Here is a 144179-nt window from a genome sequence, read left to right on the forward strand (position 1 = left end):
ATGTGAGTTGCGATAACCTTAGCTCTATGATAACTTCGTGGAACGTACGCCTGAATTCTAAGGGTGGACCGTTGTATGGTTTTAAATTAATACTTTTCAAATTTTGACGTGTTTGAAGTATTATTATGTTACACTCAATTGGATTATGCCGTGGTTCGTGCAGGTGTCTTCCTATTCATAAAAGGCAGCATAATTCTAAAATAATTATACATGGCAAGTAATAAATAAAATACTAAACTCACTCCCGTTTGTAACCAATTTTATGAAACTCGTGAATAGTTATGGTATCTGACGTGCGGAACTATTCATTCGTTTCAAAAAATTGGTATTACACGGGAGATCGTTAAGTATTCTATATGTAGATATCGTTGCAATAAAAATGCATCACAATGTTTTGCAGACAATTGTGACGTCATTGGTTATCATGACGTCACAATCAAAATCAGCGGCTCTGCCACTGAAGGTGTTAGCAGTACTTTCTGCACTTAAGACACTGCTTATAATTGTCTACAAACTGTTAGAAGAATGATGTTGGTTGATATAGAGAATCTCACCCGAGTGTCTTTTGATATCAAATATATCAATACGATTTGAAAAAACTGGAAAAATTCCGAGGCTTGCTTCCAACTTTTTCAATTTGTAGACAGTAATAAGCAGTGTCTTCAGTTTAAAAAGTACTGCCAACAGCTTCAGTAGCAGAGCCATTAGTGATGTCATTTAATTGTGACATCATGGTAACCAGTGACGTCACAATGGTCTGCAAAGCATTGTGGTGTAATTTCATTGCAGCGATAACTACAGTGTAGATATCACTTGATCTCATCCAAGCGATATCTCCTGTGGGAGCCAGTTTTGGATGATAAAAATGAAATCTCACCCTTGTGTCTTTTGATATCAAATATATCAACACTCGTTGCAAGCCTCGGAGTTATTCCACTATTATCAACTTGTGTTGATATATTTGATATCAAAAGACACTCGGGTGAGATTCTCGATGTATAAGAGTGTTTATTAGCAATATTATTATTATTATTATGATTATTATTATTCGACCAAAGAAACACAAAATAAGATTTTGTTTCTGTGACATCTGTGAGTTGAGAAATGTTAATTACAAATCCGATTCGTCCGTACACATACGACGTCGACTTTACAAGACGATTCAAGAGATGGGGGGGGTGTATTTCTTTGATTTACCGTCCGTCTTAACATCATGTCCTGACAGCAAAAAAAAAACCCGACGTCATCTGCATAAGCTCGTATACATACAGAGACGTCAGCCGGCTGTTTATCTACGTTTTCAACAATCTGACTAGTCTGGGGTAGTTTTATCTTCTTCGCTCGGCTCAAGTGAATTCACAGCTCGGGGCAAAACAGGTAGCTGTCACGTGACCCGTATTTTGACCTGGGGGTCACGTAGTCACATGGCCGGTGTGTATAGTCATCTGTCGGCGAGATACTAGGTCCCAGATGAACGGTGTCACATGTTGGAGATAGCAGGGACAGACATGCATCTACTGAAAGAACTAGTTACTTACGTCCCCACGGGGGTGACAGTGCCGGCACCAGTGTCGCCATCAACGTCGTGAGTACCATTTTAATTCGCTCGTGGTATGAACAATTTGTACCAGCAATTTAGCCTATTTCGTTCGACCTTACTTAAGATTGTCTATTTTGCTGTGTGTGTTTTATTATTATATATATTGTATAACGACCAGACGTGTATATCGTGGAACAGCACAGTTATAAACCGAGCAGACGACACTCAGTTCCTCCACATGCGCAGACGCTAGTAGGGTTTTGAGTTGATGAGAGAATGAATGTCATGGACCGTAACATGTTTCTGAAAACTGTCGTCATAAACCATCACCGTAGTTTTCATACCGGTGTTTTAGCAGACGACATTACAAAATCTTGACCACGTGTTGCATAAACCTTCCTACCGTCCTTGACTGATAACAGGTTATATATTTGTTCTCGATTGGAGATTTGAAACCAGAACGGTACAGTGTGACATTCATTAGTCAAATTGCCAAAAATGATACAACTCTACAAAAGTAGAAACGTGTCTTTCAAACCAATAGCTTTCTGATCTAGAATTTGCAGTTCTTGACAACATTGACATACAAACGTAACCGTATTTGTGAGAAATGCGGTGGAAAAACGCCGCCCGGTTTAATACAAGACTATTTTTAAGTGAACCAATCATTTACCCTGTTACAAGTTAAAAATACATGTCCAATCTATTGACCCATTGACACATTTGAGGTGTAATAGGGAACAAACCACTGGGTATTTCGATAGGCTTGACTTTCTTGTTATACATACATAGTAACATGTCACATGTTTTAAACACATGCAAGATACCCTGCAGTTTCTCTTTTTAGGAAATATAATGTTTTGTGTCTCGAATGTGTTTAAAAAGACCATGCCCCCCTCCCCCCCCCCTCCCCCCCCACACCCACCGAGAATAATATAGGTTTGGTTCCCTCCAGTTCTTGACCGTCTAAATCAATACGAGTTTGTAAAACGCACCTGTGGCCTAGACTGCATATTGCGTGATGACCTTGCACAATTTGAATGATCATTTGTTTACTATAGCCTGACATTGTAAAACATCTCCCGTCAAAGTGCCGATCTGTCGCCATCAAGCTGACAGCGTGACGACACAGTTGTTGTGTATGCACTAGAATAACTCATTGATGAAGCTGTATATTTAATTTGGAATTTAATATTTGATATAACCCACCTACCAAGCATTACTCAAATGTGGGCGGTAGGGTAGCCAAGTGGTTAAAGCGTTCGCTCGTCACGACGAAGACCTGGGTTTGATTGCCTAGACGGGAACAATGTATGAAGACCATTTTTGGTGTTCCCCGCCATGATATTGCTGGAATATTGCTAAACGCCGCGTAAACCCCGACCTAAGAACACTCTTCGTATTTCCGCGAGTTCTTCAACTAAATTCAGTAACACGAACCCAAAGAAGATGATTGTTTTTTATTTTGGACAGGTTTTTGTCGCTTTTATTTTATTTTATTTTCAAATGTTTCCCTATCGACCATTGCCATGAAATATTTAATTTACCTTTTGCCTTAATACCTCTGGGTATAAACCGTGAAGATTCCGTGTTATAATTGGTCTTCTGCAACCCATGCTTGTCGTAAGAGGCGACTAACGGGGTCGGGTGGTCAGGCTCGCTGACTTGGTTGATACATGTCATCGTATCGCTATTGCACTGATCGATGCTCATGATATCAATCATCAGGTCATCAGGTCCAAACTCGATTATTTGCAGACCGTCGTCATATAGCTGGACTATTGCTGAGTTTGCAAACAAACAAAACCTCTTGGTATAGATTAATCTTCATTTATAAAAAAAGCAATGCCAGATGACTTTATGCTCAATGAATCGTGTCTTGACCCTCAATCATTATTGATCGCACAAATTGACATAATTTAGTACAGACACCTGGTACAGTTCGGTCCTTACGCGAACTAGCCACAAGCTAGTTCGGGCAAGAATGACGAAACAGCTCGACCCAGCAGATAACGGACAGAGCAGACGACACCGGCAGATTCCGCCGTCAGTGGGATCGCGTAGCTACTGTTCTATCTCGGACTCCGTGTGTGCCGACTGTTTGCTGGGTCGGGTATCGAGGTGGGGGGTTGATATATGCCGGACTCTTCGCTTGCCCTCGAGTGCCCGACTTCTGTATCCACGAATCATCAGGTCTTAGCCATCGTCTCTGGTATTTGGCTGTGATCTATCGAGGACAAGATACATGATATAAACTACCGCTTGTATGTTCTGCCGGAATGTGTCTCCGTCCGTTCGGACATGTTTGGCTATTTATTATATCTTCTTTCAAAGCAGCACATGAGTCGCACCGCTTAAATAGCCATTTGGCCAGAACACGCCCGCATTTCGCTCCTGTATCATAATTCGTGTATTGCGACGCTAAATGCCTGCATTGCCGAACAGAGGACAGTTTGACACAGGCTATCAATGCGCTGGCTTACGTTATTTTTTCCCCATGCCATTATTTCAAAGGAGCTACCCTCTAATATGACCTTAAATGAGCATTTGGGAGGGTTTACATGTTCCCGTCGCTATGTTCAAATATGATGATCTATTATTTATTTACTTCATTAAAGTTTGTTTTTATCGTTAAAATATCGAGTACGGAACGTTCGGCTATAACCTGCACGTGGTGGGTAAACAATTCTAAATTGTAGGTCCGTCAAACGGATCTCAAACGTTCGGGTGGGATTGCTGCTAGAGACAGACCCGACTCTTGCCATGACGGTCCCTTGGGCACGCTTGAAACCTATCATTGTGGGTTCGAATCCTGGTTCGCCCCGATTATGTTTCTAGGTTTGTCAGCACTATACCCCTACTCGATGGTTTCACTGAAGTGGTAAACGTCTTATACCTGCATCACTTTGGGCTTTCCTCCCACATTAAGCTGACACGCTGTGATATAAAAAAGACGATACCGCCTTACTAAGTTGCAAACTGGTACCCACATTTGTGAACACTCTAAATACGACGTGTTGACAAAAAGCAGCAACAGTTATATTGATATATATTTCGTCCCCGTTCTTACTTTCGTATGATGGCCACGTAAAGGGGAAAAGCTACATAAATCATGAAATAAATAACTATGACTTTCATAAACGTGTCACTTGCAGAAAAATCACAACCGCCACGACCGCAATAACTAATCCCGTCTACGCAAACACCGTAACTCAAGTGTCCGGTTGCCCAGTTGACACCTCGTAACGTTGTCCAACCTGTCTTCAGTTGACCGTAGGGCAGGGCTGGACACGAATGATCGCGCAATATTTCACAACCCCAGTATCAAAAGAAAGTGCCGCCTGACACATTATAGCGAAGGTGGACATGGCCAATGGTGGCTGTGGTGTTTCTATGACACGCTGGCACAATGCAGTGCTGACGAGTTGATTAGTAAACTCCCCAGGCCATGGTACGTCACCAGACACCGTTGGTAATCATATGTCGCCGTCAGTCATTGATGAACATTGATATAAGGCCATTATAATGTTGCCATTATGACTTGACATTAAGGACTCGCGATAAATATGTTGAGAGATAAAGATGTTATGATGATATTGGGTGTTACCTAATAAGGTTTTTAAGTCTTCTTGTATCTCTGTGTTCAATATGACTGTTTATGATGTAAACTTTGACATCGAGAAGCTCTCGATAGCTCGTATCATTTGTTTTAATAATAATAATGATAATGTTGTTTCTGCTGCTACTTATCATCTGCCACTACCGATTGACGACTACTACTACTACTACTACTACTACGACTAATACTAGTACTACTACTTCTACGACAACGACTACAACTACTAGTACTACTACCATTACTACTACTACTACTACTACTTCTACTCCTACTACTACTACTACTACTACAACTACTACTACTACTACTACAACCACTACTACTTCTACCACTATCACCAACTCTTTACTACTACTACTACTACTACTACTACTACTACTTCTACTACTACTGCTACTACTACTACTACGAACAAACTACTACTTCTACTACCACTGCTGCTTCTGCTGCTACCGTAGACTAACATTTAGTCTCTGAAATCTTATATTACACAATATCCTTCTCGGCTCAAAAAAAAAAAAATCCCTATGCTGATTTGTGGAATAGAGCTGGCTTGAGCTGGCTAGACTTGCTTTTGTATGCATTTCTAGATTATGTTTTTTTCATAAAATAAATATATTCCACGGTCATGGTGCAGGACTACTGCTACCGCTACTACCACTTCTACTACTACTACTACTACTACTACTTTTACTACTTCCGCTGCTATTACTACTACTACTACTACTACTACTTCCGCTACTATTACTACTACTACTGCTACTTTTACTACTGCTTCTACTGCTACGACTATTACTACCACTACTGTTACTGCTACCACGGACCTATATACAAGTCCGTGCTGCTACTACCACTACTTCCACTGTGACAAATAAATAAATCCTAATACAAATACAAAATTACACACTGGTGACTCAGGTATTTTCTTTTCAAATGTCATAAGATGAACCAGCTTCCTCGAAAAGACACTTCTCATTTATGTTTTTACGCATCCTGGAAAACGACAAACTCAGACTCATCTAAACATATAATCTGCCGTATAAGGTAACACTATGACACAGAAGACGACTCTCGAGGTTACGAATATACCCTTGTCAGGTATAATGCCACTAACGACAGTCACAAGATGGATGAGGACCCACGGAGAGTATGTGAGGTCACTATGAATGGAACTACCGTCCACAAATTGCTGCCGTTTGCACCCCCAACACCCCCCCCCCCCCCCCCCCCCCCCCAACCCCCCAACCAGATGACGATGTCCGCCTAGCCTCGTGACGCCATATAAATCTGGTGATTCACCCGGATATTCAAAACACATTTTGTAATGTACATTAATTATGGATTTAAATAGCAATGTCCTTCTTTTTATTTGTAACATAAATTTACTGGATTCAAAAAACAAACGCAACTTAAAACGAAAGAAAGCAACATGTTATAAAGGATGACATTGTGTCAGAGACAGACGTGATGTTTCAGCCTCTGATGAGATTCTCTCTCTGGAAGGCACGTCCAATCTATTTTGTTGGACCTTCAGAAAATAAAATAATCGGACTTTATAAGTGAGTATGGTTTTTACGCCGCTTTTAGCAATGTTCATGTGGAGAATCGAACCTGGGTCCTCAGCGAACGCTTTAACCACTAGGCTACCCCACCAGTCCCCGTCTATAAGTAGGGCGGTCGGGTAGCCTAGTGGTTAAAGCGTTCGCTCGTCACGCCGAAGACCCGGGTTCGAATCCCGACATGGGTACAATGTGTGAAGCCCATTTTTGGTGTCCCCCGCCGTGTTATTGCTGGAATATTGCTAAAAGCGGCGTAAAACCGAACTCACTCACTCACTGTCTATAAGTATCCTGTTACACGTGTTTGCAGCTATCACAGGTAGACGAAAATTTGTACATTGTAACACACGGATACATCTCACAATACGACTTCCCGGACTCACGTGTATAATATATGACCCCAAAAGATGCGTATCCCAAATTGAGTGGATTGGTGCTCATGATATCAATCACTGGGTTGCCTGGTCCAGGCTCGATTATTTACAGACCGCCGTCATATAGATAGCAAGAATATTGCCGAGAGCGGCGTTAAACAACAAACAAAAGCATGTTTCTTCCTGGTTGTGTAGTATCGCAATGCTATAAATATCTTAACAACAATATTAACATATCAAAGTATGGCAAGCCTTCAGATGAGTGAGTGAGTTGGGTTTAAAGCCGCTTTTAACAGTACTCCAGTTATATCATGGCGTGTCAGCTTAATGTGGGAGGAAAGCCCGAAGTGATGCAGGTCTCAGACGTTTACCACTTCAGTGAAACCCACGAGCGCGGGTATGGTGCTGACAAAGCTAGAAACATAATCGGGGCGAACCGGGATTCGAACTCACAATCATAGGTTTCTGGGGTGCCCAAGGGACGCAACTCTGCACAGCGAATTGCCGCGCCTTAGACGACTGGGCCACCCGTGCCCCCTAGGCGTGAAGGAAGCAGTTTCACCTAGAGTTGTATGGAAGGGGAAATACTATGATTCAATGGGCTCTGAGACAGATTAGGAGTTGAGCGCTTTATCTGATAACAACGTTATCAGTATGACCGGACAAAAAAAGGCAGACCTTGTGTTTTCCGCGTCATGATAGTTATAAAACATTAACTATGCCCTGACTGCAAGAGAGGGGAAAAAAGTGACCATAAAAGTCAATGTGTGAAAGTAAGATGCCTTTTCTGATTCAAAGTCCCCGGCAACGGACGAGAATGAGGGGCTCGTGATGTCAATCACTGGATTGTCTGGTCCAGACTCGAATATACACAGACAGCCGTCATACGGCTGTAGGTGAGGTGAAATGGGGTTTAACGTCGCGTCAAAGATTATTGCACTTATATATCGACGTGCATGCACGTGTGTGTGTGTGTGTGTGTGTGTGTGTGCCGCAGTTTAACATGAATACCCCACTCAGACACAGTATACTGACTCCCGAGCCGACCAGTCCTTGTTTTAGCCCCTTAATGCCGAGCGCCAGACAGGGTAACAACAAGTACAATCTTTTAACGTCTTTTGGTATAACGCGGGCGGGGATCGAACTCCGGACCTTCCGCTCTCCGGGCGGACGTTCTACCACTAGACCCACGGAGGCGGTCCATACAGCTGTAATCCAGTGTTCTGTTATCACAAGTGCATTATGTTTCTTGACATCTTTTATCAAGACGTGTCACTGACTCAATCTTCACATTCTTCACCTCCCGATTGAACATGACCTCGCCGTGGCCTTACTCCAGAATGAAGGTGACCTCCCGTGGGGGCCGCTCTCATCAGTGTATCTCTGAGATGTCAAACGGGCATTGTTTCTTGCATGGATGGGGATGGGTTCGATCATTCGATATTCAAGAGTGAGTGAGTTTGCTTTTTTGCCGCTTGTAGCAATATTCCAGCAATATTACGGCGGGGGGACACCAGAAATGGGCTTCACACATTGTACCCATGTCGGGAATTGAACCCGGGTCTTCGGCGTGACGAGCCAACGCTTTAACCACAAGGCAACCCGACCGCCCCTCAAATACTCAGACTTCGTTCGTGATGAGAATGTGTAACCATCCCATCGGTTTTGTGGCCAAACACCGGGGAAATTCAGAAAATTGAATCGAGATTCTTGGTTGAAAACTGTGACAGTGTCTCTTTGTAACCATTTACTTTCAGGGGTTGGTGGGGTAGTCTAGTGGTTAAGGCATCGGCTTGCCGTGTCGAAAGCCCAGGTTCGATTCCCCACATGGGTACAATGTGTGAAACCCATTTCGCCGTGATTTTGCTGGAATATTGCTAAAACGTCTTAAAACCATACTCACTCATTTACTGTTAGACATTTATTGATCATAAAAGTGTGGTCAACAGGTTCAGAAAGTGATAATGACTTGCATAATTGAATCTAACAATACAGCCGACTTGAAATCATCTACTTGACGTCGTTTAGCGTCAAGTCAGGGCCTAACATCCACTATCCGAGAACACTATTGCAACCACACTGTTTTTATCTATGACGAGCTATCTTGCTTGACATGAATGATAATTTACAAGAATAGTGAGGTCAGATGACCCCTCCGTGCTGTTTATTTCCCATAGACCTTTGAATTCTGCGGTTGATAGCTTCATGATAACACGTGCTTCTCGTGTGGGGACAGGACCCTTGATATGACGCACTGGCTTTTTAAGATTATATTTGTATATGTTTGAGAGTGCCTGCCTGGCTAATGATCTTAATCGGGGCAAATCTTCGAATCCACAACAATCGACAGAAACATCTTGGCCTTAAAGAAATATTCCTGACGAAATTCGAACGTGGTTATGATTGCATGGTCAACAGCGGATCCTAAGATTTTCGCGCGAGACACTGGTTTTGGCATTCGTGACCAACTCGTGTTATTCCGGGACAAGCCGAATAGCGACTCGTGCCCCTCTCGTGGCCATTTTTGCGACCGGGTTCCGGATTAGCGCAAACGGGCATACCTAAAACAATTGTCTATTCGTTGCGTAATGGTTCACGTATATTTCCCCATATATTATATATATTTCAGATGCAATTTCAAGCACATCGGGACGTGTGGAATTATACAGTATGATTGAACACATTTTACTGTGTCTTGGGTATAATTTAGATGCAAGACATTATGTAAAATCAAAAATTATTTCTGAGGCATTCTTTGACGAAGTACTTGAAATCATACGCGCATTCTGACTGGTTTGTCGTATTTTCGCACATAACATTCATCGATAGGGGGGACGAGTCTTCTTGCAGGTTACGGAAAGAGGTGACGAATGTGTTCTTGGGTCTGGCTGTTTCAAAAATGGTTTCACTGAGGGATAAATATTGTAGTCCGACAAGCTGTCACTTTATACAATATGGAACTTTGTTTGAAACGTTATACAATTAGGGAAACGTTTGTTTCCTCTTAATATGTCAGAGTTTTGAAGTTCAGAGATTATTTATGGCTGTACGATGTTAGAATAAATCAACAATAAGGATATGTTCTCGTTGATGTGTGATGACGGAAATACGACTTGGGACAAATTTCTTCTCCGTGTCAGTGACGTTTTCAGATGAGAGCAACTGTCATCAACGACGTATCCCATCCCGTCAAGCCCCCTCAAACCGCCGTTCCCTCAAAGTACACCATATTTCAGGTTCGCAACACAGCGTTGTGTTATGTTGGGTATTTGTCACCAGTGCGCAAGTCTGCCGTGATCAGCTCTTGCTTTGCACAGACTAATCGTGCACTTGTCGACTTGAGTTCGTAACTGCACGATATCATATTGCAGAACATTTATGAGCTCAGTCGCGTATTTCACTGTCATGGTGCTATTAAACATTCATGTTGATAATATTAAAAGACAAGTTTTAATGTGGGTAGATTCAGAATCGCTTATCCCACAGTACGTAGCAGAACCTTTTAATGGGCGAGTGCCGTACATTTATCAATATCGATATTTAAAACGTGTGGTTCAACACAGAAGTTTTATTTGAATAACATATAGGTACACATTTTAGAACTAGTAACAAATGCCATTCTTGTTCATGAATATATTTTAATCGTGATACAAATTCAAATTAATAGTTTGGCATAAGAAACTGATTAGTTTTGCCAAATATAGCCGAAACCAAATTTATATAAGGATTTTTTGTCGGATACCCAATTAATCTTGCCATTCTTGTCTGGTAGTTATAACACGTTTGTCTTCTGCAGAAAGGGAGTTCCACTGTGACGTATTTCTGTCAGGTGTTACTTCATGTCTGAAAACCTTTGGGTGCCGATCGATAGCTTCCTGTAATTGCGTTATTATGAAGGGGTATGTGAACAGAATTACAATTATTATAACAGAAACACGCCTCCGTGAAACAACCTAAAACGTTCTTATATTAGAACCATTGTATATTGTCACGCGACACTTGGATGCACAGCCACTCTCAGCAATATTCCAACTATATGACGGCGGTTGTGTAAATAATCGTGTCAATCCAGTGATTGACATCATGAGGCATCGATAAGGATACGATGACATACATCATAATGTTAACGAGCCTGACCACCCCGATCCCGTTAGTTGCTGGGTTGCTGAATACAAATTAAAAACCAGGGTCTTCCCAGGTAGTCGTTGTCAGACACTACATAGGTTGTTCATTTTTATTATAATTATTTATTATATAATCATTATAATTATATTACGAGATAGCTCAAATGCCACCGGGCAAAGATATGTACCGTTTTAGAGAAACCCGCGATTTCGGATATGGTGTTATCATTCCAAGAATCATCATGATCACAAAACAAAATAAGAGACATCATGGCCTCTGTTACAAATACGGCCTGAATTTCACGTGACTCTAAAGCAATACAGTAAACTACGGTTATAACGAACACGCTTATAACGAACTGACGGATATAACGAACTTACTTTTTGGTCCCGACTACTTGCTGTAGTTATGCTTGTATATGTACTTATAACGAACTACGGTTATAACGAATTAAAATTAGTAGTCCCTTTGAGTTCGTTATAACCGTAGTTTACTGTACTATTTCTTCTCCAATGCGAGCAGCAAACACCTAAACAACAGTGGGCGTTTCCCGATAATCTATATCCTATAATTCATCAGATATCAAAAGATCAGCCTCCGGATTTAGAAACGATACCAAAATAAACATATGGGAGATAGTTTGGGGGACAATGAGCTCTTTATCGCACGTATCGCCTTCTCAAGTTCCAAGCGGAGGGACGGGTAGATTGTAGACAGCTCTCGGAGACTCCCTGCTGCATAGAGTTCTTCGCATGTCAGTCATATTTGTTTGTTTGTTTGTTTTTTGTTTAACGCCGCACTCAACAATATTCAAGCTATATGGCATCGGTCTGTAAATAAGCGAGCCTGGAGTCAGCCATGTACAAACGGAAACAAATGGACAGTGCAGCCCTACTGAGCTTCGGATCTTTATGGCTTGATCATGATCTGAGCGAGGTGTTACGAGTTTTCAAGAAGTGACATGGCCATGTGGTTAAGGATCCTTGATTCGCTGTGCGGAGTTGTGTCACTTGTGTCAGGATCGTGTGTTTGGAGCCTTGATTGGTCCCGAGAAATGATCCGTGGTCTGTGAGAGCCAGAACCAGGTTTGTATTCGGGGTAAAAATCATGCCACATTATTTGACACGTAATGGAGATTCTGTTGAAATCGGCTTCAAACTCAACTCGCTCGCTCTCTCATGGCAGTGACCGCCTCCGTGGTCTAGTGGTGGATCGTCCTCCCGGAGAGCGGAAGATCCGGGGTTCGATCCCCAAAGGACGTTAAAAAGATGGTACTTGTTGTTACCATGTCTGGCGCTTGGCATTAAGGGGCTAAAACAAGGACTGGTCGGCTCGGAGTCAGTATACTGTGTCCTGAGTGGGGTATTCTTGTTAAACTGCGACATGGTATCTCAGTGAGCTAGCACTATAAATCGGCATCAGTCCGGACTAGTAAAAGCACACACACACACACACACACACACACACACACACACAAACGTGCATGCACGTCGCTATATAAGTGCAATTATCTCGGACGCGACGTTAAACCCCATTTCACCTCACCTTACCTCTCATGGCAGTCTGTGCTGACGGAGGGTTTGTTCGTCAGGGCGGCAGACGACAGGTGTCATCACCGACTACACATGATCCACGAGCACAAAGCGAACTCCGTTGTTTAGTTGTAGTCTGTGTTAAATATTGGAGTAGGATAGTCGCAACGACACGACCGTTTAGCGCACTTCAACCCTGATGTTAAACTTATGACATTCTTGTCAGGTATTGACATGGGTCACATTACATGACGAGGTCGTAGGGTTACCTCCCCTTTCTGTTCTATCGTGCGGGTGACAACATACACGTTATTCTGAGTTGTCTCCCCATGGGCTCCCGGCTCAGAACACGTCCCAACCACTCTACTGCCTATCGTGAAAGGCGAGAGTGAGTGAGTATGGTTTTACGCCGCTTTTAGTAATATTTCAGGCAGAAATGGTCTACACCCATCGTATCCAATAGGGGAAAAGAACCGGGGTATTCGGCGTGTCGAGAGAACGCTTAGATCCATTTAAGACGAAATGAGGCGAGAGATGCTAAAAAAATAGAGATGTCATTTGCCTTCACAAACAAACTTCACGAAGTCCGCCATCGGTTGTCATTCGGCACAGACGACCAAGATGATGTCGTCTAATGACAACCAACGAGAAATCGCCCATCACCTGTCTTCTGGTTCATACCAGTCCAACCGGAGCCATCCGGTCTTCTACTCCACACACTGCTTCAATATGAAGCGACGGTAGGGTTCGCAAGGAGTTCATGTAAGGAGTATTGCTCATTTGACTTCCGTGAAATACACACGACCTCCTTTCTTTCCAAGACTCTTCAATCACTATTACACCCCACAGTGGCCGTATGTATTGAGGGTGATGGAGAAAGTCGTGTATTGAAAGCGTGAATTTACCGTGGACTTAAACACATCTTAAACAAAACCTGTCCTAACCCATGAAGATCCGGAGTAGAATAGGTCTTTAGCAACCCATGCTTGCCGTAAAAGGTGACTATGCTTGTCGTAAGAGGTAACTAACGGGATCGGGTGCTCAGGCTCACTGACGTGGTTGATGCATGTCGTAGTATCGTAAATCGATGCTCGTGATGTCAATCACTGGATTGGCTTGTCGAGACTCGATTATTCACAGACTGCCGTCTTATGGCTGGAATATTGAGTGCGGCGTAAAACAACAAACATGAACATCAATAAAACTGGTCCTAGTTGTGTTAGTGCAATCATTCGAACGCAGTGAGTTCGGTCCCCTCAGTGATTCCGGGCAGAACAGCTTTCCATTAATCCAGGGGCGGTCGGGTAGCCTAGTGGTTGAAGCGTTCGCTCGTCACGCCGAAGACCCGGGTTCCATTCCCGACATGGGTACAATGTGTGAAGCCCATTTCTGGTGTCCCCCGCCGTGATATTGCTGGAATATTGCTAAAAGCGGCGTAAAACCATACTCACTCACTCCATTAATCCATGCACGCTTTTTTGGTTCATTCGGTATCATGTTACCCTGAATGTGTGTATCGTTGGCCAACCTCTGCATCTATTCCAGACAGGTAATGTTGTTGTGACATTGCTGCTTCACCTACTCCTCTCTATCCCAAATTGCGTACTTTAATGCTCATGATATCAGTCACTGGATTGAGTCCAGACTCGATTATTTACAGACCACAGTCATATGGCTATTATACATCCGAGTACGACGGTAAACAACAAACAAACAAACGCTCCCTCCACACACATTTTTCAGGGTCAAATCTAGTCGCCATGGTAACAGTGACACGTGACATGTAAGGCACGGCAATAAATGCGTGATAAATGGAAGCAATTAGTCCTGACTATTATAAGTTATGCGCGTGTGTTTGGCAACTGCCGTGCCAGTGGAAATGACATGATGAAATATGTCACACTGATAAATGTACAAAGACATTAATGTGCCAATGACGTTCGTTGTCATGGCGATTTCCATTCTGCATTTTCAACATTGTTAATAGTTTGTACATGTAACGCATATCAAATGAATGCATTTGAAGACGAGTATTGGTGCTTGACTTGGCGTAACCTAAATTCGGTTATTTGGTTAATCCGATAAGCGTCATAATATATGAGCAATACTGCGGACTTGACAAAAACAACCACTTCCCGTGTCCTGAGCCTGTCCATGCGTCTTCATCGCCGTACAGCATCCCCAGTCAACTGGCTGTGCATGGCTGGTCTTGCTACACATTTTGTTAGTTTTTAGTTTTGTATCTGGCGGTACATTTTAGTTTGGTTTTTATGTACACACCCGAAGGAAAGTGGTCTTCGCAACTTTGGTCTGTTATTTATCATTTATGTTGATATTACTGACGTTAATGTTGCAAGTGCTATGGCGACTACTTCTGCTGCTACTACTAACGCCACCATCACTATCACCACCACTACTACTACTACAGCTACTATTACTAATACAACTGATACTACTGCTGCTGCTGTTGCAACTACTACTACTACTACTACTACCACCACCACCACCACCACAACAACAACAACAGCAACAGCTACTACTACTCATATTACTAATACAACTGCTACTGCTGCTGCTACCACTACTACTACTACTACTACTACTGCTACTACTACTACTACCACCACCACTATAACTACTACTACTACTATTACTAATACAACTGATACTGCTGCTACTACCACCACAACCTTTACTACTACTACTACTACTACTACTACTACTACTACTACTACTACTACTACTAATACAACTGATACTGCTGCTACTACCACCACCACCTTTACTACTACTACTACTACTACTACTACTAGTACAACTGATACTGCTGCTACTACCACCATCACCTTTACTACTACTACTACTACTACTACTACAACTGCTACTACCACTACTACTACTACTACTACTACTACTACTACTACTACTACTACAACTGATACCGATGCTGCTGCAAGCTTTAGCTGTGCATTCAATTAGCTTTCTCAGCTCCCTGGGGAATGTACCACCCAAGCTACCTCTTTTTGCACTGGGAGATATGCATTACCGTGCCAAACATTCAGTTAACCAAACGGTGAGAAAAAACAAACCCATTTATAATCCATACTCTTTTCACCTGGCTATTAATTCTTGTTTTGCATCATATTAATTCTATGAAATAATAATCAGCCCCACACACAACACAGACATGTACGAATATCCCGGGTAAGAATTGGTTATCAGCAACCCATGCCTTTCCCACCGTGATGATCCGGACTAGAACTGGTCTTCAGCAACCCATGCTTGTCGAAAGGGGCGACTAACGGGATCGCCGTGGTCAGACTCGATGGCTTGGTTGATGCATGTCCCATTTGCGGAGATCGATGATCATGATGTCAGTCACTGGATTATCTGTTCCGTATTCGATTATTTACAGACCGCCGCCATAAAGCTGGGATATTGTTTGAATGCGGCGTTAAACAACAAACAAACAAACAAACAAACAAATAACACACACTTCTGCAGTAGAAAGTTTGGCTAACCAGCACTGGTATCTGCAATTTACCACGTCAGCAATTTGCCTCTGTAGAATTAATACTGTGAAGCCTTGTTTATCCAGTAATGCACCTGTGTATGTATGTACACAGTCCCTCCGGATAACCGACGTGTACCGTAATACACACAGGCTTTCGCTCGTCACGCCTAAGACCCGGGTTCGATTCCCCACATAGGTACAATGTGTGAAGTCTATCTCCCAATTGCGTGGATCGATGCTCATGATATTAATCACTGGATTGTCTGGTCCAGACTCGATTATTTACAGACCTCCGTCATATAGCTGGAATATTGCTGAGTGTGGCGTTAAGCAACAAACCAACCAACCAACACAATCCCTCCTTTCATCGCCCCTCATGTTTATATGACTGGATATACGAACACCACGTCCTCAATTATGTCAGTCACGTGACACAGGGAGCTGACAGCTGATTGACAGTTAGTGCGTCGGTTCTGTCAACAAAGATTGGTCCTGTCAACTAGCATCCGTCTAAAAATCCGGGTTATGGGAGCGTTTGTCGTCTATGTCCTGTCATAATGTAGGAGATTGTAATTGATTATCCATAAATAGTTGCATAGATTTTTTGGATCGAAACATTAATCTCCCCATTCCTGATTTCAGTAAAAGCGAATGTTACTGTTTATTTGCTGGTTCCATGGATAGCACATCGTCACTCCATATCTGTTACATCTGAAGGTTACTCCTGGCCTGTTTGGGGCACGGGTGGCCCAGTCGTCTAAGGCGCCGCGATTCGCTGTGCAGAGTTGCGTCCCTTGGGCACGCCAGAAACCTATGATTGTGGGTTCGAATCCCGGTTCGCCCCGATTATGTTTCTAAGTTTGTCAGCACCATACCCGTGCTCGTAGGTTTCACCGAAGTGGTAAACGTCTAAGACCTGTATCACTTCGAGCTTTCCTCACTCCTACATCCCTGTTATAACTGCTAATACTATTCCGTCTACAACTACAGCTACTGCTGTTACTACTACTACTACTACTACTACTACTACAGACCCGGGAATTTACGGGGTAGAACGGGATCGAGTGTCCATGCTCGCTGACATCGTATCCCAATTGCGTAGATCGATGCTCATGATGTCAATCACTGGATTGACGAATCCAGATTAGATTATTTACAGACTGTGAATAGCAAGAATATTCCTGAGTGCCATGAGTAAACAAACAAGCAAAACAAACTTACTACTAAAACCACGACTATGCTACTACTACTTCTAATGATGCTCTGCTGCTGTTACTGCTACTGCTACACCTACTACTGCTGTTGCTACTACCACTAGTACTACTCCCGCTACCATCTCTACTTTGACTGTTATTTATACCATCTACCCCCCCCCCCCCCCCACACACACACACACCCTCTCTTTCTCTCTCTCAGACACTCACACACACTCTCTCTCTCTCAACACTCTCCCTCACTCTCTCTCTCACACACCGTCCCTCAACTCTCTCTCTCACACACACGCACACAAATTCTCTCTCAACACTCTCCCTGTCTCACACACTGTCCCTCAACTCTTTCTGTCTGTCTGTCTCTCTGTCTCTCTGTCTCTCTCTCTCACACACACACACACACACACACACACATTCCCTCAACTCTCTCATACACGCACACACTCTCTCTCTCAACACTCTACCTCCCTCCCGTTTCCCACATCTTCCCCAACCCCTCCAATCCACCATACCCGTCCGTGGTTCAAGTATACCCACAGCTGATCCTATGTTCAAGGCCTTTAGTAGGTCAAGGTGTTCCGAGTCCCCAGTGAAGGTGTCACACACATCCCATACCAGTGTCGCAGGACGCGTAAAGCCCGAATCAATTACGTCAAGTGGCCTGGATTGATGTTAAGCTTGTGTTTGGAGTGCCATCGACAACTCCAGGAATCCCGAGGAACATTTTGTCAATCGTATATACCCTACAGGGCTATGATTTATTAGGAACCTACAAATAAAAGATATGGATTTATTTTAGAGTGAATTTATTTTCGTAGCTCCATTTGCTATAAATATCTTCAAGCGGTACTTAAACAAGCTGCGTGTGTGTGTGAGACCTTTGTGGACTATTTTGCAATGTGCAGTCGAGAACTTGAGACGGGCATGGTCAGTATCACGGCGCAATTGGAATGCACTTTAAGAAGGAGAAATGACAGAGTGTGTGTGTTGGGGAGGGGTGGGTGGGTGGGGGGAGTGGGGGGGGGGCTGCAGGGGTGGGGGGTGGATGGTGTGGCATGGGTTGATGGTGTGTTTGTGGGGGTTTGAGAAATACAGGAAGGGGCAAGGCTCGGGAGGGTCGGGGATAAAAGAAGAAGCACGTTCTGGGGTAGGAGCATGTGTGGGGTGAGGTAAGGTGGGGTCTAGGGGTGGAGAAACAGGAACGCGTCGGGTAGGGAATTTGGTGGGGGTAAAGGTAGGGTGAGATGAAGGTGGTAGCGTAGGTGGTAGAGTCGGTGGTAGCGGTAAGGAGGGGTGTGGTGATAGGCAGGGGCAAGAGCAGGGATAGGAGCGGGTTAGGGACAGTGTGTGTGTGAGAGAGAGAGAGGTGGGGGTAGGGTTCTTTTTAGGGAGAAGTGGAGACAGGCTTAGAATGGAAGGGGGTGGGGGCAGGGGTAAAGGACAAGTGGGGACAGGCTTAGAGTGGAAGGGGAGGGAGGGAGAAGTGGAGACAGGCTTAGAATGGAAGGGGGGTGGGGGCAGGGGTAAGGGACAAGTGGGGACAGGCTTAGAGCGGAAGGGGGGGGGGGGAGAAGTGGGGACAGGCTTAGAATGGAAGGGGTGGGGGCAGGGGTAAGGGACAAGTGGGACAGGCTTAGAGCGGAAGGGGGGGGGGGGGGGGGGAGAAGTGGGCCAAAGCAATCCGGTAAACATAAAATGTTTTATCGTCATTGCATGACAAAGTTGTTTCGAAACTTAGACTTGTCTTATCAGATCACCAGTGACTAGGTAAACACATGTCCCCAGCGGCCCCTGGTTGTGTGCGCGTGCGCGGGTAGCTACGAAAAACTCATGTTCAGGTGACAGCCAAGAAATGCGTCCATGTATATTATTCAACCTCAGAAGGTTCCAAATACACTGCGAGACATGTACTTTTGGCGGACCTATTATATAAGTTTCCACGTTACATAAGTCAAGTGACTTCTTGTTGCAAATCGGCGCAACATTGTTAATTTGTTTTCAACATTATAAAAAGTGGTTTACTTATTTATTCAAGCATGGTCCTTTGAAACACAAACTACATACACTAATGGGGACATGGGTTCTTAAGTGTTCTAAGGCGTAAGAAATCGCTGTGCAGAGTTGCGTCCCCTACGCGTGCCAGAATCTTATGATCGTGAGTTCGATTCCAAGATTTTTCTTGATCATATATGTGATTCTTGGTATGTGAGCGCCACGCCCTTGTGAAGATTATTTTGTAAAAGTCTTAAACCTGCGTCACTTCGAGCTTGCCCCTTTTTACAAGGAATATTGGAAGCGGCGCTAAACCCATCACACTCGCTCTTACATTAAGCTGATATGCCGTTATATAACTGAAATACTGTACGAAGTGAAAAGCAAACATAACCAAACGCGCCAACTACTAGATAATGTATCCCCCCCTCCCCCCACACACACACACACGCACGCACGCACGCACGCACGCACGCACGCACGCGCGCGCACACACACACGGATCAGCGCGTCACTCTCGGCCATGCTACCACCATTCATCGCCACAGCCTCTCACTGTTGCTTGCACAGACACTTGACCTACACTCGAATCAATTTACAATATTCCTACCATCGATCACATTGTCTCATGACTTCCCTCAAGCGGGTGTCAAACACAACTTGTTCTCCTCTTATCTCTCACGACCTTTAGCTTGGGGGAACATGAACCTTTTTCAACCTTTTTTTTGTGTCTGATTAACAATGTTTGTTTTCTGAAATAGGTAGCGATAACAAGCAAGGGATACAGACTTTGAATTTCGCAAACTATGCTAAATAACAATATTGCAGCCATTAGAATCATCAATGTGCCTAAATCCCGAACTCCGCTAACTTGATATATTTTTTAAGATGCCAGCAACCACTGCAATATTGTCCTACGACAGCAAACCTATTGTGTTAAACTGCTGATGTCTCGAGATGAGATTACTGACCCAAGAAGTTCGAGTTAAAGTTAGAAAGTTAGGTACACGAAAATTGTCGTACTAAGTAGCAGTCAAAATTCTATGTGGAAACAAGACAACTAAAAAACGTGGAAATGCTTTCATTCGTTTGGAAGGGTTTGGGGTAGCCCAGTTGATGAAGCGATCGCGCGTCACGCAGAAAGCCTGGGTTCGATTCTCCACATGGGTAACGCGTGAAGCCAACGTCTAGTGTTCCCAACGGTGACATAGTGCTTGAGGTTTTATAAAAGCGACTTATTCGCTCATTCGTTCTGATGAGCGGTGGGGTAGCCTAGTGGTTGAAGCGTTGGCTCGTCGAAGACCCAGGTTCGATTCCCCACATCTATGAGATGTGTCAAGCCTATTTTCCGGTGTACCCCGCCGTGATATTGCTGGGTTATCGCTAAAAGCAGCGTAAAACCATACTCAATCACTCACTCATTCGTTATCATGAAAGTGACGGTCTCCCGGGGATACTTTCTGGTTGTATGATTAATTATCAACAGTACAAAACTCTGACATCACTTGTACAAGTTGCCAGACAGCTATTTCCTCATCCTTTAATTATCTTTACTCATGTCATGTCGTGTACGTGGCTCACCCGTGAAGATCCGGGTTGGAATAGGTCTTCAGGAACCCATACTTGTCGTAAAAGGCGACAATGCTTGTCGTAAGAGGCGACTAACGGGATCGGGTGGGCAGGCTCGTTGACATGGTTGATGCATGTCATCGTATCCCAATCGCGTAGATCGATGCTTGTGATGTCAATCACTGGATTGCCTGATCCAGACTCGATTATTAAGCTGGAATTTTGCTGAGTTGGCGTTAAACAACAACAAACAAACAAACGTGTATGTTGCTGAAGAACCGATGACAGCTTATTGTTAGGTTCAAACAAAAACAGAGCCTTGCACCGCTTAACACAAAAAAACTTACAATGGACAGATAATCCGTAACGTCACGTTTTAAATAATTAAAAACTGACGTGATCTAAACGTTTAAGCTCTTTAACCCCAAACGTTGAGTCAACCGCCATGACAGAACCACGCGCAAGAGAGGGGAAACATCTGCAAGATAATAATTAAAATATATATTCCTATAAAAAGTAGTTCGTACTCGGAAATGGAGTCATTAAGGACAGAGACAAGTCGGAGTTGAGCGCTATTACCCTTACTCTATTCAAGCCACGCTGTCATGACCATATTCATGTTCCTGGATGATGACAAGACACCATAGCCCTAACTGTGTATAATGTGTTAGGAAACTGTGCTTTCATCACCCCTTGTGTCTGGTCGCCGGAGGGGATGTCGAAGGGATCTTGCCCCCCGGGCCAGTTGACGCATAACTCCCCATTTCTCCGCTAGATGGCGGCAATAAATGCCAAGAAGGGTTACACTTGACGCCACGTCAACATAGGTTGAAGACTTGGCTTTTATCTCAGGGGTCTTACATGTAAGTGCGTTAAGGCTACTGGACTTGTAATAGATGCTGTGTCGATGGTGACATCGTACCCTGTTGTGACTATGTGATTCCGTCGTCATCACGAATAATAGAAGACAGTTCTATTAATAAATGTTGTGTTCTAATTATATAGTTGGCTATAACTACGGTTATAACGAACTGAAAGAGACTACAATTTTTAGTTCGTTATAACCGTAGTTCGTTATAAGCATATATACAGCATAACTACAGCAAATATTCGGGACTAAAACGTAAGTTCGTTATATCCGTCAGTTCGTTATAAGCGTGTTCGTTATAACCGTAGTTTACTGTATATTATATCCAAACAATGAACTGCACTGGCCCTTAGTAGCACAAAAATACTTCTTCATGGTTTTATTCTTTTAAGGTATATATTCATTTAAAACTTTTAAAAATTAAAACTTTTCCCATCATAACATACAACTGCTGATGGGTATCTTTGACATCTTTACTTGAAAATCAATTAATAAGCTTGATAGACACATATATGTACATTTCAATCATGTTGGGGGCATGTGCACATTCATTTCAGAACCTAGTCGTTATGGGTGAGGTGAGGTGAAATGCATGCACGTGTGTGTGTGTGTGTGTGTGTGTGTGGCTGCTTGTACTAGTCAGGACTGATGTCGATTTATAGTGCTAGCTCACTGAGATACCATGCCGCAGTTTAACATGAATACCCCACCCAGACACAGTATACTGACTCCGAGCCGACCAGTCCTTGTTTTAGCCCCTTAATGCCGAGCGCCAGACAGGGTAACAACAAGTACCATCTCTTAACGTCTTTTGGTATGACGCGGTCGGGGATCGAACCCCGGACCTTCCGCTCTCCGGGCGGACGCTCTACCACATGACCACGGAGGCGGTCTAGTCGTCATGGAACCTGTGCCCTTTTACACAAGGTAACCCAGACACAGATGACGTTTTACACACTGTTGTAGGGATGTAGGATAGTTAAATAGACATAATCCAATTTGATAGCAGTTCAATTGTCAATGACATAAAAAACAAAGTCGATATACTTTCTATTGCCCATATGCCTCCATATGACCATTTATTTGACATATCAAATACTGTAGAAAATCTACGTCAATATGATATGGTGATATGCCAGTGGGATATTTTGATATGCCGATGTGATATTTCAGTATGCTGTTTTTATAACGTCAAAGGAAAGTTAAATACAGTAAACTACGGTTATAACGAACACGCTTATAACGAACTGACAGATATAACGAACTTACTTTTTTGGTGTCGACTATTTGCTGTAGTTATGCTGTATATATGCTTATAACGAACTACGGTTATAACGAACTAAAATAAGTGGTCCCTTTGAGTTAGTTATAACCGTAGTTTACATTTTTATGATGTGGTTACCAGGAGACGCAGTGATTTTAACTCCAGTTTCCCTTCGTGCAATATATTCACATATTCATATTAAAGGGGGACAACTCTTGGGAGATTGGCGTGGTTGCACGAGCAACTTCAGATGAGATTCGGTGTTCTGTTATAACGGGCTGAGCGTCAACCTGGATGACATTTGAACAAAACGAAACAACATATAAAGAATTGAATGTATTGGATAATAATTCATGAAACATCCAAACGTTGACAGGAAGTAGTTGTGTTTATCACATTCATCGAAGACGCGAGTAACGGGATCGCGTGGTCTGGCACGATGACTTGGTAGATGCATGTCATTGTATCCCAATTGGTAATGATATCAATCACTGGATTGTCTGGTCCAGACTCTATTATTTACAGACCGTCGTCATACAGCTGTAACATTGCTAAGTGCGGTGTTTAACGAAACAAACAAACGAATATCATATATACCCGCCTTGTCACTATAGTATAATTGTGCTTTATCTTAACCCTTACAAGCACGTTTTAATAGTTTCGTAAAAACGGCAGTTGAGTGGTTAAGTTTTTAAAGCGTTCGCTCGTCACACCCCAAACCAGTGTTCGGTTCCAGGACGGGTGCAATGTGTGTTGCACATTCTTAGTGTCATCCCCGGTGAGGTGAGGTGAAATGGGGTTTAACGTCGCGTCCAAGATTATTGCACTTATATAGCGACGTGCATGTACGTGTGTGTGTTTGTGTGGCTGCTTGTACTAGTCCGGACTGATGCCGATTTATAGTGCTAGCTCACTGAGATACCATGCCTCAGTTTAACATGAATACCCCACCCAGACACAGTATACTGACTCCGAGCCGACCAGTCCTTGTTTTAGCCCCTTAATGCCGAGCGCCAGACAGGGTAACAACAAGTACCATCTCTTAACGTCTTTTGGTATGACGCGGCCGGGCGGACGCTCCACCTCTAGACCACGGAGGCGGTCATTCCCGGTGAAGTGACTGGCAAATTGCTGACCGTGTCCGAACTCACGCAGTCTTATCATACTGAAATAAGTCATCTATACATTCTGTGATCGGAATCGATAGCTCAACTACGGATAATTTCTGAAGTTCAGCAAAGCCTGCAAATTATGTATCTGTATGTTAAACTGTTTTGAATCAACGTGCAGGACAGCCAGGCCGAATCTGTATTAATACAGCCGCATCGGTTTTGCATCTTTCGGTTGACCAACCCCACCTATTCTGACCCTGAATCCCATTGGGGGCAAACATGAGGTACAGGGACCTATTCTGACCCTGAATCCCATTGGGGGCAAACATGGTGTACAGGGGACCTATTCTGACCCTGAATCCCATTGGGGGCAAACATGAGGTACTGGGGACCTATTCTGACCCTGAATCCCATTGGGAGCAAACATGATGTACTGGGGACCTATTCTGCCCCTGAATCCCATTTGGAGCAAACATAATGTACAGGGGACCTATTCTGCCACTGAATCCCCTTGGGGGCAAACATGAGGTACTGGGGTCCTATTCTGACCCTGAATACCCATGGGGGCCAACATGGTGTACAGGGGACCTATTTGAAAGCGACCAAATCAGCTGTGCCCGACCGCAGGTGGCGGAATACACACAATATTGGAGACAGAGAATACTTTCTAATCCATGACGGACAGGTTGGGTGTATTTACCAAACCTCGAACGTAAGTGTCTGCACACGATAAATCCGTGCGCACGATATATCGTTTTCTTACGCCTTGCATCACGGAGCCAGCACGCGGATAACATTGGTTGTATCTGCTGGTCACAGTGAAGATTATAAGGTGATATTGATATAGGATCTGTGTGCGGATAGCAAACATTAGCGATGTGGTGACTTGTTAGTAGGTCACGCCCCATGCAAACAGTGTTATGTATGATGTATGATATATCTGATTCTGTTTTTGCAATGCGTCACTGATACGCTTCATAAAATGCTGTCACGGCAGAAACGATTTTTTGTGAACTTGATATTTGACATTCCCAAAATAACAATCTGGTTATTTCTAGACTGGGATTTAAGTTTTTATACTTGTCCTCTAGAATTTTTTCAGAGATCTGTTTTTATGCGTTTTCACTGAAATATTTAACTAGGGTATTCGGAGAAAACATATCAGTGAGTTAAAATTTAACGTCGCATCGGCATTATTTCAGTCATATTGCGATGACTCTAAGATGTAAAAAATCGCAAATTCATATCTTAAAGGGGCATTTAAGAAGTGTTGATGTCAATATAGACAGGAATGACTGTATTACAACATGATAAAGGCATTTGCAGTGTCCCCGCCATGATATTGCGGAATATTGTTAAAAGCGGCGTAAAACAATACTCACTCACTCCCAAATTGAACCATCACTCAAAACAACAGCCGTTATCACAGTCGCCATTATTGACGTCGGACCTGAGTGGTGCTGACGCCCTTCAATAACGTCACAGGGGCAGAGATCGTGGATATTAACATAGAAAGCTACTTTCAAATACTTCCCCAACCCCATCCGATGTCACGGTGGCTGGGGAGGGTATCGCGCGATGGGGACTATTTCGTCACTGCTGGCGTATCTCTGCATTGAGGAGGCTCTACTGCTGTTCTTGTCCTGTTTAACTGATCCAGTTACCTGAAAAGTGTATATCTCCATGAGTGAATTGTCAACTTTTCCAGGTCATGAAGTGAGAAATACCTACTTAACGATAGAAAATATATATTATGTAATGCCTTAATAATCGCAATTGATGCAAATTGAAAGAAGCTTCGGCAATAAGTGTTATTTCACACGTGTAAAATGTGAATTTCATATTGACAAACAAATAAAATATATCCCCACAAAATGTTTAATTCACACTTTTATTTAAACTAAATATCGAAAAATGGAGAAAATTTTCCTTATAAGGTAATTCGCATAATAGCTAATCCTTAAGACGTCTATATAATTTTTCATCTTAATATCTATTCTGAGGGTTCAGTGACCCCTGTTTAGTGCGTGTTCAGCGAAGTCTGCTATTTCAGTGTGCTTGGGGCGTTGGGGTGTTATGTAGTGGATGACACTGCACTATGCTTTCTCCAAGTCAATGTCCTGCTGGGCTAGTTCGGGAGATAGTGTATATACCGATACTGCCCTACACACTTGCTGGTGCTGCAGCCTCTGCTCCTATTTCAACCACTAATGCTGTTAGTACAATGCATTCTTCTGCTGTTACTACTGCTGCTGCTACCACTACTGTGGGGTAGCCTTGTGGTTAAAGCGTTCGCTCGTCACGCCAAAGGCCCAGGTTCGATTCCCTACATTGGTACATTGGATGAGACCCATTTCTGGATTATTGCTAAACGCTACGATAAAAATACTATCATACACTTCCTCTACTACTACTACTACTACTACTACTACTTTGTTTGTTTGTTTGTTGTTTAACGCCGCACTCAGCAATATTCCAGCTGTATGACGGCAGTACTACTACTACTCCTACTACTACTACTACTACTACTACTACTACGACTACCACGGCTACTACTACTACCACTGCTACTTCTACTTCCACCACGACTTCTACTACCGGTTCTACAATGTCTGCTATTACTAGTACTACAACAACAACAACAACAACTACTACTACTGCTACTACTACTACTACTACTACTACTACTACTACTACTACTTTTCAAATCGACCCGTGAAGATCCGGGGTAGAATAGGTCTTCAGCAACCCATTCTTTGCGTAAAAGGTGACTATGCTTGTCGTAAGAGGCAACTAACGGGATCGGGTGGTCAGGGTCGCTGACTTGGTTGATGCATGTCATCTTTTCCTAATTGCGAGGATCGGTGCTCATGATGTCAATCACTGGATTGTCTGGTTTCCAATTATTTATGTCGCTTGAATATTGCTGAATGCGGCTTAAAACAACCAACCAACCAAGTCTTCATGCTGAGTAGCGGTTCAGACTCATTAAGATATTCATCACTTTGGAAATCAGCACCTGCTGCACGAGTCGGTCCCACCATAAAGCTTTGAAGTCAATATTCCTGTCAATCAAACCTCCCTGTTGGCATGACAGGTGCACGTGGTGGTTGACACAGCACGCGTTTCAGCATGCAACCCACGTGACGTATTCACCCACGTGCGTTGTTACAAATTCAAGTCACGAATTCAGTTGTATGTTGAAAGTACGCGATGGTTTGATAGCCAGGAAAAAGGCATGATAAGGTCAAATGGAAATGTCAAATTTGTAAGTTAAAATATTAATATAAAAAATATCTCACATGTTCAAAAGGCTTATAACTAGTCCTAATTTTCTTTCACTTGCAAGTTTCAGATTTATAATAATTTTAACAAACACATGATAACTGACAAACTATTTATTAGAATAACATTAGATCATGGCACATGCTTACAAGACTAGCTTCTTTGGCGTAAGGGGAATCTTATGTTAATACCAACTGCCACTATAACTATAAAGGGCGGTCGGGTAGCCTAGCGGTTAAAGCGTTCGCTCGTCACGCCGAAGACCCGGGTTCGATTCCCGACATGGGTACAATGTGTGAAGCCCATTGCTTGTGTCCCCCGCCGTGATAGTGCTGAAATGTTGCTAAAGGCGGCGTAAAACCATACTCACTCACTCACTCACTATAACTATAACAATTAAACCTGTGGTTGAGCATTAACTTTAATCAGCACAAATTACAAGCCCAAGCATATTGTGCATTCGAGTATATGACCTACGCTTCTGAGCATCAGAAACAGTATTTGGCAGCATGCCGTTAACACATAAATATGTACCCCGATGAATGGTTGGGGACTGTCTATGGATATTTAACTGCCATCTAACACTGGATATTTAAATATAAACAACAATGAATGGTGAGGGGGGAAATCATTCGTGACCAACTCGTGTTATTCCGGGACAAGCCGAAAAGCGTGGCCATTTTTGCGACCGGGTTCAGTCTCAGCGCAAACGGGCATACCTTAAACAATTGTCAACTCGTTGCGTAATGGTTCACAAATTTTCCCCATTTATTACATATATTTCAGATGCAATTTAAAGTGCATCGAGACGTGCGGAATTATACAGTATGCTTGAACACGTTTAACTGTGTGTTGGGTATATTTTTAGATGCAAGACATATGTAAAATCAAAATTATTTCTGAGGGATTCTTTGACGAAGAACTTGAAATCATACGCGCATTCTGATTGGTTTGTCGTATTTTCGCACATAACATTCATCGATAGGGGGGACGAGTCTTCTTGCAGGTTACGGAAAAGGGCGAGTGTCGACGAATTGGGGAAAATATCCCCGGAAACATTATTGATATGCAGAATGATTGGTAAGGACAATGAGTTGTAAAAACAACAATGATTGGTATAAGACAAATTCCCCCGGACTTAAACGGTATTAACTTCTAAAGCAGATGACACTGTAAGCGCTGAAACTGTGAACATGGTGGTGTTTGAGGGAGGAAGTGCGATTTTCTTGGCTGAACAAAACATACAGCATGGCGAACGACAACATTGCTGTTGCGCATGAGCGGAAATACCGAATGTGAACACGCGTAACTAAAACGGGGCTTGCTTATCAAACGGAAGTAGCATGTAGTGCGCATGAGCGGAAGTACAGAATGTAAACACACGTTATTGAGTATAAGCTGGAAAATTAATGGAAATAAATGGAAATTATCACTTACAGAACACAACTGAGTTAAATATAAAATAAAGTTGCATACTATGTTATACGGGCTTCGTAAATAGAAGCTGTGTTTATCATGTGGCGCAGGGGGAACTGGTGGCCCAGTCGTCTAAGGCGCCGCGATTCGCTGTGCAGAGTTGCGTCCCCTGGGCACGCCAGAAACCTATGATTGTGGGTTCGAATCCCGGTTCGCCCCGATTATGTTTCTAGGTTTGTCAGCATCATACCCGTGCTCGTGGGTTTCACCGAAGTGGTAAACGTCTGAGACCTGCATCACTTCAGGCTTTCCTCCCACATTAAGCTGACACGCCGCGATAGAACTGGAATACTGTTAAAAGCGGCGTTAAACCAAACTCACTCACTCACTCTTATGTGGCGCAGTACTAGTGCTGAAGTTGTTATTAAGACTACCAAACTACAGTAATACAAATGCGATCAAGCAGTTTGTGTTATTATAAACCAAGTCAATTTCATTGACACTCACATATGGTACAGTTAAGTAAATATCGTTAAACAAGCTCAAGAAAACTATTCCTTTTGCTCTGCTCACTATACACATCCATGTGCTTGACAGGCGTGTTTGCACCCAGAACTCCCAACGCACTTATAAAGATTTAGTCAACCTTACAGTCTGCTTCACATTAAGTCTATTGTCGATATGATATTATACGATCCTAGAGCAATCAAATCTCTCTCATATCCTCAAGCTCTTCCCTCGCCATCGTCATCAACGGCAGTGATGCAGAGCAAGGACGGATCTAGATGGGTGGGTGTTGGTGAGTCGGGTGTGGGTGGGGTCCGAACTCCCCCTTTTTGAAAACCAAATGTACTACACTGATATCCCTTTGTGGAAAAAAATGTTTAGGGGCCCGTTCCACAGCGCTACGACTGAAGGCAGTCAGTCTAAAAGAATGGGTGGGTGGTGGGGGGTGCACGGGTGGCCCAGTCGTCTAAGGCGCGGCAATCGCCGATTATGTTTCTAGGTTTATCAGCACCATACCCGTGCTCGTGGGCATACCCAGGGCTCTATTCTATACCTTGGTTCATCGTATTTCAACAGTGTACTGCAAGGCACAACCCCACTCATTCACTCACTCAAACACTCACTCACTCCAACACTAACGTACTTTCTAATTCAACCTAACACTCATTCACTCCAATACTCACTCACTCACTCCAACGCTCACTCTAACATCCAATAAAGACTGTCAAACACCACATCTAATGCCGATATTTACAAGCCACTTATATGCTGCTTATTGTGACAACATTAAATTAATCAATGATCCCACGTGGACACCGTGACAATCACTCCTGCACAAGCAACAATCAAAAAGTTAGAGTTATGAATCAGGTCGCTTGTGGATTCTGAACAAGTCTTGGCTTGTCATGGGTAGATTCCCCATTCAACGGGGGACACGTGACAAGCATTTAAAGTACAACGCAGAAGCTGTGAATGCCTGTCAGGGTCACACACCACACCTTGCAGCAGTGTTATGTGTACATCTTCCTTATTCTAAACTGTTTATTCATTCGACTAAAACAATTTATATCCAAACCTTTTACAAACGCGGAAATAGGAAATGTGAACATGTTCTGATTAATGTAATGATTTTGTGCTTTTGAGAGAGACGCATGGAAATTCATAAAGTTGTCATACAATCGATTTGAAATCTATTAGTAATTTTGCAAATCTGTAGCTAACTAAAATTATAAATGTTTGTTGTTTAACGCCCCACTCGGCAATATTCCAGCTATATGTCGGCAGTCTGGGAATATTCGAGTCGGGGCCAGACAAACCAGTGATTGACACCATGAGCATCGATCCACGCAATTGGGATACAACAATTTCACTCAACATGACCACCTGATTCCGTTAGTAGTCTCTTAGGACAAATATTGTCGCCCCCACGACAAGCATGGCTGCTGAAGACCTCTTCTAACCCTGATCTTCACGGGTTGATAGTGGAAATGACCACACTGCTCCAGATATATCTGCATATCTAGATCAAAATCGTCATAAAGGTCAAATTGGTGTTCTTATTATGGAAAGTTTAGCGCCGAAGACGTGTCATCCCCATCTCCACACACATTCACTGGATTCATTTATTCTGTGCCCCACATGACAAATTGCCTCTCCCTGCCGGGATCACGCCCCTCCCTGCTCCCCGCGTGGAATCATCCCCCTGGCACATGCAGAACCGCTGTCACTGGTCACCTGATTCGATGTGCATTGGGACATCTTTGAAGGATAATTACTCCCGTTAAATCGTGTCAAGTCATCTTGAAGATGGTACTAATCAATGAAACTCCAATAATGACAGACAGCGGGCGGGCGGGCGGGTGGTGGTGGGGGATGGGGGGTGGGGTGGGGGTGGGGTGGGGGGTGCTGGTGTTTTGTCGGCGCGTATTGTCTTGTGGATTTGTGATTTCGTAATCTTTGTTGAAATAGTTATCATCTAATGAAGTAGTAGATACCGGTTGTTGAATATCTTTTAGCATACCTGCCCCAGTGTAACCTCATCAATGCGGACAGATTCGGTCCCAGTGTAACCTGGTTAATGCGGACGGGTTCGTCATCCATTGTGACCTCATTAATGCGGACAGATTCGTTCCTAGTGTAACCTGGTTAATGCGGACGGGTTCGTTCCTATCGTGACCTCATTAATGCGGACAGATTCGTTCCCATGTAATCTCATTTATGCGGACGGGTTCGTTCTCAGAGTAATAGATAACCCAGATAACTAACAGGGTTTCACAGAATCTGAAAATGTCAGATTGTCCTGCCTACAATCATATCATCACGTGTTTAGACCACGCGTGCAGAAAGTGTGTCAATAAATCTTAACATTTGTTTAATCTAGTTTAGAAAACATATCTCACAAAATATGATATTCTGGATAAACAAGTTCAGAGATTCTATTAAAAATTCGAGTCAAATGTCAATAAACACGTAAATCATTTGTCGGCGCAGACTTTGCAGACAAGGTTCGATTGCCTATTATGTACCAAAAAATGTTTTATGACTTAATATTTTAGAATTTGATCCACAAAGGAACCTTACCATATAATGAAACCATCCAGCTGGCTACACAACTGATACGGTTCACATATCATGCGAGGAGACTTTAAAAGGGATAAAAGCTTAGCAGGATTACTAGAATAAATGCTTCTTTGAAACATTCCGTTTAACGTCTATTAATTTTTATATTTGAAATTTCACGTCGCCTTGTGAATGTATCTTTATGTGTTAACAGCATACATCAAGGTGGAGTCATGTGATTAACGTCTGCACAGCAATTAAATGCCGTCTTTCATACTCAGTTGTCTCCCTTGTTTGGCATTGTGCCACAATGAAAAAATCCCCGGAAATATGTTATCATTGCGATATTATTATTATGTGTACATCCTTTTTAGTATTTAGTTTTGTTTGTTGTTTAACGCCGAACTCAGCAATAGTCCAGCTATATGACGGCGGTCTGTAAATAATCGAGTCTGGACCAGACAATCCAGTGATTAATATCATGAGCATCGATCCACGCAATTGGGATCAATGACATGCATCAACCAAGTCAGCGAGCTTGAATGCAGCGTCAAACAACAAACCAAACAACCAACCACACCACACCACACCACACCACACCACACTACATGTACTTGCCGTAAAAGGCAACTATGCTTGCTGTAAAAGGCGTCTAACGGCATCGGGTGGTCAGGCTCGCTGACTTGGTTGATGCATGTCATCGTATCCCAACTGCGTAGATCGATGCTCATGACATCAATCACTTGACTATTTGGTCAAGACCGTCGTCATATAGCTGGAATATTGCTGAGTGCGTCGCTTTGACCATTAATACTGGTCTGGGATGAAAGCTTCGTGTGACGCAGGTCGAGATATCAGAGTAAGTGAGTGAGTGAATGGGGTTTTAAGCCGCTTTTAACAATATTCCAGCAATATCACTGCGAGGGACACCGGAAATGGGCTTCACACATTGTACCCATGTCGGGAATCGAACCCGGGTCTTCGGCGTGACGAGCGAACGCTTTAACCACTAGGCTACCTGACCGCCCCCCGAGATCTCAGACGTGTGCCGTCTTGTTGAAACCCATGAGTGTGTCGGCATATCGATTTTCTTCACGATTCTTAACTTTCCAATCAACTTATGTCAGCCAGTGGTCCGACTTGTGGAGTTCACTTTCTGTTTTATGGCCTCACTGTCACGTGACAGGTCCGGGGTTCGATCCCCGGACGCGTCATACCAAAAGACGTTAAAAGATGGTACTTGTTGTCACCATGTCTGGCGCTCGGCATTAAGGGGCTAAAACAAGGACTGGACGGCTCGGAGTCAGTATACTGTGTCTGAGTGGGGTGTTCATGTTAAACGCAGCATGGTATCTCTGTGGGGTAGCACAATAAAATCGGCATCAGTCTGGCAGACATTAATGCAATAATCTTGGACGCGACGTTAAACCCCATTTCACCTCACGTGACACATTTATATCACCGCAACACGTGATCATCTACGCACGCGAAACCCTGCACAATCTAATAAGTGAAACCATTAATGAGTAAAAAACATACGTTCCGTAAAACGAATCTATTATACTGGGCCGTGATCGGTGATATATTTTTAAAACGAAACTACCACAATTAAAGTCGTCTCAATGTCCTCTGTGAGCTGTTTTTCTCAGAGAAGTGTTGTTATGTTGAAAACTGACCCTCATTTTTACTCCTGTGACAAAGACATCTGTGTTTCATGCTGTAAACAAAGAGAAGTACATTCCTAATGGAATGGCACGCGTTACAATACAAGTCATATGTAAACAAATATTTTGAGCATTTTATATTGTAGTAATGTGGTCACACGTTTTCAGTTTTCCTTTAATAACACTCGGACACGAACATGGATCTTAAATGCTTTCCTGATTTTTTTAAGAACGTGTTTTAACCCGGTAAAAAATGGATATTTTAAAAGGTTATCTCAGAATCTTCCACCTAATATATATTGACTGTCATGCCAAAAATAAGCATGGAAAATAAGTTAACAATATTCATAGAACCTTGACATAATCCGCTTCTAAAATGTGCACGGGTGAAGTGTTGGTTTTACTCAGGTGGCGGTAAACATATACCCCGTCTCGTTCACTATGTAAAGCGCTTCTTACTTACGTCGATAGGGAATGTAGACAACCTACTTTTTGTTTACAGATAATAGTGTTTCCCCATCGGATACGTATGTCAAATGTTTGCAAAGACTTGTGAAATGTATCCATATTAGTCCAGTAATACGACCTCGTCTTGTGTGTAATACAATGTAATTGATACACACGGTGATGTTTCCCTTCGTCCACACAATCGGTCCCTTACTATACAAACCTTAGACTCCCTCCCCACCCGTCTCACCTGCCAGCCCCCTCTCCCCATCCCCACCCTACTCTGTCCCGTCTCAGTATCCCCCTCCCCCTCCCGTCTCACCTTCCAGCCCCCTCTCCCCATCCCTACCTTACTCTGTCCCGTCTCAGTATCCCCCCCCCCACCCGTCTCACTAGCCAGCCCTCTCTCCCCATCCCTACCCTACTCTGTCCCGTCTCAGTACCCCCCCTCCCCTCCCGCCTCACCAGCCAGCCCTCTCTCCCCATCCCTACCCCACTCTGTCCCATCTCAGTATCCCCCCCCCCCCCCCCCCGTTTCACTTGCCTACGAAACTACGACATTTACAGAAACTAAGCTCAAACGTGTACCGAATTTCCAAAAAAATACCCCAGAATTTACATTTTTGGGGGCCGCAGAATACAGCGTGGACAGATTAATCTGACACACCGTGATATAACTGAAATACTGTTCAGGGAGTAATTACAGTAAACTACGGTTATAACGAACTCAAAGGGACTTCTAATTTTAGTTTGTTATAATCGTAATTCGTTATAAGCATATAAACAGCATAATAACAGCATATAGTCGGGACTAAAAGTTAGTTCGTTATATCCGTTAGTTCGTTATAAGTGTGTTCGTTATAACCGTAGTTTACTGTACATCAAACTCACTCACTCTTCATTGCATCTAATGATAAGCAATTAATGTCGGTTGAGCCAATGTTGATAACACCGTCCAAAAACAGTCAAACTCTTGTGCTTAAGTTTACATCTGTTTAGCATTACGTGTCTGTGAAATTATCGGTATGATTAAGCTGAACCTATTTTAAAAGTGACGAAATCCGTGCATAGTATTACCCAATATGCTTAGAAAGGATGCAAATACGCACAGTCATGTGGTGGGATAGAAATAAATTATGCTTAATCATGTGCAATCTGCTCACAGACAGGCTGATTTAGCAGGAACGTCATGAGTGTGATTATTGCAAACACACGTATGAGTTATCATTGTGAATAGACTTGAGGAATAATCCAGCAATATGTGTCTGAGGTGAGGGGTGGGGTAGGGTGGGGTGGGGTTGGGGGTTGGGGTGTAGGAGATGAGGTGGGGTGGGGGTGGTGTGCTAACATTGGATAAATGATCAACAAATTATTGTTCAATATGGACATGTCTCATGATCATGAACTGGTATCAACAAGTCTTGGACATAGCATTGTATAATCCTGAATGTGTATCGTACATTCATGAACATTGCGTTGTATAATCCCGAATGTGTATCGTACATTTATGAACATTGCGTTGTATAATCCTGAATGTGTATCGTACATTTATGAACATTGCGTTGTATAATCCTGAATGTGTATCGTACATTCATGAACATTGCGTTGTATAATCCTGAATGTGTATCGTACATTCATGAACATTGCGTTGTATAATCCTGAATGTGTATCGTACATTCATGAACATTGCGTTGTATAATCCTGAATGTGTATCGTACATTCATTAACATTGCGTTGTATAATCATGAATGTGTATCGTACAATCATGAACATAGCGTTGTATAATCCTGAATGTGTATCGTACATTCATTAACATTGCGTTGTATAATCCTGAATGTGTATCGTACATTCATGAACATTGCGTTGTATAATCCTGAATGTGTATCGTACATTCATTATCATAGCATTGTATAATCATAAATATGTAGTGTACAATCATGATCATAGCATTATCTAATCATGAATATTTAGTGTACAATCAAGAACATAGTATCGTGTAATCATCAGTGCACAAGACTACATCCCTAGCTATCTACCCCGTAATATATATCTCCTTTACAAGTTTATGTGCCTGCTTGAGTTGCAGCCTTGTCTGTTTTCTTCATACCGCGGTAATAAAACGTTAATACCTCAGTGTCAGTCGTGACCTTTGCCCCCATTGACAATGGATGCGAAAATACCCGGCCACCGCTCGTCCACGCTCCCGAGTCCCCAACTGGGCAACCGATCGGGGTTGACGGCCAGTGTAGAAATGACGACGCCCCAGTGCAGGTTTTGCCTGTGTGATGGAGAAATTGTCATGTTTTTCCTCACACTTTTAATGATAAGTGCATTTATTATGCGCCAGATTCCATTCACCAAGTGGATGCTCATAGCGCTACACTATTAAAACCCCGGTCAATGGATCAGTAAGCACTTGATTTTCATTCTCAGCTCCCTGGGGAGTATACAACCCAAGCTGCCCGTGAGGCGCTAGAAGGTTAACAGCCACATTACCATCTCATCCTACCGGGTACCCACTCACTACTGGGTGAACAGAGGCACATTGCGAACAAAGTCACTTGCCTAAGGAGACACCACATGTGGTACATGTGCTTCAGTGTGGGGCAGGACCGAAGCCCTAGAAACTCTCAGGAGTCAAGCTGCTGAACGTGGTCACTCGTCCAACTACATTTGTGCTTATTTGTTTGTTGTTTAACGCCGCACTCAGCAATATCCCAGCTATATGACGGCGGTCTGTAAATAATCGAGTCTGGACCAGACAATCCAGTGATTAATGTCATGAGCATCGATCTGCGAAGTTGGGATCAATGACATGCATCAACCAAGTCAGCGAGCCTGACCAGCCGATCCCGTTAGCCGCCACTTACGACAATCATTGTTGTCTTTTACGGCAAGCATGGGTTGCTAATGACCTATTCTAAACCCGGTCTTCACGGGTATCACACCTTTGTGAATGAGAATGGCTGGCTTTAGCAATAATCTAACCAGGTACTTCAAGAATGAATCACAGTAACCCATATGTGGAATTGAACCTGCACTTTCGGCGAGAAGAGCGGACTCTTTATCCAGGAGGCTACCTCGCCGTCTTGACAGTGTTTCAATGAGGTATACATGTTATGACCAAGCTTACATTCATCACGGGCTTATGATAAATAGTTCGAGTTTAAGGGGTTGTGGGGTAGCCTTGTGGTTAAAGGGTTCGCTCGTCATACCGAAGACCCGGGTTCGATTCCCTACTTGGATACAACGTGTGACGCCCATTTCTTGTGCATATTGTTAAAGGCGGCGTATAAGGTCGTGGCTTCGAATCCCTGATTAGGTCTCTAGGGTTGTCAGCACCATTCTCGTGTTCGGGGTTTTCCTCAAACCGATAAACATCTGAGATCTGCATCACTTCTTCCCAACTGATGGGGCGGTCGGGTAGCCTAGTGGTTAAAGCGTTCGCTCGTCACGCCGAAGACCCGTGTTCGATTCCCGACATGGGTACAATGTGTGAAGCCCATTTTTTGTGTCGCCTGCCGTGATATTGCTGGAATATTGCTAAAAAGGACGTAAACCAAACTCACTCACTCACTTTTCCCAACCGAGGCTGAGACGATGTGAAACAGCTGAATAACCAACCGACTTCACTCAACTACTACACGAGTTTTTGTAGTGTTGGTGAAAGCTGTGTGAATTAAACTCGAGTGATCAAAAGCCAACCCAGTACCTCTAACCTTAACGGCGGTGTGTCGCTAATGCATTGTACGGCCAATGTGGCGTCTTGATACAGCTTGTTTTTCGGAGGCGATGGAGCATGCTCTCCTCTCTTCTCACAACAGGTTCAAGATGGAGCGGTTTAAGTGTTCAGTATTAAAACGCACTTTGGCGGAACTATGAACAAACAGGGCGGAACTATAGGTGACGGCCCGTCCACAGAGCTCCTGGACTCGAAACATGGCGAGACGATCTGACGTTGACCTTTCACACTCTAGTTCCTGTCGAAAAGCAACGAATCCTTGACTGACTGTGTTGTGTAACCGAGTATTGGGTCATGTTGACTCCGGATATGTCGAACTACAGTAAACTACGGTTATAACGAACACGCTTATTACGAACTGACCGATATTACGAACTTATTTTTTAGTCCCGGTCATTTGTTGTATATATGCTGTATATATGCTTATAACGAACTACGGTTATAACGAACCAAAATTAGTGATCCCTCTGAGTTCGTTATAACCGTAGTTTACTGTATGTCACAACCAGAACTTGGTTCTGTATAGAGCGCATCGAGACAACCGATTGAAGGAGAGTTAATGAAAGCTTAATAACTACACTACCCTTATAATCTTGGAGCGGTAGAGTAGCCTAGTGGTTAAAGTGTTCCTCTTTACGCGAAAGACCCGGTTCGATTTCGATGTGTGAAGCCCATTTCTGGTGTCCCCGTGAAGTTGCTGGGATATTGCTAAAAGCGTCGTAAAACCATACTCACTCTTCTTACGTATCTTTTGCGTTTGATACATCATACAACGAATAAGCGAGCAAGTTGCATTTTATGCCGATTTAAGCCACATTCCTGCAATTTCACGTCACAAATTGTCCCCTTGTGAAGAATCGGTGTTCCAAGTCGAAGCTTTGCTCACTCTGAAGTGATTGGCTGAATATATAATTATAATGTGATATTGCCAAAGTACACGCTGAGCGTTAACATTGATATTAATTTGTATTGCTTATTATAACTGGTTTGAGTTATGCTATATAATGACGTTACCTGACACTTGAATTATTCCAGTGAAATTGGGTATTTGTGATTTACGAGAATGATATGTGAGTATCTGCAGGTATTGTTCTCAGCGTGGGACTGGCACAGATGTATAAATCATCTTTTTTATGACATCATGGACACCAAATACTCGATGTTCGGAATAATGTACAGTCGAGCCTCGTTGTGTCGAACTTGGATGTGTCGAATTCCCAATTGTTTCAAACTCGTTTGGGAGACCAAAGTATCCGAATTAAGCATACAATTCCCCTAATGTCTCGAACCCCGATATGTCGAACTTTTTTCCAGGTCCGAGTTCGACACAACGAGGTTCGACTGTATATCAGTCTATCTGATAAATATCCCAACGGCACCATTGACGTTAGTGGAGTTTGAAAATGATGGTAGATCACTCCTTGACTCTCTCTATTACTTGGCGTTCAGCTCAACCGCTTATCTCAATATCATTTGTCCGCTCCTTCTCACTCCATCAACATCTAGCTCATTCTCTTTTTGTAGCAACATCAACTTCACTCACCCACTCATTCCATAACATTAAGTACACTTTTTGTCTTTATGAAATGACAATTTCAGCTGCCACTCTATCTCACAACATCTCACTGACTCACTCATCCTGTTGCGTGACCCGCTCTTCGTCCCCCCTCACTCACGCTCTCACACACGTGTACTCGCATTTTATTCATCAGCTTCAGCTCGCGTTTACTCTCTCTCTCTCTCTCTCTCTCTCCCCCCCTCACTCACTCTCACACAAACACGCACGAACGTTTACACACAAACTCCTTCCCAATCTCCATAACACGCCCACCTCACCCGCTATCTCTCTCTCACCCCTCCCACCCACCCTCTCCCTGCCCTTCTCAACCACCCACCCCCGCCCATACCAACTATCTCTCCCTCCATCCGCTCCCTGCCCTTCTCACCCCCACCCCTACCAACTATCTCTCCTCTGCCCGCTCCCTGCCCTTCTCACCCCCACCCCTACCAACTATCTCTCCCTCCATCCGCTCCCTGCCCTTCTCACCCCCACCCATACCAACTATCTCTCCCTCCATCCGCTCCCTGCCCATCGCAACCACCCACCCCTACCAACTTTCTCTCCCCTACCCGCTCCCTACCCTTCTCGCCCCGCCCCTACCCACTTCCTCTCCCCTACCCGCTCCCTACCCTTCTCGCCCCGCCCCTACCAACTATCTCTCTCTCTTTTCCCCCTCTCCCTGCCCTTCTCAACCCATAACACCACCCCACCCCACCACTCTTTGCCCCTCTTGTTCACTCCTCCCCATACCACCCCTACCCACTCTCTGCCACTCATTCACACCTCCACGCCCACCAACTCTATCCCACCCACCTTCTCTCAGCCGCTCTCTCTCACCCCCACCTCACCAACACTCGCCCCTCACCCCATGCATGCTCCCGCATCCCCACTCCCACCATACCCCTCCCTCTCACCCCCCACCTTACCACTCTCGCTCCCTCACCCCACGCATTGTCCCTCAACCCCACGCCCACTTTACCCCTCCCTCTCACCCCCACCTTACCACTCTCGCTCCCTCACCCCACGCATTATCCCTCAACCCCACGCCCACCGTACCCCTCCCTCTCACCCCCACCTTACAACTCTAGCTCCCTCACCCCACGCATTATCCCTCAACCCCACGCCCACCATACCCCTCCCTCTCACCCCACGCCAACCTTAACCTCTCCCTCTCACCCCACGCCCACCATACCCCTCCCTCTCACCCCCACGCCCACTATACTCCTCCCTCTCACCCCCACCTTACCACTCTCGCTCTCTCACCCCACAGATTACCACACTCGCTCCCTCACCCCACGTATTGTCCCTCAACCCCACGCCCACCATACCCCTCCTCCCTCTCTAACACATTTATTTATTTAATTCTGCCGGTACAGCTGTGCATTACGTTCTCTAACTGGGAGTCTATGTACTCTATCATTGTTAGCCCCTACTCGCTTTAATGAACGTATTCTAACCAACCCACCAACTGTTTCACCATATACTTGATGACAAAGCAAGTATGCAAAATGAGATCCAAGCTTTAATAACATGCAACAGTTTGCGAGTGGACAGTGACAATATGTAAACCATTCGCCACATAGAGCTAGCGAGCAGTGAAGCACCGCCTGCACACAACGCTCGACATTCACTGTTTGGACAAGCTCCATTCTTATAGTGTCTCGGTCATAAATTAAAGCGATCGGCCTCAAGAGAGGTTGAAACTCAAGCTAGACGAAATTAGATACGGCTTGGAAATCAGGTGGTCTGTGAATATAAGCAGAGGGAGCATCTTCGTATCAGGGACACTCGAGCTAACGCTGGGAGGGCACAGGTGTGTTCAGGTGTGCAACGACAGCAATCGAACGCCGCATACCCCTACGTCTCGGATACACACCTCAGTGTTAAGGATTTGCTGTTTGTGGTGTATTAATCTTTTCACCTGACAGTCGCTGACTGAGGTGTCACACCTTTGCGACTTACCTGTCCTACAGACTTGCTACCTGTGTTTTTCACCTGCTTCATCTGCAACAGGAACTGTGTACGCGTTGACTTAATGTAGCGGCAAGCTATCAGCTCCATACTGCAGAATACTGCGGTAACCAGATCATCCCTTCACTCACCTGGACAATATTTGTCTCACCTGTGACTCTACCTGTGGACATGATCATAACGCAGGCCCCCCAGCTGTCCCCGGTGTCCCCCCTTCCCACAGATTTGTCAAAATGCAGCGACACGGATCTTGGTCTATATCTCTCACAAAGGTAATGTTTTTTTCAGATTTGTTATATTTTAGCCATGTAGTGTGTGAACATCGTCAGCGTTAAAAGTTGACCTAACTTCATCGTATGTTCGTTAATCACTGTGACATAGGTTATGTAAGGGCGTGTTACCTCTTACCTGCCATTGGCTAGCCAGGTGAGCTAACATGCTTATATGACTATATTATATTATTTTATCTTGTACCCACCGAGTGTACAATCTACAATCTTACCTCACCACGCATCCGGGTTAGGGTGGTGATTTATGCGTGAAATAATCAAGCAGGAAATCTTCACACTGAGTCTCGTTGGTCATGGTCACATGGCGTCTTGACAGTATCGCCCCTGTGGGGAAAGTCCCCAGCAACATATGATGGTCATAAGAGGTTGGTCAGGTAGCCGGGCTCGGTGACGTGACGGTGACGTGTCGTCGTACCCGACGGCGTGGAACGTTGCTCACATTATTGATCAATGGATTGTCTCATCCCGAATCCCAATTGCGCAGATCGATGCTCATGATGTCAGTCTCTGGATTGTCTGGTCCAGCATGGATTATTTACAGGCCGCCGTCATGTTGCTGAAATATTGCGGCGTTGAATAGCAAACATTATAGTTCGTTTGTTTCTTTGTGTGTTGTTTAACGCAATACTCAGTAATAGTCCAGCTATTTTACTGCGGTCCTTAAATAATCGAGTGACATGCATCAATCAAGTCAACGAGCCTGACCACCCGTTCCCGTCTGTGAATAATCGAGTCATGGACAAGACAATCCAGTGATTGACATCATGAGGATCGATCTACGATACTATGACATGCATCAACCACGTCAGTGAGCCTGGGCACCTGATCCCGTTTGTCACCTCTTACGACAAGCATAGTCACCTTTTACGGCAAGCATGGGTTCCTGAAGACCTATTCTGACCCAGATCTTCACGAGTTTAAAGTACGTCCTATCAGCTAATTGATATGAGCATTTCATCATCAAGAAACCTGTGCAATAGTATGGATTTGTAAAGCACCGTTCACGGTTATATAAAGTTTATTTAATTCAGTTTAATGTTAATAAAACATGACCTAAATTTTGAGGCTATTCCTAACGTTACACTCTATAAACTAGAGCAATGGAAAGTATACAGAAGACGTATCTGTTACAGTGTTATAAAGGCTGTCGTGGTAGTTGAAAAGAACATGATTCAGTTCATCGTAAGAAAACTTCAGCAACAGTTATGAAAACACGTTTCGTCATGGCTTTAAAAAGCTGGGACATTTAACCAGCGTTCGTTCCTTGTGAACATGTCCTGGATTCTGCGTTCACTATGGGGGCTTCACGGTGCACCCCCCGGCCGTTTGTACCCTGTTGGGCTGTCAGCAGGGGTGAACAATTGGTGATGTGGACCAACCCGTGGAATAAAAGTAGTTATAAGTGACAAAAGAAACGCTTCGATATTCACGTACGACTGACGTCACATGTAGACTGTTACACTCTAATAATTCCGTATTCCGTTTGTGGTGCACATTAACAAAACACCTGATCGGAACTTCAACACACTTTGTGATAGTTGTCTGCTTCAACGTACGTGTGCTTCAATCTGTATAGGGACACGTGTGTGCTTCAATCTGTAAAGGGACACGTGTGTGCTTCAATCTATATAGGGACATGTGTGTGCCTCAATCTATAAAGGGGCGCGTGAGTGATTCAATCAATATAGGGACACTTGTGTCATTCAATCTAAATAAGGACACGTGTGTGCTTCAATCTATATAGGGACATGTGTGTGCTTCAATCTATATAGGGGCACGTGAGTGATTCAATCAATATAGGGACACGTGTGTGCTTCAATCTATATAGGGACACGTGTGTGCTTCAATCTATATAGGGACACGTGTGTGCTTCAATCTATATAGGGACACGTGTGTGCTTCAGTCTATGTAGGGACACGTGTGTGCTTCAGTCTGTATGGGGACACTTGTGTGCTTCAATCTATATAGGGACACGTGTGTGCTTTAATGTATATGGGGATCTCTCTAATAATTTCTTCGTTATTAGAATTAGAAAGACGACACATCTGATAACAATACTACAACTTTTTATGATAAATGTCCTTCTCACAGGTTTTACTTCATAACGGTGTGTCAGTTGTTGAAATTCCACCTTTATGAACTTCCATTAATCCAAAGCCCGCCAACGAAAATCTCATTGTCTCCATATTAGTATAATGGTATTATTTCTACCCTTTATGTATGCGCATGTCTAATAACCATCTGTTCCCGTTCCCCGACAGGCATTGGTTGTCATTTCCATCTGCTGTCGAGCATTACAACAAACGACAATAAATTGTAAAATGAAGGAAATGAACATTAAACCGTATTATTTGTCTCTCCTGTCGAATGTGACCGCCCACAGGCCGTGGTCACGTGATCAGAATGTTCCGTTCCGTTTGAAGTAGATCAAAAGGGCATCAATTAATTTATGCAAATTAATGCAACATGCGATACCTACTGACGTACTATCAGTGCATCTGTGACCATCTCTTGATTAACATTGTTGGGAAATGATAAACAATTAACCCTTGCTGGCTTGTGTTCGGAATTGCATTTCTCTCTGTGCAGTTTAATCATCCATCTATTAATGTGCGGCGGTTAATTCTATCGTTCCACGTGTCTAGTTCTCTGTCTATCCTTCTATATATTCATTCATGCATCAATTCATCCGGACTACCTTACTGTCATTTATCTACTTGTTCGGGAATCAGCTGATTCACATCTCTGTCTGTTCATCACCATTCGTCCGTCCATCTGCCAACCTACATACCTGACCGCCTCCGTGGTCTAGTGGTAGAGTGTCCGCCCGGAGAGCGGAAAGTCCGGGGTTCGATCCCTGGCCGCGTCATACCACATAACGTTAAAATATGGTACTTGTTGTTACCCTGTCTGGCGCTCGGCATTAAGGGGCTAAAACAAGGACTGGTCGGCTTGGTGTCAGTGTACTGTGTCTGAGTGGGGTATTCATGTTAAACATAGTATCTCAGTGAGCCAGATCTATAAATCGGCATCAGTCCGGGCGAGTACAAGAAGCTACACACACACACGTGCATGCACGTTGCTATATAAGTGCAATAATCTTGGACGCGACGTTAAACCCAATTTCGCCTTACCTCACCTACTTACTTACCTATACGTAGATATGTATACTGTATATTTTATTGACAGCTGAATTAACTTGAGTGCTTGTATATGTGGACGTGAATCCAACCGATTGAATCAAGCCTCGCTACAACTCAGGTGTATAACATCTCAACTTGGCACCAATAAATCAGTGTGCACTTACCATGTTGCACAGCCAACCACTTGCGACTCACTGAAATGTCAACATTGCACGCACCGTATCTGCAGTTAATGTCGCGTAATGATACGACACGTGACAGCATTCCGTTGCTTCGAATAGACTCCAAAGTTTCGAGACATATCCAACTAACAACCAAACACTCAGACGTCTCCACAATACCAATATCACCGTGTATCTTAATCTCCCAATCAATAAATTGCCAAAACCACTGCGAGGCACAAGCCCAAAAAACAGTGTCGCGGCTGCCACACGAATAACCAAACGCGGAAGTTAACGAGTAAAGCCGTTTTTTGCCGACTCATGTTTCGACGTTTAAGCCAGAGCCCAAGCCCTATCCGAGTCTCCTTGAATGGCGATATTTGTCATGCAGGCCCCACACCAGCCAGGAAACCTGTTTCCATGACATATTTACACATTAGATAAACTATTGTATTTTTATGTACGTTTCCATATAACAACTCGATGTGTAGAATAGTTATGAACCACTGCACACTCACAGCTTGATGCCCCGAAAACTTATGCATATAAAACGTCAACGCCGGAGAATACTCGGTCCGGATTATTTTTAAATCTCTCCGTTCGCACAGCTTAGTTTGGGATGAGTAGCGTCGGGGAATTTTGATAGAGACAAAATACATTAATTTTATTTTATTTAATACATTCAGCATTTCCAGCGAACTATTTATTTGTCTTCGTAACCGTGGGGGAAAATGGGACAAATCGCATTGGTGTTCTACGAAGTATGTCATGTGTTCTATGCAATTAGCCAAGGGGTACTCTGAAGCTTGTAAAGTGTTCTAAGCTTATGCAATGGGTTCTATGAAGTATGTAATGTGTTCTACGCTTTATGCAAATGGTTCTACGCTTTATGCAAGGGGTTCTACGAAGTATGCAAGGTGTTATACGTAGTATGCAAGGGGTTCTGCGAAGTATGCAAGGGGTTATACGTAGCATGCAAGGGGTTATACGTAGCATGCAAGGGGTTATACGCAGTATGCAAGGGGTTATACGTAGCATGCAAGGGGTTATACGTAGCATGCAAGGGGTTATACGCAGTATGCAAGGGGTTATACGTAGCATGCAAGGGGTTATACGTAGCATGCAAGGGGTTATACGCAGTATGCAAGGGGTTATACGTAGCATGCAAGGGGTCATACGTAGCATGCACGGGGTTATACGCAGTATGCAAGGGGTTATACGTAGCATGCAAGGGGTTATACGCAGTATGCAAGGGATTATACGTAGTCTGCAAGGGGTTATACGTAGTATGCAAGGGGTTATACGCAGTATACAAGTGGTTATACGAAGTATGCAAGAGGTTATACGCAGTATGCAAGGGGTTATACGCAGCATGCAAGGGGTTATACGCAGTATGCAAGGGGTTATACGTAGTATGCAAGGGGTTCTACAATGTTGGCACTCACTTCTTAAATCAGGTGAAGTTAAGCAACGTCTATCACTGAGAGTAGTTGGACAGGTGACCGTGCTCGGCAACTTGACACCTGAGAGTTTCCAGGACCGGTCCTGCCTCACGCGGAAGCACATGTACCACACGTGGTGTCTCCTTTGGCATGGACTTTGTTCGAAGTGTGCCTTTATTCACCCAGCAGTGAATGGGTACCCGGTAGGAAGGGATGCTTATATGACTGTTAACCTTGAAGCGCCCAACAGGCAGCTTTTCTTGTATAGTCCCCAGGAAGCTGATCCATTGTGCTTTGAGTCAATGGGTGGACCATATAGCGCATAACAATTATCCATTGGCACAGCTGCAAGTATTATTCAATTACACCACAAAAACTAGTAAAACGGAAATATTAGTTTCTCTCCATTGTAGCACTACTTGAATAACAAACAATTAATCATATTAATATCCACCCACTGAATATGTTTCTTTTGCAAAATACGTGAATCCCACGACGATATTGGACTAACAGGGGCGATCGGGTAGCCTAGTGGTTAAAGCGTTCGCTCGTCACGCCGAAGACCCGGGTTCGATTCCCGACATGGGTACAATGTGTGAAGCCCATTTCTGGTGTCCCCCGCCGTGATATTGCTGGAATATTGCTAAAAGCGGCGTAAAACCATACTCACTCACTCACTCATTGGACTAACAAACTAGATCCATAAATTTACCGCACTAAAAACTTGAGAATCACAAGGCCCACCATACAAAAAAACAATCACAGTTGATCAAACTCATAACCTATGTTTATTAATGTAGACAAAAAAAAAGATGTATATAGAGAATCTCACCCGAGTGTCTTTTGATATCAAATATATTAACACGAGTTGATAAAAGTGGAGAGGGTGAGATTTAATTTATCATCCAACATCATTCTTTCAACTTTTTCAATTTGTAGACAGTAATTAGCAGTGTCTTCAGTGTAAAAAGTACTGCACACAGCTTCAGTAGCAGAGCCATAAGTGATGTCATTTGATTGTGACGTCATGGTAACCAGTGACGTCACAATGGTTTGCAAAGCATTGTGATGTAATTTCATTGCAGCGATATCTACAGTGTAGATATCGCATGATCTCTTCCAAGCGATATCTCCTGTGGGAGCCAGTTTTGGATGATAAATCATAATACAATACAGTGAGTGTGTGAGTGGGTTTGATTTAACGCCGCTTTTAACACTTATCGCTACAATGTCGCTGTGGTATTATTACAGTGTCGCTAAGGAATCGCTACAGTATCACTACATTATCACTACAGTGTTGCTGTGGTATCACTACAGTGTCGCTAAGGGATCGCTACAGTATCACTACATTATCACTACAATGTTGCTGTGGTATCACTACAGTGTCGCTAAGGAATCGCTACAGTATCACTACATCATCACTACAATGTCGCTGTGGTATTATTACAGTGTCGCTAAGGAATCGCAATAGTATCACTACATTATCGCTACAATGTCGCTGTGGTATCACTACAGTGTCGCTAAGGAATCGCTACAGTTTCACTACATTATCACTACAATGTCGCTGTGGTATTATTACAGTGTCGCTAAGGAATCGCAATAGTATCACTACATTATCGCTACAATGTTGCTGTGGTATCACTACAGTCTCGCTAAGGAATCGCTACAGTATCACTACATTATCGCTACGGTATCGCTACCGTGTCGCTGTGGTATCGCTACAATGTCGGTACGGTATCGCTGCAGTGTCGCTACGGTATTGCTACAGTGTAGCTGCAGTGTCGCTGCGGTATCGCTACAGTGTCGCTACGGTATCGCCACAGCGTCGTAACGGTATCGCTACAGCATAACAACATTGTCGCTACGGTAGCGCTGCGGTGTCACAACAGTGTTGCTACAATGTCGCTACAGTGTCACAACAGTGTCGCAACGGTATCCTACAGTGTCACTACATTGTCACTACAATGTCGCAGTGGTATCACTGCAGTGTCGCTAACGAATCGCTATAGTATCACTACATCATCACTGCAGTATCGCTACATTACCATCATAAAACAGTACAATACTACAGTTCGGGTCGACTCTACAGTCATATCAGTTGCCCAAGGTTGGCCGTGTGTCGCTGCATCTTAGACAGAGAATGGTATCAATGGCTTACAAACTAGAAGCGGCACCCGAGGTTTAGGAAGTCCGTGAGCCGGAACGCCAGGAAACCTACACTACAGTCAATCACATGGCGCTGATGGAGACGTTACGCCAAGGGGGAACAGAATAAACGTCCTTGACGTCCATTGTTAACCCCTCAACGGTCAATTTCTTATTCATGTAATTTTGAAAAATCTACCGTTAATTTTAATCACATGATGACATTTTCTCACAATATGTGGTACAGATCAGGCTATTTCTAAAGTATTACACAGCCATCTTGTGTAATGACGGAATAACTGACAAAACACGTAAAGACTCTCAGCATATAAAGGGTTATCTTTTTCATTCAGATGACATGCTTGAATTATAAGCGGAACTTGATATGGTCCTCCGGGATTTAACCCTGACCGAAATACACCAACTGTTTCCACTGACCTGTGTTCTGGGGGTAAAGTTTCCGTGTTTCCGTGATGGAAAGGGTTTTTATACCCAGTCTTCTTCAGTTGGGATCATTGTCTGAGGGTAGTGATATATTCCCATGGTAAAAATGTAATATATCAACGCGCCTGTTGGAGTTAGTGAGTGAGTAAGGTTCAACGGTCATTGTCCCGACTTTCAGTTACATCATGGCGTTTTAGGAGGAAAACATCAATTTTGGCGTTTAACACTTGGTGTGTCAGGCCAAACCCCATTTCCAGTAACATTTTTCACAACGTGTTTAAAAAAATTGCCCCCACCCCCTCCCTCTCCTTCCTTCCCCCATTGCACCATTTACCGTAAACGTTGTTAAATCGAACTACATTAACTCAAATGTCGTTTAATATAACGGCATTTGTTAATCCCGATGGAATTAGTCTTCGTAATATAGTATCATATATCGCTTGTCTTGAATACATCTCATTAAATTCGTCCGTATCGAGAACTCAGGTCTGATGTTCATGAGATGAGATTGGTCTTGAATTGCAAAGACTCATGACTTGGAGTTAAGGGAGGGTCATTTATGTTTTAATCAAGAGTGAAAGCATATTACATCACAACTGAGCGCAAATGACACGTGTTTAATATGTTAACTATTTGATAGTGATTCATAAACACATGCATATGATATAGTCGGAATCGTACAACGGTCTGCCTTCAACAGAGATTTCTTATGATGCTTGAAAGGGCCTAAGCCCTTGTATGTATGTAAACATGGGATATCATGTTTTCTTTGGCGTTATTAATGGGTACAGTAGTTGGATAGGGTAGAAAAGCTGGTATTCAGGGTGAGAAATACATCACTCTGCTCCTGTTGCAGCGATAAGAGACCTCTGTTTTGTTCCGATTTTACCGCACGCCTGTTCGTCTTTTGATATCATTTTATCGGTGTTCCTTTTTTCCGTTCTGGGTACACGTTTTGTTGTGGTGGATGTACCAGGTATTTCAGTTGCGGGAGCCCCATTCACGGTATTCGACCCGTGACGTCGACATTGCAAAATACATTCCGGATGCAAGCAATGTATCGGGTGACCTCAGAACGTGATCGTAGGTCCAAGTATACGAAAGGACCTTTTTATCACTGGTTTGTCTTAAATTTTGTGAATTTATATATTTTGAGCATAAACGGATCTAACTTACACACACAATGACCTAGGGTTATGTACCGTGAAACTTCAGACATCAGAAAGTCAGGCTGCAGGTGTACTGATTCTGTGAACAGCCATACAGCAGGTGAACAGATTGCGTGAACACACAGACAGCGGGTGTATAAATAGTTTGAACAGTCAGACAGCAGGTGTATAAATTGTGTGAACAGACTGTCAGACAGCAGGTGTATAAATAGTTTGAACAGTCAGCCAGCAGGTTTACAAATTGTGTGAACAGTCAGACAGCAGGTGTATAGATTGTGTGAACAGACTGTCAGACAGCAGGTGTATAAATTTTGTGAACAGACAGCAGGTGTATAAATTGTGTGAACAGACTGTCAGACAGCAGGTGTATAGATTGTGTGAACAGACAGACAGCAGATGTATAAATCGTGTTAACAGACTCTCAGACAGCAGGTGTATAGATTGTGTGAACAGACAGTCAGACAGCGTGTGTATAGATTGTGTGAACAGACAGTCAGACAGCGTGTGTATAGATTGTGTGAACAGACAGTCAGATAGTGTGTGTATAGATTGTGTGAACAGACAGTCAGACAGCGTGTGTATAGATTGTGTGAACAGACAGTCAGACAGTGTGTGTATAGATTGTGTGAACAGACAGTCAGACAGGTCAATGTCTCATTACATTCAATACGTGTCAATGGTGGTTGAGTTACATGATACCAATAACTTACATCCTGTTCTGTTTAACATTGCACGACGACCGAACATCGTCAAGCTGAGTAATATACAGAGTTTGTACAAAAAAAACTATAACTGTAAACATGTCGGGGTTGAGTGAGTGAATGAGTATCTTCGTACCCGCTTTCAGCAATATCACAGCAATAGGGGGTAGCCTAAAGCGTTCGCTTGTCACGCCGAAGACCCGGGCTCGATTCCCTTCATGGGTACAATGTGTGAACCCCATTTTTGGTGGCCCCCGCCGTGATATTGCTGGAATATTGCTAAAAGCGGCGTAATACCACACTCACTCACTCTTTTCTATTCAATCGTACGTGTCGTCCTTTTTTTCTTGCTTATTGGAACTATGTGAAAACTGGGCGAATGCAACACGAAGTTTATATAAAGTGATTTCTGTAGGGTTGCGTTCAATATAGATGTGCACTTAAATAAATAAATAAATAAATAAATAAATAAATAAATAAATAAATAAATAAATAAATAAATAAATAAATAAATAAATAAATAAATAAATAAATAAATAAATCATGAACGCGACAAAACAAATTACATAATCGTAAGAAATGTCTGCTAAAAGGACAGTCCATTGTACGATTCCGACGTCATAAAAGATTGTTCAGTCATGACTAGATGATGGCTTGTTGTCCGAATAAGGACGCATAGGATGTGTGGATGATACAGAGGCTCTCTCAGTTAAGTATGTTCTGTTAATCTGGTTTTGGTTCAGCAATCACTGGCGCCATTGTCAGTACACGACACAGCTGCAAGTGGGATTCAATAACACCCCAAAAAAGTAAAACAGAACTATTATTTTCTCTCCATTGTAGCAGTACACGAATAACAAACAGTTATTGCATATTTCATCTATTAATATTTACCCATTGAATAGGTGTTTGTTCAGCAAAGCCAGAGTGCAGCGCTGTTACAAAGGATTCAAAGGGTATAAAAGTGCCATTTGCTTGTAACCTTCAACGATGCTGTCCTACGAAGCACATAACTTTTCATATATTCAGTGGGTCAGACAATCAGTCAGACAGTAGGTTTATAGTTTGTTTGAACAGACAGTCAGACAGTCGATGTCGGTGTTTCGCCTGTTTGGGCAGACAGTCAGACAGTCGATGTCGGTGTTTAGCCTGTTTGGGCAGACAGTTAGACAGTCGACGTCGGTGTTTATAAGCCCGTTTAGACAGACGATGAGACAATCGATGTTTAGCCTGTTTCGCCAGTCAGTCAGTCAGACTGTCGATGTTGGTGTTTAGCCTGTTTGGCCAGACGGTCAGACTGTGGATGTCGGTGTTTAGCCTGTTTGACCAGACAGTCGATGTTGGTGTTTAGCCTGTTTGGCCAAACGGTCAGACAGTCGATGTCGGTGTTGAGCCTGTTTGGGCAGACATTCAGACAGTCGACGTCGGTGTTTAGCCCGTTTAGACAGACGATCAAACAGTCGATATTTAGCCTGTTTCGCCAGTCAGTTAGACAGACAGTCGATGTTGGTGTTTAGCCTGTTTGGCCAGACGGTCACACTGTGGATGTCGGTGTTGAGCCTGTTCGGCCAGACAGAGGACCTCCTGGAGGTGATGGGTAGTGGAGTTGGTATTAGTTACCGGTATCTCTCCATGTATCGGTTTCTATAAGGAGTCAGGGCCGAGCCTGCTGTGGGGGCTTCGTGTTAATGTATATATCAATGGACATAAATCTCCTGGGCAACCAGTGGAGCGGCGTGCTGGCTTTCACGTGCATTGACCCGTGACCTGAACGCGGCGAGAAGGAGGGACTTGTCGTAACGCTCTGCTTGAAACTGTCAACACGTGTTTGTTGGCCGCTGCGACGTCCGTATGGCAGGCACTGAAACATGGCCACGTTTTACACTCATGAAGGTAAACACTGGTCACTGGAAGCATTGAAGCATGATAACAGGATTAGATACAACAGGCGGGTTGGTGAACGCGTTTGAGTCCCACTTTTCCCTGAGTGAGTGTGTGATTAAGGCTTTACGCCGCTTTTATCAATATTCCAGCAATATAACGGCATGGGCATCAGAAATGGGCATCACACAATGTACCCATGTGGGAATCGAACCTGGACCTTCGGCGTGACGAGCGAACGCTTTAACCACTAGGCTACCCGACCGCCCCCCGAGATCTCAGACGTGTGCCGCCTTGTTGAAACCCATGTCGGCATATCGATTCTCTTCACGATTCTTAACTTTCCAATCAACTTATGTCAGCCAGTGGTCCGACTTGTGGAGTTCACTTTCTGTTTTGTGGGCTCACTGTCTATATACTTGGTTTGTCAGCACCAGATCTGTCTTTTTACCAAAGTTGTGAATCTCTCCGAACTACCCCTTTTTGCTCTTGTAATAACTGAAAAACGACACGAATGGCGTCAAAGTGAGTGAGTTGGGTTTAATGCCGCTTTGAACAGTATTCCCGTCATATCACGGCGAGTCAGCTTATTGTGGGGGGAAAGCCCGACATGATGCAGCTCATAGACGTTTACCACTTCGGTGAAACCCACTAGCACGGGTAAAGTGCTGACAAACTTAAAAACAAAATCGGAGCGAACCGGGATTCGAACCCACAATCAAAAATTGCGGTGTTAAAACCAAACTCACACACTCGGTCTTGGGTCAGCATCTGATACAGAATTTCTTTAAAACTGGGGGGCACAGGTGGCCCAGTCGTCTAAGGCGCCGCGATTCGCTGTGCAGAGTTGCGTCCCTTGGGCACGCCAGAAACCTATGATTGTGGGTTCGAATCCCGGTTCATCCCGATTATGTTTCTGGGTTTGTCAGCACCATACCCATGCTCGTGGGTTTCACCGAAGTGGTAAACGTCTTAGACCTGCATCACTTCAGGCTTTCCTCCCACATTAAGCTGACACACCGTGATATAACTGGAATACTGTTAAAAGCGGGGTTAGACCAAACTCACTCACTCAATACACCTGATAATGTTTCAAAGCTTATCCAGCTGACTGTATTTGAATACTGTTAAAACCGGCGGTAAATAAAAATGTTATGTATTCATGGTTCTTCGTTTCATGTCTGTTTCTGTCCTGACATTATCACCATATTCATTTTTCTAGAGTGTACATATTTTCAGTCAATAAAGGTATTTATCCCGGTGATGCAGTTTCAGTGATATAACTTGGACCCATCACCCGTTGTGGACACCGACCATCCGACCATTAAGCTGACACGCCGCGATATGACTGGAATACTGTTAAAAGCGGCGTTAAACCCAACTCACTCACTCACTTTAAAACTGAAGGGGGAAATTATAACATGTCATGTGCCCGTGATGAGATAGAATTTCTGCAAGTTTTCCATCCGACAAATACAACTTGTCAGGGAATTTACTGTTTAAATCAGTATCATAAATAGCAGCGTAAAGCGCCATGCTTGAAGCTGAAAATGAACAATTGTAGGTATGAAATTGAGCTGAGTCACCATTATATCCCAGAATGCTCCGCCGCATCAATAGAATAATAAATCATAGCCAAGAAGGATTCGCTTGATAATGATAACCTCATGGTGGAGCCAGCATAGTTTAGAAGCTAAGCAATTTGTTTTGGTGATTTTTTAAATAATAAAATACACTCAACTCATGTGCATATACTGAACAAAAAAAGAAATGGGACATGAATATTTTTGTGGATATTTTGTAATGAAGACTGAACGCAATTTTATAAGAAGAATCCCCCAAAGTAGTCATGTCCTCTTTTTGTCTGTTTCAGTATATTTCCAGGTATATGCACTCAAAAAATATTCAAACTGTTACCGTAGAGGAAACTTTGTTACGCGTTGATGGCAGAACTTCTGCTGATCATTATACTCCAGAGCAAAATAACCTTGGGCCCCGTTTCACAAAGCGATCGTAGCGTTAATCTTATGAAAGTATGGGAGTTACGATCACCTTATTACGAAGTTAGCTTGTGAAACGGGGCCATTGCTTATAACTTCTTACTTGTTCAGACATGGCGTGACCTCATTCCAACTACTTAACACGTATATCTGTTACCGTCTTATCTATAAGTGTGCATATCGATTATCGATATTTTACTATCACGCTTAAAGTTGATCGATCCGACAGAATATTCAGACATTTTGTTGCAAGGTTTGACAAGTCCTCAAATATGATTAGTCGTGACGAGAGATGTACATTTGTACATATTGGTATTTAGGTTTGTGAGTTGACAGGACAATGCAACATCAACGCCCAACCCCCCACTCTATATACACAACCATAAACACATTCTACCAGTTCTGGTAATGTCAGTGTCTGTATGTGATATATCACATCGTAAATTTCTCTGCCGCGACAGTTAAGGGCCTTCTTATGAAGCTAAATGAGACTAGTTGTCAAGTTACCCGTACTCGTTGAGAGAACAGAGGGGTGTTATCAGTTCACTGAAGAACCACAAAACCCTAGTACCTACAACACCAATGTCAAGCAGTTTCTAAAATATCGTACTTTCCTAACAGCTGGTTATAATGACACTGATAACCTGACATGAACGCGGGGAATAAACATTCCATTATGTTAATTTCTCGACAGCTGTTTTCTGCGATGTCTGATAGTGATTAATTGTAGATATTCCGATAATGGAATATGCAATATCAGAGGTCATTCTACTGTATAGGAAAACAGTGAGGACAGAGTTAAACAGAATACATATTACTAGATGTGTATACTGTTACACTACGGACATGTTCGGGTGGCGCAGTCGTCTTTCGCGCTACATATCGCCGTGCAGAATTGCGTCCCTTGGACACACCAAGAACCTGTTTGTGCGTTCGCGTCACAATTCGCCGTCAACGTCAATTGATGTTTAATATTCTTACTTTCTTATGTTTAACAATTTGTATGACATTCAAATAATGAATCTGTTATCTGTAGTGTGGAGCTTCGATAGAATGTTCAAATACGCAGTCATCGTTGCATAGCGATAGTCAAATATTTGCATATACAGTAAACCACGGTTATAACGAACTCGAAGGGACCACTACTTTTAGTTCGTAATAACCGTAGTTCGTTACAAGCATATATACGACATTTATACAACAAATGGTCGGGACTGAAAATTAAGTTCGCTATATCAGTCAGTTCGTTATATGCGTGTTCGTTATAACCGTAGTTTACTGTATATTATAAAGTGTTCGGGTTTACAAAGACAATACATGAAAGTTGACAAAGTACGCCATGGTTTCCATGCCATGGAACCCGCCTGGTCACACTGCGTGACCTGGCTACCATCGTGCTCTGCGGTGTGGTTAGTGTCTCATGATATCAACCACTAGCTTATTTGGTCAAAATTCGAATTGAGGCCGCCGTGATATAGCTGCAATATTGCTGACGGCGGCGATCAACCAACAACCCAGTCAATCCATCAATTAATCGATCGATCGAATAAATCTAACTTTCTACACTGAAGAGGCCAGCGACCTAAAGTGCATTGATAATCTTGCAAAATATCACTGCTAGAAAATGATACTTATCATCAGCAGACAAATTCTTTCTCTACGAATGTTTGTATATCGACCAGTTTAAAAAGAGATCAGTAATGTTCACTGTATGTATGCGACTTCTGTATCCAACATCTTTGTGGTAGTGAATTGTGCAATATGTGCAATACATATGCACTATACATGCGATATAGATGTCCTACACATGGACTACATTGGTTGTGCTGTGTTGCAGGATGGAGCTGGTTTGGCACGGGGAGTACGACCGCCTGTTCTCCCAGTACTTCCCCCACCAGTGGTACCTGGTCCCCACCTTCTACCCGCCCAGTGAACGATGGAGGACGTTCAAGGATAGCGCTAAAGTGCGATTTTCCTGTCAAGTGAGTACCGCTCAGCATCAGCTGTTTTTGCATCATTGTTTCCATAGAAACTCTTTAACCCTTATTTAGTTTTCCTGGGAGGGGACTTCACCAATAGCGTATAATATGGATCAAGAATCCTCCAAACCTTTATCCTGCAGTAGTATATAGTGGAATATCGTCTTGGTCAAATAAAAATTCAACCGCTGGTCAAAAGGACCAATGTTTCAAGAAACTGCTTGATATGGTCTTTATGAGGCTTAAATGGTTTTGGTCCACAATGACAACTGAAAATGAAAATGGATGACCACTGCGAACTGATTGGAGGCATGTCATTGTACCACGTGCTCATGCTATTGATCACCGGTTTACCTGGCACATGTGCGACCCCTTTGCGGACTGTCGTAATATATATAGTCGTAATATTGCTGACGTCAGCTTCTGTACACTCCTGCATAACGATGTATTGGATTGTATAATTTTAAGGATAGCTATCTGATGTTATCCCTGTTGATCAGGCCAGGAGCTACCATACATACAGTGTCATTACGATAGTATCTGGCAGCAGAATGATGAAACACACCACAAACCATCGTCATGTTTGAAAGCTGGCAACATATGGTGCCTCTATAATTGGATGGCATCATGCATGAGCGGGTATATCGCCGAATATTCAATCATGTTAAAAACAAGGCTGATTTATGTAAGTGAGTGGGTGAATGAGTGGGTGGCATTTAAGTGAGTGGTTGATTGGGTGGTTGAATATAGTTTTACGCCGCTTTTAGCCATGTTCCAGCAATATCACGGCGAGGGGCACCAGAAATGGGCTTCACACATTGTACCCATGCGGGAATCGAACCCGGGTCTTCAGCGTGACAAACGAACGCTTTAACCACAAGGCTAGGTGAGTGGTTGAGTGAGTGAGCCGGGTTTCAACGGTATTTTGGTTATATCACGACTCTGAGCTCACGGTGGATGAACAGTTAACCACGGAGGGACGCAGCTCTGAACAGCGAATTGTGGCGCTATTCAGCCGCTCGAGATAATCCACGCACAACATCAATCACACGTCACTGGGATGTCTGGTGATGGTTCCATTCAGTCAAGCGTCTCACTACGACACCACTATCATAAAGTACATCATTATTATTATTAATGTGAGAGAGATTTCAAAAGATGCCAGCTTGACAGTGCAACTTTGACCAAATCACCGTAGATCATCCAGATTACTGACCACCCATGGGATGGGTTAACCCTATCTACGCCAGAGACCTAAACCTAATGTTGTTTCCTTATTTACACCTCACTACACATGTTTTCTACTTATTAACACCTCACTACACATGTTTTTTACTTATTTACACCTTACCTAAATGTTGTTTATTTATTTACACCTCACTATACAGGTTGTTTACTTATTTACACCTCACTACAAATGGTTTTTACTTATTTACACCTCACTACACATGTTTTTTTACTTATTTACACCTCACTACAAATAATTTTTACTTATTTACACCTCACTACAAATGGTTTTTACTTATTTACACCTCACTACACATATTTTGTACTTATTTACACCTCACTACAAATGGTTTTTACTTATTTACACCTCACTACAAATAATTTTTACTTATTTACACCTTACGGTACAGGTTTTTACTTATCAACACCTCACTACACATGCTTTTTACTTATTTACACCTCACTATACAGGTTTTTACTTATTTACACCTCACTACAAATGGTTTTTACTTATTTACACCTCACTACACATGTTTTTTACTTATTTACACCTAACTATGAATAATTTTTACTTATTTACACCTCACTACACATGTTTTTTACTTATTTACACCTCACTACACATGTTTTCTACTTATTAACACCTCACTACACATGTTTTTAACTTATTTACACCTTACCTAAATGTTGTTTATTTATTTACACCTCACTATACAGGTTGTTTACTTATTTACACATCACTACACATGCTTTTTACTTATTTACACCTCACTACAAATAATTTTTACTTATTCACACCTCACTACAAATGGTTTTTACTTATTTACACCTCACTACACATAATTTTTACTTATTCACACCTCACTGCAAATAGTTTTTACTTATTTACACCTCACTACACATATTTTGTACTTATTTACACCTCACTACAAATGGTTTTTACTTATTTACACCTCACTACAAATACTTTTTACTTATTTACACCTTACTATACAGGTTTTTACTTATTAACACCTCACTACACATGCTTTTTACTTATTTACACCTCACTACAAATAATTTTTACTTATTTACACCTCACTACAAATGGTTTTTACTTATTTACACCTCACTACACATGTTTTTTACTTATTTACACCTCACTATAAATAATTTTTACTTATTTACACCTCACTACACATGTTTTTTACTTATTTACACCTCACTACACATGTTTTCTACTTATTAACACCTCACTACACATGTTTTTAACTTATTTACACCTTACCTAAATGTTGTTTTTTTATTTACACCTCACTATACAGGTTGTTTACTTATTTACACATCACTACACATGCTTTTTACTCATTTACACCTCACTATACAGGTTTTTACTTATTTACACCTCACTACAAATGGTTTTTACTTATTTACACCTCACTACACATGTTTTTTACTTATTTACACCTCACTACAAATAATTTTTACTTATTCACACCTCACTACAAATGGTTTTTACTTATTTACACCTCACTACACATATTTTGTACTTATTTACACCTCACTACAAATGTTTTTTACTTATTTACACCTCACTACAAATACTTTTTACTTATTTACACCTTACTATACAGGTTTTTACTTATCAACATCTCACTACACATGCTTTTTACTTATTTACACCACACTACAAATAATTTTTACTTATTTACACCTCACTACAAATGGTTTTTACTTATTTACACCTCACTACACATGTTTTTTACTTATTTACACCTCACTATAAATAATTTTTACTTATTTACACCTCACTACACATGTTTTCTACTTATTAACACCTCACTACACATGTTTTTTACTTATTTACACCTTACCTAAATGTTGTTTATTTATTTACACCTCACTATACAGGTTGTTTACTTATTTACACCTCACTACAAATGGTTTTTACTTATTTACACCTCACTACACATGTTTTTTTACTTATTTACACCTCACTACAAATAATTTTTACTTATTCACACCTCACTACAAATGGTTTTTACTTATTTACACCTCACTACACATATTTGTAGTGTTCAACTAGCAAATAACAATTTTATACAAATCATAACATGTCAAGAGGGGCGGTCGGGTAGCCTAGAGGTTAAAGCGTTCGCCCGTCACGCCGAAGACCCGGGTTCGATTCCCGACATGGGTACAATGTGTGAAGCCCATTTCTGGTGTCCCCAGCCGTGATATTGCTGGAATATTGCTAAAAGCGGCGTAAAACCATACTCACTCACTCACATGTCAAGAACCCGTGAAGGTGACGTCACTCTGCACGATGGCATGAGATGCCATCGACGACAAGACCACCATGGTCCCCTTTGGTGTAGTGGATAGTACAAGTTGTTTTGAGTGAGTTGGGTTTCAGGCTTTCAACAGTATTCCAGTTACATCACGGCGCGTTTGCTTACGTGGGAGGAAAGCCCGAAGCGATCTCAGACGTTTACAACTTTGGTAAACCCCACAAGATAAAGTGCTGACAAACATAAAAACAAGTCGGGGCGAACCGGGATTCGAGCCCACGATCATAGATTTCAGGCGTGCCCAGGGGACGCAACTCTGTACAGCGAATTACGGCGCCATAGACGACGGGTGTTCCCTGTTTAGAAGGAATACACGCGTACATAGAGCTAATCCTATCGTTTAACAAGATAAACTTCCCACTTGTTAAAACAAATTCATCCTGGTATTTTAAACTCTTTAAATATATTGTGTCAAAATGTCCCAGTGACTGAGCCTAAGGGCGAGACGCGGATGTGTATATTGTGTCACTCGCCTGAGATATACTAGTATTCCTCACGCCTCTAGTTTTGTCTACCGACAGTGATATACATAAGAAGAAAAATACGCAAAGGTGATTGTCTGTATAAATACCCAGCTTACCGATACAGGTATTAAACAGGTGATATAAACACTTGACAATATTTGTAGTTAGGAGTAAATAGGTGGGCAACTTCTGTAGAAAGTGGAAAGTAAGCAAAAAACATTTCTAGTGAGGTGTTATAGTGAGTAAATAATTGTAGTAAGGGGTCAATAAGTAAACAACACGTGTAGTGAGGTGTAAATAAGTAAACAACATGTGTAGTGAGGTGTAAATAAGTAAACAACATGTGTAGTGAGGTGTAAATAAGTAAAAAACATGCGTAGTGAGGTGTAAATAAGTAAAACACATGCGTAGTGAGGTGTAAATAAGTAAAAAAACATGTGTAGTGAGGTGTAAATAAGTAAACAACATGTGTAGTGAGGTGTAAATAAGTAAACAACATGTGTAGTGAGGTGTAAATAAGTAAAAAACATGTGTAGTGAGGTGTAAATAAGTAAAACACATGCGTAGTGAGGTGTAAATAAGTAAAAAAACATGTGTAGTGAGGTGTAAATAAGTAAAAAACATGTGTAGTGAGGTGTAAATAAGTAAAAATTATTTATAGTGAGGTGTAAATAAGTAAAAAACATGTGTAGTGAGGTGTAAATAAGTAAAAACCATTTGTAGTGAGGTGTAAATAAGTAAAAATTATTTGTAGTGTGGTTTTACCAAAGTTGTAAACGTCTGAGATCGCTTCGGGCTTTCCTCCCACGTAAGCAAACGCGCCGTGATGTAACTGGAATACTGTTGAAAGCCTGAAACCCAACTCACTCAAAACAACTTGTACTATCCACTACACCAAAGGGGACCATGGTGGTCTTGTCGTCGATGGCATCTCATGCCATCGTGCAGAGTGACGTCACCTTCACGGGTTCTTGACATGTGAGTGAGTGAGTATGGTTTTACGCCGCTTTTAGCAATATTCCAGCAATATCACGGCTGGGGACACCAGAAATGGGCTTCACACATTGTACCCATGTCGGGAATCGAACCCGGGTCTTCGGCGTGACGGGCGAACGCTTTAACCTCTAGGCTACCCGACCGCCCCTCTTGACATGTTATGATTTGTATAAAATTGTTATTTGCTAGTTGAACACTACACGTGCAAACCGTTTTTTTGTAATGCACGTGTACGAATATGGCTCATTTAGCACGTGCGTGTTCTACAAATACACGCCCACATATTGTCTCAGTATTATTTCCGAAACAACATGCATCAGTTAAACTTATATTTCTATTATATTAATCAGGATTTGAAGATGCAAATTGTGGATCGGTTGTCAACAATGGCGTCAAAACTTGGATGAATGTCCATACCTGCCTAAAACATATCAGATGCTTGTTAAACCTTGCTTGTTTTGCCGGGCAAAAGAAAGTATATAGTTTTGCAATATGGCAGTATCTATCGCTGTGGTACGAGGTGGGACCCGTGAAGATCCGGGGTAGAATAGGTCTTCAGCAGCCCATGTTTGCCGTAAAAGGCGACTATGCTTGTCGTAAAAGGCGACTAACGGGATCGGGTGGCCAGCCTCGCTGACTTGGTTGATGCATGTCATCGATCCCAACTGCATGGATCGATGCTCATGATGTAAATCACTAGATTGTCTGGTCCATACTCGATTATTTACAGACCGCCGTCATATTGCTGGAATATTGTTGAGTGCGGCGCTAAACAACAAACAAACAAACAAACAGACAAACAAATAGTACGAGGTGGATATTCACAGTAGTGGAAAAAATAAACCCATTTTTTATGTTGGCTAAAACTTAAACAAACAAGAAATGGGTATTCAGTGGTGATGTATTTAATACGGGTATCTGTATTTCATACGGGTATCATGGTTGTGTTTTTGGCTCTAAAGTTTGCAATGTTTTGGCGTCTGTTTTGATAACGTTTGTAATTTTTTTTGTAAAATTCAATTTTCAAATGTATCTTGGCCCGGCAGGTTTTCTTCAATGTGGTAGTCCTGCGGTTTAAGTGTCAGCTATTTAATAACAGGTACGAGTTCAAATCCATTGTGTACACATTTTATGTCGATTCTTTGCGACCCCTGCAAAGGTATAGATGGGAAATTGTGACATGGCGATGCATATATAATTTTATTCAATTTGTATGTTCAAATTTTTTTTATCAATACAGCCATAATATCGCTAAAGAATAGGATGCATGTAGGTACCGGTGAACCTATGTTGCGTCGTGCGCTGGCTGTACATAGTAACCGAGTTTTACAACCAAAGAAGATTTTCTCTTTCCTTGTAAAAATTTTAAGTCGGAAAATATATTCGTGCTGAGGCCAGAGGTGTGTTGACGAGATACGAGATTATCTGTTCCCGGTGTTTACCCTCGTGAGAAAGGAAGGATTAGCCGAAGGACAAATACCTAACACCAGACTGACAAATAGCCCGACTGTTGAGAGGTCTATTCGTGCAGAGACATGCAGGTGTCGGCCACCTGAACCCTTCAAAACAGCGGCGTCATGCCCAACTCACTCACTCACTCACTCACTTCAAAGTCGTTTTAAAGGATAAGTATTCCTTGATTCATTACCATTTAAAAACCTAAAAAATATTTGCAACATTTTTCTGTCATTCATTTTGTTTTATTTCCCAAAGAGATTTTTCAAAACTTTTTTTTTTAACTTACGTTTTTTCGTCTCATTTGTATATGTTACCTTCATCTGAAAGATTTGATCTCTTTTTAACACTTATGAAAGTATTCTCAAAAACAACTGGTGATATGCATAAAATATGTAGCTTGTCGCTGATTACTTTCTTAACCCCCCGTCGGAATAGAGTAGAATATATTCCCGGTATCCCATGCTTGTCTAAAAGCCGATTCATTTGGATCGTGTAGCTGCAATGTCCGACTCATAGTGGTCCCACGGATTGTTGTTCATGCTATCAACCACTGATTTGGCTTGGTTACCTACAGTTGGTTACCTGTATTTGCAGCGGCGTTAAACAACATGCACTCACTGTCTTATCTAAGTCGTATAACCCATCAGACGCAATAGCACGCCAGCTAGTGTGTTCACTTGGTTCGCATAACATCGAGTTTGGTTCCCGACATAATGTTGAACTGGTTGATGTCCCTGCTATTTGGTTACAATACTGCCAAAAAGGCTGACTCACCGAAACTACTTTCTCTTTTACCACTGTTATTCCCTCATCAAACTGACCGCCTCCGTGGTCTAGTGGGAGAGCGGAAGGTCCGGGGTTCGATCCCCGGCTGCGTCATACCAAAAGACGTTAAAAGATGGTACTTGTTGTTACCCTGTCTGGCGCTCGGCATTAAGGGGCTAAAACAAGGACTGGTCGGCTCGGAGTCAGTATCCTGTGTCTGAGTGGGGTATTCATGTAAAACTGCGGCATGGTATCTCTGTGGGCTAGCACTATAAATCGGCATTCAGTCCGGACTAGTACAAGCAGCCACACACACACGCGTACATACATGCACGTCGTTATATAAGTGCAATAATCTTGGACGCGACATTAAACCCAGTTTAACCTCACCTCACCTCACCCTCATCAAACTGCATTAGGTCAAAGTGTTCTAAAGTCCACCTCTCTCCCATGTGTGGGTCTAACAAAATAATTGGGTGTCGGTTATTGAAAACATCAAAGGCTGAAGTCTATTTTTATCACCCTGCACCCTTCACGACAGTCAATAAATGTCACCCATTGAACACTGTAATATTGTAAACAAACGTGACCCAGATTCGGCCGAGGCTTGTACCCCAATGACCTTATTTTACCAGACAGACTGTCCATTTAAATCTAGAGATAGACCCTCCAATTCTGATATTTTGATATTAATAAAATACGACTGCAATGCATTGTTTTTTATTATTATTTTCGAATAAATCAGCGTTATTTTTTAAGGTAATTAAAAGAAGAGTTCCAGTCTTCATAACTATGATAATTATGATTATTATGACAAAAGGCAAATAACTGGTCTTCAAATGGGTTATTCACCACGGTCAACGTTTGTGTCAATTCTAGGTCAATATGTAACGAGTGTCCTGCGTGAAACGGAAATATTGTCTGTGTTGTAAGAGTCGTCATCTATCGTCCAAAAAGTGGCTTCCATGTGATTTATCATCCCAAACTGGCTCCCACAGGAAATATCGCTTGAGTGATATACATTGTAGAGATATCGCTGCAATGAAATTGCATCACAGTGCTTTGCAGACCATTGTGACGTCTTTGTTACCATGACGTCATAATCAAAGACATCACTGATGGCTCTGCTGCTGAAGCTGTTAGCAGTACTTTTTACACCCAAGACATTGCTTATTATTGTCTACAATCTGTAAAACTTGGATGAATATTGGATGATAAATCTCACCCTTGTGTCTTTTGATATCAAATATATCAACACTCGTCGATAAAAGTTTAAAACTCCTCGGCAAGATATATTTGACATCAAAAGACACTTGGGTGAGATTTTCCATATATCACTTAGGTGAGGTCAAGCTTTTCAGGCCATTGTGACGTCATCGTCACATGACGTCACAATAAGATGAAATCACTATTCTCTCCGACACTGTCAGCTGTTCTTTTACACCAAAGGCACTGATGGCTATTGTCAGACTTTGTTGATAAATAATCTTACTCTCGTGTCCTTTGATGTCAAACATATCAGTATTCGCCGATAACAGTTTAAACCACCCCGGCAAGCCCCGTAGTTTTAATAATTTGATATGAAAATTCTTTTGGGGAAGATTATCCATGATCGACACTGGTATGTTTCGTGTATTTTGACATTGTATATCAACAAATTGGATTTTGGGCGACATGCATTTAATGTTCTTCGAACGCCCGCGATATAACTGTTAAAAGCGGTGTTAAACCCAACTCACTCACTCACTAATGTTCTTGGGCGCTTGAATATGTCCTACAACTCCTTACTCACTGGTCATACTTGTTGATGCAAAGGGGGCGGTCGGGGTAGCCTCGTGGCTAAAGCGTTCGCTCGTCACGCCGAAGACCCGGGTTCGAATCCCAACATGGGTACAATGTGTGAAGCCCATTTCTGGTGTCCCCCGCCGTGATATTGCTGGAATATTGCTAAAAGCGGTGTAAAACCATACTCACTGGTCTTACTTGTCAATGCAATGTGTGTGTGGCGGTTCCACTGGTATATCGGGGCATATCTATCCTTTTTCGCTAACACCTGGTGACATAACTGATTTACAGTGATCCATTCATATAATTTTCATCATTATTTGTCTTTTACGCTTTGAAATCTGTTTCGGTAGATATTCGAACTGGTTATTTCCTTGCGTTGACGTTTTTAATTTGGGCAACTGGTCATTCGTATCTCCTATTGGTGACTAAAAGCTTAGGCGTTATGGTGAGAGATATGAATAATAATTATCACGATAAAACCAAATATCTGTGAACTGGTGAAAACATGATCTCATAGTCTTGTAGCTTCGTCAAAATCAGCTGGCTCCGAAATAATAACATTCGCTTCAAGTAAAATTACTTTAGAAAATTAAAACCCTTATTTTCAAAACCAAATCTCTAAATAAAACATAATAATTACAATATCATTTAGTTTGAGTCGTCCCGAGACGTAAATCAAATGCGAGTGTACCTTTAAGTATACCTGTACCCGTTTAACAAACGCCGTAAGGATAACCCCATCTGCCTTTGTGTACATCTTCAACAGGTAGCATGTGTACTGAATAGATCAATGTATGTTTGAGTTTACACAGCCACATAATAATATGTTGACTCGATCCGTGTGCGTCGGGTGATCCAGGGCCTTGAATGGCGAAACACGATCTAAAAAAATCTCGGTCATGGCGTCCCAGATAGACCAGGAGGGTTTAGATAACAACCTCGAATCTTGTCATATAATGATGTTCTGTGCGTTTTCTGTTACAAAATCTGTTCACATCTGGTTTGTGTTTGTGTTCACTGTCAGCTCAAGGATGACTTTACAATACTTTACATCACAGAAGCGTTTAATCGGGTATCAGTGCAGCACTTCATCGGGGGCTCGGTCACGTGTCCACGTGCATCGTAGCCTTCGTATCACCTATCAGCATCAGTATGCGCACGCATGGTCGCTATCAAGGTGTCGTAAAACCACTCGGAAGAAAAAGCGAAGGTGAAGGAGAGTCACCCTGGTGTACCCCAGTCGTCGGAAAAACTGCAACAGCGTTTAATGTCGTGCAACAAGTTGAGGCATATCGTGTGGCAAAGCGTTGCTTAGGCCATATGTTTTGTTCTTTTTTTTGGTGGAGTATGGAATGAAAGAGGATGGAGGGGTGGGGGGAGGGGTGCTTGGGCATGGGGGCATGGGATTTGGTAAGGTAAGATGGGAGTGGGTGGGGGAGGATGGGATGGGGTAGGATGGGGGAGGGGGGTAGGATGGGAGTGAGTGGGGTAGGATGGAAGAGGGGGTAGGATGGGAGTTTGTGGGGGAGGATGGGAGTGGGTGGGGTAGGATGGGAGAGGGAAGGGTAGGATGGGAGAGAGCGGGAATGGGTGGGGGTTGGATGGGAGTGGGTGGGGGAAGTTGGTAAGGGGTAGGATGGAAGAGGGGGTAGGATGGGAGTTTATGGGGGAGGATGGGAGTGGGTGGGGTAGGATGGGAGAGGGGAGGGTAGGATGGGAGAGAGTGGGAATTGGTGGGGGTTGGGTGGGAGTGGGTGGGGGAAGTTGGTAATGGGTAGGGTGGAAGTTGGTGGAGGTAGGATGGGAGAGGTGAGGTAGGATGGGAGAGGGTGCGAGTGAGTGGGGGTTGGATGGGAGAGTTGAGGTGGGATGGGAGAGGGTGCGAGTGTGTGGGGGTTGGATGGGAGAGAGTGGGAGTGGGTGGGGTTGGAATGGAGTATGTGGGGGAAGGTTGTAAGGGGTAGGATGGAAGTTGGTGGGGTGGGATGGGAGTGTTTGGGGAAGGTGGTAGGGGTAGGGTGGAAGTTGGTAGGGGTTGGAAGGGAGTGGGTGGGGGTAAGATAGGTTATGGATGGGAGGTGGCTTGGTAGGTGGTGGGATAGGATTGGGTAGAGGCGAATGAGTGAGTGTGGTAGGCGGGTGTGGATGGAAAACGGATTATGACAATACAATTACTTGTTGGCATGAGATGGTACATTTAAATAGTATACAGATACCGCATTGCATTAGCCCCCCGTAGTTCAAACCACACTCATCACTTGTCGTTTCATCTGTAAATCTAAACAGACACTTCACGCAAGGTGACCTAGACGATGACCTAAACTAGGCACTATATATATACCTGATCATGATTCAGAAGGGAGTACAAAGTCTAACAGTTCATTTGCTGGTGACATATTTATTCCTCTGAATGTCGCCCTCATGTCATTAAACTCGATCTGATATTTGTTTGTATATTTGCCTCTATCGAGAAAAGGCCGCTGGTAGTGTCTCTGTAAACACGTTTTAGAGGAACAGATATAAATCAGCTTCTTTAAGTGATAATTCTCAACGTTATTCAAATCCACTTTGAACAGAAACTTTAAAGCCAGTGGGTATTCGAATCTCTCAACAATTTTATAAAGTCCATATGTTTCCTACATGCTTAACATAACTTTTCTTTAAACACACACATACTACATGTGTTTAAGTTATACATACTAAGTTTGGGTGGCCATCACCTCTCTGGGCATGTAGCCCATTGGTTCAAGCGTTTGCTCGTCGCCCCAAGGCCCGGGTTCGACCCTCCACATGGTTGTACTTCAAACCCATTTCTGGTCATATTGCTGAAATATTGATAAAAGCGGCGTAAACCATACTCAATCACTGTCCGAAATTTGTGATTGCAGAGTGAGCCCTTGTTAATCCGGGCGTTGAGAAAACCCTGCGAAACCCTGTGAAATCCTTCGGATTACGTGACATATGTTCGCCTCCATTAAACATGGCAACGGACTGTCTGGCGCAGACTCCCGACCACCAACCCCGTCTTCATCAACCCATGCTTGCCGTAAAAGGCGACTATGCTTGTCGTAAGAGGCGACTAATGGGATCGGGTGCTCAGGCCCGCTGACTTGGTTGATGCATGTCATAGTATTCCAATTGCGTTGATCTTCTAGTCTCTGGTTTAAAGGGATGTCGCTATAGTTTCATCCATTCATTTCAGCAGTCAGCTCATGGATGTACGATGTTGTGGCCACAGATAGCACTCAGCCGCTGAAGGGTTAAGGCAACCAGCTGTCACACATGACGGATTCACTTTCATAGTATTAACTAGTTCATTCATGAGCGAGTATATCCACTTATAACCCCCCGGGGAGGTCTGTTCAGGCATATATGTTCGAGTGTGTCACTGTGTCCTTGTAATGATCGTGTAATTCTGGTACGAGGTTGTTCAACTTCCTTTAAATTGTGTGTAGTGAAATATATAGTGAGTGAGTTGGATTTAACGCCGATTTTAACAGTCAGTATTCCAGTTACATCACGGCCTGCCAGCTTAATGTGGGATGAAAGCCCAGACGCTTACCACCCCCGTATGGTACTGACAAACCTAGAAACATGATCGTGGCGAATATACTCAACAACCCTATTAACCCCCGACACAGAAAACTAACCCAGAGTCGTCTTAAGCTAACACTGATCACTGGTCACCCCCAGAACACCCCAAACTTCCCTCTCAGGATCCGCCACTGTGAGGGAAGTTTCTGTATGTTTTTAGCTAATGACACAAGATGATCCAAATTCAGAGTTGCCTCCCTTCTCCCGAATGTACCTGATGCCGTTCACACCAAACGGAGGTTGCCCAATACAACTCATATTAGGATAACTTTGCCAAATGTATGATATTACACGTGGGCGGAAATTACCAACCACTCTATATTATATTATATAAAAAGGATATTTTATAAAATCCTGTTTAAATATTCTGTTGAAATGCTGTTATTTACATATTCCAGCTATATGACAGCTGTCTGTATTTAATTAAGTCTGGACCAGACATTCCAGTGATATATATCATGAGCATCGATCCAAACATTTTGGATACGATATCATGGATGAATTAAGTCTGCGATCCTGATTACCCGATCCCGTTAGTCGCCTCTTACGACAAGCATAGTCGTCCTTTTCAGCAAGCATGGGTGGCTGAAGACCTACTCTAACCCGGATCTTCACGGGTTTGTCATCAGTATATTTTCCCAACAGTGAGTGAGTGAGTTTGGTTTAACGACACTTTTAAATATAATCCAGATATATCACGGCGTGTCAGCTTTCTGTGGGAGTGAGTGAGTATGGTTTAACGCCGCTTTTAGCAATATTCCAGCAATATCACGGCGGGGGACACCAGAAATCGGCTTCACACATTGTACCCATGTCGGGAATCGAACCCTGGTCTTCGGCGTGACGAGCGAACGCTTTAACCACTAGGCTACCCGACCGCCCCGCTTACTGTGGGAGGAAGCCTGAAGCGATGCCGGTTTCAGACGTTTACCACTTTGGTGAAACCCGCGCGCAAGGGTGTTGGCAAACGAAGACACATAATCGAGGCGAACCGGGATTCGAACCCGCAATCATAGGTTCCTGGCGTGCCCAAGGGACGCAACTTTGCACAGCGATTTGCAGCGGCTTAAACTGGGCCACCCGTTTCTCTTTCCAAACCGATAAAAAGAAGTTCTTGGTATATAGGTGGGCAAGGGGTGATGAACGAATGCCCCTGCATGAGTATATTTAATAAAGAATAGGCCAGGGAAGCTGTATTCAAAACCCTTCACACGCTTTGGAAAATATAGAAAAAACATGATACTGTTTTAAGTGTTGACGAGAGCAAAAAGAACCTCGAAATGTAACCTACATACCATGTGTGCTTAGATCATCGGTGACATATCACCAACGGCAGACACCACACCGTCGAACAAAGAAAGTACCATGACTTGAAAGATGTGTTTTTATAGTCAATATTCCACATGTTTACCCTTCTTCGACAACACGCAGTGACCCACAATTAAAGTAGGTCACAGATGTTATACGTAATGGCTGACATGTCGACAATGACACATTGGACACTCGGTGTTCTGAAACCTAGTGTCGTTACTGTATGCTTCTAAAGATTTGTCATTGGGTATCATGAAATCGAACACCCTCCCCTCAATTATTATTATTGTGGAAATTCCTTTAAAATTAAATAAGTACATACTAACCCACCAAAATCCAGTGTCAACACACACACACACACACACACACACACACACACACACACACACACACACACACACACACACACACCTGAGTCGGTCAAACAGGAAAGATTGTGCTTCATTTTTCATAAATGTATATTGCGTACGGCGGTAAGTGACAGGTTTTAAACTGGATAAGTACATACACATTCGCATTATACAGATACAATGTTTCGTTGCTTCCAGGATAACGTTCCTTCTGTTCTATTTGCATTAATTTTTTGTTCTGTACAGGTGAAAAACTACATAAAGTGTTTAACGTGCCTTCAGTAACGTCATATCTGCTCTGTTTCTAGGAGTGCGGTCATGGGTGGACGTCGATGAAGGGACGCGTCATCTTCTGGTTCCACCTCAACTACGCCACCAATTCCGGCTACGTCCTCTTCAAGCTGTACGGCCAGCAGTGCCAGAAGTGTAAGAACGGATCCTACGAACACGCCATGTGGTACCCAGAAGAGGTCGTCAAGGTAACGCATGCACGCAGGAATCGCGTATATCTGTTGTGTTTGAGGCGCGATCGGGTGAACCTGTTATTTATAGTGTTCGTTCATCAAACCGCAAATCCCGTATCGATTTCAGTATGAATGTCAAGGCCTCGCCTTGCGCCGGTGGCTTGGATACACATATATTTATTTCAAATTCATTATGTAAATGTGAAAATATGTTGCCGTAAAAGTGAAAGATCCTGAAGGCAAATTCCGTTAAGAGTGAGTGAGTGAGTTGGGTTTAACGCCGTTTTTAACAGTATTCTAGTTATAACGGCGTGTCAGCTTAATGTGGGAGGAAAGCCCGAAGTGATGCAGGTCTCAGACGTTTATCACTTCGATGAAACCCACGAGCAGGGGTATGGTGCTGACAAACCTAGAAACATAATCGGGGCGAACCGGAATTCGAACCGATGATCATAGGTTTCTGGCGTGCCCAAGGGACGCAACTCTGCACAGCGAATTGCGGCGCCTTAGACGACTGGGCCACCCGTTCCCCCTCCGTTAAGAAATAGCGTTATCTCCTACTATGGATAACTCGATATATTTTGGTTGGACACCAGGACTTTGCGTTAACGAGGTTTCACTAAAAATATTTATTAGTTTCCTTCAGTTTTAAGTGTTTATGAGATACGCGGATTTAAATGTGTGCATAATTTGGACGTTTATTTCACAATAAACGCAAAAGATATTGAAGTCAGTTCTTATAAATAAGTCGAAATCAAGTCAAAATGACTTCACAGATGGCTTATTTAATCATTAACACAAAAATATAGGCAGGTCAGTGACAAAATCAGTGACATCGTTTAGCCAAACAATGCAACACAACTTACGAAAGTAGTCCGTAGATGGAGTGAGTGAGTGAGTATGTTTTACGCCGCTTTCTTTTAGCAATATTCCAGCAATATCATGGCGGGGGACACCAGAAATGGGCTTCACACATTGTACCCATGTCGGGAATCGAACCCGGGTCTTCGGCGTGATGAGCGAACGCTTTAACCACTAGGCTACCCGACCGCCCCGGTCCGTAAATGGGCCAGGCCTCATGTTTGTGTGTTTATACAAACAAAACGTACAACGCAAAACATTGCTTGGTCAGCTATCAAAAGACACTATGATATATATATTTTTTTAAATCGTCATTTAACGCTGTGTCGTAACGTTGCAGGTTATTGGCAACGTGTACAACCGTGTCGGTCAGCTCTACTACGGCTTTGTCCGCCCACCACTGAGAATAGACAGACGTGCAGGGAAGCCAAGGAATCAACACAACGCCGAGCTATGCCAAGCATGCAAAGAGGGCCTCTGCAAAGAAGAATGGTCATTCTCATGACGTCACCATGATGTCACCTAGATACTTGCTCACAATCAAAATCATTCGAATTTCCTCGGTAAATTCCGACAAAGTTCGAAGTTGGGTTCAATTGGAATGACCACAGGCACAACTTGTTTGAATTGCCGAGGTTTTCCGAACGACAGAAAACTTGTTAGGAATGCAATAGTGTTGGTCATCATGATATCCTGAGACTGCGTGGAGTGTGCGTGCGTGAGTAATAGTATATGAGTGAGTAAAAAGTGTTTAGCAAAAGCTGACGATTACAAACGTCTAATCTGTCCTAGTTTTAATTTGAGAGACGGGTTTGTGACTTCACACGACCACCAAAGAACGTTGTTACTGAGTTTCATACTGCTTTCTAAATGGCATAATTTGTACAGCATCCGACATTGTCAATACTTCACGTGACTGAATACACTCCCTCATTCCACCACCTCCATCACACACCTCTTTGCAGCGTAACAGTGACGCGAGCCCAGTTTTAGTCAACCAATGAAATGCGACCTTTTGTAACTCACGGAAGTCAAATGAGCCCTACTCCGTTCAAGACCTTTGTACTTTGCAGCGTAACAGTGACGCGAGCCCAGTTTGAGTCAACCAATGAAATGCGACCTTTTATAACTCACGGAAGTCAAATGAGCCCTACTCTGTTCAAGACCTTTGTACTTTCGAACCCGTTGTCTGATGTTGAATGTATTACGTCAACGCCAGAAAATAATCAGTCTCGATTATCCGACGAAATAGATTCCATTGGGCGTAAAAGGCAAAATATCCGTGAAAATTATAAGAATGAATCACTGAAAGCAATGTGTGGAGTGGGTAACAGCAAGGTACGTGTTGCACGAGAAATATTGCCGTATGAGCGATGTAACGCGAGCGCTCATTGGTCAAAGTAGTCTCTGGTTTCCGTCTTGTTTGAACAGGCTGTCGCTTGAATCGTTGGTCAAAAACAGCGACCACATCGAAGTTAGGCCAATGTATTCATAGATGATGGAGGAGCGTGGTGTATACAACTTTTGAAGTATTGATGATGACGAGTAAATATCGTTACCGCTTCTGTATGTCATTCTGCTTGTGTATTATTATTAGCTATCATCCAACTCTCCCATCTGCTGACTTTGTTTAACATTCGTGTTTTGTACGCCTACATTTTTACGTTAGAAAAATGACAAATATCTTCATATCTGAATATTCGTTAAAAACATGAAAAGTAACTTGTTTTGTAACTTTTTCTACAAAACAGGCTGTGTATTTGCGTATCACGGCTTTCATTAACCCATGATCATACAATCTTCTTCATCAAGATGTTTAATTATACAATGCAATCCTTTAACTGGACAGTGTCGTTAAAACGAATTTTAAAAAATCCGGATTAACGGATTAATTCGTAATGTTCCTTTAAACGCGTTTAGACAAAATCGTTTTGAAGGCAGGATTGTCGGATTAACGAAGTCCGTATTAACAAAGTTCGGTTTACCGGGGGTTCATTGTAAACAAACTTACAACATTCCATTTTACTTGAAGAATCTACTTTACGCATTTACATCGTTGTTATTTCAAGCGATTTGTCTCACTTAACATTGAACTTAGTGCCTTTCGATATACATGTATATTTTGATAAGTATTTACTTCTTTATTGGACCTTTTGTTTGGGGTTGACTTGTATAGATGTGATACCTTGTTTTGGTAGCCAAGTACCACCGCAATCCATGCGTCATAATTTACATTTTGAATGAGTGTGTACGCTGCGCCCATTGTCATTATTGTTGAGGGCAGACGTCGGTTGGTTTACGGATTTTGACAGAGAACAGCCGTAAGGTCGAAACAAATGTTTAAAAAATGCATTTTACAGTATTTTATTTAGTCGTTGTTAAGTTTCATTTGGAGCGATAGGTGTAAAAAATAAATCTCGGCCTGGTTTAGGTGCTTAAAAGTATTATAATTATTTGACCTGTAATGACGGTTCACAAAATAAAAGCGACACAACCCTTCCATATTCATAAGAAATCGATTGTATAATTCCGACAATATCGTATGAATCAGTACCAAAAAGTGGTAAATACCAGGTTTTCGCGGAAAGGTTAGCGTATCCTGCCCCACCGATGATGCCCGTAACAAACACATGCACAGGCAAGTCAATTGTTCACCTGAAAAAACACGGAAACATATGGCTCATGTAGAAAATGGTGAATAGCATCGGACATTCTGTTTTAGTCGCTTAAAAACCCTTTGCATTATTTTTATTGAAAAAGCGGCTGGATCATTTTTTTCGGAATATTCGATTTGTGAGGTCGACAGATATGTGCTCATTGTAGTTTATCTTTGGGGCGAGGAAAGGAACTTGGATTGATACGGTATCAAATTCTGTTATCTCCCCCCCTGCAAACCTCCCAAGTTTGAACGCCAAAGCCTCATCGCCTGAGAAAATCAGCTTGGGTCAAAGATTTATTATTGTTTAAATATTAAATATCCAAATAATTTCGCGAAGCCTCTATTATTTTTTACACTGTAGTTTTACATCTTAAAAGATTTCAAAAATTCCACTCATTTCTAAACTACTGCAATTCAACTTCGCCACAATGGGTCCTTGTGCTCGCCCCAACATAAGCATTATATCCCCTGTTGACACTGTCGTCACTATCACTGTTGACTGTTTTGTTTAGCTACGGTCAGTAGCGACTTTAGCTGTATATATTATTCGTTAGTAACATTTTCTCAATTTTTATTATATTTACGTATTGCATTTTTCCAAGACCCATGTTTGCGTATTATATGTGTAAAATATGTGAATGTGTATGCCATTCATTGAGCCAAATCATGTTTGATCTTGTTTGATTGTTTGTTCATAAAAATCGTTTTCTATAAATTTTGGTTAACATACACAAAATCATTTCTCACTGATCAATTTTGGTTCGTGTGACATGTCATTTTTATAATATTTTTCCGGCAACACATAATCTACTATTACTCGTAAACAGCGTTGACATTCTGGACGAGTCCATGTTGGCCAACGCTAGTGTCAACATATATATGATGTCTTAAAAATACACACATCATCATTTTTTTCTTACCATTCATTCAATTTGTTTTTTACATAAAACAATATGTACATTCTGCCATTGTATCCTCGACATGCATATCAATGTCTTGTGCCTTGCTGCATGTATATTTCACGCAATGTTCTACTTTTATATTTACATTACACATATAGCTAAGTTTGCCATATGTACATTGTATGTCTTTATATACTATGATTGTGCTAGATATACATTTTGATATGTACAAAAGTGACCCGCTTTTAATTCGATCCAATTTTCTAATTCCTTCATAATCCTTAATAACCGCTGTGACAATTGCAAGCAAAATTCAATCTAGTCAAAATAGGTAATATTCATACTTATAATGAATGCATTTTGTAAAGAAATTGAAAATTCGAGTGACATGTTTTCAAAGAATCTTGGTCAAATTTATTAAGTATAAAAGGCCATGCCATGTCGTTTCATGTATAAAATTTAGTCATTTGCACAAACACCTTTTTAGCGCGCTCAAACATTACATTTGCATGTTCAGCCATTTTCAGATGTCATTCTCGTCATTGAATGAATGACGTTTAATTCAATATAATGACGTCACTTTATGCTGATCATACCTCTGAGTACATTTTAGTAGAAATCGGTACGCTACCCACGATTTTTAAGAGAATAATATAGCATGCGTATTTCTAACAATGATGCCAACCTATAACAACGGAATTATCCTTCTGTTTCGGGCACATAAGTTGTTAACGTATCTTGTGTTTTGTCCACGTGCTGACTTAGGGTGTGTATACACCGCTTTTTAAAAACCTGGATCCTGGATAAAAACTCGTTCGCTGTTTTTTATGTGCAATCGATGAAAATTGTTTGGTGTATATCATGAATCGTATTCACAACCTGGTATGACGTCATTACGTACTGTCGTAACACCAGTACGTATAAAAGAGTGAAATAACATCATTACTACGTTCAACTGTGAAATGCAATTATCGTTTCATTATCATTGCTTTTTTGCACATCATTTGACGACAATCTTACGTTCAAACATTTGACTGCTGATGATATAACCAAAGCTACTTTTTTGTTTATATTGTATGATTAGTTTATCGATATTAGGGATCTATCAATCTCATTAAAATCAGATCTTAGTTCTCGCTACCGCTAAACAAAGATCTGAGGACATCCCATTGCGGGTCATGTCAGAACGACCTTTCATCTGACCAATCAGAGCATCGCTTATCAGATCATGAAAGTGACAGTTGGAATGTGATTTGGATCGTGCAACCTCGAGAAATTCACACACCGGGTATTCCGAACGACAGTTATGGGCTTTGTGGCTGTATTCCTACAATATATACCATCTATTAGGCATTCCAGGACGTTCTTTTGTTCATTTTTTATTTTTTAATCCAGTATATGACAAAATATGTTTCGAAGCGTAGTCGCCAGTTTGAAACTCGAACCGTAAAAATCGATTAAGCTGCCTTCTGATTGGCTATTGTCGACTTCTTGTTAGTCATTCCATTGGTCGGTCAAAATTCGCGAAAGGTCCGTCTGACTTGACTCATAATGGGATGTCCTCAGATGTTTGTTTAGCGGTAGCGAGAACTAAGATCTGATTTTAATGAGATTGGGATCTTACTGGGCCAGGCTGGACGGCAGTCGATATCAATCACAACCAACCGACTGAGGGGTCACTGAAATCATTCCTCCGCCCTTTACAATGATAACCCGTTCATCTGGACTGCATGACCGAGTCAACGACGTCCAAGTCTATTTATTGGAGACGAGGCCCTCTTTAATGGTCGCTCAGTATTTTACCAGTCGAATATTTATTTTTATTTTTTTTAAATTTGGAGATATGTTTCGACATTCTTTTTTAACCATCTCCCATGTAAATCTGTGGCCTTATAGTCAAAATGAGAAATGAATAGGTCTCAAAGTAACTTGTGTTCTGTATCTCATCAACCGTTAAACGGTCGTCCATTTATTTTGTTCTGATCCTGAAGAATGTATGTCCATCGAGACATACCACAGTTTTGAAGTCCCAAGAAAACACGTGACTAAATACGTCACATTGGAATAGTTTTTACTATCAGTTACGGCAACGCTAAAATTGCGCAATAATGCAAACGTCGTGTTAAAGCAGCGTTTTGAATGGGTGCTTGATGACATTCTTTAAGCGCAACACGAACTTGTAAAGTGGTCTGTTTTTACAACTGTTTTTTTACAGATTGATATTGTTGTCCATGAAAAAATACCCACGATAACATACCCCAACAATACATGTTTGTAAGTGTACTTCATGGATCAGACGTCATATCATTCATGGGGTTTGGGAACTCGTTTCATATATTTGCGGTAGTGAATATTCTTAGCTAACATTGTTCAGTCATTTTATTAACTTTATTCATATTTTTCATATTTTATTGTCATTATATTTTTATGTCTACCTAAAATAAATGAAATGAACGATTTGTTTCGTTGTTTGTCAAACTGGTGTGTGTGGTGTGTGTGTGTGTGTGTGTGTGAGAGAGAGAGAGAGAGAGAGAGAGAGAGAGAGAGAGAGAGAGAGAGAGAGAGAGAGGGAGGTAATCATCGAGTCTGGACCAGACTATCAGGTGATTGATATTGTGAGCAAAGAAGATCCACGCCGTTTTACTTTGTAATGTTACAATGTACCCTTGGGTTTGAATGATGTCACACATGGTATTACACAGCAAACACCTGAACATTTTAGGGAGCACTTCCTTCTTGTGAGGTCTCAGTTCAATCGGGTCACGGGTGGCTCGGTCATCTAAAGGGCCTTTGAAGATCCGGGGTAGAATAGGTCTTCAGCAACCCATGCTTATCGTAAAAAGGCGACAATGCTTGTCGTAAGAGGCGACTATCGGGATCGGGTGGTCAAGCTCGCTGACTTGGTTGATGCATGTCATTGATCCCAATTGCGTGGATCGATGCTCATGATATTAATCACTGGATTGTCTGGTCCAGACTCGATTATTTACGGACCGCCGTCATATAGCTGGAATATTTCAGTGTTCGGCGTTAAACAACAAACAAACAAGCAAGCAAGGCGCTGTCAACACTTAAGTGAAGGATAGCGTTATGTGTGACAACAATGAAACACAACGTAAAATGCTGATTAAGTGAATGTGAACGCATTCAAAATAATAATCATGTGAATCAGATGAGCTAATTGTGTCTCGACCCGTTAAGCGACGGGTTAGAAGATGTCTTCAGCATCCCATGCTTGCCGAAAGAGGCGACAGACGGGATCGGGTGGTTAGGCTCGCTGACTTCATGCATGTCCTCGTACCCCATATGCGTGGGTCGATGATCATAACCACTGGATCGTCCAGTACACGGCAATCTGTAAATAATCGAATCTGGAGCAGACATTCGAGTGATTGACATCATGAGCATAGATCTACGCATCTTGGATTTGATCATATGCATCAACCAAATCACCGAGCCTTGCCAACCGATTCCGTCAGTCTAGGATGGTGGGGTGGTTTACACGTTGGCTCGTCACGCCGAAGACCCGGGTCCCATTCCCCTGATGGGTACATGTCAATCACACAGTTACATAATGGTTCTCCTTGTGAATACTAATGGTTCCTCCTCCTAGAGAATACTGAATGGTCCCTCCTCCTTGTGAATTCTTAATGGTCCCTCCTGGAGAATACTAAATGGTCCCTCCTCCTGGAGAATAATTAATGGCCCCTCCTCCTTGTGAATCCTTAATTGTCCCTCTACTTAATGGTCCCTCCTGGAGAATACGCACTGGTCCCTCCTCCAAGAGAATATTTAATGGTCCCTCCTCGTGAATTCTTAATAGTCCCTCTACTTTATGGTTCTCTGGAGAATACGTACTGGTCCCTTCTCCAATAGAATAGTTAATGTCCCTTCCTCCTTGTGAATAATTAATGGTCCCTCCTCCTTGTGAATTTTTAATAGTCCCTTTAATTAATGGAGAATACATAATGGTCCCTCCTCCAAGAGAATAGTTAACGGCCCCTCCTCCTTGTGAATTCTTAATAGTCCCTCTACTTAATGGTCCCTCCTGGAGAATACATACTGGTCCCTCCTCCTAGAGAATAGTCAATGGCCCCTCTTCCTTGTGAATTCTTAAGAGTCCCTCTCCTTAATGGTCCTTCCTGGAGAATACGTAATGGTCCCTCCTCCAAGAGAATAATTAATGGTCCCTCCTCCTTGTGAATTTTTAATAGTCCCTTTATTTAATGGAGAATACGTAATCGTCCCTCCTCCAAGAGAATAGTTAATGGCTCCTCCTTCTTGTGAATTCTTAATAGTACCTCTACTTAATGGGCCTTCCTGGAGAATACATACTGGTCCCTCCTCCAAGAGAATAGTCAATGCCCCCTCCTCCTTGTGAATTCTTAAGAGTCCCTCTCCTTAATGGTCCTTCCTGGAGAATACGTAATGGTCCCTCCTCCAAGAGAATAATTAATGGTCCCTCCACTTGAGCGTTTTTCATGGTACCTCCTCCAAGAGGGGTGGGATGGTCGGTGTCCACAACGGGTGATGGGTCCAAGTTATATCACTGAAACTGCATCACTGGGATAAATACCTTTATTGACTGAAAATATGTACACTCTAGAAAAATGAATATGGTGATAATGTCAGGACAGACACAGACATGAAACGAAGAACCATGAATAAATAACATTTTTATTTACCGCCGGTTTTAACAGTATTCAAATACAGTCAGCTGGGTAAGCTTTGAAACATTATCAGGTGTATTGAGTGAGTGAGTTGGGTTTAACGCCGCTTTTAACAGTATTCCAGTTATATCACTGCGTGTCAGCTTAATGTGGGAGGAAAGCCCGAAGTGATGCAGGTCTCAGACGTTTACCACTTCGGTGAAACCCACGAGCAGGGGTATGGTGCTGACAAACCTAGAAACATAATCGGGGCGAACCGGGATTCGAACCCACAATCATAGGTTTCTGGCGTGCCCAAGGGACGCAACTCTGCACGAATCGCGGAGCCTGAGACGACTGGGCCACCCGTGCCCCTCATCAGGTGTAATCCGGGCTTCCCATGATCATAGGACTAGGTCGTGACTAAGGGACGCAACTCTACATGTAGCGCTCAATACTTCAAGTTGGTTTTAGGAATTGGCAAAATAGTGCTATATTTTGGTTAATTAACATAAAATAACTGAGTTAAAAAGCAAGAAACTGAAAGATCAAATACGTATTTTAACAATCGTTATAACAATGGGTTATTTTCAAAATACGCTATTATCCGGGTTTTTTTTATCATTAGCTAACTCTAAAGGACATAATACAACATAACAATTTACTTATTAAAGAATACCGCTAATATGAACACAACCACAGCAAAACTGGACGTAAGCCCATTGCCTGCACACGTGGCTGACTCGCGATTCTCTGAGCAGTGTTTCTTGTTCATGCCAACGCACGAGGCATACCCCATCACGTGGGCTATGTAATGCTCCTCGTGCACTCCGTGAAACAGGTGCGACATCGGACCACGTGCGTATATTGCAACGTCTTCAGCCCCATGTGTGTCATCTGTCATTCGGATACCACTTGGCTGCTGGAAGTCAATGTGAGCTGAAAAAAAGGTTCGCATATAGTTATACTGTTTGTTTGTTTGTGGTTTAACGCCGCACTCAGCAATATTCCAGCTATATGACGGCGGTCTGTAAAATAATCGAATCTGGGCCAGACAATCCAGCGATTGATATCATGAGCATCGATCCACGCTATTGAGATATAATGACAATAGAAATGACAATACGAATTTGGCTGTGTGAAATAATAATTGTTGCTGAATATACCGGAATAAACACTTTAGTTCATTTTTTTTTATAAAAAGATGTGGTTGGGTGCTATCTTCCAACAATGATACTCATTGAGAGTACGTGTGTCTTTTTGCATTGTTTATATGCTTTGTTTGACTGTTTGTTCATTTGTTTTTTAACGCCGCACTCAGCAACATTCCAGCTATATGTCGGCGGTCTGTAAATAGTGCGTCTGGATCCAGTGATTGATGTCCTGAGAATCGATCCAAGCAGTTGGGATATAATGACATGCATAAACCAAGTCAGCAGACCCATGAAGATCCAGGGTAGAATAGGTCTTCAGCAACCCATGCTTGCCGTGAAAGGTGAGTGTGCTTGTCGTAAGAGGCGACAAACGGGATCGGGTGGTCGGGCTCGCTTGATGCATGTCATCGTATTCCAATTGCATGGATCGATGCTCATGGTGTCAATCACTTGATTGTCTGGTTCAGACTCGATTATTTACAGACCACCGTCATACAGCTGGAATATTGCTGAGTGCTGCGTTAAAAAACAAACAAACGAACAAACAAACCAAGTCAGCGAGCTTGACCAACAGATCCTGTTAGTCGCCTCTTGCAGCACGCAAATGTTGCTGAAGACATTTCCTAACCCGGATCTTTCTTCACGGGGGATAAAAATAATGAACGAGGTGGGTGATGTGAAATGGGGTTTAACTTTGCGTTCAAGGTTATTGCACTTAAAAAGCGACGTGATTGTCCTTGTTTTATCCCCTAATGTCGAGCGCCAGGCAGGGTAACAACAAGTACTTTTTTTAACATAGGAATGACGCTGCCAGGGATCGAACCACCGACCTTCGTTCTAAAGGCAGACGCTCCATCCACTGAACAGGGGCGGTCCAAGAATGCTGAACGCTCGAAAATACTTACTTGTATCAACGTCGGTGAGGTTGGCGCGGTCTGGGCCCGGGCCGTTGCCGTAGAAGAGGGTGGTGTACGGCATCTTGTCAAAAGGTTTTTCATCCTCTGGGACAATATCCACCAGCCCTGCATAAACAAGGTAAAATAGGTAAGCTTCAGATTCATTACGTTTTTATTTAACGCCCCACAAAGCTTCATTCCAGGCAGCCTTTTCACGAAGCTGTCTTAGCTAAGACAAATCTTAGCGCCTTACGACAAAAATGCAACCGCTTTATGAGCTATTCTTGAAGCTTTATTTAACTATCACAGTGATGTCTAACTTGCGACACAAATCTCAGCTTCGACAGTATAGCAGGGGGCACGGGTGGTCGTCTAAGGCGCCGCGATTCGCTGTGCAGAGTTGCGTCCCTTGGGCACGCCAGAAACCTTTGATTGTGGGTTCGAATCCCGGTTCGCCCCGATTATGTTTCTAGGTTTGTCAGCACCATACCCGTGCTCGTGGGTTTCACCGAAGTGGTAAACGTCTGTGACCTGCATCACTTCGGGCTTTCCTCCCACATTAAGCTGACACGCCGTGATATAACTGGAATAATGTTAAAAGCGGCGTTAAACCCAACTCACTCACTCACTCGTGAGACAAATCAGCTGCTCTGTGAGCATTGCATGCAGCTGACACTCTTGGTGAGTGTGGTTTTGGTGCACTGTTCACACAAACTTATCTTGCTTGTTGTGCACATCAGAAACATATTGTGACGTTGGTGGTGGTGATATGTTGACTTGATACTCTCAACTACTTCAGTTGTAATACCATGCTCACTTTGTCTGACATAATTGGAATACTTGAATAGTGGCGTTAAACCCAACTCACTCACTCACTATTTTTAGCATGCTAGAAATAGCACATACATTTTATTGTAAATACAATAATTTACTCAAGAAATATAATGTTTATTCATGTCCCATACAACAACTTGTTAAAATATATGTTCTAACGAGTTGATACGATCCATAACCACAACATTGAGTTCACTTCAACTACCAATAGTTATTTCTATTTATTCGGTTCGCTCACAAAGGGAAATACTCCAGTCAGTGTAATAGAAGTAAATTGTAAACATCTGAATTCAACCCGAACGACATAAAGTCTGTTTGCAATCCACAAAAAAAACACTACTGTATGGCATCCGTCAGTAAATGACGCTTAGTGTGTTTACACAACACCAAGGGAAAAAACTTGATTTTTTTCTTTTATCATTCGAATGAAAAAATAAAATTAAATCATGTTAAACCATCTTGTTATACATGTACATAATCGACAAAGTGCCTTCTCAAAGACGCTAAATTTCATACAGTTCTTTTTATGATCTACTGGAGTACACGTGGTCTAACGGAAACCACTCTCACTTTTAGTATAAATAAACTGCCCTTGACAAGAAAAGGTCAAGGACATTCTGCAGCAAACAAACGCGCTAAAGAGAAGGAGATCTTTTTCGAGATATTTCCTTTCTCCCGGTCACGAGATGAGAGAAACGGGCCAGACACTTACTATAAAGGGAGACAATAAGAGGGCAGGTAACTCTTGTATGACTATAGTTCCGTCAAAGTGTTCTGTTCACAGCAGTGAAATATCAAGTGTTATTTTCACTACAATGAAGTATGTTATAAATATCTTTTTGCGTGGAATGATTGTTATGCTGTCATCTGTTATCGACTCGTTGTGAGTGAGGCATGTCAATATCGGTATATACCATGTTTCAGGCGTGTTTTCTAATTTCGGGGGCGCTCGGGTAGCCTAGTGGTTTAAGCGCTTGCTCGTCGCACCGAAGACCCGGGTTCAATTCCCTTTATATGTACAATGTTCGAAGCCTATTTCTGGTGTCTCCCGCCGTTATATTGCTGGAATATTGCTAAAAGCGGCGTAAAACCAGACTCACCCACTCACTCTAGTTTCGGTTGTTCGTGGTTTCAAAGTGCAACTCGGGTTTGCAGTCAGAAATAATACAGTAGACCCATATTGTCCAATCGTTTTCGTCACCGTGCCGTCGTTTTGCCGCCATTTTACCTGTTGGAAGCTCCTGGGACAGCTCTGAACCTGTCTTAATTTGTGGTAAACTTAAGATAACTTAGCGGGGTACGATCACACGCTGTCAACTTGGTCACCGAACCCGACCACCCGATCTATCAAGTGAACTGGCCCATGGTGATCCGCGGGGGGTGAGTGAGTTGGGTTTAACGCCACTTTTAACAGTATTCCAGTTTTATCACTGCGCGTCATCTTAATGTGGGAGGAAAGCCCGAAGTGAGGTTTATCATTTCGGTGAAACCCACGAGCACGAGTATTTTGCCGAGTTACCTAAAAACATAATTACTTTGTGTCTTATAATGTCAATTGCTAACAAAGAGTGCCAATATTTGGAAGGAAGTATTTACACGAATCTCGATATTTTATGGGCAGTACACGCATATATGTAGGTTGAATATATATTGCTGACTGCGGCGTTAAACAACATACACATGTTGGTGGTTTACGTCATAGTCATGGCTAAAACGTGACGTAACAGATCACCATTTTGCTCTAACTTTGCATACAATATTCACGGTTGTGGGTTTGGTGTGACCCTCCTTTTCAGAAAATACGGTCTATAATTACAACAGCTTTATCTATCTACATATTAAGTTATTATTTATTATGATTAAACATTAATATACCGCACTTATCCACAGCCGTCACATAGTTTGAATATTGCTGAGTGTGGCGTTAAAAACCAACCAACCACTTATCCACATACTAGCATCTGATCAAATGTGCTTTATTTGTTCCCCGACCAACGGATCCGTATGCAAGTCGGATCCGTTAAACCTTTTGAAAATATTAATACTGAAAACATATTGATATCTTTAACACTGTAGATATAATTGTCAACAGTATTATGTATACCACTATTATCGTGTCAATAATGTTTCAAAAAGTCAGTGTTGTGAAGACATATTACTAGTTTTGTTTACTTTTTTAACATTACATAAATATTAAAAATGAAATTACCATATTCTCATTCCTGATCCTGAAGGTACCACATGCACATTACAATTTGTTTTATCTTCTGACCCGTGAAGATTCCGGGGTAGAATAGGTCTTCAGCAACCCATACTTGCCGAAAAAGGCGACTATGCTTGTCGTAAAAGGCGATCGGGTGGTCAGGTTCGCTGACTTGGTTGATACATGTCATCGATCCAAATTGCGTAGATCGATGCTCATGATGTCAACCACTGGATTGTCTGGTCCAGACTCGATTATTTTACAGACCGCTGTCATATAGCTGGAATATTGCTGAGTGCGGCGTTGAACAAACAAAATTAATGTTTTATCTTCTGGGTTACGCATGTGCGCATACGACAGTACAGGTACCTACTTCAACAGGTAGGGATGCTACAGAATGTCTTTGCACCCTGTTCATCCTCAGGATCAACGTTATCTTGTTTGGTTTCATGTATATGGCTTTGTCTAGTGTAGCGCCTTCAGCATACACATTGTGCACGGAATTTAGCTCGGTCCTAATCATGATACGATTCTTGTTTTGTCAGAATCGCACTCGGGCTCGTGCGTTTCACTTGAGTGATGCACGTTTAAGATTGAGATAAACTGTTCATGGCGGCGTTAAACCCAATACACTTACTCAATCAATCAATTTTAGCATTTGTGCCTTGTTTGATCTCTGATGGCACAGTGCAGGCTGGCGTGATGAAGCCGTTGCGCGATGTAAAAATCTCACTTGTGGCACAAGGGAGATAACCCTTACAACACAATTTGCCAACAGACGCAAATTGGCCTTCTGTGACTTGAACCGCCCCTTCCTACAATCCCTGCAACTACCACTACATCTACTGCTACTTTAATTAAAACAAACGATGAAGACCCGTATCAATTTGGGCTTTCTACCCTCATTTGACGCGCCGCCATATTACTGTTCAAAACGATGGTAAACCCAACCCACTCAATCATTTATAGCTTTAACAGTGAGTGTGTTAAAATTTAACGTCACATCGGAGTATTTCAACCATATCGTGACGAGAAGTTATATAGTAATGATACATACATCTAAACTAAATAAAAAGCTGTCAATGATGGACAGTACAACAACTAGAATATTCGATTTAAAACTAGTTGAGAATATTAAAAAGCAGTAAGTATTAGTGAACAACACAATATCAAAATGGGCTAGAGGTCGTCAGTCACCGAAGGGTGATCACCATCCTTGGGATCATGGGGACTTTGCCTTCTGCATGGAGCCTTGCGGGATTTACATCATCCCTTTTGACACTGGCGATAGTTTACCAATTAAGCCAAAGATTAAAATGACGAAAATACTACGTTTAAAAGTCATGCATGCATAAAAATACTCTGAATGATGTGGAACTTACATACCCTCTTAGGGGGACAATAATTTTACGCTACTTCAACCCCCCTCGAGGGCACAGCCACTAACAATCTAAGTTATTATTTAGCACTACCAATATATACAAAAAAAACTTATAATGTACATCAAAATTTATGAATTAATTCTATTTCCTTTGAAAAACACAATATGATTAATTTACATGACTAATAAGGCCCTTGACAGTTTTTACACTATAATATTATCCATTGTGAAAAGACTTAACAGAGGGGGTAGGGAATACTTGAAGATCAGGCTTCACGCTGCTGAAGCAACATCTTCCAGCGACACCATTCCTTGTACCCATTGTGGGATGTCTATGACGGACACGCCCACTTTCCCTGAAGTTTTCAAATACACATGAGGCAAGATGGTTGATAAATGCGACCAACCATGAGCTAACTGATATTTTTGGGTGAAAAATCACATTTTGACATCTTATAATTTTTTGAAACGATGGTATCCTGGGACCACAAAATGCATAATTTCATTACCTACAATTCCTATTTATTACAGAGCTACATGGCATGAAACATTCGAACACATTTTCTGCAAAGTCACAATTTCAGACTTATAACAATAATGTAAAATGATGGTAGTTTTTAAATATAATGTCTGATTAAAATTATTGAATGTTGACACGAATGCTATGTTTTGAAATAATGTTTTTATTACATTTCGAACTAACGAGAGAATAATACGATATTTTTGTTCAGTCCAAAAAACATGGCAATTCATACGGAAGTAAATTGACGTCAAACGTCTTCCTTTTTGACGCCACACCACAATTGTATCCTTGCACCCGAAAGGTCCCTTTTGTCCTGGTAGGTCACAAATACTGCGATAAACTGTTCAGGATCTTACCGAAAATATCATTCTTCCTCGACGGGTAGCCAGCGATGCCGAAGACGTGGGAGTGGTCGGCTGAGACGACAATCAGGGTGTCGGCTTCATCCGTCTCCTCCACTGCAGCTGCCACGGCCGCATCCAGGGACAGCACGTCGTACAGCGCCCTCTTGGCCGAGTTGTTGTGGTGACCGTGGTCAATACGTGCACCTGTTGCAGAAATGAGGGTCAGTGTTTTGTGGGGCATCATTCCCCGAAGCTAAGACTCACGGAGAAATGAAGTATTAGTTGGTGTCATCATTCATCCGTGTTTGGAGGCAGCGTCAGCGTCAGCTCGTAATCATTCGCATGTTTCCATAACCTGAGTTCGTCTCGTCCCGGAATGGCACGAGCTGTCCCGAATGCTGTGTTGGGCATTTCGACAATCGTATGATTCCGGCATAGGTTACGGAAATGAAATCCATTCGTTGTCACATTTCCGTAACCTGCAAGGCTCAGCTTGTCCCGGAATGGTACGAGTTTTCCCGAATGTAGTGTGAGGGCATTTCTTCATTCGCAACAACTCGTGTGATTCCGGCACAGGTTACGGAAACGAAATCCATTCGTTGTCACATTTCCGTACCCTACAATGCTCAGCCGGAATGGTTCGGCTTATCCCAGGATAGCTCGAGATTGTTACTTTGATTCTCACACGTAACCGAATTTATGACCAAATTGTACAAGTGATAGAGACGCATATTTTGACGTTAACGAATACAATAAACAACAACGACACAGGTGCACATGTACCAACATAATACTGGCGTTACCTTCCACAAACAGAAAGAAACCCTTGTCGTTTCTTGAGAATCTGAATGGCTTTTCTTGTCATCTCAGCAATTGATGGCTCCCCGGCTGCAGTCGTATCCCTCTCAAGGTCATATGCCATGTGGCTCGGGGCAAATAAACCTGAAATGAAAGCGATGCAAAGTTTGTTATCTCTGTGATGGGGGCACGGGTGGCCCAGTCGTCTAAGGCGCCGCGAATCGCTGTGCAGAGTTGCCTCCCTTGGGTACGTCAGAAACCTATGATTGTAGGTTCGAATCCGGTTCGCCCCGATTATGTTTCTAGGTTTGTCAGCACCATACCCGTGCTCGTGGGTTTCACTGAAGCGGTTAACGTCAGAAACCTGCACCACTTCGGACTGTCCTCCCACATCAGGCTGACACGCCGTGATATGACTGAAATACTGTTAAAAGCGGCGTTAAACCTAACTGACTCACTATCTCTTACTAAAACAATTGATTCACAATTGGTGAAGTGGGTTCAACATGTGGCGATTATTGCAGTGCCACTCATTCTCAACCATCAGCTCTTTGCATGAGCTGTCCATGAGAAGTGGCTCCGGATCAAAGGGGCTTCTACCACTACCATCAACTGGAGCATGTCCGGCCGATGTACGGCAGTTGTACGGCAGTTGTCGTTATTGTTTTTCGCCAACCCATGACCATTGTTTGATTATGCACGTAACTATTTTCGGTGAATGTGTGGTATATGACAGTATCTTGATTGGTGAGGTGAGGTGAAATGGGGTTTAACGTCGCGTCCAAGATTATTGCACTTATATAGCGACGTGATGCACGTGTGTGCGTGTATGTGTGGCTGCTTGTACTAGTCCGGACTTATGCCGCTATTTAAAGAGCCAGTCCACAGTGATACCATGCTTCAGTTTTAACATGGCTACCTTACTCAAGACCGCCTCCGTGGTCTTGTGGGAGAGCGTCCACCCGGAGAGCGGAAGGTCCGGGGTTCGATCCCCGGCCGCGTCATACCAAAAGGCGTTAAAAGATGGTACTTGTTGTTACCCTGTCTTGCGCTCGGCATTAAGGGGCTTAAACAAGGACTGGTCGGCTCGGAGTCAGTATACTGTGTCTGAGTGGGATATTCATGTTAAACTGCGGCATGGTATCTCAGTGAGCTAGCACTATAAATCGGCATTAGTCCGGACTAGTACAAGCAGCCACACAAACACACACACGTACATGCACGTCGCTATATAAGTGCAATAATCTTGGATGCGACCTTAAACCCCATTTCACCTCACCTCACCTGCCTTACTCAAACCTACATTCTCCTAGACTCCTACCCGACCAGTCCTTGTTTTATTACCTCAATGCCGAGTGCTAGGCGGGGTAACAAATACTTTCTCTTGAAAGTGCAGAGTTGCGTCCCTTGGACACACAAGACACCTGTGATCGTTGGTTCGAATCCCGGTTCGCCCCGATTATGTTTCTGGATTGTCGGCACCATACCCGTTCTTTCGATTTCAACAAAGTTGTAACAATCACTTCTGACATACCTCACACATTAAAATGACACACACTGAGATCGAGCAGGAATACTCACCAAAGCGGCCAAAAGCCCAACTCACAACATGCAAGTCGTCTTTTCCTAATCTCCCATTACGATGTATTGCGAAACTGCCCGAAGAGACGTAAAATCTGTCCACATATACCACACCCAGTCTGGTTCTGAGTGAGTGGGTGAGTTGGGTTTAACGCCGCTTTTAACAGTATTCCAGTTATATCGCGGCGTGTCAGCTTAATGTGGAAGGAAAGCCCGAAGCGATGCAGGTCTCAGACGTTTACCGCTTCGGTGAAACCCACGAGCACGGGTATGGTGCTGACAAAGCTAGAAACATAATCGGGGCGAACCGGGATTCGAACCCATAATCATAGGTATTTGGCGTGCCCAAGGGACGCAACTCTGTACAGCGAATCGCGGCGCCTTAGACAACTGGGCCACCCGTGCCCCCAGAGTCTGGCTCTGATCGAGTGAGAGTAAATATGTAACCTCACTATCTGAACAGCCTGCACATTCTGGACCAGGCATCCAATGACTTCAAAGATGGGCGACCCTCGCCATCGCGCACAATGACATTAAACCCTAGATGTCACAATTGTCTGCCCCGCTTCCAACGAAGCTGCATTGTGTGTTCCTAAAGTGAAGACCCGAGTCAGAATAGGTCTTCAGCAACCCATGCTTGCCGTAAAAGGCGACTATGCTTGTCGTAAGATGCGACTGACGGGATCGGGTGGTCAGGCTCGCTGACTTGGTTGATGCATGTCATCGTATCCCAATTGCGTAGATCGATGCTCTTGATGTCAATCATTGGATTGTCTGGTCCAGACTCGAATAATTTACAGACTGTCGTCATATACATGTAGCTGGAATATTGCCAAGTGCGGCATTAAGAAAACAAAAGGAGACAAAAATTTCCTCAAGTTCCGAAGTTCGCTGACCCCTAGCTTATTTTACCGCGAATGTGAGGCTCCGCCTGGTTCCCCGGTTATGGTGCGCTGGCGCTACAGTGAATCAACCTTCGTAAACGGACAAAGCACGTACCCAGTAGAGAGTCTGTGTTGGCATGGTCGACGGCGTCGAACTGTCCCTTGTTGAACACATATTCTGCTTTCTTACCAGCATTCTGTTTCTTCTCCTTCCATTCCTGAAACAGACAAACGGGGACCACGATGACGCGTCGTTTTCTTCTTCTGAGTGCGTGGGGGTTTACGCCGATTTTAGTAATATTCCAGCATATATCACGGCGGGGGACACCAGAAATGGGCTTCACACATTGTTTCCGTGTCTTCAAGTGTCTGACCGCGTTCTCAAAACTGGGAAAGGAGAAAGATCCTACACACAGTAGAACCCCATTGTCTCTAACTCCTTGGAGTCAAGACAAATAGTTCGAGTTGTGTGAAGTTCGACATATCCGACTCGAGTTATAGGCCATTTTAATCTATAAAGGTTCTAACTTTTCAATTTCATATTCAACAAAACTGAGGTCAACTTATCAGGGACGTTTATCATTAATTTTATTGTTTTAACTCTTGGGCTATAAATTGACAGACAGCCGATAATTCGACACAGGATTAATGATGTATGTAGTTTGACGGGACTTGGGTGTAAGTTCGACACAACCAAGTTCGAGACAAGGGGACTAAATATTTCAATTTGTAGGGATCTTTTCATGCATGCTTTCACTTAGGAAGGACATGCTTGATCACCCATTTCGACAACTCGTGATGTTCATGGGAGATATAATGACATTTTGGCTACCAAAATACTACCAAAATAATGATTAGATTTACCATGTTTATTTGTTTTTTAATTTCAGATTAATTGTATTGCAACTGAAGTAGTTCAGTGACATTATTGTCCCATATCAACAGTCTACACGAAGTGACTAATTATAAACTAAGTCTTTAAGAAACTAGCCTAGTGGTTAAAGCGTTCGCTCGTCACGTGGTAGACCCGGGTTCGAGTCCCCACATGGGTACAATGGGTGAAGCCTATTTCTGGTATCCCCCGCCGTGACAGTGCTGCAAAATTGTGAAAAGCGGCATAAAACAATATCGACTCACATTAAGGAGAGTATCGCTTTATCGATTAGCTTAAAACTTCGATTAGACGTCATGTGATGAATGCAGTGAAGCTTTGAAAATAGGGCCTACATTTTAATATTGTTTGCAGCCATAAAAGCATTTAATAGCGGAAGTTAATCAATTATCTCCGTATAATTTCGATATTGTGCATACAAAATCACATTGCATGTGTGCTTTGTGACGATTTGGATCAGGGGACGACCTTGTCCCCGCGTTGACCATCACCTTGATGAGGTCTCTGCCATCCGTCCTCTGTTTACTGTGTGCGGTGTTAGTTTCCGGGTCGGTCTGGTTGTCCATCAGGATGTAGCGACGACCGCCACCCATGATAACCTGACGGTGGATGCAACAGTCAGACACAAATATTGTCATCCAAAGGCGTTCATTTATTCAGATTTGTTTGTTTGTTATTTAACGCCGCACTCAGCAATATTCCAACTATATGACGGCGGTCTGTAAATAATCGAGTCTAGACCAGACAATCCAGTGATTGACACCATGAGCATCGATCCTCGCAAATGGAATACGATGACATGCATCAACCAAGCCAGCGAGCTGACCACCCAAACCCGGGTGTGGCCTCTTTCGGCAAGCATGGGTTGCTGAAACCTATTTTATCCCGGATCGTCACGGGTGTCATTTATTCAGAAACAATAGATCGACGTAGAAACAATGGATGCATTCAGAAACAACATTGATGTGAAATATATTGATGTATTAAGAAACAATATTGATATACTGAATATATAGATATTGAAACAACTGTCGAACACGACTATGTTTGATGTGGTAAGAAACAATTGACGTACTTGGAAACAATGTTTTCAGAAAAAATAATTTGACTTTCTTAAAGTTCCAACACTCAATTGGAGTAAATGAACTGTAACTCTATAACATTATGTGATCCAGGGATGCATGGCTGGAATTGTGTAACTGTTATTTGTTCCATTTCTTCGGATATACTTTTACTGCTTTACAACAAAGAGATGAAGTGGTCTAAAGGTTCCTGTGTATATTTTTTTTATAATTTCAGTGGTTCATTTTCCAATCCATCCTCTCAAACTTTGATTGTACGTCTCACAAATATCAAACTTGTGTAGTTTATTTTGATCCAGTTATTAAGACTATTATGAAATTTGAAGCTTTAACATCAGAGTAGTGGAAAGTTTCCTACATCGAAGTCAACGTTATCGAAGAGCTGCGCCGCAATATCCTTGCAACCTTCAGCAACTTCCGTCGTCCCCTCCCAGTTGCGGTCGGCCGAGTTGGCGTATCCGGCGGCGGGGGAGGCGTGGGTTACACGGGCTGTCGTCACAAACCCCACAGACTTCCCTAGAAGTATACAGGCATCACTGTTACAGCCTTTGTAACATTGTGAAACATTCAACTGTAACATTGTGAAACATTCACCTGCGCAACGTTCATGTGTGACATCGCTCAACATTCAACTTACATTGTACAACGTTCGACTGTAACATTGTGAAACATTCAACTGCGCAACATTCATGTGTGACATCGCTCAACATTCAACTCACTTTGTACAACGTTCGACTGTAACATTGTGCAACATTTACATTTTGTGGCACCTTGCAACTTTCAACTGACATTGTGCAACGTTTAAATGTAACATTATGCAACATTCAACTTACATGGTTCAACATTCAACAAGCAATCTGCGACATTCAACGTACTGTGAAACATTCAACTGGCAATATGCGACATGCGACATTCAACTGTATCATTTCACAACATTCAACTGACATTTTAATGATAGTCATTTTTAATGTCGCTGAACTCGATTGGTCAGTGTGCACTCGATGATTATTCTCAGCTAACATGCGACATTTAGCTCACATCGTGCAACATTCAGCTGCGCCAGTGTCAACATTCAAGTGCTTCATTGTGTGACATTCAACTGCTCTATTGTGTGACATTCAACTGCACCATTGTACAACATTCAGCTGTGCCATTGTCAACATTGAAGTGCTTCATTGTGTGACATTCAACTGCTCCATTGTGTGACATTCAACTGCACAATTGTACAACATTCAACTGCTTCATTGTGCAATATTCAACTGCGCCATCGTGCAACATTCAGCTGTGCCATTGTCAACATTGAAGTGCTTCATTGTGTGACATACAACTGCTCCATTGTGTGACATTCAACTGCACAATTGTACAACATTCAACTGCACCATCGTGTGACATTCAATTGCTCCATTGTGTGACATTCAACTGCACCATTGTGTGACATTCAATTGCTCCATTGTGTGACATTCAACTGCACCATTGTACAACATTCAACTGCTCTATTGTGCAACATTCAACTGCTCCATTGTGTGACATTCAACTGCACCATTGTGTGACATTCATTTGCTCCATTGTGTGACATTCAACTGCACCATTGTACAACATTCAACTGCACCATTGTACAACATTCAACTGCACCTTTGTGCAACATTCAACTGCGCCATCGTGTGACATTCAACTGCACCATTGTGTGACATTCAACTGCACCATTGTGTGACATTCAACTGCTCCATTGTGCAACATTCAACTGCACCATTGTACAACATTCAACTGCGCCGTTGTGTGACATTCAACTGCACCATTGTGTGACATTCAACTGCACCATTGTGCAACATTCAACTGCTCCATCATGTGACATTCAACTGCACCATTGTGTGACATTCAACTGCACCATTGTGCAACATTCATCTGCACCATTGTGTGACATTCAACTGCACCATTGTGTGACATTCAATTGCTCCATTGTGCAACATTCAACTGCTCCATCGTGTGACATTCAACTGCACCATTGTGTGACATTCACCTGCGCCGTTGTGTGACATTCAACTGCACCATTGTGTGACATTCAACTGCACCATTGTGCAACATTCAACTGCACCATTGTGTGACATTCAACTGCACAATTGTGTGACATTCAATTGCTCCATTGTGCAACATTCAACTGCTCCATCGTGTGACATTCAACTGCACCATTGTGCAACATTCAACTGCGCCGTTGTGCAACTTTCAACTGCACCATTGTGTGACATTCAACTGCATCACTGTACAACATTCAACTGCACCTTTGTGCAACATTCAACTGCTCCATCGTGTGTCATTCAACTGCATCACTGTGTGACATTCAACTGCATCATCGTGCAACATTCAACTGCGCCGGTGTCAACATTCAAGTGCTTCATTGTGTGACATTCAACTGCTCCATTGTGTGACATTCAACTGCACCACTGTACAACATTCAACTGCACCTTTGTGCAACATTCAACTGCACCATTGTGCAACATTCAACTGCGCCGTTGTGTGACATTCAACTGCACCATTGTGTGACATTCAACTGCACCATTGTGCAACATTCAACTGCTCCATCATGTGACATTCAACTGCACCATTGTGTGACATTCAACTGCACCATTGTGCAACATTCATCTGCACCATTGTGTGACATTCAACTGCACCATTGTGTGACATTCAATTGCTCCATTGTGCAACATTCAACTGCTCCATCGTGTGACATTCAACTGCACCATTGTGCGACATTCAACTGCGCCGTTGTGTGACATTCAACTGCACCATTGTGTGACATTCAACTGCACCATTGTGCAACATTCAACTGCACCATTGTGTGACATTCAACTGCACAATTGTGTGACATTCAATTGCTCCATTGTGCAACATTCAACTGCTCCATCGTGTGACATTCAACTGCACCATTGTGCAACATTCAACTGCGCCGTTGTGCAACTTTCAACTGCACCATTGTGTGACATTCAACTGCATCACTGTACAACATTCAACTGCACCTTTGTGCAACATTCAACTGCTCCATCGTGTGACATTCAACTGCATCACTGTGTGACATTCAACTGCATCATCGTGCAACATTCAACTGCGCCGGTGTCAACATTCAAGTGCTTCATTGTGTGACATTCAACTGCTCCATTGTGTGACATTCAACTGCACCACTGTACAACATTCAACTGCACCTTTGTGCAACATTCAACTGCACCATTGTGCAACATTCAACTGCGCCGTTGTGTGACATTCAACTGCACCATTGTGTGACATTCAACTGCACCATTGTGCAACATTCAACTGCTCCATCATGTGACATTTAACTGCACCATTGTGTGACATTCAACTGCACCATTGTGCAACATTCATCTGCACCATTGTGTGACATTCAACTGCACCATTGTGTGACATTCAATTGCTCCATTGTGCAACATTCAACTGCTCCATCGTGTGACATTCAACTGCACCATTGTGTGACATTCAACTGCGCCGTTGTGTGACATTCAACTGCACCATTGTGTGACATTCAACTGCACCATTGTGCAACATTCAACTGCACCATTGTGTGACATTCAACTGCACAATTGTGTGACATTCAATTGCTCCATTGTGCAACATTCAACTGCTCCATCGTGTGACATTCAACTGCACCATTGTGCAACATTCAACTGCGCCGTTGTGCAACTTTCAACTGCACCATTGTGTGACATTCAACTGCATCACTGTGTGACATTCAACTGCATCATCGTGCAACATTCAACTGCGCCGGTGTCAACATTCAAGTGCTTCATTGTGTGACATTCAACTGCTCCATTGTGTGACATTCAACTGCACCACTGTACAACATTCAACTGCACCTTTGTGCAACATTCAACTGCACCATTGTGCAACATTCAACTGATCTATCGTTTGATATTCAACTGCTCCACTGTGAAACATTCAACTGCAAAAACGTGTAACATTCTCGCCGCGAATAGATGCAAGATTGCTGATGCGGCCTTAAGCAAACATTACTCACAAACTCACGTGCATCATTCAACTGCTCCATCGTGCAAATTCAAATGCTCCATCGTGCAACATTCAACTGCATCATTGTGCAACATTCAACTGTTCAATCGTACAACATTCAACTGCACCATTATTGACATTCTGGTCAGAGTGAAATTAAATTGAATTTAATCAATATTTCTTGCATTTTTATCTCTACGATACTGTGTGGGTGAACGTTTGTTCTAAAGCTACATTGTGAAGCTACAAAGTAAACTGTCACTTCAGATATAAGCAAACGCGAGCTGTTTCGTTCGTTGCACACAACTTCTGTTTTGAAGACATGAGAATCAATGCGTGCAAGGAACGGACCATAAATATTTTAGCGCCCGGAAGTTTTGTCAGACGCAGAATATATAGAGAAATAAGGAGCTTAACACCAATTTATTTTTTACTCGTAACTCATGTTTTTCATGGCGTTTCCAGGGCACGTCTGTTTTCGTAAGACATGATCATGAGGAAAAATAATTTTAGTCCAATATTATCTAAAGCAAATTATTTTATAAATCCCTGCAGTACATCCGAATCATCGGGTTTCACTGTTGTAAAACTCTGGATATGACGCCATGACTTCTAAATATACTCGTTACATCCGTAATCGCTGTTCACGTGAACAATAACGTTTGTTTTTAACGCCAGGAGAGTTTGACTGTTTCCTTATCCCGTTAAACCAATATAACCGACCGTGATATCCCGAATTGTTCTTTACATCCGACCTCGAGATATCCGGAATTGCTCGTTCTACCCGGACTAGGCTTACCCGCTTCTTTGGACCATTTGTGAATAGACGATAGTTTTCCTTCCATTGTCTTCGAAGCCTCACAGTCTTTCCTTTTGACGTCGGGGGAGACGCCAATGGTGCCATAGTTGGCCTTGACCCCGCACAAGTAGGCGGTGCCCGTGCTGGCCGAATCTGCCGTCTGGCGGTCATTGTTGTACGTCTGTAAATAGTGAGTGAGTGAGTTTGGTTTAACGCAGCTTTCAACAGCTTTCTCGTGATATCACATCTCTTCGAGGAAAGAGAGTTAACTGACTTTAAAAGTCCAGACTCCACCCTTGCCGAACTAGGCTGGAATTCATGGGCTCGATCGTAGCGCCACCAGTGGTTATTACGAGTTATGTCCCTTCTAAGCCTCTCCTATGGACCAATCAGATTCCACCCCTCGTATCACTTACATTTGTTTCAAACAAAATGGCGGCGCCGAGTCTGGACGATCTGATCGATAATCAAGATCTATATTGTGATAAAACGGGTTTTATATCGCGAAGAGCATCAAATCACGTGAGCAACTTGATTAAAAACATGAAAAGATTTGGAAAATATCTGTTGACAACGAGTTGGCGGTGCACATGTTTTGCACGAAAGGATTTCGATTTCGTCGTGCGATTTTGGCTGGACTGTGCATAGACTCGTTAGCCCAGCCAAAATGTAACTCCATAATACCAGCCTAGTTCGGCAAGGGTGGAAACTGGACTTTTGTAGTCAGTTAACTCTCTTGCCTCGGGAAGATGATGATATCACGGTGTGTCAGCTTAATGTGGGAGGATGCAGATCTTAGACGTTTACCACTTTGGTGACACCAACGAGCACGGGTATGGTGCTGACAAAGCTAGACACATAATCAGGGCGAACCGGGATTCGAACCCACAATCATAGTTGTCTCAGGGTAACGTCTTGGACCTGCATTACTTTGGGCTTTCCTCCCACATAAAGCTGACACGCCGTGATATAACTGGAATACTGTTCAAAGTGGCGTAAAACCACTAAAGAATTCCTCTATTTGTTTCCTGCGGCATATCAGCAGGTCTTCATTAATACAAGTACTTAAAGACCCGGGATTTTCTCCCACACAAGCTGACACGCCGTGATATAACTGAAATGCTGTTTGAAGCGGCGTCAAATAAAAAATTCTCACTCCAAAGCTTGTCAAGGATTTTTAAGCTTTCATCAAAAATATGTTGATATTATGGATTATGACACAACGGTGAGATTCTGTTTAAAGACAAAATCACTTTCAACTTTTACTGTTTGCAATAAAATGTCAGTTTTAACAAGTGTCTTAAGGTTAAAAGTACATCTCACCAGCTTCAGTTATAGAGAAATTAGTGATGTGATATCATTGTGGCGCGTAAACCGATGACGTCATAATGGTCTGCAAAGCATTGTCATACAATTTCAGTGCAGCGATATCTCCAAAGCGATATTGCTTGATTTCACCGAAGCCATATCTTCTTTGGAAGCAGGTTAAGGTTGATAGCTGAGCCGCATACTCTCACTCTAAACCGCCGTGCAACAAAAAAGTATACTGGCCCCAGCTGTGCGCGTAAAACAATACCCACTCACACAAAAGTATACACACATGTTTGATGATGGCTAAAAATCAAACAAAGAGAAATGCTTATTCGGTGGTATTACATTTCATGCGGGAATCTAGTTGTGTTGAACCTTAAGTGACATCTCTTCGGCGTCTGAAAACATTTGTAATTTTGTGTTAAAATCCAATTTTCAAGTGTATATTTTCTTTTCGCCGGCAGTTTACTTAAAATGCACCCACCTTTGACAGGCCAACAGATGGAAATTTTTCGAAAGAGAAGAGGGGTTGTTGACCCCTCCTGTTGGTTTCCTGGGCCTTCAGAATCCGGCCAGCGGTCACCGAGGGCAGTCCCATTCCATCTCCGATGAACAAGATGACGTTCTTGGCGACGTTGGTGTTTTTTGTTACCTTCAACGCTGCTTCCAGCTCCGCCTGTGCCACATTTTGCCACTCCGTTTTCGCTGGAACAAAATTATTAGAACTCTTGATATGTGAAAACGCAATATAGTCAAACTGCAATGCATTCTGAAATCGAAAAAAGTGGCATCGAATTAATATTTAGTCAGATTGACCGTCTGCATATGTACCAAATGTGGAATTAGGTGTGTGTGTGTGAGAGAGAGAGAGAGAGAGAGAGAGAGAGAGAGAGAGAGAGAGAGAGAGAGAGAGAGAGAGAGAGAGAGAGAGAGAGAGAGAGAGAGAGAGAGAGAGAGAGAGAGAGAGAGTTAAAATATAGATATATTTAAACCCAAGACATTTGTAAAATCAAAAACTATTCCTGAGTGATTCCTTGACAGAAGTACTTGAGGTCATACACGCATTCTGATTGGTATTTTCGCACATATCATTCATCAATAGAGTGACGATTCTTCTTGCAGATTACGGAAAGGGGCGAGTGGTGACGAATATTTTCCCGTCGATGTTCGGCCATTTCCGTGGGAGAGCGACAAGTAACATGTGTCAACGCATTTACGAGCGTTATCGGTCACATGTGTCAGATTTGACGCCAGTTCTGACTTGCAAATCACGATATGACTGACGTATGCAGGTCAGTCAACATGTTAAATCCTACTTTATTATGAAAGGGAAAGTCCGGATTAGAATAGGTTCCCAACAACCGTAAGAGGTGACCAAATGGTAGTCAGGCTTGGTGGCTGTTTAATGGCGGGTCATCGTACCCCGACAGCGTGGGTGTGTGTTCGAAATATCAATCACTGGATTGTCTGGTTCAGACTCGCTGGAATATTGATGAGTGTGGCGTTGAGCAACAAACAGATAGAAAAAACCCAAAGAGTCACAACACGGTGATGCTATTAAAATAAGAAACTAATTGCTTTCTTTATCATCATGAGGAATCTTCCCAAGAGGATCAGGGTTAGAATAGGTCTTCAGCAACCTATGCTTGTCGTAAGAGGCGACAAACAGGATCGTGTGGTCAGGATCGCTGACTTTGTTAATGAATGTCATCGTATCCATATTTGCGTGGCTCGATGTTATGAGTCACTTGATAGTCTGGACCAGACGAGAGTATTTCAAGGCCACCGTCATCTCGCTGGAATATTGCTGAGTGCGGCGTTAAACAACAAACCAACTTTCAAAGAGATTAATGTACCATGTATTCATGTTCAAAAGGATATGGCGCGAAAAAAATGAATTGACAGGTATACAAAGTTGCATCGAAATACCTTAGTCGCCCATGGAATTGCTGGTGGTGGATTGGAATAATTTAATTTAGTTTATAACACTATTTACACTATTACCTTGTTCGGGTAATTTCGCCAAAATCGGTAAACTTGGTGTCAATTTGCATTTTCAAATCAATATTAAGCCGGTGTCACAAAATATATTCGTCCCCAGAATAAAATCTCCCCCCGGCGAATTTATACCGGTACAGTTCCGCCCCTCTCGAAATAAACTCTCCCCCACCCTACGAAATAAAATCTCCCCCCAGAATATTTCCTCCCCCGGTCGTTTTATAAATACTTGCCATGCAGTTCAAAAGTTGCCAAACACTTCTGATAGAGACGATGTTGAGAATGTGGAATGAAAAGGGCTTCACTTTGAGACACTGTGTTTTCTTTAACTACCGCAATATGAGACAATAACGTGGTATATAGGTAGATATAATATTAGTCATTAGATACAAAGAATGTTCAGTAACTTAAGAAGTTCTAGGGCAGTTATCAACACATGTCGTGTCAGCCCTATGACATTCGCGATTGTCCACTTCCAGAAAACATCCTGTGTTGGTTTAACATGAATTAGTAAATGTTAATTAGGGATGCCCATAACGTTAATTAATGAAAGACGAGTAGTCAAAACACTGTCATTTCCTGCCCAGGACATCACACCCCTACACGCTAAGGTCGGTGAGAAACATTCTCATAAAAAACACACACAGTCAAGACTGTGAAGTAATAAAAACAACCAATCTCCAAACACTAAAAACCCAAATAATGGCAGGACTAAATATTTTCCAGTGGAATGCTGGCGGGCTTAACTCACACAGCCACGAACTAAAATAAAAAATAAAAATTAAACAAAGGACCGCATGTAGCATGCATCCAAGCAACTAAATTCTCAAATAAATCAAAATTTAACTTAGCCAACTATAACATAGTCAGAACAGATCGTCCTAAAACCGAAACCACTAGAGCATCAGGAGGCTTAGCCATACTAATTAGAGAAGACTTAAACTATGAAGAGATCAAAATAAACACCCCAAACCTAGAGACAAACGGTATTCAAATCACCCTAAACAAAAAAAAAATAAACATCATAAACATCTACCACTGGCAGCAACAAAAAATCCAATCAGAGGATCTAAACTTACTTCAACAAATAGGCAAAAAGTCAACAATTTTCCTAGGAGATTTTAATGCCCACCACCCCTCCTGGGGCACGGGGGACAAAATAGATAATCACGGTAAAATAATCTCTGAATGGATAGAGGCCAACGATTTCGTATTACTTAACAATAACCAAACAACCAGATATGATAAAAGCAATAGAGACATGTCGGCTATCGACCTAAGTATATGCACATCAGACTTAGCCCAAAGCATTCAATGGGAAGTTCACGACGCCCCACTAGGAAGTGACCACTTCCTAATAAACATAACCATAGGAAACACTAACGTCCCCGACCAACCCGAAAACTCAGAACCCAAATTTAACTATAACCAGGCTAACTGGGATAAATTCCAAAATATCTGCAAACAAGCCAATCTAAACGAGATAGAACATGATGACCCAGAAACCTTCTGCAAAAACCTAACAGAATACATAATCACCACAGCTAAAAACTCAATACCCTTTAGAAAAGCAAACAAATCAGGCAAACCCTCAGTACCCTGGTGGAACGAGGAAATAGAACAAACCAGACGAAAACGTAAAAAAGCCTTCAATAAAGCCAAACGCGACCATAACTACATACCTATAGCCCACCAACTAAACCATGAGGTCCAAAACCTAGTCAAAATAGCCAAAACCAGGGACTGGAAAAAATTCTGCGAGGGATTAAATAACCACACAGATGCCAGGACGGTCTGGCGCAAAATTCATGCCATTAGAGGCCTAAAAAGACACAAAAAAACTCCTAATATAAATAACTGAACCAACCCCAGCGAAAAAGCAAATAACCTAGCTAAACACTTTTCGACCATCAGCAGTAACAAAAACTTCAGTGATAAATTCCAAACAAAACTCAAAACAGAATCCAAACCTACCAAAGAATTAAATGATAACCTAGAAATAAACCAACCCTTCACAATAGAAGAACTAAACTATGTAATCCAAAACAGGAAAAAGGGAACAGCCCCATGACTAGACCTAACATCCTACCAAATAATCAAAAAACTCCCTCCCAAGCTACTCCAGTCACTACTCAAACTCTATAATCTTATCTACCTAAACGGCCAGGTACCAACCTCTTGGAAACAGGCTCTAGTTATCCCTATCCCTAAACCCGACAAACCTACAAACCAAGCTAACTCTTACAGGCCAATATCTCTGACCTCAAACTTATGTAAAGTAATGGAATCTATGACCAAAAATAGATTACAACACTACCTAACTCTAAACAACACCATAAATACAGACCAAAGCGGGTTCACTCCTGGCCGCTCAACTCTAGACAATCTCGCCCGGTTAGAACAGGAGATCAAAACAGGACAACTCAACAAACAATATACTACAGGCATCTTCTTGGACTTCTCAAAAGCATTCGACATGGTTTGGCACAACGGGCTAATTCAAAAACTTAAAAAAATAGGACTAAAAGGACAAATCGTTAACTACATCCAGGACTTCCTAAATAACCGAAAAATCACAGTGGGTATAGACCAGGTTCTATCGGACCAGTGTCCCCTAGAAAACGGCACTCCCCAGGGCAGCATTCTTAGCCCAACACTCTTTAACATAATGATCAATGACCTCTTCGAGGGCCTATCCCCTAAAATTAAAACATCCAAATTCGCAGATGACGGAGCCCTCTGGATCCGCACAAAAAGTATGTCAACTTCCCAAAATCTACTCCAAAAATCCCTAAATAAAATACAGCAATGGGCAGACAAGTGGGGCTTCTCCCTAAACTCCGAAAAAACAACAGGAATAGTCTTCAAACACCGAAAAATGAAACACGCCACCCCAAATCTTAAATTAAACAATAAACCAATTAAGTTCCAAAAACAAACCAAATTCCTAGGGCTAATCTTCGATGAACACCTAACATGGGAGGCCCACGTTAAAAACTTAACAACTAAATGCAGCAAAGATCTAAACGCACTAAGATGCCTCACCGGCTCAAACTGGGGGGCCTCCAAAGATACTCTACTCTCTCTCTACACATCACTAATTAGGTCTAAATTAGATTACGGATGTGCGATCTATGATACGCTTAGCAATAACCTAACCAAAAAACTAGACTCAATCCAATACCAAGCTCTTAAAATAGTCACACGTTCCCAACATGGCACCTCTCTCACTTCACTTCAGGCCTTAACAGGAGAAATGCCACTAAACCTACGTAGGCAACACTTAACCCTTAATTTCTGGGCCTCGTCCCAATCAAACCCCCTCATCCAAAACCTCCTAAACGAAAATATCCGCCCTCATAACCAGGCTCTAACTAGGAAGCACCCTTTACTTACTCCAATATCTCAACGAATTTCAACTACCTAAACGAAAACCAAATAGATAACCTCCAACAAAACTGCAAACCATCAAATATATTTACCCCAAAACTAAAAATCCCCAAAATAGACACATCTCTGGCAAACTCAATAAACAAACAAACCGATCCAAACATAGCTAAATCCACCACACTAGCTTACATACACGAAAACTGGCCAAATTGGTGCCACATCTACACAGACGGATCTTCCGATCCGATCACAAATCGCACAGGTTTTGGAGTCCACATGGCACAACCAAATAGGAACACACGATCTTATCGACTCCCAAACAACCAATCCATCTTCACTGCAGAGTTAATGGGCATAGCATCCGCCCTCCATAACCAACACGCTAAAAAACATAAAAAAAATCCTAATACTCACAGACTCACTAAGTGGACTACAGGCCCTCCAAAATAAAAACACCAAAAACCGCCCTAAACTCATTAACCAAATACTCAAAAGCGCAAATAACTTAACAGAGGCAGGCAAACAAATAGCATTTATCTGGATCCCAGCCCACGTAGGAATATATGGAAACGAAAACGCCGATCAAGCCGCCAAAAAATCCCTCAAAATTCCTGAAATAAGCCTTAAGCTACCAATATCTAAAGCAGAAATCAAAAGCATTAACAAACGTAAAATCACCCAAAAATGGCATAAGACATACCTAAAAACAAACACACAGAAAATCAAAAACATCAAAAAACCTCTAACCAAACCTAAAATCCTCCATCCATCCAAGAAAATTGATAGAATAATCACCAAACTCCAAACAGGTCACACCAAACTAAACAGTCAACTCCTTAAAATAAAAAAAACACGCAACCGGGAAATGCCCACACTGCCCACACCTGGAAACAATAGAACATGCACTCTTACACTACACGCACTACCAAACCCACCGAGCAACACTCCAAACAAATCTAAAACTAGATAAAGCCATAACCCTAGAATCAATCCTAAATCCACATAACAATATAGAAAAATTTAAAGCACTAGGCGTATACTTAACTAAAACCAATCTAATGATTCGCATCTAAAAACACTCAACCACACCACATAAACAAACAAACACACACCAACACACTCCCTTAGTACATTACCACACCCCTAGGCATGTATTCCAAATTTCAAAATCTCCAAAACTTATATAAACAACCACTAAAACCCCCTCTGGTTGCAACACCTTTATTTTCCCTTCAAAACCACGCTAAATGGCCCGACCGGGCCCGTGTGCGAAATACGCTCCAGTCGGAAAGCGCACGTAAAATCTCCAAATGTAAGTAAGTAAGTAAGTAAGACTGTAGATTCCCGTCGTCTAGCTACAAATCCCTGTGTTGTATTAAAGGTTGAAGAATTTTGAACTGAACTGTCGGAAAGTTTATATCTAAAATGTTGGAATTGGATACAGTGATAAAGTCTTATATCAATATGTAGACTCATAAATATTGGTTTTATGTTTCAACGGAGATATGATATTTTCTTATGAAATATCGCGTATTAGTGTAATTTGCAAGCTTTACCATTCATTGTACCATTCTAAACCATGTGAATGTTGTAATATCAGTCAATCGGATGGGAAAACAGCCCAATTCTCGCTCTATAAAGGACTATGTCAATCATTTTGCAAGTTGAAATGACCCCTGATACTTTATAACAGTTTATTCATAAACTTAATGCTTCGTACTATAGACCTGTGGCCCCTTCTGTGCTGAATAAAGATTGAAAATACATCAGTCAATCAAAGATGAAGGTACATCAGAGTTCTTGAGAATTAGTTCATGTTTTGTTCTTTGACTAACATTTCAACCATCGATTGTGTTCACATGTAGACTCAAACTGGTATATTAATAAAATGTATACAGACAACAACAACTGTATTAGAAACAACAAACTCTGCAGAGACTCTTGTCTCCCATCCTTTGTTTGGTATGGTTATGTCTTATAATTATTTTAGGATGGAAGGTACAGTTACCAAATAAAATATTCTGAAGTATCAATTCATTATGACCATATTTCATAATCTATTTTTTTAAAGTAACCCTCCTTACATTAAAGATAACTATTTAAAGAATATAGTACTTAAAGACATTGCAACAAACCGAATAATCAGGGGGGAGACTTTAAACTGAGGGGGGCGTGAAATATATCCGCCCGGGGGAGATTTTATTTCAGAACAGATTCGCCGGGGGAGAATCTGTACCGCTATAAAATCTCCGGGGGAAGAATTTGTACGGGGGAGAGTTTATACCGAGACACCGGCACCCGCTTACTGCTTTATATCCGAACAGCGACTCTATCTGCACTCGGGTATCGGGTAACCGTTTCACCCCAAGCCAGACATGCACATGTTTCAATGCATGTCCTCTTACCCTTGTGCATAGTAAAGATCTAACTTGTGACATCTCTTTCAGCCACCCACGTTCTCAAGCAGCACACCTGAGCATGCGCAGAAAAGGATAAATATATAATCTCTCTTTTCAGATAACGCTTTGCACATGACTGTTTGGACAAGATGTGACGATAATAATATTGCCGCACCTAGTCAAATACTGGCGTTCTTACTTAAAAACCTCTACATACGACATGAATATGATGAAGTCATATTTATATTATTGCACATGAATTGAGTATTTGTTTAATGGAACTGTCTCAGAACAAAATAAGATATGATTTTTTGGGGGAAAATTTATTGTGAAACTTGAAAAAGTACCTTCGTTTTACGGGAGTTCACGATTCTAAATTAGAAGCTAGTTTGAACCTCTTTAAACCCTAAATGATTGGCCATTGGTGTGCACGCCAGAAACTTATGATTTCTGGTTCGAATCCCGATTTTCATCGATTATGTATCTTGGTTTGTCTGTACCATACCCGTGTTTCAGCGAAGTGGTAAACGTCGAAGACCTGCATCACTTCGGGCTTTCCTCCCACATTAAGCTGACACGCCGTGATATAACAGGAATAATGTTTAAAGCCGCGTTACACCCAACTCACTCACTCACTCACTCACTGGTGTGCATATACAGTACAATCTGGACCGACGGGAATAAACACCCTTATGAGTCAATTCTATATGGAATTACAATTTTCCGAAATATTGTGTTCGTTGTATAACTCACACAAAGCAATAATATTATTCATTTAGACCTTGGCTGTTTTGACAATACCAAAGATCTGTATACGTCTTTGGACAAGACAAACCAGCTGTGCGCCGTCATGGAACACTCTCTGAACCTAGTCACCGACCAAACTGAGTCGCATCAAGAAAGCATTGCATCCTAAGAAATCAGTACATCAAGGAAGCATGACTTCAGAAAGCAACAGCTCACGAAGGAAGTTGAGAAACCAAACTACAACAATCGTTGAAGTCGCGCGAAAAACCCTGAGAACCAGGCTGCGAGAAAACAAAATGGCGGATGCTGTTTCCTTTCGGACGTTCTGATTGGTCAATTTTGTTTGATCGACAATTGGCGATAGCCTAAAGGACATCACACTTTCTTGACTGATGTTGTCATGTGCTGGCATATTGTCATGCGTTGTTAGAATCCAGATAAGCGTGACAAATTATGCATGCAGCTGCTTGAGCTTGCAGACCTCATGTTGTGACATTGACAATCCAATGTATAACCGCGCCCATCGCTTGACATTCACATCGAAGGTCTCAGTTACCTATTTACAAAGTTGTAAAGACACATTATGTGTCAGAGCCGTGTGACCTTTAGCTTTGAACTGACGCCAGTTGTACATGTATATGCAAGGTCATCAACTGACAAGTGGGGAGCATGGGAACTATCCATTACCCGAGCTTGTACGATAAATATATGCTGGTGATGATCAAAGGTTACATTTAAAGACACCTCAGACATTCTTGTGAATATATGCTTCCTCGATGCGCTATGCTGTCTTAGGACGTAATGCTTACTTCGTGAGTTATGCTCTCTTAAGTAATGCTTCATTGATGTACTGCTTTCTTGATTCGCTACGCTATTTAAGGACGTAATGCTTCCTTCGTGAGTTATGCTTCCTTAAGTAATGCTGTCTTGATGTACTGCTTTCTCAGGACGTAATGCTTCCTTGATGCGCTGCGCTTTCTGGGGACGTAATTCTTCCTTGATGCGCTACGCTTTCTGAGGACGTAATGCTTTCATGCTTTCTAAAGTAATTCTGCCTTGATGCGCTATGCTGCCTCAGGACGTAGTGCTTCCTTGATGTGCAATGCTTCCTTGATAAACTATGCTTTCTTGGAACGAAATGCTTCCCTGATGCGCAACGCCTATTCGAGACGTAATATTGTCTTGATACGCAATGCTTTCTTAGAAGTTATGCTTCCTTGATATTTAACACTTTACTCACCGATCATTTGATATAGAATAGTTTGCTCTGTAAGAAAATGGCCATAATTCAACAGAAAAAAACTTTATTCACTTGATGTCCTGACAGAAATATAGCGCTCGTCCCAATCTCTTTCAGAAGCTGGTTATCGCCTCGCAACAGAAACACTTCACCTAAACATGTCCGCTGAACACAATGGTTCCCATGGTATTTAGCAGGATGGGAATTTTTTTTTTTAAAAGAACTTTCATTTATTGTAGATTTAGATTAAGCTATCATGTGTAACAGCGATATGTCAGTTGGTGTTGCATTTATTTATTCTGCTAAAACCAGATAGGCACGTCTTCATTTTGGCTCGGGAAAACTGCTACGTCATATATTTCACTGACACAAGCGTTGTGTCGTTTGGTGTGGAGTAGCGTGTATCTTTTAAAAACGTTTAAACCACGTCCATCACGTCTGTAAAGCTGTAAGCCCGAGATTTATATTTCATATCGACCATGCCACAAATGCAATTTTTGAAGGATATTGTCAGTTTAAGAAACAGGCTCTTTTGCTACACGGGGCGGTCGGGTAGCCTAGTGGTTAAAGCGTTCGCTCGTCACGCCGAAGACCCGGGTTCGATTCCCGACATGGGTACAATGTGTGAAGCCCATTTCTGGTGTCCCCCGCCGTGATATTGCTGGAATATTGCTAAAAGCGGCGTAAAACCATACTCACTCACTCACTCACTTTTGCTACACAACCGATCCCATAAGTTTAATATTTGATTGTTGGATTTCGGTCTTGCGTCCTACCTTTTTTGGCTTGGCTTCTGCTATTGATAGTGCCCGCGGCTGCTTGAGTTGACGGGGGTGGGGATATCGTCTCTACCGGATATCTTTTGTTTGTCTGTTATTCAACTCTGCACTCAGTGATATTCAAGCTACATGACGGCGGTCTGTAAATAATCGATTTCTAGACAATCCGCTTATGGACAGCATGCGCATCGATCTTTGCAACTGGGAAACGATTACATGCATCAACAAAGTCGGCGAGCCTGACCACCCGATCCCGTTAGTCGCCTCTTATGGCAAGCATAGTCGCCTTTTATGGCATGCATGGGTTGCTGGAGACCTTTTCTAACCCGGATCTTCATGAACTAGGTATATGTGTATAATTAAACTTTTTTATGTATTTATTGTATGTTTTATTGCCTCTTCTATCCGTCCGTAGTAAACAATCACAATTTCATCATCATAGATGACCCCAGTGGAGGTCTCTTCCAGACGTGTCTGAATCATAAAGAATGTAATCTAAACATGTCCCCTCTACTGCTGACCGCCTCCGTGGTCTAGTGACCCGTGAAGATTCCGGGGTAGAATAGGTCTTCAGCAACCCATGCTTGTCGTAAAAGGTGATTATGCTTGTCGTAAAAGGTGATTATGCTTGTCGTAAAAGGCGACTAACGGGATCGGGTGGTCAGGCTCACTGACTTGGTTGATGCATGTCATCGATCCCAATTGCGTGGATCGATGCTCATGATATCAATCACTGGATTGTCTGGTCCAGACTCGATTATTTACAGACCGCCGTCATATTGCTGGAATATTGCTGAGTGCGGCGCTAACCAACAGACCAAACCAAACCGTGGTCTAGTGGTAGAGTGTCCGCGGTTCGATCCCCGGCCGCGGCATACCGTCAAGACGTTAAAATATGGTACATGTTGTTACCCTGCCTCGCGCTCGGCATCTTGGGGCTAAAACAAGGACTAGTCGGATCGGAGTCAGTATACTGTCTCTGAGTCGGGTATTAATGTTAAACTGCGGCATGGTATCTCAGTGGGCTAGCAGTCCGGACAAGTACAAGCAGCCCCCCACCCCCACCCCCACCCCCACCCCCTCCACACACACACACACATACCCACACAACACACACGTTGTGTAAGAGCTCTAATCTTGGACAACTCCATTTTACCTCACCTCGCCTTCCGTAGCGTTATTAGAAATGAATTGTTGGTCCACTATACGACCCTGCACTATCTGTTGATATGTGCATGCTCAGGTCGCTACGCGACGCGACGTGACGCGACGCATTGTCTATCGATTTTATTTGTTTATTATGTGATAGTGATTCGATTCGTAAACACATGCTTATGATATGGTCGGAATTATACAATTGACTCTGTTTTTATTAGAGATTTCTGACGACAATGGAAAGGGTTCAGTCGCTTGTATTTCCATTTTTGACATCTGTTTTTGACATCGGAATGCTTAAAGTCATCGTCACTTAAAATAGAACCACGATATAACGCGATTGAAAATTAACGAGGATAGCTGCACGTGTGCTTATACTCATGACGTGAAAACAAGCCATTCCGGCGATATGGAGTATTACCTACAGCGATGAAAGAAACTGCAAAGTAAGCGAAGGGGAAGCGATACGATGTCGTCATCAAAACGCAATTGGCCTTGTTCGAGATGCGCACACTGCGGTCACCTGACTGCCAGTCCTCACCCGGATTATAGCCACGTGATCGAAACTCAACTTATCGCTAGCAAAATAGATATTTTTAAAAAACGCAGCTTTGCATTTTTTTGGTCATTTCAGTTAGAAATATTCTATATGGATTGTTTTCACCTGTTAAGTATTATTACACATCCAGCTATTTTTTCTATCTTTATTTCAATTGCGTGGACATGTATCTGTACATGCGGTATATAAATGTAGCACTTCACAGGATCTTAATATATGATCAAGATATGGGTGATATTAACTAATATATTATATTAAAAAGGCTGATAGTTCTCTCCGTTTTCTGTCAAATTTATTCATACTACTATTTTTCATTGCAATAACTTTTCCTATTTTACATATATATTTCAATATTTTTAATGAAGAAAGGAAAGTATATGGCGTTTTCTTAATGCTTGACTGGTGAATGTATTTTTTATGCAAGAGTGAGTGTGTGAGTGAATACTGTTTTAACAGTATTCAAGCTATATCGCAGTGTGACAGCTTGATGTTGGAGGAAAGCCCCAAGTGATGCAGGTCTTCGACGTTTACTACTTTAGTGAAACCCACGAGCACGGGTATCGTGCTGACAAACCTAGAAACATAATCGGGGCGAACCGGGATTCGAACCCACAATCATAGGTTTCTGTCGTGCCCAGGGAGGCAACACTGCACAGCAAATTGCGGCGCTTTAAACGACCCGTCCCCTCTAATCGTCTTCACATACATCTTACAATATCAAACACCAACTCGAGGTTACTAAATACCTCATGTCACGCTTACTTCATTTTAGCATGGTATAACAATCATTTTTACTTATTCTATCATGATGATTGTTATCGTCAGTGTCATCCTATTTCGTCATCTTCATCATTATAAAACTGTTTCCATCATGCATATTCGTATCCATTTCATGGTAATTTTTTAACTGTTATATTTTCAATAGTTTGTGACAACATATCAGCGAATCGCGGCGCCTTAGACGACTGGGATCGACGTGTCCCCTTTCTACGAGAAGAATAACATTGTTAAAATTTTGTTGTTGTTGTAGCAAAATAATTTATCTGGACAGGTAATATGAATATCATATGCAAGTTTAGATACACTTCCCAAAACAAAATTCCTTCACAAAAACGCATTCTACAAAAAAAAATGGTATAAGTTTTCAGATTCAGAGATACCAAAAGAGCATACATCTAGTTATTTAATATCTAGACTTATTATAATTATTAAACATCAAAGACAGAGAATAACCAGTCTCGATTATCCGCCGAAACAGATTCCATTGGGCGTATAAGGCCAAATAGCGGTGAAACATGAGTGAATCATTGAAAGTCAGTGACACCAGGTGTTCGCGGAATGAGTAAGCGTGTCCCTCCTCCCGGTAGTACCCCCTCACACAATTTGATTAAAAAGTATGTGTTTGTTGTCTGACGCCGAAGAGCAATATCATGCAAATTAGAATTAAGACAGCAGCAATGGCCTCTAAAATGTGCACACAAAATTTGAAGATGAGCTTCCGGATATAAGCTTATCAATCTAAAAAAATCCGGTCTGAATAGTTCCCTCGCTAAACAGAGATCTGAGGACATCCCAATACGGGTCACGTGAGATCGATCTTTCTTTCGATATATTTTTCAAAGCTTAGTCTGGAAAAGAAGTCTTCAGTTTTAAACTTGTGCCGTAAAGCTCGAGGAAGCTGCTTTCTGATTGGCTAATGTCCACTTTCACTGGTCAGTCAAAGTTCGCATTTGGGTGTCATCAGATTGTAGACGGAAGCGAGAGCTCAGATCTGACATAATGGGATTGTAAACTGACTGGGTTCTTGCAGTCAGCTGTCTTATGTTCCCGGGGGCCAGTCGTCTGAGGCGCCGCGATTCGCTAAGCAGGGATGCGTCCCTTGGGCACGCCAGAAACCTATGATTGTGGGTTTGTCAGCACCATACCCGTGCTCGTGGGTTTCACCGAAGTGGTAAACGTCTGAGACCTGCATTACTTCGGGCTTTCCTCCCACATTAAGCTGACACGCCATGACTGGAATACTGTTAAAAGCGGCGTTAAACCCAAATCACTCACTCATTTGTACCGGAGCTCAAGAACTCATTGTTCAGTCGACTTAAATATGGTGCAATACTCTCTCCACTGTGTCCTGAATATGTCAATCATCATATCAAGAACATCCCGCCTTAGGCACTGTCGCGTGTACACCCCTAACAAAGTTGGAAGTACCGTTCACTTGCTTCTGGACCAAATTGATGAAGTCGGAATAGTACAATCGACTCTGCTTTGAGCAGAGATTTCTTATGAACATGGAAAGGGTTTTGTGGCTTTTATTTACGCCACTTCCCAAACGGAACACGGAAAGGGTTAAGTGTCTTTTATGTACGTCACTTCCCAAACGGAACATGGAAAGGGTTTTGTGGCTTTTATTTATGCCACTTCCCAAACGGAACAAGGAAAGGGTTTTGTGGCTTTTATTTACGTCACTTCCCAAACGGAACACGGAAAGGGTTAAGTGGCTTTTATGTACGTCACTTCCCAAACGGAACATGGAAAGGGTTTAGTGGCTTTTATTTATGCCACTTCCCAAACGGAACATGGAAAGGGTTTTGTGGCTTTTATTTACGCCACTTCCCAAACGGAACAAGGAAAGGGTTTTGTGGCTTTTATTTACGCCACTTCCCAAACGGAACATGGAAAGGGTTTTGTGGCTTTTATTTACGTCACTTCCCAAACAATGCTGAGGGTCCAGCGGATAATGATATGAGAAATGTGGAACAAAGTGGTGTTACATTGTATGTTGCCAAACCTTCAGAACATTACAAGTTGTCCATCGGTACCTCGGATGACATGGTGGATGTTCTTTTACCCCAGGGTCCGGTAGACGACGAATATAGTTTACTGCACACCTAATTATATTACTGTTATGTCTTATGCATGCCTGCTTGGGTCCGAATCGGTAGGAATGTTACTTGGGCATTGATTGCAAACGACAAAAAACAAACTTTGGAGTTATTCCCCCGAGATGTATTGCATTCGGAAAATATCGTAAATATCCGGAGGATGAAGTCTTACATAATAAATTCGAGGTACAAAATTGCGGTTATGTTGCAAATGTAATGCCGACAGTTCGTCAATTCGCGTGGGGATCATTAGAAATGCACAGCAGGGTACGTTGAAATTAATAATAAGTCTCAGCCATTGAGAACCCGTCAGGTAAGATAAATCTCAAAGTGCCTTTTAACATTTAGTACAAGTTACAGACGCCCTTGAAGAACAGGTGCGTGTAGTTTTAACTGGCGTCGATGAAAAAAAAATGTGTGATATTAAAAGTCATGAATAAAATCGAGTCCTTTCTGACAGACAGGTTGGAGAGCCCAGTTTTCACGATTACCACTGTGAAAGTGGATATACCCTCATTGGCGTTACCAGATAGGGCCAGTGATCCATGTGGACTCAGCCAGAATGTACACAGCATAGAATGTGCACAGTACGCGCGAATACATTTAATATAAATTGTACAAGCTGCACAATACATGTTTGTGATGAGTCATCTCAAAGCAGGGGCTATCAGATCGTGTTAAGAGAACATGTTGAATAGTGCTGAGGCACACATTGGACGCGACCTTAAACATTCATTGAATCTTGGTGGTATTCCATCCGCCTCTGTGGTCTAGAGGATATACAGTGTCGACCCGGAGAGGCAGTGGTCCAGCTCGACTGTGAGCTGATCGTTTTGTGACACTGCCATCAAAATATGCAAGCAGCAGCATAGCCACGACTTGATATATTTGACAGGCTCAACCCAGAATGTGATATCTCTCATAAAGAAAAAAACTCAAGATAATAGATGTACATAATATTACTTGGTTTGAACGACTCTGGAATGATACATCGAATCCTCAGCATGGAAATAAGTCACGCATCTACCGTCTTTTAAAAAATGATCTTGTCCCGGAAATTTACTTGCAAACCAGTATATTATGGAATCTCAGAAAATATCTCTAGACAACGTTGTGGAAGCCTCTCCCTTCTTGTGGAGACAATAGGATCCCCCCCCCCCCACCCCCCCCCAACCCATCCACACACACATACACACACACACCTTTCGAGCACATAATTTGTTATTTTGTAACAACGAGGGAGCAGAAGTTCTTTTTCTTTCAGAGTGTATATTTCATAAGGACCAAAGATACAACAGTAATTTATCTTGTTACAATTCTACATAACCTAAAGTAATATTCATTAAATTATCACCTGAAAATAATCCTATTAAAGCGCATCAAATGTATTGCTTCTACCATAAGACACATGATTTTTAGACGACAATTATTCACAAGATACTTGCATTTTGTTTATTGTTCTATATAATTTTACAACGATTATATCAATAAGATTAGTATTTTATCACACATAGTGTAATAAATAGGTAGTATCTCGTAAACCAAGATATGGCTGGATGTTAACCACCTTTTACTGTGCTGTGAAATATTTTAGATATGCGTGTTTAACTTGTGGCACTTTAATGAACTATATCAGTCTGTCAATAAAACAGGCATAAGTCTGGATTCGAACACGCATCCACACACACATGCATGCACGTCGCTCAATGTGGGCAATAATCTTGACCGCGTCGTTTACCAATCTCATCTCATCCCACGCGATGGGATTCGATAGCACCACGCCCTGCTTTTGAAATAAAGCGGAATTATTTCAAAATGTAAACATAAGTTTTGTAATCTGATTTATATTTTGAACAATATCTTTAACTTTTGGATGATAAAAATCTTCAAATCATCGACTTCCAATTGAAAAAGGCAGATGAAACAAAATGGCATTAATAAGGAGATCACACACACGCACACTTTATTCAGTGCTTGTGGGCTACACTTTTTGATAGAAACGAAACACAATTTAGGTGTAAACAGTATGAATGCAACATATTTCTTTGGTCTTTTTTAACAATAGCAGTTTTAACATAATTGCATATAAACAAAATTGGAGTATTTGTGTTCTTAGCATTGGCATAATACAAATACTTTATTGCATTGATATTGATAATTATCTCCTGCGATGGATAGTGAGTGAGTGAGTATGGTTTTACGCCGCTTTTAGCAATATTCCAGCAATATCACGGCGGGGGACACCAGAAATGGGCTTCACACATTGCACCCATGTCGAGAATCGAACCCGGGTCTTCGGCGTGACGAGCGAACGCTTTACCCACTAGGCTACCCGACCGCCCCGATGGTTAGATAAAGTTGTTTAGAATTAATACGGGACTATTAAAGAAATCCTTTTGTAAAGTTACCATGCAAAGATTTAGATAACGTTTTAACTTATATCTTATATGAACTATTATTTGTTTTGCGGCAACACACCCTTTCCTCTGAATGTACTTGTAATGTTTGTGTGGATGTTCCTCTGATGCCGCGGACCACAGCCTAAAAGTAATACAGTTCAGCTCAGCTTTTAGCAATACTCCAGCAATATCACGGCGGGGGACACCAGAAATGGGCTTCACACATTGTACCCAAATCGGGAATCGAACCCAGAACTTCGGCGTGACGAGCGAACGCTTTAACCACTAGGCTATAGACCGGCAGCCCAGAGCACTTTGGTCAAACGAACAAGGTACCAATATCCGAACACAGGAACATTTACTGTGTAACCCAACATATTCATATATGGATGTCTGCCGGGGAGCCCCTGCTGCGTGTGGCCCCTGGCCCCCCAAAAGAAGGGGCCATTCAAGGGCTGGATCAAACATTGGAGGTACCACATGAAAGTAAGTGTAAATGAACTGGTACATCTCGCAGAGTACAGAATGGGCCACGCCAGACAAATCTTCCTCTGCAAAAGGCCTGCCAGACACCCCCAAAGAGGGTCCCAAAATTTGGGCTGTGTTAAACATTGGAGGTACCACATGAAATCAACATAAAATGAACTATTTCACTCTACTAAGAATAAAAAGGCCCGCTGCATAAGGCCCGCCAGACACCCCCAAATGTTGACCCTTAATGCACTCAGTGAACACTCTGGTAAAATTTGACTAGAGTATACATTCAAAGTACCAGATGAAAGTAAGTTTAGATGAACAGGTACATGTTACTAAGTGTAACACGGCCCATACCTGACAAATTGTCCTCTGCATAAGGTCCGCCAGACCCCCCAGAGAGGGTCCCAAAATTTGGGCTGGGTTAAACATTGGAGGTACCACATGAAACCAACATAAAATGAACAATTGCACTCTACTTATTGCACAATACCCATTGCCAGACAAATCATCTTCTGCATAAGGCCCGCCAGACACCCACAAAAAGTTGACCCTTCAGGTATACACGGGTAAAATTGGTCTGGAATATATATCGATTGTACCACATTAAGGTACGTTTGAATGAACAGGTTCATATCACAGAGTACAGAATGGGCCACACCAGACAAATCTTCCTCTGCATAAGGCTTAAACATTGGAGGTATCACATGGAACCAACATAAAATGAACTATTACACTCTACTTATTACAAAATACCCATTGCCAGACAAATCCTCTTGCGCATAAGGCCTGCTAGACAGACCCTCACCCCACCCCACACAGATGACCCTCTGTAATCCCAGTGTGCATAATGAAACATTGGACATCAGCTCTGAGAGTCATCAGATGGTCAAATTTATGTTTTGTTCTTAAAGATGGAAGGATTTTATTGAGATTAAAATCATGTATTTATAAAATCAGGTCTTTGAATACTAGTATTGATATCATAGATTAGGCCTATCGTTAAAATGTAATATAAAAGGCATGAATCTGATTCTTGTGAATATATATCTGATCAGCTATGAAGTCCTCAAAGCCTGCTATAGCCTGATAGCTTGGCTATGGATTCCTACAAACCCGAACATGCTTAGGTAGTCCTCAAAGCCTGCTATAAGAATGGTAAATGACAGTCCCTAATACCATTTGGAAATCTTTTGGTGATAATTGTGTTTAAAAACCTATGATCTATCGTTTATTTAGCAAGTTTTATCATCTAAAAAGCTGAATGTAAAATTGATAAATATTGAGATATATTTGGCCTGAATTCAGATTTTTAGATGATAAAACTTGTTAAATAAATGGAGATCATAGGTTATTAAACACAATTATCACCCCGAATTTCCAGATTATCATCCTAAAACATTTCCAAGTGGCATTAGGGGCTATCATTATCCATTCAGCAACACTCAACAACAAAAGTGTATAGTGTATTTTTCAAACAAGTAAAGTTTAATTTTCATTATTGTAGTACATGTATGGAATCAAGTCACAAAAACGCAAATGCTACAGAAAAGCATGCACTCCGTGCAAATGTTGACTCTTATGCAAGCCCCATGCATTTCGTTTGCGTTAACAGGATTCCATATGCTGGTCAGTCAAAGTTCGCATTTGGGTGTCATCAGATTGTAGACGGAAGCGAGAGCTCAGATCTGACATAATGGGATTGTAAACTGACTGGGTTCTTGCAGTCAGCTGTCTTATGTTCCCGGGGGCCAGTCGTCTGAGGCGCCGCGATTCGCTAAGCAGGGATGCGTCCCTTGGGCACGCCAGAAACCTATGATTGTGGGTTTGTCAGCACCATACCCGTGCTCGTGGGTTTCACCGAAGTGGTAAACGTCTGAGACCTGCATTACTTCGGGCTTTCCTCCCACATTAAGCTGACACGCCATGACTGGAATACTGTTAAAAGCGGCGTTAAACCCAAATCACTCACTCATTTGTACCGGAGCTCAAGAACTCATTGTTCAGTCGACTTAAATATGGTGCAATACTCTCTCCACTGTGTCCTGAATATGTCAATCATCATATCAAGAACATCCCGCCTTAGGCACTGTCGCGTGTACACCCCTAACAAAGTTGGAAGTACCGTTCACTTGCTTCTGGACCAAATTGATGAAGTCGGAATATTACAATCGACTCTGCTTTGAGCAGAGATTTCTTATGAACATGGAAAGGGTTTTGTGGCTTTTATTTACGCCACTTCCCAAACGGAACACGGAAAGGGTTAAGTGTCTTTTATGTACGTCACTTCCCAAACGGAACATGGAAAGGGTTTTGTGGCTTTTATTTATGCCACTTCCCAAACGGAACAAGGAAAGGGTTTTGTGGCTTTTATTTACGTCACTTCCCAAACGGAACACGGAAAGGGTTAAGTGGCTTTTATGTACGTCACTTCCCAAACGGAACATGGAAAGGGTTTAGTGGCTTTTATTTATGCCACTTCCCAAACGGAACATGGAAAGGGTTTTGTGGCTTTTATTTACGCCACTTCCCAAACGGAACAAGGAAAGGGTTTTGTGGCTTTTATTTACGCCACTTCCCAAACGGAACATGGAAAGGGTTTTGTGGCTTTTATTTACGTCACTTCCCAAACAATGCTGAGGGTCCAGCGGATAATGATATGAGAAATGTGGAACAAAGTGGTGTTACATTGTATGTTGCCAAACCTTCAGAACATTACAAGTTGTCCATCGGTACCTCGGATGACATGGTGGATGTTCTTTTACCCCAGGGTCCGGTAGACGACGAATATAGTTTACTGCACACCTAATTATATTACTGTTATGTCTTATGCATGCCTGCTTGGGTCCGAATCGGTAGGAATGTTACTTGGGCATTGATTGCAAACGACAAAAAACAAACTTTGGAGTTATTCCCCCGAGATGTATTGCATTCGGAAAATATCGTAAATATCCGGAGGATGAAGTCTTACATAATAAATTCGAGGTACAAAATTGCGGTTATGTTGCAAATGTAATGCCGACAGTTCGTCAATTCGCGTGGGGATCATTAGAAATGCACAGCAGGGTACGTTGAAATTAATAATAAGTCTCAGCCATTGAGAACCCGTCAGGTAAGATAAATCTCAAAGTGCCTTTTAACATTTAGTACAAGTTACAGACGCCCTTGAAGAACAGGTGCGTGTAGTTTTAACTGGCGTCGATGAAAAAAAAATGTGTGATATTAAAAGTCATGAATAAAATCGAGTCCTTTCTGACAGACAGGTTGGAGAGCCCAGTTTTCACGATTACCACTGTGAAAGTGGATATACCCTCATTGGCGTTACCAGATAGGGCCAGTGATCCATGTGGACTCAGCCAGAATGTACACAGCATAGAATGTGCACAGTACGCGCGAATACATTTAATATAAATTGTACAAGCTGCACAATACATGTTTGTGATGAGTCATCTCAAAGCAGGGGCTATCAGATCGTGTTAAGAGAACATGTTGAATAGTGCTGAGGCACACATTGGACGCGACCTTAAACATTCATTGAATCTTGGTGGTATTCCATCCGCCTCTGTGGTCTAGAGGATATACAGTGTCGACCCGGAGAGGCAGTGGTCCAGCTCGACTGTGAGCTGATCGTTTTGTGACACTGCCATCAAAATATGCAAGCAGCAGCATAGCCACGACTTGATATATTTGACAGGCTCAACCCAGAATGTGATATCTCTCATAAAGAAAAAAAATCAAGATAATAGATGTACATAATATTACTTGGTTTGAACGACTCTGGAATGATACATCGAATCCTCAGCATGGAAATAAGTCACGCATCTACCGTCTTTTAAAAAATGATCTTGTCCCGGAAATTTACTTGCAAACCAGTATATTATGGAATCTCAGAAAATATCTCTAGACAACGTTGTGGAAGCCTCTCCCTTCTTGTGGAGACAATAGGATCCCCCCCCCCCCCCCCCCCCCCCCAACCCATCCACACACACATACACACACACACCTTTCGAGCACATAATTTGTTATTTTGTAACAACGAGGGAGCAGAAGTTCTTTTTCTTTCAGAGTGTATATTTCATAAGGACCAAAGATACAACAGTAATTTATCTTGTTACAATTCTACATAACCTAAAGTAATATTCATTAAATTATCACCTGAAAATAATCCTATTAAAGCGCATCAAATGTATTGCTTCTACCATAAGACACATGATTTTTAGACGACAATTATTCACAAGATACTTGCATTTTGTTTATTGTTCTATATACTTTTACAACGATTATATCAATGAGATTAGTATTTTATCACACATAGTGTAATAAATAGGTAGTATCTCGTAAACCAAGATATGGCTGGATGTTAACCACCTTTTACTGTGCTGTGAAATATTTTAGATATGCGTGTTTAACTTGTGGCACTTTAATGAACTATATCAGTCTGTCAATAAAACAGGCATAAGTCTGGATTCGAACACGCATCCACACACACATGCATGCACGTCGCTCAATGTGGGCAATAATCTTGACCGCGTCGTTTACCAATCTCATCTCATCCCACGCGATGGGATTCGATAGCACCACGCCCTGCTTTTGAAATAAAGCGGAATTATTTCAAAATGTAAACATAAGTTTTGTAATCTGATTTATATTTTGAACAATATCTTTAACTTTTGGATGATAAAAATCTTCAAATCATCGACTTCCAATTGAAAAAGGCAGATGAAACAAAATGGCATTAATAAGGAGATCACACACACGCACACTTTATTCAGTGCTTGTGGGCTACACTTTTTGATAGAAACGAAACACAATTTAGGTGTAAACAGTATGAATGCAACATATTTCTTTGGTCTTTTTTAACAATAGCAGTTTTAACATAATTGCATATAAACAAAATTGGAGTATTTGTGTTCTTAGCATTGGCATAATACAAATACTTTATTGCATTGATATTGATAATTATCTCCTGCGATGGATAGTGAGTGAGTGAGTATGGTTTTACGCCGCTTTTAGCAATATTCCAGCAATATCACGGCGGGGGACACCAGAAATGGGCTTCACACATTGCACCCATGTCGAGAATCGAACCCGGGTCTTCGGCGTGACGAGCGAACGCTTTACCCACTAGGCTACCCGACCGCCCCGATGGTTAGATAAAGTTGTTTAGAATTAATACGGGACTATTAAAGAAATCCTTTTGTAAAGTTACCATGCAAAGATTTAGATAACGTTTTAACTTATATCTTATATGAACTATTATTTGTTTTGCGGCAACACACCCTTTCCTCTGAATGTACTTGTAATGTTTGTGTGGATGTTCCTCTGATGCCGCGGACCACAGCCTAAAAGTAACACAGTTCAGCTCAGCTTTTAGCAATACTCCAGCAATATCACGGCGGGGGACACCAGAAATGGGCTTCACACATTGTACCCAAATCGGGAATCGAACCCAGAACTTCGGCGTGACGAGCGAACGCTTTAACCACTAGGCTATAGACCGGCAGCCCAGAGCACTTTGGTCAAACGAACAAGGTACCAATATCCGAACACAGGAACATTTACTGTGTAACCCAACATATTCATATATGGATGTCTGCCGGGGAGCCCCTGCTGCGTGTGGCCCCTGGCCCCCCAAAAGAAGGGGCCATTCAAGGGCTGGATCAAACATTGGAGGTACCACATGAAAGTAAGTGTAAATGAACTGGTACATCTCGCAGAGTACAGAATGGGCCACGCCAGACAAATCTTCCTCTGCAAAAGGCCTGCCAGACACCCCCAAAGAGGGTCCCAAAATTTGGGCTGTGTTAAACATTGGAGGTACCACATGAAATCAACATAAAATGAACTATTTCACTCTACTAAGAATAAAAAGGCCCGCTGCATAAGGCCCGCCAGACACCCCCAAATGTTGACCCTTAATGCACTCAGTGAACACTCTGGTAAAATTTGACTAGAGTATACATTCAAAGTACCAGATGAAAGTAAGTTTAGATGAACAGGTACATGTTACTAAGTGTAACACGGCCCATACCTGACAAATTGTCCTCTGCATAAGGTCCGCCAGACCCCCCAGAGAGGGTCCCAAAATTTGGGCTGGGTTAAACATTGGAGGTACCACATGAAACCAACATAAAATGAACAATTGCACTCTACTTATTGCACAATACCCATTGCCAGACAAATCATCTTCTGCATAAGGCCCGCCAGACACCCACAAAAAGTTGACCCTTCAGGTATACACGGGTAAAATTGGTCTGGAATATATATCGATTGTACCACATTAAGGTACGTTTGAATGAACAGGTTCATATCACAGAGTACAGAATGGGCCACACCAGACAAATCTTCCTCTGCATAAGGCTTAAACATTGGAGGTATCACATGGAACCAACATAAAATGAACTATTACACTCTACTTATTACAAAATACCCATTGCCAGACAAATCCTCTTGCGCATAAGGCCTGCTAGACAGACCCTCACCCCACCCCACACAGATGACCCTCTGTAATCCCAGTGTGCATAATGAAACATTGGACATCAGCTCTGAGAGTCAACAGATGGTCAAATTTATGTTTTGTTCTTAAAGATGGAAGGATTTTATTGAGATTAAAATCATGTATTTATAAAATCAGGTCTTTGAATACTAGTATTGATATCATAGATTAGGCCTATCGTTAAAATGTAATATAAAAGGCATGAATCTGATTCTTGTGAATATATATCTGATCAGCTATGAAGTCCTCAAAGCCTGCTATAGCCTGATAGCTTGGCTATGGATTCCTACAAACCCGAACATGCTTAGGTAGTCCTCAAAGCCTGCTATAAGAATGGTAAATGACAGTCCCTAATACCATTTGGAAATCTTTTGGTGATAATTGTGTTTAAAAACCTATGATCTATCGTTTATTTAGCAAGTTTTATCATCTAAAAAGCTGAATGTAAAATTGATAAATATTGAGATATATTTGGCCTGAATTCAGATTTTTAGATGATAAAACTTGTTAAATAAATGGAGATCATAGGTTATTAAACACAATTATCACCCCGAATTTCCAGATTATCATCCTAAAACATTTCCAAGTGGCATTAGGGGCTATCATTATCCATTCAGCAACACTCAACAACAAAAGTGTATAGTGTATTTTTCAAACAAGTAAAGTTTAATTTTCATTATTGTAGTACATGTATGGAATCAAGTCACAAAAACGCAAATGCTACAGAAAAGCATGCACTCCGTGCAAATGTTGACTCTTATGCAAGCCCCATGCATTTCGTTTGCGTTAACAGGATTCCATATGCATTGTTTAGCATCGTGCTGACAACAACCATTCAGAAAAACAACAAAATTACGCAATTATTCAACATTATGAAATGCCACGCTTGCCCGAAAACGAGCGTCTGCGAGCCATTGGTGTGCTTGAAGAAGGATCGAGTCAACGTGATGTTGCAAGACAATTTAACGTACACAGAAACACCATTTGGTGTTTATGGCAACGTTGGCAACAGACGAATGCAGTTAGAGACCATCCTCGGAGTGGCAGGCCACTCGTAACCAATAATCGACAAGACAACTGGATTCGAACAACACACCTACGAAATCTATTCTATCCAGCAACAGTGACTGCAAGAAGCATCCCTGCCCTTCAACGATTATCTTCACAAACCGTACGTCTCCGCCTCAGATGTGCAGGGATTGTCTTCATTTTGTCATGGAAGAAGATCGATTCTGGGGCGGCAGCGTTTTGGTATCGGGTGGGATTACAGCAAGACAGAGGACCCGTTTGATAGTGGTAGAGGTAAATCTCAATGGACAGCGCTACCGCGACAAGATCATCGGACCTGTTGTTCTACCGTTTTTGAGTCGTCATGGCCCAGGCATTACCTTTCAACATGACAACGCCCGGCCTCATATTGCTCGACTTGTTCAGGATCTCTTCAACAAAAACAACGTGAATGTCATCCCCTGGCCGGCTCGCTCCCCTGATCTATCAGCAATCGAGCACATGTGGGATGAGATGGATCGGCGCCTTCAACGTCAACCACGTGTTCCACAGACACTCCAGGAACTTCGAAACATGCTCCAGCAGATATGGACAGGTATCCCACAGAACTTTGTGCGACGCCTGGTCCATTCCATGAGACGAAGATGTGTTGCTTGCATCGCAACCAGAGGCGGACACACACGCTATTGATTTGTAAATTGACATTTTGGCATGTTCATGTTTTTTTTAAATGAAATCACGCATTTTCCGAAGTCAGTATGACAAATTAAAACCATTTGAACACTTACAGGAGTCTTTTATCTGTTGCAAGCCGAAATTGTTTCAGATTTGGTAAAAACATAACTTTGCATTAAATCTTATTCAATGTCACAGGAACTTTTGTTGTTCAGTATATAAAAATCATGGCACATAGCATCATATGCCTATCTGGCTTGTAGGAATCCATAGCCAAGCTATCAGGCTGTAGCAGGCTTTGAGGACTTCATAGCTGATCAGATATATATTCACAAGATTCAGAATCATGCCATTAACATTACATTTCAACGATAGGCCTAATCTATGATATCAATACTAGTATTCAGGGACCTGATTTTATAAATACGTGATTTTAATCTCAATAAAATCCTTCCATCTTTAAGAACAAAAAATAAATTTGACCATCTGTTGACTCTCAGAGCTGATGTCCAATGTTTCATTTTGCACACTGGGATTACAGAGGGTCATCTGTGTGGGGTGGGGTGAGGGTCTGTCTAGCAGGCCTTATGCGCAAGAGGATTTGTCTGGCAATGGGTATTTTGTAATAAGTAGAGTGTAATAGTTCATTTTATGTTTGTTTCCATGTGATACCTCCAATGTTTAAGCCTTATGCAGAGGAAGATTTGTCTGGTGTGGCCCATTCTGTACTCTGTGATATGAACCTGTTCATTCAAATGTACCTTAATGTGGTACAATCGATATATATTCCAGACCAATTTTACCCGTGTATACCTGAAGGGTCAACTTTTTGTGGGTGTCTGGCGGGCCTTATGCAGAAGATGATTTGTCTGGCAATGGGTATTGTGCAATAAGTAGAGTGCAATTGTTCATTTTATGTTGGTTTCATGTGGTACCTCCAATGTTTAACCCAGCCCAAATTTTGGGACCCTCTCTGGGGGGTCTGGCGGACCTTATGCAGAGGACAATTTGTCAGGTATGGGCCGTGTTACACTTAGTAACATGTACCTGTTCATCTAAACTTACTTTCATCTGGTACTTTGAATGTATACTCTAGTCAAATTTTACCAGAGTGTTCACTGAGTGCATTGAGGGTCAACATTTGGGGGTGTCTGGCGGGCCTTATGCAGCAGACGATTTGTCTGGCAATGGGGTTTTTATTCTTTTCTTTTTTTTTAAAATTTTTTATTCAGTCATTACACATGATACATAAGCACTCGGAAAGCAATACAGCTTTATGAATATCGGTCTTTCTCAAAAGGATATGGTACAGAGGAGGCCTAAAGCATAATCCACATCATGGTACAGAAGAAGACATAATCCACATCATGGTACAGATGAAGGCATATTTATGTATACAATTAAGAAGATGCGGTATTTATGGTACATCAAATTATGTTGCAAACATCAAGTGAATAAGTTATTTTGCAGTTTGAGGAAACAAAGCCCATTTTCTATTAAAGGCAAAGAAGTCGTTTTTTCTACGTGCAATATGATATTCAACGTCATAGATACTTCTTATTGTGTTCTTAAAAGCAACAAAGTCAACATTTTCATTCTTAATACACTGGACAAAGATAAATCTTTTAGCAGCTACAATCAAATGGTTAATCAATACATCAGAGGTACCAAAGAGGAGCTCGTTGTCAGTTATAAGGATTTTTCTATGCAAGATATGAGTCAAGTAAATACAGAAATCTGACCAATAATTCTTAACAACATGACATTCGATATAAACATGAAAAATATTTTCTTTGTGAGTATGACACATAGAACACTCATCGTTATCAATAAGTTTCATTCTTAATAACTCACGTTTAGTAAATATTACTTTATGAATAAATCTAAACTGGAAATCCCTGAGTTTTGTGTCCCTTAACCCATGGCAATATACACTGAATATTTGTTTCCATGGAAAAGAGCATCCCAGCTGATTTTCCCATTTCAAACAAGATTTAGGGAGAGGGAGGGAATACCCTATCAATTTATTATAAAACACTTTTGTTCCTTAAATAGAACGTGTAAGATCATAAATCCAAGGAGATATTGTGAGATTAGAAGAGGAATGTAGATTTTTGTCAATATTTTGTCTCCAACTTCTTGGAATATTAAAAAACATACGGTTATAGTCGAGAAAAGTTCCTTTAAGATCATAAAGTTGTTGTAAACGTGGGAAAGGGATCCATCCGTTTTCATCATACAAGTCTTTTATCGTAACTATACCTTTTTTAAACCAGTCATTAAAAATTAATACTGGTTCTCTAAAATAATGGTTTAACCATATGGGTTGGGAAGCAATTTCTGCTTTTTCTAACTCTTCAGGGTCATATGAATGCATAAAGTCACTCCAGGCTATAAGGGTATCTTTCCAGAACGGATTTACAATTTCCCAATTCTTGTGCAAACTGGCACCTAAAGTGTAGATAAGAGCCAGCTGAAAACTAGCAAGGTCATAATTAATGTTTTTTTCACAATATTTTTTTAAACATGAAATTTTTAAAGATGATATAAATTTGGGTATATCAGTCATTTTCAATCCACCTTGACTATAATTCCTTTTCAAATAATCCCTCTTAATCTTATCTCTTTTGCCCCTCCAAATAAAGTTAAAAAGAATTCTATTCAATTGATCAATAAAAGCTTTTGATGGATTTGGGAGAGCGGAAAAAATATGTACAAGGGTAGAGAGAATTAAGGTCTTAACAACTGTTATTTTACCCATCAAAGTCAAATTACGTTTTTTTTCCATTTGCTTAAAATACCATAGATATTATCAAGGCGTTTTTTAGTGTTGATTACCCAAAGGTCTTTTAAGTCAACATTAAAACATATGCCCAAAACTTCAAAGTTGCCATCATGCCAATCTAGCTTTAAGTTAGGACAAAATCGGACTTTACGACCAGCCATACTGCCTATCCATATTGCTTTGGTTTTTTCAAAGTTCATTTTTAATCCTGAGATTTTGTAAAAAGTTTCAAGTGTATCAAGTGTTTTTATTCTTAGTAGAGTGAAATAGTTCATTTTATGTTGATTTCATGTGGTACCTCCAATGTTTAACCCAGCCCAAATTTTGGGACCCTCTTTGGGGATGACTGGCAGGCCTTTTGCAGAGGAAGATTTGTCTGGCGTGTCCCATTCTGTACTCTGCGAGATGTACCAGTTCATTTACACTTACTTTCATGTGGTACTCCAATGTTTGATCCAGCCCTTGAATGGCCCCTTCTTTTGGGGGGCCAGGGGCCACACGCAGCAGGGGCTCCCCGGCAGACATCCATATATGAATATGTTGGGTTACACAGTAAATGTTCCTGTGTTCGGATATTGGTACCTTGTTCGTTTGACCAAAGTGCTCTGGGCTGCCGCTCTACTACCCGACCGCCCCGAGTTCAGCTGTCGACAAGCGCGGACTGAGTTTTTCGGAAATCGGGGTGGATGGTCGGGTCCTACACGGGGGTTAGGAAACGCGTGCGTGTGTGAGTGAGATTGGGTGAACTTACAATAAAATAAATGAAATGATTCCCAAACACTTTGCGTCTATTAGACAAATATTAGGAATTTCAAATTGATCGTTAATTGTTGAAAACAGGTCCTTTAATGAATTCATGTTGTAAAAACGTCAACATGATTCGTATACTTAAAACGTTTGAGGTGGGTGTGCGGATGTGGGTTGATGAAGACCTATTCTGAACCCGGATCGTCACCAGTATCTAGCGTTTTCAAAAGGGAGGGGTCCAAAAAATACAAATCATTTCTCTAGATAATTTGACTGTCTACAATGTACTACATTTGGTTTTCAAAAGGTGTGCGTGTGGGTGGATGGGTGGGTGGGTGGATGGGGGATTGGGGATGGTGTGTGGGGTAGGGGTGAGAGGTGGTTGGGTGGGGGTGGGGGTGGGATTGTGGGGGGTGTATGTGGGGGGTTATATCTGTTTGGTTTTTTTACATCTGGAAGTCGAAGCAGTTAATATTTACCAACTTTGCTTTTTATAATTTTATAACATAAATATGCCTGACGTATTGTTTCCTACTGTTTGCACACATTTAACCGTGGAGTTGAAAGCAGAGCGCTATCACTGTATCCGGGGTCGTATCAAATGCCGATACCACTGCTGCATATGTTGACATTTAGGGAGCCCCGTCATACGTCTGGCACGCATAGGGTCGGGTAGCCTCAGCAAACACTCCGAGGATGTATATAGATATATCAAGGTGAAGAAACGGCAACGCATCATCATATTCACATACTCCTAATCCAAATGTAGAGATACTATCACAATTTGGCAAAATGATACACCTGGCCTTGGCACTCACACTGCTGGACCTCATAGAACACCACCGCCTGTCACCTATTTTCTTGAAAAAGGAGCAATGGCGTCGCAATAATAGCTTAACGTTAGATAAACACACACTTTCTGTGTTGCGCGTTTGATCGGCCAACACAAATAAACATGCTGAACTTGTGACATTGGGTAACTTTCGCCACCGCACCTGAACAGTTATGTTAACGGTAGATACGTGTGTACCGTTATACCTAATTACTCGGGTTACCGTTATACTTAATAACTCGGGTTACCGTTAAACTTAATTAGTCGGGTTACCGTTATACTTAATAACTCAGGTTACCGTTAAACTTAATTAGTCGGGTTACCGTTGTACTTAATAACTCGGGTTACCGTTAAACTTAATTAGTCGGGTTACCGTTGTACTTAATAACTCGGGTTACCGTTAAACTTAATTAGTCGGGTTACCGTTATACCTAATTACCGGGATTACCGTTATGCCTAATTACTCAGGTAACAAACAAAAGAAGTGAAAATTAGACATTGTACTTACTTTCGCCACTGCATGTGGATGCAAACACAACGATCATGAGCGAAATATGAAAAACCGCGCCCATCTCTCCGTGGTTGTGGTATACTGTAGCGCCCTCACCGACTGACACCCCCCAAACTTCTTTTCATGCTGCACTGCTGTGGGTTCAGTGAAGCGTGGCGGTATAGAATTAGGCCATGGTTGGGAGAACACGTGCCGGCAGGCGCCTTGCTTGCCTCTGCGAAAAAAAGTGAAGCCGCGGGTCTGCATGATGCATGCAGTCGGTAAGAACAGGCGTGTGGGGGTTTGACCCGTGCACCGTCGTCGTCTCTTCAATGGAAATGGATCCCGTTTTACATACGTAAGGCTCAAAGTCCCAAAACGCGGCGAAATGTTTGTTTAGCATTTACAGGTGTGTGTGTGTGAGTGTAAGAGAATGAGAGAGCGAGAGGGAATATTGGGGGGACAGACCTGCCTATGTAAACCGCGTCTGTATCGCTTCACGTTAAAAATAGCTCGCAGAAACAGGCTGTGGTGCATTGGCTGATAAAAACCCACGCGCTTTAACCAGTACAGATCATTAGTCCTCCGCCTCTCGGAGGGAGTTGGGGGGGGGGGGGGGGGGGGGGGGCATACTGTATAACATGGAGTCTTGGACTTTGGGCTCTTTTTTTATCAGATGAGAGGATTAATTTGTCACCTTTACACGTGACAACATCGTCCAGCTGCCGGGTTCCAGACCCGCCATGGCATCAATCACAGACTTGGTTGATGCATGCCATTGCACATCGTATCCCATTTGCGTGGATCGATGCTCATGATGTCAATCACTGGATTGTATGGTCCAGTCTCGATTAATTACAAGCTGAAATATCGCTGAGTGCAGCGTTAAACAACAAACAAAGCATATAAACAATGCAACAAGATACACGTACACTTAATGAACAATGATAAATAGATTTACGAATATATAAGTTATAACCGGCCAAAGGAATAATAAAATCTGTCTGATATTTTCACACACTGTTTTCTGCGCAGGGCCTTGTATTTAAAACCGACCATAAGACTTGTAGTCGACTACAATCAAAGTAACCTATATGTCTACTTTATTCAGAAACGGAAAACACAGTAACATGTTAAGCGTTCGGAATTATCCGCTGGTCACCGAAACGCAACAGTGAGTGTTTGTCCATTCAGGAAAACATGGACGTTTCACCTCCTTGTCGTAAGTACACCTTTAAATACAAGCGCAACGCGAGGTCAAACAGATAAAAGAAAACATGAGCTGGTGAAAGCAAGATATGCGCATTGAGTTGGCTAACCTGATTGTAACGCATGACTTGAAATTCCGTTTGGCACACTCTTATGGGTAGAACATTCCGTTGTGGAAGAGCACGTTGTGAAATTAAGCTGCTCTTGGTCAAGTTCACGATGGTTTCTTTTGAATAGGTGTAATGCGATCCGTGAAGATCCGGGTAGAGAATAGGACTTCAGCAACCCATGCTTGTCGACAGAGGCGACTGTGCTTGTCGTGAGAGACGTCTAACGAGATCGGGTGGTCAGGTTGGCTGACTTTATTGATGCATGTCATCGTATTTTTACAGACCGCCGTCATATAGCTGAAGGGGCGGTCGGGTAGCCTAGTGGTTAAAGCGTTCGATCGTCACGCCGAAGACCCGGGTTCGATTCCAGACATGGGTACAATGCGTGAAGCCCATTTCTGGTGTCCCCCGCCGTGATATTGCTGGAATATTGCTAAAAGCGGCGTAAAATCAAACTCACTCACTCACTCATAAAGCTGGAATATTGCTGAGTGCGGCGTAAAACAACAAACCAACCAACCATCTTAAAAGAGGGATATTTGTATCATCGTACCTCACCATAACAATATGACAAGTGTTGTTTCAACCATTCCTCTAGATCACAATCACTAGCATCCAATTGTCTTACCTGATTTACCTTCAAACTCAACTGTTCGCCCCGATTATGTTTCTAGGTTTGTCAGCACCATACCCGTGCTCGTGGGTTTCACCGAAGTGGTAAACGTCTGAGACCTACATCACTTCGGGCTTTCCTCCCACATTAAGCTGACACGCCGCGATATAACTGTAATACTGTTAAAAGCGGCGTTAAACCCAACTCACTAACTCACTCAAACTCAGCTCTGTACAACTGAAGATCCTGTTCAACAGAATGTAGGCGAATGTATGAGTTCAGCTGACTAAGACACATAAGAGTTTTATGTTAGTGTTTTCCTTTATGATTCAGGGGGCGGTCGGGTAGCCGAGTGGTTAAAGCGTTCGCTCGTCACGCCGAATACCCGGGATCGATTCCCGACATGGGTACAATGTGTGAAGCCCATTCCTGGTGTCCCCCGCCGAGGAAGTGCTGGAATATTGCTAAAAGCGGCGTAAAACCATACTCACTCACTAGCTTTATGATTAAAATTCATGTCCCTGCAGTTTATCATCCTTGCTGGTTTCTGCATCCCTCCTCACAGAAAACGGGTCTTCTCTTATCCTTCATTACGTGTATATATTGTGTTGGAATAACGATGGTAATTTTCAATGTCATTGAAATGTCCCATGAAGATACAGTAAACTACGGTTATAAGGGACCACTAATTTTAGTTCGTTATAACCGTAGTTCGTTATAAGCATATATACAGCATATATACAACAAATGTCCGGGACTAAAAATAAGTTCGTTATGTTGGTCAGTCCGTTATAAGCGTATTCGTTATAAACGTAGTTTACTGTACTGGGATACTGAAATATATTGAGTACCTGAGGGAAATGCTTCGTCATTCATTTCAAGAACTAAAGATCCGAAAAGTCAAAATCTAACAGTTAGCTAATCTCATTCGCTATGATGAATATTTGCAAATTGTAGCCATTGACGCTAGGGTCCAAGGTAGTATCGTGTGGTAATTCAAGACTGTGAGTTCAAATTCTTGTTTCATGGCCTGAGCCTAATCATTTATTTGGTTTGGTTTGCTGTTTAACGCTGCACTCAGCAATATTCCAGCTATATGACGGCGGTCTGGACCAGGCAATGCTGTGATTGAATTCATGAAAATCGATGCACGAAATTAGGATACGATGACATGCATCAACTAATCAGCGAGCCTGACCGTTAGTCGCCGCTTACGGCAAGCATGGGTTGCAAAAGACATAGACCACCCCGGATCTGCGCGGACGTCCGGTAGCTAGACTCATTGAAACTAGTAGGGTTTCGATCCTGTCCGACACTGAAGCACATGTAGCAGAACACATGTGGTGTCTCCCTTGTATACTCCCCAGGGAGCTGAGAATGAAAACCGAGTGCGCACTGATCCAATTTGATAATGCAGCGCATTTAGTACGCTTCAGTACGTGGATTTGCCGCATTAGAAATATGCACAAAAAATTGACATAACACACAAGTAATAAAACAAGGCTGGAGTCTTCCGTTTAGTTAAAAAGTGCTGTCTCAGCTTATGTCTTCTCTGAAAATCGCCTGGCATGTGTAACTAATGTAACAAATGAGACGTCAGGTGGAATGTGACCGCTTCCCTTCGAACTGTCACTCACTTTACAAGTGACGCATGACCGCTGACACTGTTTCACCTGACCCCGACCTTAACAAACCTGGTTGTCGAACGAGGGTTACATTCAGGAGTTTATGTTAATGATGGTGCCCCATTTCTTTTAACCTCAACCGGGGTAACGGGATGCACAGCTGATTCCGAATACAATATATAATTTCTCTCGCTTCAATGGGGGTGCCGTGAAAGGCGACTGTGCTTGTCGTAAGAGGCGACTGTGCTTGTCGTAAGAAGCGACTAACGGGATCGGGTGGCCAGGCTCGCTAACTTGGCTGAAACATGTCATCGTATCCCAATTGCATTGATCGATGCTCATGTCAATCACTGGATTGTCTGTTCCAGACTCGATTATTTACAAACCGCCGCCAAATGGCTGGAATATTGCTGAGTGCGGCGTTAAACAACAAACCAACCAACCAACGCTTCAATGGGAATAACATTTGAAAGGGAAGATGGCTAACAACCCGTTGGGGCGGTCGGGTAGCCTAGTGGTTAAGGCGTTAGCTCGTCACGCCGAAGACCCGGGTTCGATTCACGACATGGGTTCATTGTGTGAAGCCCATTTCTGGTGTCCCCCGCCGTGATATTGCTGGAATATTGCTAAAAGCGGCGTAAAACCATACTCACTCACTAACAACCCGTGCGGCGATGTACTGCCATACAATCTCGGCCATCTATTTGACAGTCCAGAATTTTCTTTTGTTCAGTTTTCAAATTTGTCCCAATATTCATCAAAGGTAGTCCCGAATGAATTGTCATCATCTCGAAACTGGTCCCGTAAAGCTCGAGAATGCTGCTTTCTGGTTGGATAATGAAGGCTTCAAGTCTGTCAAAAATCCGTCTGGGAATTTAGCGGGGAAAAAATGTACCCGAAAAAATAGACGTTGCCTGCCACAATAATTACATTTTTGTTAGGGGATGGTGCTGAAAAGCCTAGAGACAGGATTAGGGCGAACCAGGATTCGAACCCACGATCCTAGGTTCCGGCGTGCCCAAGGGACGCAACTCTGCACAGAAAATTGCGGAGCTTTTGACGACTGGGCCCCCGACCCCTCTGCGTTAAAGGAAGATCGTCTGTGGGATGTGCAAACACGTTGAAGGTGGAAGCAACCGGGAATATAATTTCAAAACCATATTATATTTCTAAAGTGATCATTTGGCGTTTAAAGAAACGATCACAGGTTTCCAGTACGGCTAAGAGTTACACAAGACTTAAAAAAATACACGTCGTTATGGGCTTCAAGAGTCAGTTAATTCCCTTGCCTCGCGAAGATGAATAAAACACCACCAAAAGGATGACTTTCATTTAAACTTAGGGTGAGTGAGTGAGTGAGTTGGGTTTACCACCGCTTTTAACAGTTTTTCCAGTTATATCACGTCGTGTCAGCTTAATGTGGGAGGAAAGCCCGAAGTGATGCAGGTCTCAGACGTTTACCATTTCGGTGAAACCCACGAGCACGGGTATGGTGCTGACAAACCTAGAAACAAAATCGGGGCGAACCGGGATTCGAACCCACAATCATAGGTTTCTGGCGTGCCTAAGGGACGCAACTCTGCACAGCAAATTGCGGCGCCTTAGACGACTGGGCCACCCGTGCCCCCCTTTGCGTAGGGGAAGTTCATGGTAAGTGGTCCTGTGCACAGCGCTCAGATCACACATCAGGCGATCACGTTGGTCGCGTGGGTTGTTCAACAGCTTGACTCCTGAGAGTTTCTAGGGCTTCGGTCCTGCCCCACACTGAAGCACATGTAGCACAGCCGGTGTCTCCTTGGGTAGGTGACTTTGTTCTCTCTGTTCACCCAGCAGTGAATGGGTACCCGGTAGAATGAGATGGCAATGTGGTTGTTAACCTTCCAGCCCCACACAAGGGGTTGTATACTCCCCGGGGAGCTGGGAATGATTGTTGAGTACACACTGATCCATTGTCCGGAGTAGTAGCAGTGTAGAGCTGTGAGCATGCCCCTCTGGTGTGGCCGCAGCGCAACATAAATAGTGAGTGAGTTGGGTTTAACGCCGCTTTTAACATTATTCCACTTATATCACGGCGTGTCAGGCTAATGTGGGAGGAAAGTGACGTTTACCACTTCGGTGAAACCCACGCGCACGGGAAAGGTACTGACAAACCTAGAAACATAATTAGGGCGAACCGGGATTCGAACCCACAATCATAGGTTTCTGTCGTGGGGGACGCAACTCTGCACAGCGAATCGCGGCGCCTCAGACGACTGGGCCACCCGTGTTCCAGCAATATAGATAGGCCTATTATTATTAATATCAATAAGAGGTGTGTTTTTTTTATTTTCGTCTAAATAATCGAAATAAGGCGTCATTAAATGAACTTGTTTTAAATCAATATCTACCAGTAATATTGTTTTCCGCTGGCAATCACCAGTGTATGTACTTGGCTAACAGCATGTAAGAGTTATGGTTAAATTAATCGTGGCTATCTTTGAGGATTGCCACTTATATTCTAAGTCTTATATTAACAAAGTATGTCATAACACTATCGAAGTAGCCAAACTTTGACCTCAAACATCGTCATTGCTGACATTTTCAAAGAGGCGTTACAATCACTCCTGGTCGTGCCCTGTATCCTCTGTGCTGATGACAATCTAGGGGAAACAACTCTGTTAACCCCAGCGACACTGCCTCTAACTGGCGCAACGGGAGTTCGCGTCAGACTGGTGTGAGACGTTTCGGTGTCAACTGAGGCAAATGGCTTTGTTCGAAAGATGCCTCTGTTCAAAAGCAGTGAATGGGTACCCGGTGGGATGCGATGGAAATGCGGCTGTTAACATTCTAGAGCGCCTTTGGCAGCTTGGGTTGTATACTCCACAGGGAGCTGAGAATGAAAATCGGGTGCACACTTATTCATTGTAATAATGTAACGCTCTAAGCATGCTTCAGGGCGTGGATTTGGCGCATTACAAAAATGCACATTATTACACATCAGCACGGAATGATCCGTTGAGTTAATAAGAGCTGTGTCAACTAATCTGTAAAACATATGGCATGGTAATGGGTACCCGGTGGGATGCGATGGTAATGCGACTGTTAAGCTTTCAGAGAGGCAGCTTTGGATGTATGCTGCACAGGGAGCTGAGAATGAAAATCAAATGAACACTGATCCATAGACCGGGGTACTAATATATCGCTTTGAGCGTGATTTAGGGTGTGGATCCGGAGTCCTGGCTCTCTCTTACTGTGTCTACAGATCTATAAGATAATGTAATAATCGTAATAATGTACCGAGCGACGATATATATATAACGTGATACTTTCGACACGAAAACTTACATATTTGTGTATCAAAAGTCAATTTAACGCTATGACGTCAACACACATGTACAAAGAAAAGGGCCATAACTCCGCTATGCTTATCTGTAAACCATGGTAACTCTGTTTATGCTGTGGTGAGGATTTGCTGTGGCTGACAAACTGAAATGTTTCACAGGGTTTCACATGGATTCCTTTTCGAGGACAATGACTGATCGTCATCCAAAATGTCCTGAGGTGAGGTGAGGTGAGGTGAGGTGAGGTGATTTTAGATATAGTGCTGGCTCACTGAAATACCATGCCGCAGTTTAACATTAATACCCCACTCAGACACTGTACACTTCTTCCAAGCCGACCAATCCTTATTTAAGCCCCATTATGCCGAGCACCAGGCAGGGTAACAACAAGTACCATCTTTTAACCCCGGACCTTACCCCACTTAGACACAGTACACTGCTTCCGAGCCGACCAGTCCTTGTTTTAACCCCATTATGCCGAGCGCCAGGCAGGGTAACAACAAGTACCATCTTTTAACCCCGGACCTTTCCCTCAAGTACTCTGGCATAGACTGTGCAAGATAACAGTAAAACATTCTGATGTACTATCAGTTATGAGCTGTCACAAGCAAATGGTAACTTACTTACTCTAGAACTGACTATAAACAAATATAAACTTGCAATAGTCACCATGTATGGCTCAAATAAAGATAATCTTGAATACTTCGAAAAAAATGATGACTTAATTCGATCCCTTGATAGTGATCGCATAGTTCAGTTCGGTGATTGAAATGTCATACACAGAGGATATTTCATATGTTGAGTGAAAAATCGTATTTCTCTCATCGAGTGATAGGAGATATTCTTCATCTGTCATTTTTTTGCATTATTAATATGGAATTTGTGTACGAGTTTGGCATTAACGATAAGGGGAGGTAACTCTTGTATGACAATAGTTCCGTCAAAGTGTTCACTGAAATGAAAATATCACTTTTCTAAACTTCGTAAAAGGCGACTAACGGGATCGGGTGGTCAGGCTTGTATTGTATTGGTGAATTTACTATTAGTGAACAGCTTCTTTGGGAAACTATTATTTTACTGATTAAGGGGAAAAACATTAAAGGAAAATGTAAAAACATGGAAATTGATATTATAATGAAGAATATCAGGATATTTACAAAATATAAACTCAAGGTTTACTCGTACGTTCCAAAGCCAGGTGGACAGAAATGGGAGTAAAATCCCGAGTAAATACTAGAGTCTAGAAATCACCTTCATAAATCGATAAGCCTTATAGAAGATTATATGGGAAGGTTAATTAATAAACAGGATGACATACCAGGAAAAGTTCAAAGATACTATCAATCGCTGTATACTGAGTATTTAACTAGTACAATAAACTTTGTCATTCCACACTTCACTCTGGAATTTCTTAAGAGATGGGAGGTGAGTTTAGTATGATGAAATTTTAGCGACGGTTAAAAATCTAACGAATGATAAAAGTCCAGGCCCAGATGGATTAACAGCTGCATTTATTAAATTCGTTTTTGGTACGATGTTGGAAAGTACTCTATTCGATCATTAATCTACGCCTATAGGACAGGTCAGCTTCCAACATCTATCTCAAAGACAAGGCTGAATTACTTGCATCCTAAAGCGTAAAAAAACAAAGGAGTTCCTTACAAATTGGTGTCCCATATCACTGTTTTCAATATTTTATATAATTGTATCAGAGGCAATCTCGCACAGAATTAAACAGTGCTTAATACACTAATAAGTGAGAACCAAAAAGGGTTTATGTCTGGGAGAAATCATAAGACAAATAAATATAATATTATGACTTAATTGAATACACTGAAAATTATCAAATTCCTGTACTATCATTGCTTGTGAATTTTGTGAAAGCCTTCGACACCGTCAGGGCGGTCGGATAGCCCAGTGGTTAAAGCGTTCGCTCGTCACGCCGAAGACCCGGGTTCCATTCCCGACATGGGTACAATGTGTGAAGCCCATTTCTGGTGTCCCCCGCCGTGATATTGCTGGAATATTGCTAAATGCGGCGTAAAACCATACTCACTCACCCCATGCTGTCAACCCCACAGCCACGTAATGTTGCGTTTGTGCCACTATTTGGCGTTGACATCCTGTTAAGTCGAATATCGAGTTAAGAAGAAGAAAATAGTGGTCGACCGATGAGAACTGTATATTCAAGCACATTCAACGGATCAGAACCTCGGTTGGTACTTTATTAAAGCAGTGTTAGATTTTTCGGTTTTGGCAATTCAATTTAAAGTTGGATCAGCACTTTCTACAATGGGACACATTCATTCGTACTGGTGAATGGATTTGGTTTTATTTGGTGAAATATCTAGAGGGTGTCGCCAGGGAGATCCTCTTTCTCCATACATAATTATTCTTTGTGCAGAAATACTGGTAATATTGATACGAAATGCACCACACATCAAGGGAATAAAAATAGGAAATATCGAGTAGTCACTATCACAATTCGCTGATGACAGCACCTGTGTTATTAATGGTTCCGAAGTCGTAAAATGGCTGAAATAATGCCGATGCGACGTTAAATTTTAACTCATTCACTGATGGTTCCGAAAGATGTATCTCCGCAGTGATGCAGGTCGTAGGTTTTTTGCACGTTTCCCCTGGTTAAAAATTAACATTGACAAAACGAGAATAATATGGATAGGACAAATAAAAGATCAAAAATAAAACTATGTTTTCTTACACAGTGAATTTAGTATAACGATAACATTAAGATAGATAATAAATTGTATTTTGTATACATTATACATGTAAATTATATCAATGACCCATGGATGAAATGGGGCCTTTCTTTTGTTTGAATTTAAAAAACAACTTTCAAATAAAAACACTCTTTTTAAAATACATGAGTAATGATTGTTGAACCTTATGCTTGTCGTGAACAGTGACGTTTCTGTGTCGAATGATTGTTGACAACATTATGCCTGTGGCTCTTTTTAAGTGCCAAGATAGGTAAATAAAGGATGCAAGAGAATGTGTCTTTTTGTTTCAGCTTCCTCCCTGTTCACTGTAAAATGAATTGATTCACATTCCTTCTTTTCCAAACTAGCAAAGTCACTCATCCCCGAATATACCTGGGTTGTTTAATAGCTGCTGTTTACCTGTTTTAAAACAATAGACGAAGCGGGATGATACCGCTAAGGGACGTAACTCTGCACGGCGAAATATGAGCTGGATGGAGACAAAAATATACACGCGAACGTTGTCTGTTTAATATCCTTCGACAAATAGGTTTATTGCAAATGTATTGTAATTAAGTTAACCAAATGTTTCTATATGTAATTCACGCAACTCATTGCGATGGCGGCGGGAGATAACTGTTTTCCACAAATCTGGTGTACCAATTCACGACACCGTGAAGGGATATATGCGCGGCGACGCATTCAACTGAGCAAACATAAATATGCTAAAGTATTCCGTTGTGAAAGCGTCACGCTCTAATTTTTAAAAGCGCTTGATGGCTATCAGTCACAATGAGTGACATGTTATGGTGAGATCTCCTGGCCCACCCTTACGCATTCAAGCGGCAACAGAGAGTAACGCAACGATCTTGAAACAGTGGTTTTGCAGTTTGATATCAAATGGTCAGTCCGAGTGTGACATTCGCTGTGCAGAGTTGCGTCCCTTGGGCATGCCAGAAATCTATGATTGTGGGTTCGAATCCAGGTTCGCCCCGATTATGTTTCTAGGTTTGTCAGCTCCATACCCGTGCATGTGGGTTTCACCGAAGTGGTAAACGTCTGAGACCTGCACCACTTCGGGCTTTCCTCCCACATTAAGCTGACACGTCGTGAGGTAATTGGAATAATGTTAAAAGTGGCGTTAAACCCAACTCACTCACTCATTTGATTGTGAAGGTTAAAACCTCAACGTAGTAATAGTTGACTCAATGACATACTCATCAATTAATCCCATGTGATTGTTTATGGGGTTTCAGCAAACTGTAAACGTTACACTGCATTCTTTCTCCATCTTATATGTGACATTATTGGCCAATTTTCGAGTGGCGTTAAACCAAACTCACTCACTCCTGTTTACCTGTTTTTTTAAAAAAAATACCGCTTAGGGATGTAACTCTGTACGGCGAAATGTGAACAGGATAGTGAATATATTATAATATTCGAACGTTGTCTGTTTAATATCCTTCGATCAATGTTCGGGAGCATGGGTGGCCCAGTCGTATAAGGCGCCGCGATTCGCTGTGCAGTGTTGCGTCCCTTGGGCACGCCAGAAACCTATGATTGTGAGTTCAAATCCCGGTTCACCCCGATTATGTTTCTAGGTTTGTCAGCAGCACATCCGAGCTCGTGGGTTTCACCGAAGTGGTAAACGTCTGAGACCTGCATCACTTCGGGCTTTCCTCCCACATTAAGCTGACACGCCGCGATATAACTGGAATACTGTTAAAAGCGGCGTTGAACCCAACTCACTCACTCACTCGATCAACGTTCGCAAAGCTTTGTTTTTAAATGTAATCTTATGTAATTCGCGCATCTCATTGTGATCGCGGCGGGAGATAACTGTTTTTCACAAAGCTGCTGTACCAATTCACGACACGGAGAAGGGATATATGCGCATTCTTCCGAGCACGCATAAATATGCTAAAGTATTCCGTTGTGAAAGCGTCACGCTCTGAAGGCACTTGATGGCTATCAGTCACAATGAGTGATATGTCATAGTGAGAACTCCTGGCCCACATTTATATTGTGGACTTCAAGCGGCAGCAGAGAGTGAACGCAACGATCGGGAAACAGTACCTGTACTATACGTGGAGGTGAGTTCTCGAACTTATAACTTCATTTGTACCGTGAAAATAATTAATCATAATATCATTTTATGTATTACTTTGATGTGAAAGAAATATGTGTGTGTTTATCACGGATCGGTGTACTATTAGATGAACATATGACAAATCTATTTATAAATTGTATTGGAATTTAAAGAGATATCTGTGTGTTTATCACGGATAATGTTGGCAACAGATCGGTATACTGTTAGCTGAACATATGACAAATCTATTTTTTAATTGCATTGGCATTGAAAGAGATATATGTGCTTATGATAGAAAAAAAGGGGGGGGGGGGGGGGGCATTTAATCATAATTTTACTTTAACAACCTGATCAACATGTTATGGTTGGAAAAAATTGTCACCAGACGTAAAACAGGGGGGATAGGTTGGCCACTCCCTGAGCCCCCCCCCCCCCCCCCCGACGCCTGCTGGTAATATTACGGGTCACCCTGACATGTACATGCCGGAGCTAGGTCACCGGGACCAAGGAAATATATACAATGAAATTGACAATGGCTGATTTCACTTGCTATACCTGTCACTACTCTTGTCATACACGTAGCGCTATTAAGTCAAACGTTATGTACTTAAACACTTCGAAAAGGCATAAAATCATTTTTGTCAAAATGGATTTAAAATTCAAGTTACGTTGTTCTGTGTATTCCGATATGAGGTAATCAAACTCAATCATGTTTTTCGGGTTCAAATCTCATATGATGAGTTTCGAGATGGGCTTTAGCCGAAAAACACACCGTGTCTGAATCTTGAAAACATGAGTCTGCGTTTTCATTGTGTCAGTATTTAAAGAGTAATTAAGATATGTTGTAACATCACCATAAAATGGATAAGAATATGCATGAAACCTATGATTGTGGGTTCGAAAACCAGTTCGCCCTGATTATGTTTCTAGGTTTGTCAGCACCATACCCGTGCTCGTGGGTTTCACCAAAGTGGTATACGTCCGAGGCGTGCATCACTTCGGGCTTTCCTCCCAAATTAAGCTGACATAATGTTGGCAACAGATCGTGATATGACTAGAATGCTGTTCAAAGGGGCGTTAAACCAAACTCACTCTCTCAACCACTGTAAAGACGATTAAAGAAGATTTTAATGTCGCAGCATCTTCTACAACCACCTCGTGCCGGGGTTAAGGGCTAAGACAACGAGAACGTCACTGGGGCAGTAAACGGCTCGAAACCAGCCTGAAGGTCTCAACATTGGCCTGTTCTTTCCTCATGTCTGTATACTTGTAGGTTACGCCGCTTATAGCAATATTCCAGCAATATCACGGCGGGGGACACCAGAAATCGGCTTCACACATTGTACCCATGTCGGGAATCGAACCCGGGTCTTCGGCGTGACGAGCGAACGCTTTAACCACTAGGCTACCCGACCGCCCCATCAAGCTTTTAAAGGTATACGAGACACTGACGGTAAAATACAGTAAGCACATAGGCATGTATATTCAGTAAACTACGCTTATAGCGAACTGACGGATATAACGTACTTACTTTTTAGTCGCAGCCGTTTGTTGAAAATATGCTGAATACATTTTTATAACGAACTACGGTTATTACGAACTTAGATTAGTGGTCCCTTTGAGTTCGTTATAAGCGTGTTCGTTATAAACGTAGTTTACTGTACACTCCTTTAAAAACATACCCTAAAAAGATAGCAAGACAACCCAAGCATATGTGAATACAACAGGAAACTGATTCTCAAATGGTATACGAAAATAACTGGTGACATATGTTAAAATAGTTGTTAAAATTGTTGAATTATATGATTGTTGTTAAAAGGTGTTGTGATTTAGTGTATTTTTGTATTTTGAAGATATGTAAAGGAAAAACATATTATTGCATCAACAAAGACGTGTGTACTTTGAATCACCAAATACCACCCATTCACTATTGTCTTCCAGCCCTTATATAGGGGGACACGGGTGGCCCAGTCGTCTAAGGCGCCGCGATTCGCTGTGCAGAGTTGCGTCCCTTGGGCAGGCCAGAAACCTATGATTGTGGGTTCGAATCCCGGTTCGCCCCGATTATGTCTCTAGGTTTGTCAGCACCATACCCGTGCTCATGGGTTTCACCGAAGTGGTAAACGTCTGAGACTTGCATC

At 42.2% G+C, this 144179-nt stretch overlaps 1 protein-coding gene and 1 pseudogene across 2 annotated transcripts; one reads left to right on the forward strand and one right to left on the reverse strand.

Annotated features, from left to right (window-relative positions):
* The first annotated feature begins 1498 nt into the window (after positions 1-1498).
* LOC139470750 (receptor-transporting protein 4-like) lies at positions 1499-77786 on the forward strand. Of its 2 annotated transcripts, none has more exons than XM_071253031.1 (4): positions 1499-1585; positions 56645-56789; positions 71378-71548; positions 72735-77786. In XM_071253031.1, exons 1-4 carry the CDS (start codon positions 1509-1511, stop codon positions 72897-72899), a joined length of 558 nt encoding a protein of 185 aa, XP_071109132.1. In that variant the 5' UTR covers positions 1499-1508; the 3' UTR covers positions 72900-77786. The 2 variants fall into 2 exon arrangements, with proteins under 2 accessions (XP_071109132.1, XP_071109131.1); XM_071253030.1 differs by lacking the exon at positions 1499-1585 and adding an exon at positions 41082-41703.
* Positions 77787-81265: 3479 nt separating this feature from the next.
* On the reverse strand, positions 81266-99910 carry LOC139471010 (alkaline phosphatase, tissue-nonspecific isozyme-like; annotated as a pseudogene).
* Between the last annotated feature and the right edge of the window lie 44269 nt (positions 99911-144179).

Source organism: Haliotis cracherodii, unplaced genomic scaffold, assembly GCF_022045235.1.
Source record: "Haliotis cracherodii isolate W230 unplaced genomic scaffold, xgHalCrac1.p SCAF_21, whole genome shotgun sequence".
In the NCBI taxonomy this organism is placed as follows: Eukaryota; Metazoa; Mollusca; class Gastropoda; order Lepetellida; family Haliotidae; genus Haliotis; species Haliotis cracherodii.

Excerpts from the sequence above, each read along its gene's own strand:
- LOC139470750 (XM_071253030.1), top strand. The coding sequence starts at position 41,603 with ATGATCATAACGCAGGCCCCCCAGCTGTCCCCGGTGTCCCCCCTTCCC. Across the intron at positions 41,704-56,644 it reads GGTCTATATCTCTCACAAAG|GATGGAGCTGGTTTGGCACG; the intron begins GTAATGTTTTTT and ends GCTGTGTTGCAG. Across the intron at positions 71,549-72,734 it reads ACCCAGAAGAGGTCGTCAAG|GTTATTGGCAACGTGTACAA; the intron begins GTAACGCATGCA and ends GTAACGTTGCAG.